Source organism: Coffea arabica, chromosome 4c, assembly GCF_036785885.1.
Source record: "Coffea arabica cultivar ET-39 chromosome 4c, Coffea Arabica ET-39 HiFi, whole genome shotgun sequence".
Lineage (NCBI taxonomy): Eukaryota > Viridiplantae > Streptophyta > Magnoliopsida > Gentianales > Rubiaceae > Coffea > Coffea arabica.
The window spans coordinates 4594820-4733582 of NC_092316.1; the positions used below are offsets into that span (position 1 = coordinate 4594820).

A 138763-nucleotide genomic window follows, 5' to 3' on the forward strand; every position below is an offset into this window, starting at 1 on the left:
TAGTAGATCACATCAGTGACAGCTGAAGATGGATTTTTTTTTAAAAAAAAATTGATGGCCTGCTGTTTCTTGGATTGAGGTAACCAGTTTCCACTTGGGGAAAGGTTGTGGTCAACTGACCACAAAGGTGATAAATGGGGGTCAAGGTCAACCACTTAAGAATCAAATGATAAATGGGGGGAGCAAATAATGGACGTAGAAGAAGGGTTAAACGCGCACACGCTTAGAACAGATTTTATGCAGGAATAGTACTAGTGTTGCATGATATGGCTTGCATTTCACGTCCACCTTCCAAGTTGACAAAAAAAGATTGGAGATTGTTCAAATAATGCTAGGCAGCATTGGTAGGTGTGGAGTCGCGATAACTGGAGATCGGTGAACTCCAAAAGGATTGCGAGGTTCCCGAGATAACTCAAGACCGGTAAACTCTCGTCCAGATTTCCTGTACGATATCAAAAACAAAAGCGAGGCTAAACCCCCGGTTTGATTTCGATGTTTAAGTTCGAGAATGAGTCGTCGATTAGGAGAGTTAAGAACCAGTTACCTCTAAGGTTGAAAAAAATGGGGTATTTTTATATAGTAGAACTTGGGATGTGGCCTTGGAATCCGAGCTGCATCCATGGAAGAAGATACGGTGATAGGTCGGTTCTAGATCTGTTGTTGCAACAGCCTACAAAGTGTCATATTAATTATTTCTTGTCGTAAGGTACTCGATTGACAAGACCACAGCTGCAAGATCATTCCTTGAATGGGAGATGGTCCAGAAAAAGAGATCGTCTCGGAAGATTATCTTGACTACTACATACAGTAGGCAAAACAAAGTGTGCAATAGTTAGCGAATTTCATCAGTTAAGGTAATTGACTCCGTTGTGGGTGTGTTGGATTGGATGGTGTTGCATGCTTATTTGGAAGTTATATTTTGTGTTAAGAGACGTCTAATTGGGATCTTTATGATTCTAATAAATACATGTCTCTATTTTCTAGGCGGCAGGGATGCAAATTCACTAATCATTTGCAGCTTTTCAGGGGTGCATGGTGCTATAGAGATGCATGAGGGAAATTACGATAATAGAGGCAAAGTTGACAGCATTCATAGTATTCCAGATTAAAACTGCCAATTTTGTTTTTTCTAATCTTAAAATGCAAAATCACAAAGAAGCAAAATAACAAAACTGATGCCGGAGAAATTGAGGACCCAACCCAAATTGGAAAAAGTTGGCAAGACAAACATAAGCTAAGGTAAAAAAAATATATCAAATATGATCGATTAAAGCAAATTCCATGGAGAAAAGTAGATGAAAACACTCGTCTGCAATACCTTTTACCTACGATTGCAGTAGTAATTAACAAAACTAAAGTACACAAGTTGCCGAAACATACAACAGATTCCGTACAACGATCACATGCAGCAAGATATTTTTGGTGAGCTAATAGTAATGGGCTAACATGGTGATGGCCCTTACCGCAGCTAAGTTCCAGGTTGTTGTTCGACTTTGAAAGGAAAGCAGCAAGGTTCGAGGGGCAAGCCAATTTGTACAAAATCTGGCATTTTTGAGAATTGTATAGTTACTGGGCAGACCGAAGCCGTGTTGCAGGATGATTGGGACCGCTGCTGAGGTGGTGATGCTAGCAAAGAATGAAAGGTAAGAGAAACAAAACGATGAAACGGTAAATTTAACCCAAAAAAAATGCATATAGTACAAATGTTTTAATGCATTTAATCCCTAAAAATATTCAAAAAGTTCCCAAAAAGGCAGAAGGTATCTTACAACAACAATTTACAAATGCAAATTCCTAAACATTGGGAACAAGAGCAAAAATGGAAGGCAGTAGACGCCGCAGTCAAGAGAAATTATTCAATATGTCTTGTGCAGCCCAATGTTCAAGTCAGAAGAAATGGATATCAGGAGCGGAAGAGCATGGTGCCACACGGCTTTGAAAACCCGTTTTTGATGAGCTTTTATAGACTGGGAAGGTCTGCGACTGTTAAACCGGATATCAAAAACGTGGATAACAGGGTCTGCTGATCCAGATGAAATGTATAAGCCATCAGGAGACCAGGCCTGATTTATAAGAGCTGATTGTGAATCGCTGCTTTCCTGCTTCCACCCAAAGGCATGGAGCTCTGTATTCCTCAATCTAATATCAAACAACCGAAGCTGTCGCTCTGGGGTCCTGAAAAAAAGATGTTATATATAAGCCGCCGTGAAATCAAAAATCAAATAAAATCATCGACTTGTGATATCAAGGATGAGCATAGTTGGTCACAGCCACAAGCAACAAGAAGGTCTGCATCAGAAAGAGGCTTTGACATGTTCTGCGCAATACAAGTTCAACTTTTGGCCATAAATTCAACTAAATGTCACTAGTTTAATATCACAAATGGCAACTCATATTTCCATTCCTCCTACACAAGCTTGAGTATTATTTACCCACTTTATTCATACTTCGTCCATACTACCAGAATAGGAACGCAAGCAAACAGAAAAGGAATTCTAAATTGATCTTGTAAGTTGCAACAACTGACTATGTCATAGAGAAAAAAATATTCACAAATGACCATATGAATGCAGTAAACATGTGTTATTCAAGCAAGTACTATGACTTTGAACTTTATTCCCTGAGCTGATAATGAAAAAAAAAAAAAAAGTACCAGAGAACACTTGAGGCTGTACAAAGATGTTAATAACATACCCAGTCTGGACCATAAAGAGATTGAAGTCGCAAGGATTTGGCACTACACTCATGCATTTGCTTTCAATTTGATGCTTGTAACCTGCTCTCTCAGAAGCTACATCAAACCCAACAATTCTCTTGTCAGCACCTACAGACAAAACTGTTGTCTTCTGCTGCAGCCCAGCAACTCCCATTACAGCAGAAGAATGCATACTTCGGTGCAACACTTTATGCTTCCATGGATTCTCCCCATCCTTTTCAGACCAGAGGAAAACAGCATGATCACTGCCACCAGTCACAAAACGGGTATCCTTCCAGGGCATGAATGTTATGCTGTTGATGATGCCTTTAAGATGAGGCTTCTGTTCTAGAAAACTTACACGAGTTCCCTGTTAACATATCATCAGTCAAGGATTAGGACAAAGCTGACTCTAATGTATATCACTTTTAAACTTCCACAAGTTTCTAATTTCATAAACAAACAAGAAGATAATTCAAAAATCAAGCAAAAGACGAAGGTCCAGGGTGTAAGTTAGAGGTTGATGTACCATAAAAATTCCTTTGAATCGATTAACTGCTATTTTTTTTTATTTCCCAACCTACTGAAGGCAAATAAAAGGCACTCTACATTTTCTTGACATTATGAATCAAGATCAATGGACTAAAATGCTAAAACTAGTAGACAACATTGTCCACCCTAACTACTGGATTTTGATGGTTAAGCAAAAGGAGGATTAAAGAATGTGCCATTTCGATAAGTATGACTTTGATCCTACAGTGTTACGTAGGATGCCTTACCATTTAAACTCAAGCATCTTCAAATAATCTTCCTTAGGATTAGGATGGCAAGATCACCCATTATTACACCGGTGATGTGCTGTAAAAGCAGCTACCGTGTAGTATAGATTAAGGGTGCGTTTGATAAAACTGAAGTCTGAAATCTAAAATCTGAAGTCTGAATCCATTAAGTGATTGAATTGTTAAGTATTAAATCTAATACATTTGAGTGCATATCACATTTAGTGATAAGTGAATAGCTTATCACTTAATTTTGAGAGCAACTTTTGCCTAGGAACTTCAGTGCTACTTAATTAATTCAGATGTTCAATTTTTTGTTATCAAATGGTCTGAATATGTTAAGATCTGAATCCATTAAGTTTTAGGTGCTGAAATGGATTATCAAACAGGGCCTAAGAGAAAATATGTTCTACAATGCTAAAGGCTTGGGCCATGATCAATTTTCCTCAAATACTTATCAAATGAAAAATACTGTAGCATAAATCAGTGTAAGTGTAGGCAAGCCATGTACTGAAACACAAAACATTCTTACTTCAAGGACACAACCGCTTTCCCTATAACATGAAAATACAGTGCACAGGCATGTTAATATGTAATTGAGCAACTCTGGATCCCTGAGAAATAGAAATCCAGAGCATAGGCCTGAATAATGATATACACATTGACACAGAATAAAACCAATACATCAGACAACATGGGATCCTTGAACATAGTTTTACGTAGTTGTTTGTCATGTGCCATGAATAAGAATCTCCCAGGCAACTTTTACTTTACCAATATCCAACCCAAATTATGCCTTATCCAGGTGCACCCAAAATGATATCTAAACCAAAATTTAACAAGGCTTCGGTATAGAGGATTACATCTGAAGTTCTGTCATTATGGAGTTTACCATTTAATATAGTGGTCAATGAGATTCAATCAACTTAATTTCTGGAAAGAGTTGATGAAGAGCTCCAAAACTTAGCTCGAAAACGATGAAACTTAAATCCAATAGGGTTTCCAACTTTAGTCCATTATAAGTCTACAGGCAAATGAAAGAAAGAAAGAGGAAGAAGGGCAAAAAAAAAGGAGAGATTGCAGGTGATTTTGTATTCATGTTTTAAACATCATAATTATAAATCTTGGTACGCATAGAAAACATGCAAGCTTTAAAGACATGTATTCTGCATCTCCAGCAGGGCCTACACAAACTAATGTGAAGCAATGTTCAGCCTAAAATGTTCCTCAAACCTGTCAATGAACCATGATACTCACCTCTTTTGTTTTGTTCAAATTCAAGATTGATATTTGAGAATCCCCATTATCAGCACTGTAAACTGAAAAGAGGCTATCTCCCTGAGGATGCCAAGCTATATCTTCTGGCCATCTCCTCTGCTTGGCGGATGAACAATCAGTTGTACTTAAAAGATTGGCACTCGATCTTCATTTCCCATAAAGAAAGCAAACAACCCAAACTTAGAACATATATCATGATAACAAGAAGCAAAAGATTTAAAAACAATAATATTAACATGATTGATCTACAGAACCACACGTGCAATTTTAAAACAAGATCCTGAGGGAAAGATATAATATTAATGGACCATATACCCTTTACCCTGAACCTGCCACAAGTTGATGATGCCATCCAGAGCACTGCAAAACATTAACGTACAGGGAGAAGTATTAGGTTTTGAAGCAATAATGGAACATAATAAGATGAGAGAGAGAGAGAGAGTACTAAAGGACTGGAAAACTAAAACAAAATTTTTAACACAAATTAAAGTTCCATGCATCTTATGATTTCTAAATCTGAAAAGATCCTATCCTTTATGATATGTCGTTAGCTGCATCATACGGGGAAACATGACCCTATATAAATCTATTGTTAGATTGCCACCATGCAAGTTCACCACTCTTCTTTTATCTCTAGAAAGCTTTAACATTGAGTTACAAATGTTTGCCTCATATTTTACATTTTAACTCATATTAGAAATCTTAAAATAATTTGATTGAAATGCTTGCCTCATATCAGAAATCTAAAATAAAATTATAGCAACATTTGTACCATACAATTACTCTATTACTATCTAAGCAAGTATATGCTATAGATCAAGAAAAAGTTTCAGATTCCAAATCCTCATAATACTAAAAAACTATGTTGTTAAGGGAAATATGGCATTTTAAAGCCCTAAAATATGTAAGAACCTACATCCATGTGGCACTGATAGTCCCACATAATTGGAAAAAAATTATCAAAAGATTAGAGATCTATATAGATTGCATTCTTTCAAAGAGTTTTAGAAAAGTATTACTATAAAGTTTACAGAAAGGAATTGTAATAAAAAGGTAAGCATGAAAAGCAGGAAACTTGTTAAAAGTATCTTTTGAAAGAGCTGTTTAGAATAAAAGCAAACAAAACTGAATATAGGTCTTCTTGAAGAATATAAATCTGCGAGTTTTATCAGGCTCTTTAAAAGGAATGACATGATATCTTGACTCCAGAACCAGTTTGACTGCAAAAACAACAAAAGCATCACACAGAGACACAGACCTTTCATTACTGTGAATCCCATGTGAAACAATGGTATTTATATTCGCCTCTTTACAAAGTGCAATGTCCATGGTAGTTAAAATCTTGCATGTGTTTACAGAACAGCGAAGTGCATGTCAGTATGAGGAAAAGAGAGAGGAAAAAGATAGAATTCAATTTTAAATTATTATGGCCTACAACTGAATAATACTTGTACAATCATTTGTTGAGAGAAAATCACATGAAACACATGCTAGTTTTCTTCTAAATGATTCATAGCTGAAATTCCAAAAGTTAGAACTCATATGCCTTTTCCTACAAAGGCAACAGTTGAAAGATGCCAGAGCATTATTACTTTTAAATAACATCAAACTAAAGTCTTAGGAGGTTATGATTTCTACAAGAACCATATCAGCATCTATCATGGCCTTGACAGCTATAGATAGAGGAGTGGTAACTACCTGGTCGCAAATAGCTGATCATTTGTAGGACATAAGATAAGACTTCTCAACTTTCTTTTGTGTTGACTAGATATAACTGAGCCAGTGTGGCAACGAATTGTGATTGGTGAAGAGCTGCTTCGTACAAGTGGAATCAATTCTTTATGTTCTTTCAGCTCTGTAATTAAAAGCAAAACAAGCATCAATTCTACCCCTTTTATCATCAACTCATCAAATGTATGGTAACCAAATACTGCATGTCATCCAATTCATTTTGAACCATAAAGCATATAAATAGGCAGTATAAGCAATTAGGAAATAATTTACTTTACCTATTATTCTTTTTGCCGCTTTAGTTTGGCTTGCACTAACTTCTGGTTTGGGAGATACCTTGTAAGATCTGTCCTCTCTTACCTTGACACTTATATTATCACTAGTTGGGGTAATTGCGTTCTGCTGTGAACCAGAACTGCTTGCGACTTTTGATCCAGATTCTTTTGTCTTCACAAGTTGAGAAGCTCTAGGGCTGCTTGCAGCAATGCTAGGAATTACAAGCTTTGGTTTAGACTGATGTTGATTTTTAGAAGAGTATTCAGAGTGACCAGAAGGACTTGCTGCTCCCCGCTCACGTCCCTCATAGTTTCTAGATGTCTTAACAGCTTCCTGACCCAATTGTGGTTTACTTTCAGATAGATTTTGCAAACCTTGACTATTCTGCAAAGGAGCGCAGGATCTTTCTTCTACATTTGCTTCCTTTGTACCACTCCCAAGAAAAGCTTTGGTTGTCAATGAACTGTGGCGACCACGAATGCGAGCCAATTGAATCTTTGATTCTTCTAATCTGTTCTCTGCTTGATCAAGCTGCAGTTCTCACCCAAAGGAACAGCAAAGCATTACTTCCAGCAAAGTATGAAATTGTGCAATATAAAAGCAACACGAAAACATCATCTTGAATCACGTCCAACAAAATATGAGCCCAGCACACAGCAAAAGATACAAGTCAACTTTAACAACAACTGTTACCAAGAAAGCTTTCCCTCAGCTTGAATTAACAAACAAGTTCATGCAAAGACGCATTATATATGCAATTTTTCATAAAATCACAGGATGAAGTCAAACATTACTGCATATCATGTGTCCTCGATTTACTCTCCCTCTCTGCATCACCTAAAAATACAAGTAAACTCCATCTCGAAACTCAATCACTCCATTAATTGATGCCTTCGAATCACTCCCTTCATTAACGCTCAATGCCACCTTAAACATCTAATAGAAAAACATCCAAAAAAAAAAAGGTCCTACCTTGCATTTCTACACTCCACTCACAGAAAAATGGACCTTTTATCATACTACCTTACATTTCTACACTCCACTCACATAAAATGGATCTTTTATCATACTTACAGCTTCGCCAGAGTCAGACTTTTCACTTGAACAAAAACCACATTCAACACATTTCCAACCTAAATTAATAAGCGTTAAACGATCATTTGAATACAAACAACTGATGATAAACGAAAAAGGAAAAAAAAGTTAAACCTAAACAAGCTTCCTACTCCACCATTTCTGTAGCTTCCGACCACTGCCATTTTCCTTCTTTTTGAGTGATACAGCACAAAACAATCCAAATTTCCAACAAAAAAAAAATCAAAACTCATACTTAAGACAAAGAAATTCAAAAAATTCCAATACCTAAGAAAAACTGACCCAAAGAAGGGAAGAAATAGCGAGAAAAACTTGCAGACCTGAGTTGTATAATAGCTGATGCGGTGGCGGAGATGTTCTACTTCTTTAGTACGGTGTTCAATAAGAGCAACGAGAGCTTCCTCTTGCTCTTTCCTCGTCGTTTCCTCTTCGTCTTCTTGTTCGTGATTGCCGCCATTGTTGCTTCTCTTTTCTTCTCCTGCTTCGCTTGTTTTTTCGATTTTAGGCTTTTTGAGAACCGGACGGGGAGGGTCGTTCATGCTCATTTATTAGTCCTGTTTCTTTCTTCTGTGGTTGGCTTGGGCTTTTATAGTGTTTGACGTGCACCCGTCCTTAAACCCACCTATGCTATTGGTGATCGTAGATGTGATTCTTTTTTCCCTTTTCTTTTAACTTTTAAATCCTGATAATTAATTGACAGTGAGGAGGGACTAGCGAGTTTTCCCTAATCAACCTTCAACATGATTAGTTACTTAAAACTCTTTTTTTTTTTTTGTGCTTAGATAAACTAATCATTAATCTCTATGGTGCTTCCACAATTTGCCGCATTTATTACTGGTTGGATTAACTTTTAAGACGTAGAAAAAAAAATTATGAAATCATCCTTTACATAATCTTGAATATACTTACATAGTCTATAGACTCGTAGACCAAATGTATCTAAACATTATTGAGGCCAAACTTATCTAAACATTGTTCCTTATCCTCTCTAACTTTGCCTTTTTAGTTGGAAGGGCTACACAAATACTACATATATTTGAGGTGTGGATGGTGTATTGCTGAATTTAGAGGTTACAATTGATATTGATGCATAAAATGTAAACATTTGTTGTTTTTTTAACACGTGTTGTAATTGTTTACACATTTGTTACTTTAATGCAAGTGTTGCACATGTAATTACACAAATTCATAGTTTTTGGTACAGTGCTGTTTTTTGTTAGACTCCTTTGTGCTACACAGAGGGAGTAGGATACTATATATATTTAAGGTGTGGATGGTGTATTCTCTGAATTTAAAGATTATAATAGGGCTCGTAGAGATTCAAGTTGCTCGCGAACTAGTCTAAGGTTCGACTCGACCTTGAGCAGCTCATTTGTGAATTCGTGTCAAGCATGAGCCTTAAAGAAGGAGGCTTGAGTGCTTAACAAAAAAACTTATTCGAGTAATTAGGTTTTTAAATTAAAAATAATATATATGTGAAATTACACTTACAGGTATGAAAGTTGTGAAATTTATCACTGAAAAATCAAACTCGAGCTCGACGTGGCTCGCAAAGGCCCTAGAGCTCATTTGAATTGAGTTCAAACTCATATACTACTTATTCAAGTCAAACTCGAGTTTAAAAATCTTTACTCAATCAAACTCGAATAGCACTATCAAGAATCGAGTTTGAGTTCGAGCATGACATTCCTCGAATTCAATTCAGTTTGAATGCACCCTAGGTTATTATTGATATTTGCATATAATATATAAATATTTGTTTTTTGTTTTACAGTGTTGTAAATTTTTTTTTTATATGCAAGTGAGAAGTTTCGAATCCAAAATCTCTCACTTACACTCCCCTTTCTCATATTACCCAACCCATCCTTCTCAGCTACTAGTGTTATAATTGCATACAAGTGTTGCACATGCAATTACAGAAGTTTTTCGTTTTTCACTTTACACATGTTATAACTGTTTATACATTTGTTACATTAAAACAAGTGTTGTCACGCATAGTTTTGGGTATACCGCAATTTTTCGTTAGAATCCGTTCGAGTTGCATTTTTTTTACATTTGCCTCGATCTCGATTTTGAAGTTCATCAGCAACCATAACATACATAATCCAATCACTTTTTCTTAATCAGTTTAGTTTTTTTGTTGTTCCTAGTCACTGAAGGTAATACATCTAAGATCATAGAGGACCAAGCTGGAATATGTGAGAAAAACTATACAATAATCTGCGGACGAAAGTTCAAGTCTCGATTACTGATCTGGGATATAGAGTGCGTCAGCAGCACCTTTATCTTCCTTTTTTGCATTTCTTCTCCTCTTCCTTTCCGATGGAGGTTCTTTTGCTTTTAGATCATTGCAGAAAGATCTTAATGACGCAGCCAGTTGACTGTTCCGATGAGCTGAAACAAGTCCATGTCAGCTTATGGTATATGAACATCGAAAATAAACAAACAAACAAAAACAAAAACGAGAGAGAGAGAGAGAGAGAGATATATATATATATATATATATATATATACACTTAACAAACTGAATCAAGATGCACTCGACTTTATTTCCCTAAACCAGAAATTCAAAACGTGCAGACATATGCCATATCAGAGCTTAAACAATGTGCTTCGGAATCCTTGTCAGCAGCACTAATGACACTTGTTTTGTCAATGCAAGTATCACATGTAAGAGGATGACAAAATTGGGGTAAACTGAGAATATCAACGTATAATATGCTCCAATATAAATAACCTGGACTTGTAACGATGATCAATGACAAGACATGAGCCTGTTAATTGAGAAGAAGAATGCTTTTACCGTTTAAAACAATTCAGACTCTTGCTAGTCTTTTTTTTTAGGAGACTTGCTAAAGCATGCAGTATGCAGCTAAACATTCTAAAACTGCAGGTGCACTGAAGTACAATTAGGCATATCATTATTTTGAATAATCCAGAGACAGAAAACTCACTTCCAAAATTATGCGAGTCAACTCACCACAAAGTATGACATCTTCCATGTTTACAGATTTACGACCAGCATGCTGTGAGAATAGCTCAAGGTCCTTTGCCAACTGTTCTGCATTTCAGGAAATACTCCATTTTTAGTTCAAACTTCAACAACTGCAAGAAACCTTTTTGTCAGCAAAGGCTAAGGGTTGCATATGCAAGTTGTGATCTTTAATCAATATTGGTGCTTTCAATTCGGGAATGTCAGACTAACTATCATACATCTTACCCTCTCTGCAGGAACAAAATGCGAGCAGCGAGTAAAACTAGTTTTGTTATGGAAACTTGAAATTTGTAAATATTTTGATCCACTTAATATCCTAGTTTAAATTGGCTGAATACAGGGATGCAAATTCGCTGGTGTCGCATCATTTTAATACATTTTGCAGTGTCAAAAAACATTGTAGAAGATGAATTAGGGGAGAAGAAAATGGGGTTGATTAAGGAACAAGCTACAACACCAGATCTCATCCACTCTCATGGTCATCATATTGTTTTCCATCAAAAATTCATGCCAAGAGCAAAGCTGAAAGCTGGAATAGCTAGACATGAAATACAGATTTCATGTTTCATGGAAAAGCTGAAGAACTTGGAAACACATAAAAATCAAACCAAGATGGCCAACAATTAGATAGAGTTCAAGTCTACCTCTATCAGTTAATAAGCAGCTTAAGATGCAATTGTTGCAGAAAATTAGATGTTAAGAATATTATACAGATTATAAGTTGGTGATCCTTGTCATCCATCTGAAATGAACAGAAGTATCCTAAACCTAATCTTCCAGACAGACCAATTGACCATGATGCAAAATTATCGAGAATCGGTCTTTGGGAGATGCTACTTTTGTGGCCTAATACATTGAGCCTCCTTGCTCTTGCCTTTCATCATCTCCACACCCCAAAGATGAGCACATTCCCATACTGGATACATGCTGAACTAAATTGGTTATGGACCAAACTTTCAGTCAAGACGACTTCACATTTGAGATTATCTTGATTAAGTTGAAATAATCAAGTTGCCTTAATCAAGATAATCTCAAAAGAAGATAAGTCAAGATGAAATAATGTGATTTTAGGAGCTCTATACAATAAACCACTTCCTGCTGAGACAGTTCCACAGCTCAATAGCCCATTCTGTGCAATCATCGACTGGAAATCCTCTACTATCAGTTATTTGACTATACTCCAAATGGTAACCAAATGCAGAGAGAAAATACACAGAATTGCAGTAAGATGACTAGAATCAAACAGCCTAACAAAACCCAATAAAAATAGTTTCTTTCAAGCCCACCAGAAAAAGGAAAAAAAATCAAGCACGCATTTTCGACGACGAATTTATCAAAGTTGCTCATTTCCATTATTCCTTTTTTTTTGGGCCTCCAAATAACAGGTAACCATATATAATTTTATTTAAAACTCTAATACAAGCTTAATACACAGAGAACCTTAGGGAGAAAAATATTACCGGCATATTTGAAGGCTAGATCAGAAATACAAGCCATGATCGGTTGCGAAACTTCCATCCCATTCTTTTTTGCTGCTCAAAAAATTTCGAATATGAGATGATTTTACATAATATTATGCAATCAAGTATCCAAAAGCTAATTAAAATACCTTCCGCTTCAGCAATGGAGATAGTGCAGAGTCGAAATCGATCTCTTAAGATCTCATTGACTGCTTCTTCTTCATCTCTATCCATTTCGCTTTCATTTTCTCCGGCTCCTCTTTCCATCTTCGACCAATTCAGAAATTTGCTATCTAGGGTTGCTTTTTTTTTTTTTTTTTTTGTGGTTTGGGGTGGGAATTTTTTTTGGGGCCAAGTTGGCCGGAATCAGCACAAAATGCGCGGGAAAAATGAAGGGGGCGCCACGTTTGAAGCAGCTTGGTTTGTTTGTGATGGGCCTAGGCCTCCTGGGCTTCAGATCCCAACAGTGAACAAACTTTTCAATGGCCCGTAAGCAGCACGCTTAGTCAATCTACTCTTAAATTTTTGGACAAGATTTTTTAAAAAAAATAATGGTTAATAAAACAAATGGTAGAAGTGTAAATAACAAAAAAATTGAGTCCAAATAACATTTCTCTATAGGATAAAGTGATTAAATTTAAAATTTTTTTAAAAAACATAAAATTTAAAGCACCAAAATTGAGCTTTTGTTAAAAGTGTTTTTTACATCAAAAGCTCCGTTCCTAATTTTATGGAATGATGTTTATCAAAGCGTTTCAAAAATACTTTTAACATCCAAAAGTGCTTTTTAACTGAAAGCACCGCAACCCCAAACAGGTCCTAATTATTGTTAATAGTGATTCTAAGTAATGATACTCTCTAATCTCTATGTATGCTAATGTCAGCCCATATAAGATCAACTCTTTTGTAAATCATGTTGGACATTATTCACGTCTCTTTTTTCCTACTCATTAATTTTTTCAAGGCCTCTCATCTCATGGTAGGTAAACAACAGAGCAATTGAGATTGAAACTGGCAACTTCAAAAAATCACAACTGATGCTTCACAAAATCAAGAACTTATCATGAGGTGGGTGGATTTAGGATATTGTGTTCAGTGAACGCATTGCATTGATGAGAATAGATCACATATCCTAGAAAAATCTGACGTTAACTCAATGGTAAAATCTTTTCGCGATTACTGATCTGTATCGGTGGAAGATCATGTAACTGAAGAAGCCTTGGCCAAGAAAACAGAAACGTCTACAGAATTTTGGGTATTGAATCATTAATATAGAGCTTGACAGCTGCATTTTGACATGCTTCATTGAAGATCCCATAATATTGAAGATTCGCCAGTCTGTGGAGATTATTTACTTGTGCTGTTAGATAAGCAATTCTTTGATTCTGCACCATGACTACAGTGCTTATTTCTGAATTTAGGAACAAGATAGATATAGGAAATTCAGCACATCCAACCTTTACTACTATTTATTTAGTCCTCAACTCCTGCAACAGGTAATGTTTCATTATATGGGAAGCTGATATTATTGCTTCTGTTGCAATATAAGAATCTTAATATGCTAAAGCTAAACTATCTGGAAAATTATATAGTTAAAGAAAGGACATGCCACTTTACTTCTCAACGGACAAAATTATATGGTACCAAGCAATTGAAAGGACAAAATATACATCCCAACATGGTTATGCCACTTAGGAGCTTAAGAAGATATTGACTAGTTGTTTGAGGAAATTGTGCCTCCAGTGAACATCTTGGTGCTCAAACAAGGAAAAAATCAAAGAACTTTTGAATTGAATGCATTCTAAAGAAGTATTAGCCCATGTTTTTGTAGTCAATAGCTGAGAGATGGGAAAAACACATATAAGAAGAACGTGGGAAATTAGGCTCTAAAACTTGTGCACCAGTCCAGTATTTCCTGAGTCTAGCTGTTAAAAGTACATGGCTCCTGGACCAAATGACAGGCTTGAAAAAGCCACTTCCTCAGCTAGTGTACTCGATGAAGAGCACCAAGCTGTTGAAAGGACCAATAGCGAAAATAAATCAACAAGACACCCTCGGTGGACCAAGCAAGAAACACTAATCCTCGTTGAAGGGAAAAATATTGCAGAGAGTCAAGGAAGGAGGGGCCGCAGATCCAGCTCTCTCTTTGTTACAGGTCAGCATGAACCCAAATGGGACTCTGTCTCATCGTACTGCAGATTGCATGGGGTGAACAGAGGGCCGGTCCAGTGCCGAAAGCGATGGAGCAATCTTGTTAGTGACTTCAAGAAAATAAGAACATGGGAGTCACAGGTAAAAGAAGAAGGTGAATCATTTTGGGTGATGAGAAATGATTTGAGGCGGGAGAAGAAACTTCCAGGTCACTTTGATAGAGAAGTCTATGCTGTCCTCAATGGAAACTCCTATCAAGCTGTAATGGGAATGAGTGTAGATGGAAGAGAGGCTGATGGGACATGTGTAGCAGATACTGAGGATGAGGATGAGGAGGATGTTAACAGGGGGATAGAAACGGGGGTAGTCTTTGATAGTGGTACTCATGCCAGACCAGAAACTCTAATTTCACATCTTGAGAAGTGCGCTCAGGGGAAAATTTTCAGGGGTCCAAACGTACAAGTTGCAAGAGAAAGTCCAAGAAGCAATTCCCCTGCTCCAATGCCTCTATCAGGTTTGATACATGCTCAAGTATCCTTTCATCCAAGACTTCAGCAAGCAACCAACTTGGTTGATTGTTCAACACTGCCGCCCACTTCCTTTTATTTATTATTCTACACCTTCAAAAGATATACAGTATAGGTTTGGTTAGCTCATTCAACTATATATGTCACTGTTAGACTTATCTTTCTCTAGAGGATGCTTATAAAGTTAAATCTGATCTGCAAATTGAATCTCTCCGAGTAAATCTTCTGTTTTGCTTTCAATCACTGAGTGAGTCTTCACACGAAAATAGTTCTTTTCCCTTGAAACTGTTATGCTAACGATTGCCTCTTAAAGCAGAGAAGCATTGTCAACACTTTCATCAGGCATACTCCAACCAAGGTAAACCTAGATATCTTCATCCCATTTTGTCATTTATTATTAACCACACGGAAGAGGGATGACATGCTATTATTTCTCCATATTCAAAAAATTCATGCTGTCACTATGAACTCGTAATATTAGTCAGAATATACAAAAAATTTGTATATCTAGTCTAGTTAATCAATGATGAAAATTTTTCAGTTGCCTAGCATTTGTTTAACTAGCTTGTGACCCTTAGGTCCAGCAAAAGGAAAACAGCCAGGCCCACGTTTCTGGACAAGAAGAGTCTCTCAGGAGGATGTGAAGAGAAGAAGACTATCCTTGGATAAATGTGAAGATTTCAACCTCAGTCAGCACTTGATCAAGGTTTTGGAAAGAAACAATTGTGTACTAAATGCACAACTGGAAACCCAAAGAATGAACTCACAGTTAGACAGAGAGCAGCAGAAGGCCCACACTGATATACTAAGTTCTGCTCTCAGTAAGATTTGCGATGCTTTTTCAAGAATTGCAGATAAGTTTTGACAAAGGAAGATAATACATGTTCTTTGCAGCACCAGTTTTTACCCCAGCATTCAACCTATGGATAGAGAATTTATTATCCTTGTGTATTAGCAATTAGATTCCTTTACTTCCCTAACATATCAAAAGTTGCTCTAGCATTTTAATGGTATTTAATTCTCTGATGTAAAATCCTTGACTACCCAGGTCATTTCCCAGTAATGATTTGATTATTTTTTTTTTCCCATTAAACTGCCTTATGGTAGCATTCTGGGTCTTAATCGGAAAGCTCATACAAAGAGCACACATCAAAGTATGAATTCCATATTAGGTCATTGTCACTTCGTCTTCATCTTCCTGCAGAAAATAACGAACCACGAAAGGGGAACCAGAATCAAGCACTATTTTGATGTCAAAAACCATACTAAAGAAAATGCAAACGTATATACAGCTTCAAATCACCAAGTGATGACATCTACATTCAATTATAGCCCAATGCTTTAACAAACAAAAATTGTTGAAGTTACAGTTGATACCTGATCATCAAATCTAATATACATGGTCTAGGAGGAAACAAAAAGAGAGAAACAACATATGGAAATTAGAGCTCTAAAAACCTTCTGGGAGTCTCCTAATATCTAGCCGTTCAGAAGAGGAAGAAGGCAAAAATTCAGCTCTAACCTCTTGTTATGCACTAGGCAGGAACAGCCTCCACAAGCTTTGCAAAATAAAATTGTGTTGTAACTAAACCTCTCTTCCTTATTTTCCAGCCAACTTTCTGCAAAGCCCTCTCGACATCAGCCTCTGCATGTAGATATGCCCTTGTGGCCTTTGATGGTCCAGGGAACAATTCTCCAATTCTCTTCAACAGATCATAGTAAAATGTCTTGGGAGCAAAACTAAGAATCAACCGATTCTTGGCTAACGAAGCAAGACGAGCAATCATGGCGTCTGCCTTACTTTGTGGATAATGTATCAAAACATCTAAGCAGACTACCGTGTCATACTTGCCATCTAAGCTTTCTAAGTCCTTCACTTCAAATTTTGGCATAACTGGTGCTGGTGATACCTCATCTTTACCTTTCAACAGCTCTGCTTCCGCCTGTACCAACCATGGCTATCAAAGCTAAAATCTTATAGACCCCATACACTAGTATGGAGGTAAGAGTTTTACTTAATTAGACAATTGAAGATTATTCTTCCAAGTGTTAGCAAATAGGGCTGGAAAAAAAAAAGGACATTTTATCTGTACAGCGTCTTGTCGATTGGATAGTTTATAGTGAAATGATTTGGGGTCTATAACTAAACCAAAGGACTACATGAGTAAACTATAGACAGGTGGCATTGTTGATTTAAGTTACTGTAGCCAGTAATAGGGAACATCGGATAGAGAGAAGAGACTAGAGAGGAAAATATACATATTCTATAATTATATAAAAATGAATCATGATTAGCACAAGGCACAATTTTAGGACTTAGGGATGTGAATTTACCCTATTCCGGACCCCTTTTTCTTTCATTCTTTTCCACTCTTTTTAATTGGTTATAAAAATTTCAGCATTTCATCAAGATGACTACTCATTGTTAGCATTTTAAGCAGCTAATTATCCCCAAAGAACGCATTTTTACTGAATTTTTACGAAAAAACTGGAAAAAGAAATTGTAAAGCATGCCCCCAAGAAATAGGGGAAAAAAATAGTAGTTGCTTTGGCTGATCAATGCAATTAACCAATTAGCAAGATGATTAGCAGTAAGGCTCGCCTGCTTCTGAGCTTCAGCAACCATAGCAGCCGAAATATCGCTAGCCAAAACAACGGCCCCTTCCTTCGCCAAGGGAATAGCCAGCGACCCGGTCCCACATCCGGCATCACAAACAGTAACTCCCCGCAAAGACCCTTCATCCTTCAACATTTTCAAAGCATTTTCGACTGTTTTGGAATGCCCAATTCGGATATCCAATTGAACCTTATTCACATCGTCCGTATCCCCATAAATCTTCTTCCACCTCTGAAACCCATTATTGTTAAAGTACTCCTTAACCACCTCCTTATCCCCACCGCCAACCTCCTCCGCCTGCATTCTCCGCCGCCGTTCCGGGTCAGCCAGAGAGAGCACCGCAGCAAGTGCTGCCACTGACCCGCCACCAATGACGGCGACTGTGGTTCCGTCTAAGGTAGGAGCCATCGAGACAACGTCGGTTGCCGTGGATAGTGGCGGAATGGCAGCAAATGTGAAGGATTTTCGGTGAGGTTTGGTGGGGTTTAGGGTGGGGTTCGGGGTGAAAGAGACAGGGGAGAAAACTGAAAAGGGCTGAGGAGAAAGCCATTTTAGGGGTCAGTATTAAGTTGGCCGCCGGCCGGAGATAGAGTCCAGTGTGCTAGTTAAAAGGTCAAGCTGTCTCGTTGGTGATGATGATGATGACGATAATGTAATCTGAAACGGATATGATTTGGCGCCAGTCGTTCTGGTGGGTCCCCTTCTTTTGTATCGGAGGCGGATGGCTCTTTTTGCCACTTTCTCGATTTAATGAATGGAAAATCGTTTTACATTTTTCAAACACGGCTAGGTTTTTCATGAATATATTTTTAATTACCTTTTTTATCTGGTATACATTAAATCGTTATAATAATTTTTTTCTAAAATATTCAAAAAAATGCAATCTAACAAGGCCTAACTTTTTCGTTTCTTATTTTGAAAAATATAATTTTACGTCCCTTATAAATTTATAAGGGTCAAATTTAATCCTTATCTAGATTTCTAACTAATTTTTTATTGCAATCCATCACATGCCTGTACGTGATTATTTTTTAAAGGTAAAATTGTTATATCAAATTTTACATAATCCGATCTGTAGTCTCTCATATGTCACAAAATAAATTATTCTGTTTCTCATGTTTCACAAAATAATAGTTTTTTTTTAAATCTATGTATATATCTATTTAATTTCACCTGAATATTACGAATAGCATGTAATATATCTTTATTTGATTTCACCTAAACAGACTAATTGTAATTATACGCATGTTATTCAATTAATATATATATATATATATATATATGTGTGTGTGTGGGTTTAAAACTAACAAATTTTTTTTAAACTCATGTATATATTTATTTGATTTCATCATGTGAATTTGTTTAATATTTGTGACATTTTCTCTTTTGATAATAATTCATTCATTGAGTTGTATAATAAGGTAATCTAATTAATAGGTCATAATTCAAATTTTATAATCATGCTAACAAATTGTAATTTATATCTGAAATTTCTACTCGCCATTTTTAGGACTAATAGTTGAATTAATTGTCTTGTAATTGTTTTAAAATTTGAAAGTGCCAATCACTTACTTCTTTTTATCATACTTTTTCTTTGTTTATTTTTATGTCCAAATTTAATTCGATATAAATACACGACAATATTTAAAATTAAATCTCTTATTTGTTTTCAATTTTTGAGTAAAAAAATGAACATGAGTGAAAACTAGCAATTTTTTTAAATTCATGTATTTATTTATTTAATTTTACCTGAACAGTATGAACAACATGTAATATATTTCTATTTAATTTCGCCTAAATAAGCTAATTGTAATTGTACACATGTTGTTTGTATTGTTTAGGTAACATTAAATAGATACGTACATGACTTAAAAAAATTATTCATACACATGATTAATGAAAGATAAAAAAATTTATTTTGTAAAATGTGAGGGATGAAAAAATTCATTTTGTAAAATATGAGAAACTATAGATTGAATTATGTAAAATTTGATTTGAAAATTTTACCCTTCAACAATGATCATGTGTAAGTCATGTGATGAATTTCGATAAGAAACTATTCGAAAACCTAAATAGGGACTAAATTTGACCAATATAAATTTATAAGGGATGTAAAATTACACTTGTAAAAGCGATGAATGAAAAAAGTTATTTTATCAAATGCGAGGGATATTTTAAACGATCTTTCCTCTAATGAATGATGAGAATCGCTAGGATATAATTTTGATAATTTTTTTCACTCTAACAAATGCTCCTATATGTGCAAAAAAAAGATAGAGCAATACATACAACAACTAATACGAAGTAAGAAAACAACCCATATGCAAGGATAATAATAGTAATCTAAATGAAGCTACAACTCTCGATAAGAGAATTAAATTTAGAACTTTCTAATTTACTTACCAACTTAAAATTATGGGTTTTTGTGATCAGTGGACACTATAAGTTAAGTATTGGGTGGTGATTAAATGTCAAGTGTTAATCTTTTTTTAAAGAGTGGAATAAACCTTGATAAGCCTAAATACAAGAGAAGCAACAATGCAAGTAAGGTTCAGATAATAAGCATATCATCTAGATTAAGGTTGCAAACAAATTAAACCCCTTACGAGTTGATTTAGTCAAAACTCAACTTGAGTTTGGTTAATATCAAACTCGAATCGAGTTCAAATTGACCAGATTGAGCTGTCAAACTCCAACAAACTATAGAAAAATTTAACTTATTAACTTGCGAGCTAACTTGTATATATATATATACACACACACATACATACATATATATAACTCGAGTAGACTCGAACTCGAACTCAAATTGAGATCAAGTTTGAACTCGAGTATTACATTAAAAAATCGTCGAGTTTGAACTTGATGAAATTGAGCTGAGCCCAGCTCAATTAAGCCAAAAGCTCGATTTAACTCATCTGTAGTCCTAATCTAGATAAACTGACTACTTACTGGTTGAAGAGGTTTCAGTTTAATGGTTAAAATTAAAATCCTAAAAACTAAATGTCTTGGATTCTAATCCTCTGCTCCCTCTTTACTTTTTAAATCTCATCTCTCATTTACTAGAAAAAAATTTGTTTACCCGTTAAAAATGTCCAATGTCAATATATGCATGTTTATGATTTTAAAGAAATGTGTAATCAAATTGTTCTGAGTGCTACAAAACAACAACGAGAAGAAAACCCTCCAGCGATTATACCACAAATCTCCACTATTCATTATGAATTCGATTACACAAGTCAATTCTGATTTTGGACAGGTCGCAGAGGGTAAAACAGGATGGGAAAACCGTATTCAAGCAACTCCACAGTGGCCTGCCCTTGATATTCACTAGACAATTGTTGCCACAAAGCACGGCCCACATGCATTATACACGGCAGTTATCAATGCGAGAGCCCATTGAGTTTGAGAAAGTACCCGAGAGCATTTCCCAAGGGGACTAGCAAACCAACAGAATTTGTGATGCAAAGTTCAACTTTTGTTTGGTTAAGCAAACCAGATGCCTAAAATGCTTAAAGACTCAAACCAGATTAGTTCATGCCCTATATTTTATCTATACGATGCCTTCCTACACTATTAGAACAGACTAAAATGGGCGTTTATTGTTTGTTCTCATAATCAGGGTACTTGGTTCGTGCACAGCGCTGAAGGTGGAAATGCCTATTTGGTTCGAACGCAAAACAAAGTCCAAAGGAATGAGAATATGGTGTGACTCCTTTTTTTTTTTTTTTTTGCTTTTTCTTTTGGTGTAATTAGTTCCCTCCCTATTCATTTTATTTCTTTGGCTGAAAATATTTGAGAAATATAAATATCGGATTTATAGGGACATTTGTTACCAAGTATTGTTGAAGGAAACAGAAACTAACAAACACCCGTGTTGAAGGCAAAATATCAAATGATTCTCAATTGGAAAATTAGTGTGAGGAAATAATGGAACAGTACTAGTGATGTTTTTATGAATAACATTTTGTAAAATTGCTTGGTGAATTAAATTAATTGTCTAAATTCAAGAAACATGAATAAGGAAAGTATCATGAAGTAATGTAGTGAGCTGCGATCGATGTTTCGGTTTTGATATATACTAAATTTTTGGTATGGTGTGGAGTATATTTTTCACATTTTATAAGAAAAACAATACAAAAAAGCGGAAGGAATTAAAATAAAAAAAAAAACAAGAAAGACAAGTCCTCCGTGCCAGTTTATTTGGACAGCTGATTATTTTCTCAAATATATTTGCTTACATCATTATTACAATTTTCAATACATCTTTTTATCTCACATACATCAGATCACAAAAAGTGCTACAATAAAATATCTCAAATAACTTACAATCCAAACAAACTGAATTGCCAACCCCTTCAGTCCTTGATAAAACCAAATATGGGTATTACATAAAGCCAATTGATTGTAAATATAAAAAAAAATTCCTCTAACATAAAACAATTCAAAACTGTACACATAGGCTTCATTATTGAAACAAAACAAAAGATAGAAATTGATATCCGATAATCGTTCAGTTATTGGCTTGTAGTCCCATCGTATCCTAAGCCTTATCTTTTATTCTTCTTGGAAAATTCAAGCCCTTAAAGTCACGTGAGCTGTGACCACTTCTGCGATTATTTTTCTACTGGATGACTAGGATCTGATAGCACTTCTCCACCCACTGGCCTTGAGTCTTGACCGACCCTTAAGGGTCTGAATTGTAATAAGTACAAAAGAAATGGACACTTATTTAAACTTGAGAATGGTCGTTGAGTAAGTCCAGTATGTGAGAAGTAATAACGTCTCCCCGTTTGGATTAGCTGTTTTTGGGTTATTTTTCAAAAACAGCACTGTAGTATTTTATTTTTGAAATACAAGTTCGTTTGGATTAGTTATTTTTGGAGTTGTTTTTCAAAAACTATATGAAAAACTTTTAACGTAGATGTTTTTTGGATTATTTTTAAAGGTATTTTTAAAACATATTTTTGGGTATTTTTATAATTTATAATTTTTATTTTTTATACATTTATGCATTTATAATACATTTATAAATATTTATAAATAAATATATTTATATAATACCTAAAAAATATATAAATGTATTATAAATGTATTATATTATATATAATACATAATATAAATATATAAGTGTATATTATTATAAATGTATAAATTTATAAATGAATATTATATAAACGTATAAATTACAATTTATAATTTATAATTTTTATATTTTTATATAAATATACATTTTTGCATTTATAATACATTTATAAATAAATATATTAATATATTTATATAAAAATATATAAATGTATTATAAATTTATTATATTATATATAATACATAATATAAATATATTTATAAATGTATAAGTGTATATTATTGTAAATGTATAAATTATAAATGAATATTATATAAATGTATAAATTATAATTTATAATTTATAATTTTTATATTTTTATATAAATATACATTTATGCATTTATAATACATTTATAAATATTTATAAATAAATAAATTTATTTATTTATATAAAAATATATAAATGTATTATATTATATATAATACATAATATAAATATATTTATAAACGTATAAGTCTATATTATTATAAATGTATAAATTATAATTTTATTAATATATATTAATATTAAGTATAAATGTATTAATATTTTGTATGAATATAAAATTAATATTATGTATATTAATATAAATGTATAAATGTATTATAAATATATTATATTATATATAATACATAATATAAATGTATATTATAAATATACATTAATATATATATATTATGTATAAATGTATAATATATATAACATATAATATATGTTATATTATATATAATATATAATATATGTTATATTATATATAATATATAATATTTATAGTATGTATAAATATATAAAATATTTATAATATATAAATAAATATATAAATAATTAATATATATAATATACATTAATATTAATTATAAATGTTATAATATTATAAATATGGTGTTTATATAATATTTCAATTTGTAATATTTATTGTATATTTCATTATATAAATATTCATATAATATATAAATATATAATATATAATTTTCAATTTGTATAATATACATAATATTGTATATATATAATATAATATACATAATATAATATATTATACATAATATACATTATTACATATTATGTATATTATATATTATACATAACATTATTATACACAATAATGTACATAATAATATTATACATTAATAATGTATATATTATAATATAATGTACATAATATATTATGTATAAATATTTACACATTTATGTATACAATATTACATATTATGTATATTATATTATATTATGTATAATATACAATATTATGTATAATATTAATTTATATAAATATTTATATAATATGTAATATATATATAATTTTCAATTTGTATATTTCAATTTATATTAATATAATATATATATATATATATATATAATATACATATGTAGTTGTTTTTGATATAATGTTTGGATATGGTGTTTTTGGAGTTGTTTTAGAAATACACATTTACTGTAGCATTTGGAACTTGAAAAACAGTTTTTAAAAAATAGTCCAAAAAACAAGGGATCCAAACACACCCAACATGTCCTGGAAAAAAGCTTTTTGAGCAACTACAAAGTAAGTACGCAATTATGTATCCTTATATTCCTTTTTGAAGAAAAATGTATCCTTACTCCTATGAATAAACAGTAATACGACACCTGCTCACCAGATTTACCTGCTGGGCGTCAACATACCCGGGAAAGTAGCTGTATGAGGATAAGCTAAAAACAAGCAGAATCTCCGGCCACTCGCTCCAGCAGTCAAGTCAACACAGCTACCTCCGCTGTACTTCTTTCCACTCGCACTCCGCACCGTTTCTGCTTTTACTAGTATTTCTCGTTTTACTTGCTCAAAAGTCTAAGCAAGACTCATCACTGCCAGCCCCGCATGATAAAACCATTAATCATCGAACCCATTCGTGTAACAGAGAAGAAAGGCCTCCTGAAACTGGCAAAGTTTCCGGCTATAACTGGTACTGCTTTCAGCTGAATTCCATTACAAGTTGCACAAATGTCTGCATTCAGTGGTTTATTTGAGTGTACTGATTCTGTCTTGTCTGTGTCCGTAGGCCCTTTTTAAGTGAGGATCGCGTGTACGATCATTGGCCTCATAGGTGACTGAACACAAGCCAAGAATGGCTAACAAGTTGATGCTGCTGATTTTTGTTGTGGGTTTTGCTTTGTGCGTGGAATCAAAGTATATGGTCTACAATACCGGTGCCAAAATTGTGCCTGACAAGCTTAATGTTCATTTAGTTCCTCATTCTCATGATGATGTTGGATGGCTCAAAACTGTTGATCAGTACTATGTTGGTTCCAATAATTCAATACAGGTTCCCCTCTTTGCATTTTTTAACTTGATTTATTGTAATTCAGTACTCTGCTGCTGCTGCTGCTGCTGCTTCTTCTCTTCTCTCTCTCTCTTATTGGTGACCACAATGTATGACTTATTATGCAGGGTGCTTGCGTGCAAAATGTGCTGGATTCTCTCATTCCGGCATTACTGGCGGATGAGAATCGAAAATTCATTTATGTTGAACAGGTTTAGTATTTGATATTGGCAATTCGTATGGAAAGTTTTGTGCTTTATACTTTGTGGTTATTTAGAGGGATCTCATACAAGGAAAATTGATGAAGTGGGGTTGATTGGACAGGCCTTCTTCCAGAGATGGTGGAGGGATCAGAGTCCTGCAACGCAGAAGATAGTCAGGCAACTAGTCGATGCCGGCCAACTAGAGTTCATGTATGGAGTTAATAGACCCAGACAGTACATTCTGAGCATTCTAAGAGTCAAGATATAGATAAGAAAGGAAATTGACTACCGACTAATGGTGTCAAATTTCTGTTTCGTTCAGTTCAGTAATGTTGTTGTTTAGGAAACTGTAACAAACATGTGATTTTTATTGGGATTATGGTTCTAAAGGGTATATATTATCTTGTCCTTTGATGTAGAAATGGGGGCTGGTGTATGCATGATGAGGCAGCAACTCATTACATTGACATGATAGATCAGACAACATTAGGTCACAGATACATCAAGGAGCAGTTCAATGTGACTCCAAGAATTGGTTGGCAGATTGATCCATTTGGACATTCTGCTGTTCAGGCCTACCTTTTGGGGGCAGAGGTATTATTTTCTAATGGATTGCTGAATATGTGTAATAGTTGGTGTATAAATTATATTCAATGGTTGATTATTTGCCAAAAAAAATGTGGATTCTTTGTCGACCATTTTGTTTTCAAAGCTCAATGTGTATGATTGAGGTGAAAATTTGAAGAGAAATGGCCGGTCTTTCTATAGCTACATGTCCCAATTTGGGACAACTGATACAAAGCATCTGTTGCAAATGGACTGACTCATGCTTTTTTGTTGGCTTAGCTTGGATTTGACTCTTTTTTCTTTGGACGCATTGACTATCAAGACAGAGCAAAACGGAAAGCTGAGAAGGCTCTTGAAGTTGTCTGGCAGGGTTCTAAGAGTTTGGGTTCTTCAGCACAGGTTAGTTGCAGTACTTTTTTAGTTCTCAAGCATTTTTATGACTGCCTATTTTATTGCCAGGGATTTAAATGGCAGTCTCTCTCTTTCTCTCACAGATATTTGCTGGTGCTTTCCCAGAGAATTATGAACCCCCAAGTGGTTTTTACTTTGAAGTAAATGATGATTCTGATATCGTGCAGGTATCTATACAGAAATAAGATAACTGGTTATTCAATATATGGTGAGTACAAGCAGATGATAATTTTCTTAAATAAACTGCAGGATGATATGAATTTGTTTGATTACAATGTTCAAGATCGTGTGAATGATTTTGTTGCTGCTGCTTTTTCACAGGCAAGTCATATTTTAGTTTTAGCTTTAATGCTACGAACTCCACTTGTTCTGAACTTTTGATGCTCATTGTGAACAATTTCATCTTTGTTGTCTTCCTACGAATCCAGATATAATTTTCTGTTGTAAAAATTTACTTGCATATTCAGTTGGGTATTTTTTTCTGATATAAAGAAGAAGAAATGCATGTAAATTTTGACTTGACATGATAAGTCAAAATATCTATCCTGACTAAGGGAAAGGAAAATCTGTATAGAGACACGATGGTAACAGTTGATTTGTCATTTTCTCAAAGGCATTTGCTACAATAGCTCATAATTTGTTGCTTAATTGTTTAGGTGATGTTTTATCAGAAAGAAGGAATTTTAATTCTTTGTTTCTTTGACAGGCTAATATTACTCGAACAAATCATGTCATGTGGACCATGGGAACAGATTTCAAGTATCAGTATGCTCGGACATGGTTTCGGAACATGGACAAGCTCATTCATTATGTGAATGAAGTCAGTCTCACTTTTAGTAAATCGGATTGGTCTATAACTCAAAGTCCTTGTGCTGAATGTCTGCTTTCTTTATAAATTGCACCAGCAAATCATCTATTAGTTGTTTCCCATTGTCATGATTTTTCAGATTGTTCAATGCGTTGATCTTTCAATGCACTTGTATGTAGGATGGCCGCGTCAATGCATTATATTCAACACCATCAATTTATACTGAGGCAAAATATGCTTCTAAGGAGTCCTGGCCTCTTAAAACTGATGATTATTTCCCGTGAGTCCAAGATTTGGAAGTTACCTTTTTATTGCTGGCTAACAACTTTCTTGGTTTGCTGCCTGTCATTAATCTGGGAGTTAATGCTGGTGCTCATCAGATATGCAGACCGCATTAATGCTTATTGGACTGGATATTTTACCAGCAGACCTGCAATTAAACACTATGTTAGAATCTTGAGTGGGTACTATTTGGTAGGTCATCTGCCGTTTTATCTTAATTGATAACTATGGTGCTGCTGCATATGCAGTATTTCAGTTCTTTGTTCCTAATTAGACTCCTACACATAATCAGGCAGCTAGGCAACTCGAATTTTTCAAAGGAAGAAATGAAGCTGGACCAAGCACTGACTCATTGGGTGATGCATTAGGGATTGCTCAACATCATGATGCTGTCACTGGAACAGAACAGCAACATGTGGCAAATGACTATGCCAAACGTCTATCAATAGGTTACAATGAGGTAAATTATACTCCAGATGATTGAAACTTTGATGTTTCTTTGATGGTTTGGAAGAACTCTCTTTCCAGATGATTGGTACTAACTTAAGAACTTTCAGGCTGAAGATGTAATTTCTACTTCACTCGCTTATATAGCACAATCATCATCAGAGTCTGGACTTAAATTACAACAGGTATCTATTGGAAGAGCTCTATCAATCTTTGCTGATTATTAACTTTATTTCTTCCCAAGATATAATTTTCATCAGCATCTTGTCCATTAAAACTAAGCTGCGAATGCTTTTTGCTCTAATTCTAACATATAAGAATCTACCTAATTTTTTACCTTTGTTCAAAAAAATCAATGCAGATACTAATCTAAATTGTGGCCTTTGGTTTTTGTCTGGTATGGGAATGCCTATCTGTTCCACAGACTTCTGTTTTTTGGACAGATATAAGACATATCTCAACAATTGTATTGAATTGTTTAGCTTCTGCCTTTGGAATTTATTTATTTGGTTTTTTTTACAAGGTTACATTTTTTCCTTGAAAGATCGCTTAAAAAAATAAAATGTCTAACTGAAATCAATATTTTCTGATTGCTTTACAATATGCATGGTGTTTATGGAAGGATCTTCATTTTTGAAGTTTGAAGTTCATTAATCCTTATTACTAAACCAGGGAATGATTTCTTTTTTCCTTTTCCTCTCTCCTACAAGTAATACTTGTTTCCTTTTTGTTTCCGAGGTTGGTTAGACATTGTTGTTGTTTGTTCATCATGTGCGCTTTCTATTTGTGGTGATGACTTCATGCAAGAATATCTATTTACCATGGACTATCTCTGTTAGATCAAATCTAAGATAAACTATACCTTCTCCCTTTTTATTCTTGAGTATCAAGCTGATTGGTTTTGTATTAATTTGATTGTAACATGTCATATTCCTTCTTTTACCAGTGTCCACTTCTGAACATAAGTTATTGTCCTCCATCTGAAGTTAATTTATCTCCTGGGAAAAAATTAGTAAGTGAATCTTTCTAGAATGCTTTCTATCTTTTTGTATGAGTTTCTCTATTTCCCTTATTAGTAACTGGCATGAAATAGGCTATCTAAGATACTGTCTATTTGTAGGTGGTCATGATCTATAACTCCTTGGGGTGGAAAAGATCTGAGATTGTGAAAATTCCCGTGAGTATGCATTAGATATTTTATTTACCATCCTTACCTAGCTTTTTGCCCCATTTATTACTGGTAACTATTTCTCTTAGCTGGAAACAAATATCCTTTTAGTGTTATCTTTCAACTGGCATAGCTTTTCCATTGAACAAGTTTGCTTCTATTGCATTTTGAATTTTGACTTCGATGAGCTTGAAGACAAGTATGCACAAAGTATAAGTAAATAAATCATTTTGAAAACTGGATATCTAAAAATATGTGGGTACATGAAGTCAAGGAATATGGTAAAGAAGCTAATCTATCTAACCTGCAGTGCGAGCTTTGGGTTTGCAGGGAATATAGCCATTTCTTTTTCATTATGCTAACTGAATTGTCGAGAAGATTGTAGTTTGCTTGTTACAGATCTTTGTCTCCTTGTGCTGACCCTTAATACATTTATTTGAATATCTCTTGTATAAGAAATACTCAGTGGCACATGAGACTATCTTGAAGCAATTCACAGAAGGTCAACTGAGGCATGAAGAGCAAGTTTCTCTTACTTTATCCTGGACAGCGATTATCCTACGATATTTTTTTCTTGTCATGTTATACGCTATTACAGTTGGTCCATGTTTTTAACATTGCTCTGCTAACTGTCTCTCTCATTGTATATTCAAGCAAGACTTCCTTTTCAAAAGAATCTGCAACTTTGCGTGGTATCTACATGCATTATTGTATATGGACATCTTTTCTGTTTCTTTTTGCTTTTAGTCCTACATGGTTGTCAGGTTAGCAGTGAGTAACTTCTGATGTTGCAAAACATTAGGCAACTAAGTTTTCTGCTGTTTTTGAATTCCCAATCTTTTGTCATAAACTTGCCACAGGTTGTCAGTGCGAATGTCATTGTTCAAGATTCCACTGGAAAAGAAATCGAATCACAGATCCTTCCTGTAGTTGATGCTGCAATGGCCCTACGGGAATTTTATGCAACTGCAAATGTTGGAAAATCCCCTGTAGGAGGCCCCCTATATTGGCTTGCTTTTAAAGCGGAGGTTCCTCCTCTAGGCTTTAGCACATACACTGTCAGTAGTGGTAAAAGAGCAGGTTAACCATCTGATTGCGTCTCTTGAAAGTTTTTTGTGACTTGTTATTCAGCATATTAATCTCCAAATTTCTTCTTGTTAAATATTCCATTTTTTGTCACCTGTTGTAAGCGCAGCTACTACTTCAGTAAGGGAGAAGTTCTACAGATCTGATGGGAATCAAAATGATGCTATTGAAGTAGGGCCTGGGAATTTGAAGCTTGTATACTCTGGAAGTGATGGAAAACTGACTGGATATATTAATGGCAAAAACATGGTAAATATTTTTCTTTTATGTAATATATCTGCCCCTTATGCATACTACACTATGAAGGCACACCTAAATAGAGGGCAAGCTTTTGCTTTGCTATCATCCCTCTGTTTTCCCCGCTCTCCTTTCTACAAACCATCATGAATTTGTAAGAACAGCTGTATGCAAAGGATGTTGTGATTTTTACAACATTTTTTTCCTTTAATCATCTTCTTCAACTTTAAAATTGAGTTAAATTAACATCGATTTTACTAACTGATTTCTTTCTAACAAGGTCAAGTCCTCTCTAGAGCAATCTTATAGTTATTATGTTGGAGATGATGGTACTAAGGATGTTGCACCTGTGGTGGCTCAGGTATTATACCTTTTAACTTGTGTAGTTTCCTTAACTTGTTATAGTTGTCTTAAACTTTAATGTTTTTTTCCACATGAAAACTAGTTTTATCTTAAAGATCTGTTATTCTTTTTCTCCCCTATTTCTGTTTGTGTGTTGTCTTCAGCTCAAGATTATGCCAACAGTGCCTAACTGTTACTCTTGAATCTTGAAGGCTTCTGGAGCATATGTTTTCCGGCCTAACTCCACATTTCCCATCCAGTCTCAAGAAAAGGTACAAAAATCATGTCAAAAATTTAACCAATATGATCCCTCATTGCCTCTAATAAAATAAAGTTTTATTTTATTTTATTTATTTTTTTGATGTAACAGATACCAATTACAGTTCTTAGGGGACCGCTCTTTGATGAAGTTCATCAGAATGTAAATTCGTGGATATATCAGGTTATTGTGCAACTAATTGATATTTAAGCCTCTTATTCATGTTCCCTTATGTCCACTTCCCCCCCCCCCCCCCTCTTCCTCCATCAGATTTCTTGTATCATGTAATGTCAAGAGCTCTAGAAGAATATGATGAGGAGCGTTATGACAGATTGTCTTATTCATCAATTCTTGCGCTCACTGACACTCATCTCCCTGCTCCTTAGTACCGTCTCTACAGTGGACACAATAAAGCACTATTGTTTTTCAGAGTTTTTATTTTGTCACTAGTGTATGCAACATGTCATTTGTCAGATTACACGAGTCTACAAGGAAAAGCAGCATGCTGAGGTTGAGTTCATTGTAAGTTGTCAATTTAGTGCATTTTTGGATAGAAATCTTTGGGGTATTTCAGTAGATGAAGTTTCAATTTCGGCTGTAGCTCCTAATCAAGATTTATTTATTCCAGGTTGGCCCCATACCCATTAATGATGGACTCGGCAAAGAGGTTGTAACACAACTTACCACCACCATCAAGAACAATAAAACATTCTATACGGATTCTAACGGTCGAGATTTCCTTGAACGGGTTTGTTACATAATCCTTTTCTTGTGCATCAAGTTTTATTTCCCCCAAGTATAGCACTTTTCTGACGTTTAATTTGTTTTTTTTTTTTTGGGTAAAGCTTATTAGATGTTCAAAACTTTTGGATGTTAAAAGGTACATTTATATTGTTATATTAACTTTGTTTGCAGATTCGGGACTACAGATCTGACTGGAACCTTCAAGTGAACCAGCCTGTGGCAGGAAACTATTACCCAGTATGTTTGTGTTATACTTAATAAATGACTCTTAAACCTTGGGTTGCATGAGAAGTGTTTCACTATATCCAAAAATTCCTATCTTAAAACAAACTATTGAACAGCTCTTAACAGAAATATGGTGTCTGCTGTGGAAATAGAGCTAATATCTCACAGGAAAGTTTTTTATTCTTAATTTCAATCACCCTGCAGTTTCAAAGGTTTGACAAAAGCTGCTCTTAAATTTCGGAGTTGTTGGTAACATATGAGCTAATCAGTTGGTTAATGACGAATTACTAAAGCAAAACTTTCATCATGAGTAGCTCTTCTTAGTCACGTTTGTGTTGCTTTTGACATACCTAGGGGGTTGGAGAAACTTATGCACAAAGATGTTAATTTACAAGACCTGAACATTGCAGTTCCTTTTCTTCGGGGCTTAACTTGTCTTCTTCATTTTACAGTTAAGTCACCTGATTTGTCCCTAATTGTCAGAGTTTCTTGCTTTTTGATTCTGGGTCACTAGGTATGCCCATCGCCCTGTATCCTAGTGTGACTTGAATGAATACCCGTGGAATTCTGTTAGTGATTGTTGTCTGGAATTGAACTTTAGATACAGAAAATATTGCTTGAGTATGTCTTTGATAAAATAAAACAAATACTGCACGAGTATGTGGGTATCTTGGAGATTTTCTTTTACTTATTTCTATTCTATCATTTCGATTTTTCTGTTTTACCCAACAGTCAAGCCAGTTACATGAAAACTTCGGATTGGAAATTTTGTACTTCTCAATTAAAGTAATTAAGAAGGATTAACTGAAAACCAGAGTGGGAAGGGTGTAGGGAGAGGGGCGAGGGTTAAAAAAATAAAAATTGATATAGTAACCCGACTAGTAGTTACAGGCAGATAATCCATTTTAAGTGCAACCCGACTAGTATCTATATTTCCTATATTTCTTGTTTGGGACAGGGTGATAATCCATTTTAAGTGTGACTTTTAAGGATTGGTGATGAAAAGAGTATCCACTTCAATGATTTTTTCCTACGCTAAGCAACTTTTTTCTTCTCTTACCTTAGATATGCCATGACCTTTTAACTTGTATATTTAGCTGCACCATTTATTGCAGTTTTCAGGTCAATTAGAGAGGGAAGGTTTAAGGTTATATATAGGATATTGGTTATGCACTAGTAAATGGATTCAAACAGTGGCTTTTTCATCTTTCAGATCAATCTTGGAATTTATATGAAAGATAAGGACACCGAGTTCTCAATCTTGGTTGATAGATCTGTTGGAGGATCTAGCATTTTTGATGGGCAATTGGAACTGATGCTTCACAGGTTTACTCCATGTTTTTGCATCCTCTTCCCCTGCTCTAAGTCTTGCCATTTCTTTTCCTCCTGGTGTTCTGATTATGGGGTTAATTTAATAAAGTTAATGTTAGGGTGACTTGTGCACTTTTATTTATTTGTGGGTTACAGGAGACTGCTTGTTGATGATAGTAGAGGCGTTGCAGAGGCATTAAATGAAACAGTCTGTATTCCTAGTGCATGCAAAGGGTTAACTGTAAGATAGCAAACACTATCCAATTCCTTGTTCTCTAGTTGTTTTATATAATTGTTTCTGCTTGCTATTGCTACTTTGACAAATGGAGCTAGTGTGGTTGTAATCAGAATTTGGCATCCAAAAAATCCTAGTTTATCTTAATTCTTCGCTTCTAGTATGTGTTTCTAATTTCCAGAATGCATGAGTTCTAAAACAACTGGTGATTTATGGTAAAGGTTTTATATAATGTAAAGAAGCGATAATGAAATTCTTCTCATTTCATAAGTTCACATAATTCTGTTAGTGCTAATAACACGTCTCTCAGGTTCAAGGCAAGTTCTATTTTAGGATTGATCCACTTGGGGAGGGAGCTAAGTGGCGTCGATCATTTGGACAGGAGATATACTCTCCACTTCTTCTAGCCTTCAGCGAGCAGGTATGGGAAAGACCTCAAGCGATCTTATTGCCATTGTGTGAATATTACTATATTCTAACATGATTTTCATATAACACAGGACGGAGATGAGATGACCAATTTTAAAGTTCCAACCTTTACAGGAATTGATCCTTCCTATAGTTTACCTGATAATGTGGCATTGATAACTCTCCAGGTATGTTTTGGAATCTAACACGGTACCCTTCAAGCTCCTTCGAATTTTACCATCTTCTTGTCCAAATTAATGAGTTCATCATATTTTTGTCCTTGTGGTTTATAGGAGCTTGCAAATGGAGAAGTTTTAATTCGCTTGGCTCATTTATACGAGGTTCTTTTTTCTTTTACATTTATATAGATATTGTTTCATTTTTCTGTTGTGGCCATGTTATGTCTTAAGCCACCAACCATACTACAGTGGTTGAAATTTAATGCTCCACACACTTACTTTGTCTCTACTAGGTTGGAGAAGACAAGGACCTATCAGTACCAGCAAGGGTGGAGTTGAAAAAGTTATTTCCCAATAAACAGGTTGAGCACGCTGCTTTGGATTCTCATCACTTATATGAGTAAAACTTTGCATTGGTTAATCACTAATCGTTCCTCATGAACTTCCTCCAGATTATTCAAAATACCGAAACGAGCTTATCTGCTAACCAGAAGAGGGAAGACATGGAAAAGAAAAGACTAGTTTGGTCAGCAGAAGGTTCAAATCATAAATCCCAAAGGGTTTCAAGAGGGGGACCTGTTGATCCCATTAAGTTGGTGGTCGAGCTAGCTCCAATGGAAATCCGCACCTTCTTGATCAACTTCAGCAAAAAGTTGTCAACTCTGTGAACTGCAGCAAGGTAAAGAAACTCTGGTAATGTCCCATTTTAACAACGCTGAATTGTTTTTCCTTCGCATTGATCTTTGAATTGGTTGGCATCTTATTTAGGTACAAAAAAGCATGATGATCAGAGTGTATTCTAGTGTTTTGCTTCAATAAAGACTGTTGGGAAAATGTATGGGAATAAGCGGCAACCCAAGACTCTCTTGAAGTTTTGCTGGAATCAGTCAGCAATAATGAAGCGAAGAGGCAAATTGTGCTGCTGCTTTCTTTTTGGGTCTTTTGTTCCTTCTTTTGTGAAGTTGTCATCAGAATAATAGCGCATTAGGAATAGGGTTAATTCCACTTTGTCCCCTCAAACTTTGGGCGATTACCCACTTCAGTCCCTTAACTTCAAAATGGGACACTTAAATCCCTAAACTTATGAATTGCTCCCAGTTAAGGAAAATTGTTGACAGAATCCTAATTGCCGTTGGTGGTCGAAGTGCGTGGCAAACACTCTCCGTTAATGAAGATGGGGGAATATTGTTACTGAAAATGATAAGGACATAAACGTAAATTTGGGTCGTAAATTAAGGACAAACAAAGACAAATTCCAGAGAAGGGAAAGTGCGAAACAGTCAGAGAGTGGTCGTTTCTTTCCTCTGTCTTGGATGAAAAAATAGAGAGGAGGGGTAAAACCAAAGTGTGTAAAAATCCGAATGATTGTTGCTGAAAAACACTGAAGATTGCAAGAATGGGAAGAAAGCGAGTCAATGTGAGAGAAAAAGCGTCCGCGTCCGCAGCGAAACAATGGAAAGCAAAAGAGAAGACAAGTACTGGTATGAGAAATATATTTTAGAGTTTTTTGTGTACTTTAATTGAATTTAATAATTGGAATTTGGGTAAGAATTTACGGTAGCAGTAGAAAAACGTTTTAAAGCCATAAGGATTGTTGAAAAGTTAGGGTTTTGGATGGTTGTGGAATGCATGTCCAAGGCATTATATATTTTTGATGGTACTGTTAGTGGGTCTGCATATTTTACTGAAAAGTGAGTGTTGTGGGAACCCTAATGTTCCTTCTGTTGAAGACATTGTGGTCCCAAATGCTAAAAATGTTGTTAATAATTAATGGGTTAATTATTAAAGATTTATTTTTTTATTTAACCAGAGTGTGGTCCAAATGACATTTTGCCCAACTCATTTTCCTTGGCGATACACCATCAGGGTGAGTTCAGAAGCTCTCCCAGCAAAGAATACGTGGGAGGAAGGGTAGACTATATAGACAACTGTAATGCTGAAAAATGGTCACTACAAGTGCTTGATGAATGTGCAGTAAGACTAGGATACCCGAAAGATGCTCGTTTTGGGTGGTATGGTAGGATTCCTGGTATGCCGCTTGAGACTGGACTATATTTTTGCATGTGTGATTGGGATTGTGATCTTCTAGTAAACACATTGCCACTGAATAGAGTGGCAGAGGTTTATCTACAAGTTGGCACTGATGATAATCCAGTGAGGTTTCAAACTCAAAAAACAGAGTATGTAGACATGCCTGAAGGCCACAAAACTTCTGCTAAGCAGGATACAAAAGATAAAGAAACATCTGAAATGGACAGTGACATAGCAATACTGGAAGAAGTTGACTTCAATGATATGGACAACAGAAGGAAAAATGTGGCTGATGACAACAGTAATGAAGTTGCTACAAACAGTCATGAGAATTTTGATTCCAAAAGTCCTAATTTGCAACAAGAAGAGGACAACAAGAGAGATAATGCAGGGGAAGAAGCACAAATGGCAACTGATAATGATATCCAAGCTGATGAGACTGATGTGCAGGCTGATAATAATGTGCAGGCTAATGATGATATGCAGGCTGACGACAAGTTCGATGATCCAGATTATACGGGGCAAGTTGAGGAGGATGTTTTATTTGATGAAGCCTTAAAGATTGGACAACAATTTGGCGTGCATAAAGGAGCTCCTGAAGTTGGACCTTCTACCAGCAAAGACAGAAGAAAGAAGAGAGCAAGTAGGGAAGGAGAAGCTGTTGACGAAGTAAATATTTGTGATGAGCCTGACATGGTTAATGTGGAGGATATGCAGTCAGAATATGAAACAGATTGTTCTAGAGAGTTGAAGAGTGAGAGTGAATCCGAAGACGAAGATGGTCGTAAGAGAAATAAGAAGCCTAAATTTTCAGTTTTTAATGAGAAAACTGAAATGAGAAGTCCAAGATTTAAGGTAGGCCAGAGGTTTTCATCAGTTGTTATTTTTAGGTTGGCTGTTAGAATCCAGGCTATTATGGAGGGAAGGGATGTCCAATTCATAAAAAATGACACATATAGGGTACGGGTGAAATGCAGAGGCTGTGAATGGCAAATTTTTGGCTCAAAAATGCAAGGTGAAAACACTTTCCAGATCAAGACACTTAGCAAGGAGCACACCTGTGGACGTGTCTTCCATAATAGAAACATGACATCAAAACTAGCTACCAGGTTGTTTGTAGATGAGGTGAGAAAAACACCATCCATGACAGTCCAGGAGCTCATGACTAGGGTGACTGAAGAATTAAATGTAGATTTCAGTCTTAAACAAGGCTATAGGACAATGAAAAAAGTAAGAGACATAATTGAAGGCAGTCATGAAAAACAGTATGCATTGTTAGAGGACTTCTGTGGTGAATTGAGGAGAGCAAATCCTGGATCGACAGTGTTCGTTGAGACGGATGAGGATGAGGATGGGATTGTCAGATTCAAAAGGCTTTACATGTGCTTAGAGCCATTGAAGAGAGGATTTCTAAAGGGCTGTAGGCATTGGATTGGGTTGGATGGGTGCTTCTTAAAGGATACATATGGTGGACAACTACTTACAGCCGTGGGTATGGATGGGGATAATAAAATGTTTCCACTAGCTTTGTCAGTTGTTAGAGTGGAAAATTATGACAATTGGAGCTGGTTTTTGGGATTGCTTGTACAAGATTTGGAAATATCAGATTCCAGTAATTGGTGTGTCATGACTGACAAGCAAAAGGTATGATAAATTGTATTAGCACTTATTTATACAGCAACTTTTTATTTAATAACTCAGGTACAACTTTTTATTTAAGCCAAGTTGTATTCAAACGTGTACAGGGACTAGTTCAGGCAGTTAGAGACAAAATGCCACAAGCTGAGCACAGGTGTTGTGTGCAACATCTATACACCAATTTCAAACAGATTCATAGAGGCCTGGCCTTAAAAGAAAGACTTTGGAAATGCGCAAAAGCTTCTTATGTTACCCACTGGAAAGTCGAAATGGAACAGTTGGGGCAAGAATCTGCAGCTGCGCATTCTTGGCTTGATGAAAAAGATCCCAAAACTTGGTGTAGAGCCCATTTTAGATGTGGATTGGATTGTGATATTTTGGTGAATAATATGTGTGAGTCCTTTAATGCAGTAATTTTAAAGGCCAGGTCACTACCAATCATATCCATGCTGCAGACCATTTATTTGTACCTGCTGAAGAGGATGGAGAGGAACAGGGAAGCAATGTCCAAGCACGAAGGTTAAGACACATTTTATTTATTTACTAGTATTAAGGTCAGTTCATAATTTCTTTGAGAAATTTATGACCAATTTATTGTTTTCATTTTGTATTCAGGTCTTCTTTGTCCAGCAATATTTGAGATATTGGAAAAGGCTAAGCAAGAGCAGTGTATGTGCATAGCGTCATATGCTGGGACAATGAAGTATCAGATAAGCTGTCCATTTGGGGAGCAGTATATTGTTGACATGGCTGCCAAAACCTGTTCATGTAGAAAGTGGCAATTAAGGGGAATACCATGTGGCCATGCTGTAGCTGCCATCAACAGGAGACATGAAGCACCAGAGAAGCATGTTTCCAACACCTACTTGAAGATCACGTATCTACAAAGTTATGAACCTGTACTTAATCCAATCAATGGTCCTAATTTGTGGGAGCACATAGACCTTCCAGCAATGAAGCCTCCGACTTATAGAAGATTTGCTGGAAGGCCAAAGAAAATGAGAAAAAAGGCTTCAGAAGAAGACAGACGGGACAGCTGTGTCAATCCAACTAAACCTCACAAGGTTAGCAAGGTTGGCACCATGATGAGCTGCAGCCGCTGCAAAAAATACGGACATAACAAAAGAGGATGTCCGGATAAAAATAAGCAAACCACTGAGGGGACAACTACAAGTTCAGCAAAGGAGAACAGTGATATTGGAGATACAGGCCCATCTATGCAGCCAAGTACTAACGAGGCTTGTCCAAGTGATGTGACCGTTGACATACTTGGAGTAAGTACGCAACAGAGTCACACAGGTCCATCTCAAAATTTGGATGCCAATCAGCCAAAACAAGGGGCACAAGAACCAGTGACAAAGAAAGGAAGAAAATGCTCATTTTGTCGTAAGCATGGTCACTCAAAGAATAGTTGTAAGTTGAGGCAATGGACCTTTAGGAGCTCACTGGACATGACTGGAGACTTGGGATTCAAAACTGTAAAAATACGGTCTGATGATCTGGAAAACCCATATAATCATGCTCAAAATAGTTCTGGGCATGTGGAAAAGAGTCCTACAACAACTCATGTAAGTGGTCTCCATACATCAGGTCTTTATTTATGGGTGTCATGTCTTATTGATTCATGTTATGTGCTTGTTTGCAGTTAAGCTCCAAAGCTGATGGTCGCAAACTTTATTCCCACAGCCACGGAGTAACGATGAGAGCACCACACTCATACGTGGACTTGGGGACAGCCTCTCATTCCAGCAGTGGACTTAAGCCAGCACAATTCACATGGCAAGGCAATTTGTGTGTTAACCTGTCTACATTACAGACAGCTGCGGGACATGCGAAGGAGTCACTTGGAATTGAAAATGTGCAGCTCCATGGGGATGGAAACCAATCTGTTAAGTTGGGAAAATTGCAGCAATAGGCCAAATAGCCTTCAAGCATGAACTAACTGATGCTGGACAAACCAACTCAAGAATTGTACAGGCATATAGCCTTTTTTATTTTGCAGATACAATCAAATTGGGCAGTAAAAGCCTCTGTTTTGCTAGTCCAGATGTGGCGAACTTTTGTTCAACTCATATAGTCCATTGGAACTAAGAATTTTTTTGTTAATATGGAATTTTTGTTAGCCTCTGTTTTTGGTAGCCTCTGTTGTGGAACTCATATAGCCTTTGTCTTGCTAGTCCAGATGGGTGAAATTCAGAGGCTGTTAATGTGGAATTTTTGTCATTCCTGGTATTGCTATTATGTATTGGATGATTTGTTGAATGATCAAAGGTTTTTGCTGAAAATTTTATGTTCTGAGTTGATTGCTGTTGTTAATGTGACATAGATTACTTGCGATAAACTTTACAAATTGGGACACTAAAATCCCTAAACAACAAATTCTGATTACATAGCAGGTCCAACGTTCACAATTATGGGACATAGCAGGTCCACTATATCCCTAAATTTGATACAATACATTTAAAACCCATCTACCACCACTCAGGTCATTTCACAAATACATTCATCAGACAAAGCTTTCACCAGTCACAAAAATTCAAAACAATGTGGTACATGTTCACAAGCAAGATGGTTAAAATCCCGACTGTATAATAACGCTAAAACCCGCAAGCGGGATTCTGTATTTTTCCTACTTCAACGTTACCTCGCATGCGGGTTAATGTTATATTTTATGGCGAGAAGAAAAAATTGGTAATTAGGCTTTTTGGGCATTATAAGTAAATATTTAAATTAATGACCATTAAAAAAAAGGGTTGTATAAATTGGCAGTTAAGTTTTCAAAATGAATTTGGACGAATTTGTAAAAAGTTAGAAGAAATAGGTTGTAAACGAGTAATTGGGTTGCCAAACTCGTTTTCTGACTTGTCCATTGAACTACATTTACTCATATCGCCCAAGAATAGATGGGTATGGGAATCATAAAATTTTACTTATGGATATAAATAATTGGGTAACGCAACCGACCCAATTAACCCATCTACCACCACTCAGGTTATTTCACAAATACATTCATCAGAAAAAGCTTTCCACCTGTCACAAAAATTCAAAGCAATGTGGTACATGTTTACAAGCAAGCAGGTTAACATCCCGTCTGCATAAGAACGCTGAAACCCCCAAGCGGCATTCTGTTCCTTTCCTATTTCAACGTAAGATCGCAGGTGGGTTAATGTTATATTTGATGGCGAGAAGAAAAAATTGCTAATTAGGCTTTTTGGGCATTATAAGTAAATAATTAAATTAATGACAGTTAAAAAAAAGGGTTGTATAAATTGGCAGTTAAGTTTTCAAAATGAATTTAGACGAATTTGTAAAAAATTAGAATAAATGGGTTGTAAACGAGTAATTGGGTTGTCAAACTCGTTTTCTGACTTGTCCATTGAACTACATTTACCCATACCGCCCAGGAATAGATGGGTATTGGAATCATAAAATTTTTCTTATGGATAAAAATAATTGGTTAACGCAACCGACCCAATTAACCCATCTACCACCACTCAGGTCATTTCACAAATACATTCATCAGACAAAGCTTTCGTCCTGTCACAAAAATTCAAAGCAATGTGGTACTTGTTCACAAGCAAGCAGGTTAAAATCTCGCATGCGGGTTAATGTAATATTTGATGGCGAGAAGAAAAAATTGGTAATTAAGCTTTTTGGGCATTATAAGTAAATATTTAAATTAATGACAGTTAAAAAAAAGGGTTGTATAAATTGGCAGTTAAGTTTTCAAAATTAATTTAGACGAATTTGTAAAAAGTTAGAATAAATAGGTTGTAAACGAGCAATTGGGTTGTCAAACTCGTTTTTTGACATTTCCATTGAACTACATTTACCCATACCGGCCATGAATAGATGGGTATGCGAATCTTAAAATTTTACTTATGGATATAAATAATTGGGTAACGCGACCGACCCAATTAACCCATCTACCACCACTCAGGTCATTTCACAAATACATTCATCAGACAAAACTTTCACCTGTCACAAAAATTCAAAGAATGTGGCACATGTTCACAAGCAAGATGGTTAACATCCCGACAGCATAAAACGCTGAAACCCGCAAGCGGGATTCTGAAAGTGCTGGTAATTACATAGTCAGCAAAAGCAAGAATTTCCTTCCTGCACCACTCAAAAGGTCCACTACTTAGCAATGACAGACAAAGGTGGTCCCATATTTGAGCAAACAAAACGGGCAGTCCGGCATAAGCGGTTGCTTCTTCTACAACTCATTTTGGACCTTCTCCCCCAGATTTGAACAAAAACAACCACATGACAATGGCAACCCAGTGGATAATCAAGTACATCCTTAGCTTCCTTACTTTCGATTGTTGGCACCTTGAATTTTCTTTCAACCTATCCAACTCAGCTTCCATCTTGTTCATCGACCTTAGCAGTCCAGGTATTATTTCTTTTGACTTTTGACACATCTCAGGATCAACCCAATCCCAGTATATGCAGCCTCCTTGTTCCTAGTTTGACAAGAACATTATGTTTGCAGACAAGATTAGGTGGCTGCAATTCATACAAACCCAAAATAAAAAACAAGTATAAACACAAAACCCTAATTTCCCTTACTCTGTACTTGGCACATCGACAAAACCTTCTTCCTGGGTTCATGGCAGTCCATGATGTCATCATCAATGTTTGCTTTCCACAATCACAAAATTGCCTCACCATTTCTCTTTGTTTGTTGAACCATGCGTTGGGTTCTCCTTTTCTTCTTCCTGCCCTGTGGATAGCAGAATGACAGCTTGGGTCTCTCAGCATACCGACCTGAAGTGCCCTTTTATGATTTGGATCGGGTCTACATTATCCATCTGAAGTGGGTAGCATGGAGGGAAACTTTCCCTCCATATTTCACCATTTTTTTTTAATCTATATATGTGATTTTTTGTGAATTTTCATTGTTGCCCTCAGTCAAAGGACAGTGTTTGCCACGCTCTTCAACCACCAACGGCAATCAGGATTCTGTCAACAATTTTCCTTAACTGGGAGCAATTCATAAGTTTAGGGATTTAAGTGTCCCATTTTGAAGTTAAGGGACTGAAGTGGGTAATCGCCCAAAGTTTGAGCGGACAAAGTGGAATTAACCCTTAGGAATAATTTAGGTCCCATCCCATGTTTAAGATGTACTATATGCAGAAATCAGCTGATATAGATTTGCACCATGTTTTAATTTATGAATGATTATGCGATAATTGTCTGAACCGTTTGGCTAATTATAATCAGTAAGGCAAAGTTTTCATCAACCTTGGAATAAATTTAGGTAAAAAGCAACATGGATCCGGAAAAAATATTTGAAATTGTGTTTTTAAATATAGAGAAAAAAAAAATTGTCCTTGGTTTAATGTGTACATGTACTGATTGAAATGATGTATCCTCTAAAGGTTTCTTTAATATCATTTTTAACTCTTGCACCATATTTTGTTCAATCTTGAAAGTGAAAAAAGGTAATGATTAAACTAAGCAGGGATGAAAAATTTATTTTGTGAATGTGAGGGACGAAACAATTTATTTTGTGAAATGTAAAGGATTATAGATGGATTATATAAATTTTGATTTGACAATTTTACCTCTAAAAATAATCACATGCAAGGCACGTGATGAATTTCGATCAAAAATTAGTCAGAAATCTAGGTAGGGATCAAATTTGATTAATATGAATTTGTAAGGGACGTAAAATTACATTTTTAAAAATAAAGGATGAAAAAAATCATTTCACAAAATCCCAAGAACAAAAAAAAAGGGTGAGATTTCCCAAAAAATCGAGTCAATTAGATTAATAAAAAGTACCATTTAAGTTGAGCTCGATTTTCTTTTTTGGGCAAATCGCCAATTTGGTCCCTAAACTTTTTCACTTGAACCAATTTAGTCCTTCACGGTTTTTTTTCACCAATTTAATCCTCAAACAATTTTATCGTGTCCAATGTAGGACTTTTTGGGCGGCGCCACCACATTTTATGTATTTTCCACGGCGGACCAGGGGTATAATTGGAATGACAGGTATAATTGTCTAAACACCTTGACTAGAATGGCAGCTCTGTCACGATAAGCAAAAGAAACCCCTGCAAATCGACTTCTTCAGAGCTCATAGGAATTAGGGCAGAAACTTTGACAAGCAGAAACTGAGGGAGAGACTTCGACAAGCAGGTGAAATGCAATCAAGCAGAAATTTCGACAACTCCGCCTCAACTTTATGTAGCAGCCAACACTCAAATCTGGATAGCCGAGTAAGTGGGCATTCGACAGGGGTGAAGGGAGAGAAGGTAGAATTCTACAATGGGAATGAAGCAGTAATTTGCCATTGCCGTGAAGAATGTAGAATTGTAACTTCATGGACATTGGCGAACCCAGGCAGAAGATTTCATGGATGCATAAATTATGGGGTAATTTTTACAATTAATCACGACATATCACTTGTATATTTTGATGTATTATATAATTTACTACAACTAATAGCTGGAATTAATGGTTATTGTAGACCCCAAAAGCCTGCAATTATTTTCTGTGGTATGATCCACCTATGCAACAGATGACAAAAAATATGATGGCGAAAATTTTGAAGAATTTGAGGAAAGCTGAGGAAGAAAATAATGTCATGAAAATTGAAATGTGTAAGCTTGAAGAAGAGAACAAGGTGCTCAAAAGTGAAATTAGGAAGTTGAAAGCAGCAAAGAAGTGGCTAATGCTGGTCGTGATTTGCATATGTATTATGGTTAATGCTGTACTATTACCCAGTGGCAATGAAAGGAATGACAACTTAAAAATGCTACATTAGATCTTCCTGTATGAAGTTAGAAGTTGAGTAATTGCTTCATGTAATTTGAATGTTGTAATGTTGGAATGTAGACATGGGTGTATGGAACATGTTTATGCATGAAAATGGAACATTGTCTCGAATGATCTTTTTGTAAATTAATCGAGAGATTTTGTCAGTTGTTGCTGGGCACATTTACTGAAACGAAATCGCTATAAAATGATTGAGAGATTTTGTCAGTTGTTGGGCATATTACCTTGAAAGATGTCTTTGTTAAAATTTAACAGAAATTCACCTCAAGTTGTATAAAAAATTTGACAGCATTTCATCCTATATTTCAATAATCCCTACTCGCACAAATACCCCATATAAACTGCTAAACAACAAGAATTCAGTCAAAGTAAATGGTATAGGAAGAGTGCGAATACAAGTTCATAGTCATCAACATAGGTGCGACATTCCAATATAGCAGGCTGAATTTTACTTCAGCGTTGAATTCGTTTTAGACAAAATGCAGCCCATCAAATGTACAAAACAGAATCGTATTGTTAATCCAATTATATCCATTGACAAAACAGAAGCTCTTAATGTACAAAACGGAGCATATCCCACAAAATAGAAGTCTGCTGTATTCCCAAGCTCCATTAACTTGACTGGGCGACATTATCATCTTCTTCATCCAACAGCCTATGTGCCTACACAAATAAAGGCACATGTCAAAAGCCATAAACAGTCTCGTTTTAAGTCGTCAAAATCATTATCCAACAAATGTGCAAGACATGCTGTTTGTTTCTGTTTGAATTACTTGAACTTACTTTCTCCTTTTTCCTAGTCATTTTTCCCTTTGATGGTGGGAATGGACCAAAAACAGTCATAGCAGCCTTTCTTTTTCTCCATGCTTGAGCTTGCCAGGTTGCACATGTTTGCCGGTTATGTCCTAAGCCATGACAGAAGGAACACTTGGTGAATTTCTTTTGCACTTCAGGTAGTTCTTCTTGACCTGATGGCTGTAAATCAATAACCTCTTGTTCATCTATAACAGCCTGTGCTTTATCACCTGACCATGAAATAAATTAAAACATGTAACAAGTACAAGAATAAAATTATCATGAACTACATGGAAAAATCCTAAATTGCTGACCACTTGGAACATCTGGCATTGAGCTAGATTCCAGAGGTACTTCAGTTGGCTCCTTCCCGAACACTTGATCTGTACACATCAAAGCATCATTAGTTAAGTATTACACCATAAATCAGTGGATGAGGGATAGGTAAAATTACCAGATTTTTGGGGCAATTCACATGGTGCGTTCTCCCTTGTTCTGAGATTTTGTGGACAAGTTCTCTTGTTATGGCCAAGTGCCTTGCATTTGCTACACTTGTTGGAGTTGGACGGTGGTGGCCTTTTATTGGTAGATGCACCAAGTTCATTAGAAGGTACCAGCAGTGGACACTTTCTCACTGTATGCCCCTTTTGATAGCATTTTGTACATGTCATTCTAACAAGGCCAGATCTAGAAAGTTTGGTAACCCCCTTCGAATTAGGCCTAGGCTCTTCTGGTTCCCTTCTTCTTACTTTTTTTGGCCGACCAGGTAACTTCAACTTCAAGGGTGGTAAGACAGGATCTTTATCCGATTGCACCCAAACATTTGGCCCACTCAAAGGAGCAATTGCTGGCTCATAAGCCTTCAAGTAATTGTCTCGCGAATAGTAATGATGAACAAGGCTTTCTGGCTCTTGACCTATTAAAGAAATACAACAAATCACATGGCAGCATGGCAATCCAGTCAACTCCCATCTCCTGCAACTACAAGTCTGCTGCTTTAAGTCCACCACATGTTTGCCTCCATACATATGTGTAACCTCAAATTTATCTTGATCAGACCATCTCGCGATGTTTGCAGCTGCTTCTGTTTTTGCCTTCTCCAGTTTCTTTTGAATTTTTGGACAGATCTTATCACTCCTCTTCTTCATCCACTCCCTTTTTGTACGAAGCCTTTCCATTAGATAGATTCTGATAGTCTCAAGCATTCCAAGGATTGGTTTTTCCCTTGCATCCATTATGACCGAATTAAAGCTTTCACATAAATTATTAAGGAGAATGTCACACTTGGCAGCCACTCGAAAATGTGATCTTGACCAGTGATAGGGAGAGGTGTTGTCATTTAACCACTTCCAAGCAGCTACATCATAATCCCTTAAACACTCCATATGATTTTCGAACATCCTCATGTATGATGACCTTGCACATGTCCAAAATCTTTCCTTCAATGCTTCACCCGGATGATTTTTTTTTGAAATTGTTGTGCAAGTGCCTTACACAATGTCTGTGCTCAACATTTGGAATGACTTCCTGAATTGCAGATCCTAAACCCTGCAAAATAGACAAATGCAAATTCAGCACAATCAGTAAGCATTCATATATATGTAATAAACATATATAAACAATGTCAGTTGATCTTATTCACCTTCTGTCTATCACTTATGAAGCTCCAATTTCTTTGATCATTGATGGATAGGTCATATTTCAAGAATTCAATAAACCATTTCCACGACCTCTTATTTTCTGCTTCAACTACTGCATATGCAACTGGATAAACACAGTCATTTGGATCTATCCCAACTGCAGTTAATAACACACCCGGATGTGGACCTCTCAAGTGGCAGCCATCAACTCCAATTATCTTCCTACAACCAGATTTAAATCCTCTCTTCAGTGCCTCGAAGCAAATGTAAAGTCTCTGAAATCTTTGTTTTCCAGAATCCTTATCTAATGTAGTTTCCATGAACACTGTAGAACCAGGATTTGCCTTCATTAGTTCCTCACAATAATCCCACAATCTGTTGTACTGATCTTTGTAGCTCCCATGGATCAAAATTTTTGCCTTCATGAATGTCTTATAAACTTGAGGTTTAGTTATGTTTACATTTAGTTCTGCATGTACCTTATCCTTGAACTCAGAAACTGTTATTCTCTTGTTCATCCTTAGGAAGTCCACATATTTTCTTGCTAAGAAACCTGAGGTAGCTCTCTTGTGGTAAAAGGTCCTGCCACATGTGTGTGCTGGACCCATTGTCTTGATTGCAATGGAATCATCACCATCATCAATTTTAGAAGCAAACAACATCCACTTACAATGTTCAGCTTTGCATTTCACCCTCATTCTATGCTTATCATGCTTCACCCACTTTATATCATTCCCCCATTTGACTGCATAATTGTCAACTGCCATCTTGAATAGCTGTTTATCATCAAATTGTTGACCAACATGAAATTTTGGATCATTCATGTCCATTTCTGGTCGGAATCTGACCAGTTTGGGTTTCTTCCTTGTGCTATCTTCATCGGAGGAATCAGTCACACTATTTAGCTCATCTGACACCATCGAATCAGATTCCTCATGAACTGGAATCTGATCTCCTTCATCAAGGTGTAGGTGTGAATTAGAAGTTGCCTTGACTCTGATTTTTTTTTTATTGGGTGCTGCTGCCTGTCTTGCTTCTTTCTTTGCCTTTCTGTTTCTACTTTGGCAATTTCCTGTTGGCACTTTATCCATTACAGCACCTAACTCCTGATATGGAGGCACAACAGAAGTTTGAAAAATGACATCATCATCATCTTCACTGAAATCATAGTCACTATCATGGAACTTTTCACCCTCCATTGAGTCTGAGTTTACAGCATCATTAGCCTCATCCACATCACCTTGTTCTACTTCAGCAGCCTGACAAGTTTCCTGGTTCTTCTTCTCAAGCTGGCTCATTTTCTCTAGGTGAACAGGAATTTCCTCTATATCAGCAACATCAACATCCTCAAATGTTATGTCTACAAAGAAGTCATCTTCTTCTTCTATTTCGGTTGCATTACAACTGTTTGATGCAACTGCACTCTCACATTTACCATCTATCAATCTAATGTGAAACTCAGAAACAACATAAACTTCTGCTTCTCCATTTTGCTTGCCTATACAAGCCATGTCAGTTGCTGCATCATCAGAATCTATTTTTCTCAACACAAGTGCACCACCTTCAGTTGGAATTCTATACATCATTGTTACATTTGCAGGATATCCAAGATAATAGCAAAAGTCAGATACAATTGCTCTATTCACTCTCATGGCAATGACACCTTCAAAACTTTCCATGCTGCCCCCCAAATATTGCTCTATGGGTTCTTTAACATATACACCCCCATGATAGATTTTCAAAGTAAAAAATTCAACCTCTTGTCCTGCATTTTTTTAAACCACAAAAAAAGACTTAATTAATAACAACATCCGGGTGTGTTATAACCACAAAAGCCAGATCTGAGACCACATCAGAACATTCAAGTGTGCAGTTATTTTCCTACTACTTTGTCTCACTTTTTAGAACATGAAAACAACAGCACACTACATTTTAGAACTACAGGGACCACATCACCATTAAAAAAATTCAGTTTTAAATATAGCATATTTCACCATCCCCAGATCTGCCTATGACCCACGCATAAGACATTTTTAAAAAAACACGTCAACCCCACAATGTACCATATTCCACTAATTAACCGCCCACATGCTTAACACTATCATTAAACAGAGAAGAAAATGTTCAACTACTTCAGCCCCACAGACAACGACAAAGTACAAACACATTAGCTTTAACATTCTGATGAAAAGGTTAAACTAACATGCAGCTGCTCAAACATCAAACAAGCATAGCAGAAAATGTTCAGCTAAGTAAGATCTGGTTAAAGCTTACTGGATAGTGTTGCTGCAACTGCTTCCTTTTCACCATCCTTGTCGCCATCGACACCTTCCATCATCGAAGACACGGATCTGCTCATCTTCTGTTGGCAATCACATTTTCTTACATTTTGATCAGAATGCCTAATTCCTATGAGCTCTGAAGAAGTCGATTTGCAGGGGTTTCTTTTGCTTATCGTGACAGAGCTGCCATTCTAGTCAAGGTGTTTAGACAATTATACCTGTCATTCCAATTATACCCCTGGTCCGCCGTGGAAAATACATAAAATGTGGTGGCGCCGCCCAAAAAGTCCTACATTGGACACGATAAAATTGTTTGAGGATTAAATTGGTGAAAAAAAACCGTGAAGGACTAAATTGATTCAAGTGAAAAAGTTTAGGGACCAAATTGGCGATTTGCCCTTCTTTTTTAAAAAATCAAGCTCACTTAAAGATTAAAAAAAAGTTCACTTAAAGATTTTTTTTTTTTTTTTTTAAGTTGAACTCCTCTATTTCACTTGAAAATCTCAAAAACAAAAAGAGAACTCCAATTAACATGTGAACTCCAAAAAAATAAATAAACAAAAAGTTGAACTGGATTTTCAAGAAATCGATTTCACTTGAATCAAATACAAAAGAAAAGGGTACAACGTTACGAGGAATGGCAAACCGTTGTCCGGAGGAAAATGGCAAAACGTCGGGTCCGTCTTCTTCTTCTTCCCTCCAAATTCCGTTCTATCCGGCAATGCAAATTCCTCTGTTCCCTCCCTTCCGCCCCGCCTCTCCACAATGAAACTGCCGCCGTCGCGGCCCCTGCTGCGAATGAAGCTGCCCACGCAACCGACGAAAATCTCCAGCAACACCTTCGAAAGCTTCGAATATTACTGCAACAGAACCGCACCGAAACTGCGAAGAGACTCCTCAACACTCTCATTCGCTCCAATTCAGCTTCTCAACTCTACACCCTCTATTCCCTATCCTCGCCTCCTCCTACAAAACCCATCTTTTCTAGCTTTCTTTTATCGTTTTATGCCGAGTTAAAGCTCCCCGACGAGGCCACTGAGGTCTATGATTTAATCAAAAGAGACGGCAACTTTCCTTCTCTTTACGCTTTTAACCTGTTTCTTGAATCATTGGTTAGTTCTAGGCAGTATAATAAGACCCTAGAAGTGTTTTTAGATGCTGTAAATTCGGGTATTCGAGTTGATAAGTTTAGCTGTGGCAAGGCCATACAATCGGCTGTGAAGTTGGGGGATTTGGAGGGAGCTGTGGAGCAAATGCGGCGCATGAGAAAATGTGGAATAAAGCCTAATGGGTTTGTTTATAATGTTGTGATCGGGGGTTTGAGTAAAGAAGGGAGAGTGGCGGATGCGCGGAAACTGTTTGACGAAATGGTTGATAGAAGAGTGTTGCCGAATAGGGTGACTTACAATACTCTCATTGATGGATATTGTAAAGCAGGGGACTTGGAGGAGGCGTTTAATGTGAGGGAGAGGATGAAAAATGATAACGTGGAGGCTAATGTTGTCACATATAATACGTTGCTTGGTGGGCTTTGTAGGGCGGCAAGGATGGAGGAGGCAGGAAGAGTATTAGAGGAAATGAAGGTTCATGGGTTTGTTCCAGATGCATTCACGTATAGCATACTGTTTGATGGTCATTTGAGGTCTGGAAATGCAGATGCTTCATTGGCTTTGTATGAAGATGCTGATCGTAGAGGGGTGCAGTTGAATGAGTGTGCTTATGGCGTTTTGGTTAATGGATTGTGTAAGGAAGGGAAAATGGATAAGGCCGAGGAATTAATGAAGCATTTGATGGAAAATGGGGTTGTTCCCACGAAGGTAATGTTTAATGCTATGGTTGATGGGTACTGCAGAGAAGGCAACAAAGAAAAGGTGCTTTTAACAATTGGCGAAATGGAAAAATTTGGGTTGAGGCCTGATTGCATCACATTTAATACAATGATCAACATGTTCTGCAGAGCATCCGAGATGGATAATGCGAATGAATGGATTAAGAAGATGACTGAGAAGGGAATCAGCCCCAATCTAGAGACATATAACACCCTGATTCAGGGCTATGGGCGAAATTGTCAGTTTGAGAGGTGTTTTCAGATTCTTGAGGAAATGAAAGACAATCAAATAAATCCCAACGTTGTTACTTGTGGTTCTTTAGTAAACTCCTTATGCAAGGATGGTAGGCATCTGGAAGCTGAAGTGATACTCAGGGATATGATATGTAGAGGGGTTCTGCCAAATACTCAAATTTACAATGTACTCATAGATGAGCATTGTAGAAGAGGAAACATAAAAGATGCATTTAGTTTACTTGATGAAATGTTGAAAAGTGAACTCCCTCCAACTCTAGTGACATACAACACACTCATTAGCGGGCTCTGCAAAAGAGGGAGGGTTACAGAAGCTGAAGAGTTGACTTTGAAAATCATAAGCATCGGTCTGCATCCTGATGTCATCACATATAATTCCTTAATATCAGGGTATTCCAAGGCAGGGAACACCTGGAAGTGTTTTGAGTTATATGAAAAGATGAAAGCATCAGGTGTTAAACCTACCTTGAGCACATATCATCCTCTAATTGCACAATGTAAAGCAGAAAAACAGGGACAGATGCTACTGGAGAAAATTGTTCAAGAAATGTCTGACATAAACCTGATTCCTGATCGAGTCCTATACAATGAGCTTCTTCATTGTTATGTAAATCATGGAAAAGTCCAAAAAGCATTTTCTCTGCAGAGTGAAATGGTAGAAAGAGGGATTCCTCCTGATAGGATGACCTTCAATGTCTTGATATTGGGTTGTTTCAAGGAGTGCGAGGTTGAAAAGGCCAAGGATCTTTTTGATGGCATGAGGGCTGGAGGATTGATTCCTAATGCTGATACATATAACACACTCATTGCAGGACACTGCAAACTAAACGATTTTGTTGGAGCATATATCTGGTACAGGGCAATGCTTGAATGTGGTCTTTACCCAACTAACACTGTTTGTATTGAGCTTCTCGCAGGCCTCAGAGAGGAAGGAAAATTGGAAGAGATCCGGATAATTTGCTCTGAGATGAGTGTTAAAGGATTGAATGAGTGGAGCATGAGTGAGGACTTCCCTGCAGCTACTGAAGTGTAATATAGGAATGCTCTGCGCCGCTCCATCTTTTTGAATCAAGTATTAGAGAAGGAACCAATTATGCAGATCGTCATGATTGTGATGCTCTCATCTACAAGTTCTCAAGGGTAATTAACTACATTTTTAGATTAGTTATCTGCTGTCAAATTTGTCCAATCGAGATCAGATTGCAGGAAGTTGGATAGGTTGAGTACCTGTCATGTTTCTTTACAATTAGTATGATACCTCCTGTTACTGTACCTGACTTTTATACAAATAAGTATTCACTCCATTGCTTGCAGACTGCATGGGCCCTTTTAGGGTTGACATGCCCCATTGGATGTTTCAAGATATTTACATAATGCAGTTTAAAATGTTCTCCCAAATAAATTAGATGCAGTTATAGGATTGAGGTGAAAGATTATAGGTACATTATCATGAAAATAGCTGTTTAAAGACTGAGAATAGTCAATTAATTACTTCTTCAGATAAATTTGAAGTGTCACATCCTGGATGTTGTGTTTGCATTATTCTTTAAGAATTGTTGACTAATTTTGGTTTCCATCATTCTTAATTTTTCAGAGGATGCTGAACTCACTCCTTGGAGGCTGAGCTGGAGAATATACTGGACTAATCAATTTGTGGCAACATAGCAAATGGACACTGTACTTGGTTGGCTTTCTACTTAATATCCAGGTTATCTTGTGAGATTTTTGTTGACATATACACAGGTTTCCTTTACATATTAGACATGTTATAGTCCATTGAAAATGAACAGAGTGTCAGCAAATTGCTGACTAGCCATGGCTTTTTAGGTTGTCATTGATGATGCTTAAACCTGTGAATTTCTATGCAGCCAGAGAAGTCCTACTCAACACAGGAACTTTGCCATCTTCTGGGAACTGTAATTGTGAAGAAGGCACGGGTGCAATCTATATTGGGTGGGTCCTACTGTCATAGGTATGGTAAATACTAGAAAATTTTTTATTACTTTCTATACGAAAGTCACATGTGCACACAGTGTGTAAACAAACTACTGACTCGAATTATTGGCTCTGCATGACTTTAATAGTCATTTTCCCATTTACTAGCAGGGTCAAGCTCTATTACTACATGTTTGAGAGACCTCATATGTAGGTGATATGCTAGAGCAAGGCATCCCCAAGATATGCTGGAGTGCTAGATGCGGGTGAGAATCAGTTCACTGTGAGGATTTGGAGCTTTTCAGGATGGTTTTTTTTTCCAATTGGATGAAGGTATATTTGCCTTCTGTAATTTGCAAAAGCTTGAAGGGATTTTTTCAATTGCTGGGAAGGAGCACATTCAGCTTGCTTGCAATTTACGATGACTAATATGGAAGGATAGAACAAAGCAGAGTTCAGTGAATCCAGATTAGATATTGACAAGGTTGCACATAAAGCCACTCAGGAACAGTGAGAATACAGCACGAGGAGTTGAGCGTAGTGGAAATGGAACATATTGAGGTTTGCATCAAGATGAACTCTGCTGCAACAATCTGTCCAATTAAGAACAAGTTAGGATATGGGATAATTGCAAGTAACTGGCCTGGGGAGATTGTAGCAAGCTGGGCAACATCAGAAGCAAGTGAAGGCAGCAAGGATGCTGCAGAAGCTGAAGCTAGCAAATATGATTAACCAAAGCCATTAGTTTACAATTACTAATCTGATGCTAAAGCTGCAAATATAGCCAAAGATATGTTGGTCTTGAGTCCTCTGTTTTGTATGTGGTTCTTTTCTCATATTAACTTGCAAGGAAATGATTGGTAGCAAATTGGCAAAATTTGCCATTGGAGGGATAGAAAACATTACCGTGTCTTTGTAAAGTAGCACAGTGTGGAACTTGGAAGTGGGTAGTACTAGTACCCATTATATTGTGAAGCTAAGGCTACTCTTGTTCATTTTAACAGTACAACTCATGCCATTTTGCTAGTAAAGTGTTAAGGTTTGCTGATGGTCCTAATTTTTATGTCATCACCAGCCTCAAACATTTTGAAACTCATAGGTTTTAACAGAAACTACAAAGTTACGAAAAAAAAATAACTCCACAGAGCAATGGAAAGTAGTAATGTAGAAAAAATCCCTTAAAACCCAACAAGATAAATAAATAAATAAAATGAAGAAACTAGTTGTGGATACTAAATTCATATAAATGAAGGACGAAATTAGTAAGTTATGATAAATTTAACAATGACCCCTAGGCTTTGAGTCTGTTGTTCACGTACCCATAAACAATTTGAATTACACAGTAGACTCCAGTACTTGCCATAATCCATTAAACAGTAGACAACGCAGAGGAGACTAGGGATGTACGCGAGCCGAGCTACTCGCGAGTAGCTCGGTCAACAACTCGGCTCGAACTCGGGTTGACCGAGTTCGAGTCGAGTTTCGAGTAGCTCGATTACAAATCGAGTCGAGTTTCGAGTCACGTTTTCCCAGCTTGAGACTCGACGAGCCGGAGTTATTTAAATAAAAAAAATTTATAATTTAAATAATATATATTTATTATAATTATAAAATGACCGTTATGGGTATAAGTTATATGAAATTTACAATATACCCTTCTTTATAATAAAATCCTATAATGGCAAAAAAGTAATTACACACTAAAAAGAAAAAATGTCTAAAAAAAAAAAGGAAGAAAAGACTTTCTTCCTTCTCTGTTCGACTTTCTTCTCTGTTCGAAGAAAGCCTCGCCAAAAAATTCACTTTACCAGCCGGCAACCACTCATCGCCATCGCCATCGCCATCGCCATCGCCATCGCCATCGCCATCACCGCATCTGTGAGACTCCATCGCCATCGCCATCGCCATCGCCATCACCGCATCTGTGAGACTCCATCGCCATCGCCATCGCCATCGCATCTGGTAACCAGATTCTGGTATGTCTGCCTCTGCTCTAATGTTACTCGCTCTGCTCCTGGTTTGGGTCTGGACCAAAAACAGCTCTGTTGCGTGACGTTTGAGTTTGTCTATAGGATGGATACGTGAATCATCGAATTTTTTATTTTTATTTTTTTCCAGAAGCTGGGGTCCAAAATCATCTGTTTTTTCTTTTTCTCTCAATTAAAATTTAATTAAGCTTGGATGTCACCACATTTTGGAGATAATTGCTTTTGAATCCTTAAATAAACAGCAGCAATTTTTCCCTTTAATACTGAGACAAAAGACATCTGAGGAGGAAGGATTAATGATTAATCAAACTGCGCCATGCAAATTGCACCAGTTCGACCTGTTCCTTGATAATTCTGCAGCATATGTCACCGGCCAAAGATCTCATCTCACCCACTTACCCCTTGAAAAAGTCCAAATATTCCTTGTAAAATTTCTACATTCCACCAACTCCTTTAGCTTTAGGTTTGAGCATCGTTATCATCATGTATTATTAAACACAAGAAAGCATCGCCATTTTAATGGTGGTATTGAGGTCATCTTTGCTGGGTCAGGTTAGTGACAAGAGTTTTCAACTTCATTCTTCTATATCCTATTCAAACACTTGTAATTCTGCTGGACTATGGTCCATTTCTGAACCAGGAACATATTTTTCTGACATGTTCTTGTTTAAAGCAGCTTTCTTTAGTTAGTAATTAGTGATATTTGTGGGGAAAAGGAATTTCTGGATAGATCTTGGCATTGGTTTCTGAATTGAGCTTGTGGTAGTTGGGATATTGTGGCTGTTTGAGATAATTGTTTGTCTCTCAATTTGGTGGCTCAGCTCATGTTTTGCTAAGTTTTGGAATTTTGTGGGGAATTTTGGTTAGTTTGGGTACTTTTGCAGCACACTTAGGAACTATGATCCGAAGAATTAGAATCATCCATTTTTTGCTGCTCTTGTGGGCACCTACCGTTGGTGGGTAATTGCTGAATTTGAAAGTTCCATGTCAAGCAATCCAGCTTGCCTTTGAATCTTCCCAAAACGCCACCTTTGAACTCATTTTTTGGTCAAATCGAGTCAAAAAGCTTGATAAGACTTGACTCGATAAGGCTTGACTAAATGTCGAGCCTTATCGAGTCGAGTCTCGAGCCTAAAGGAAATTCTTCGAGTCGAGCTTCGAGTATCCATTTTTTAGACTCGATCGAGCTCGAGTCGAGCTCGAGCTTCTGTGTATATGAGTCGAGTCGAGCTCGAGTATGGCGATACTCGAGCTCGACTCGGCTCGATTACATCCCTAGAGGAGACTAGTTAGGATTTTTATGTCGAGACCAAACAGGCTTCATTTATGTTCACTCAGCGACTAAACCAGAAAACCCCTCCGCCGGCAGTGTGCCACAAGCCAGGGGCATTTTGGACATCTTCAGAATCTTTCAAGCCACCTACATTCAAGCCGTCGGGCTAATTCCAATAAAGACGACGCCAAATTTAAGATCTGACGGAGATTTGAAATTAACGATATGGCCAAAGAGAACAACTCCTCCGCAATGGATGTGGACAACCAGAATTCGGAATCCGTTGATCAGATTAATAGCCCGAGGTTCTCTATCAATGGTAATTTACTCTCCCATAAAGCTCTAGACAGCTAATTTTGAGGAGATAATTTATGTTTTTTTTTTTGGTGAATTTACAGTTTTGCAGCTCTTGAAATCGGCTCAGATGCAGCATGGATTGCGGTTTGGCGATTACGCTCGTTACCGGTATAACCTACGCTTGTACACTAATGGTATATGTTTATGAGTAATTTGGTACGATGAAGTTCCGGGAAGTAGGTTTAATTTTTGTAAGAAATGCCGTATGATATTGTTTTTACCAGTATATAAGCGTGAGGGTGCTCTATATAGGTTTATGAGGGAATTTATGACATTGATCATTAGAGGTGGCAGGGTTAAATTTGTGAAAAATGTGGTGTGATAGAGTTGTACTATTGAAGGAATGTGAAATTGACCAGTTTTTGCAAATTTTTAGGAGGTACTGTACTGCTCGCCTCAGGAGATTGTACAAGTCATTGAAATTCACGCATGGCCGTGGTAAATATAGTAAAAGGGCGATTACAGCTTCTATGGTCACTGAAGTGAGGTAATAGATTGCCAAGACCAATGGTTGAATTTGATTGACATTACAGTTGGTAAATGTTTTAATTTCGCTTTTGCTATTTCAAGAACAAATATGCTGTTTTGTCTCTCATTAATAATTTCTTAGTGGTCGTTAATCTATCCTGATTCTGCGTGGTGGTTGGGGACACTGTAGGTATCTTCATGTGGTTCTTTATACAGCAGAAAGAGCTTGGAGCCATGCTATGGAAAAGAAAACGCTGCCAGATGGTCCAAATGCACGTCAGCGTGGCTATCTGATTGGTAGGCTGCGAAAAGCAGTCAAATGGGCTACTTTGTTTCAAGACTTGTGTTCCATTAAGGGAGATTCTAGGACATCTTTGGAAGCAGAGGTGTGCTGATTAATTCATCATTTTGCACTGCTGCTGTGCCCTGTATACAAATAATCTAATTATTTCTAACAGACTCTTTCAGGAATTTTTTGTTTTATTGGGTTCACTGTATTTCCTTTCACTTTTGGGCAAGGATGGCAATAGGGCCCGTGGTTTTTGGAGGAAGGGGGGGGGGAGGCGGGGGATCCCTCCCCCTTCCCCAGCCCCGTGTTCTAAAATCTCCCCCCACTCCTGCCCCGTCCCCCGCTTCCCTTACCCTTGCCGTGCCCCACCCCACTCCATAGTGGTTGGCTAATTATAATTTTTATTTGGACATTATTTGTCCACGTATATAACATCAATAACAACCTCATAAATCATTCTTTTAGATATTATTGATATTTTAAAATTTATTTTATTGACATTATGATATTTTTAGTTCTCAAATTATAATATATTTGCATATATTATTGATGTGTGGTTGTGATGTGTATGTTTATATATGTATAAAATTAGCTATAGATACTTACATTTTTTCAAAATTTATTTTAGTGGTGGAGGTCCTCCCCCATCACCTGCCACATTTAAAACAGGGGGAGAAAAATCCCCTCCACCCTTGCTTCACCCCCCTCGGGAAGCCGCTCCTGTTGCCATCCCTAGTTGTGGTGTTGCTAGAATCATGAGAGATAACCTGCTTAGATGCTTTTAATAAGTAAACTTCATAGTCTGCTACTAATTTTCTTCCTTTGACCGTTCTTTTCTTGTTACAAGTGGTTTAGGTAGAAGTTTACATTCGATAACTGTAGCCAGCACATATCAAACTAGGTATTTACGAATAATTCAGATTTAGTGCTTGGATTAGTTTAGATGATATGGTGGAGAATCTATCACTCTATGATCTCTAAGTAACTATTTAAGTTAAGATAAAGTTAATTTCTATGGATGGTTTGGATTCATCTGCAATCACTGCAATTAAAACCAACGATATAGTTTACAATACAGTCATACTTAGTGGAAGTTGGCTTATGCAATCAATGCCGACAATTCAGTTGTTTCTTACTGTCTTTCCTTTCCTTTTTTAGTCATTTTCATTAAAAGCATCAGATGAACTATTAACTAGTTCTAGACGTACATGCAAGCTGTAAAAACAATTCTCACTTAGAAATCGATGTGCTCTTCAACTCTTTTCTCAGATGGACATTTTGAAGATGTTGTTGCCATTTTCTGTTTCCATTCGACTTAGTGGTGGAGTTTCAGCCTGTCAATGTTGTTGACTAGGCAATTTCTTCACACCGTTGCTTGTAACTTTTGCATGCAAGTAATATTCTCTGTACTGAGAAACTATCAATTCTTAAACTGCAGGCCTATGCAGCTTATATGAGGGGAAATTTGTTATTTGAACAAGATCAGAACTGGGAAGTTGCACTGAAGAGTTTCAAAAGTGCCAGGTACTAAATGTTTAGTATGGTTGTTTCTTCTTTAAATATCCAAGATGTTGCTTGAAGTGTACAGTTCCCTTGTTGGCTAACTTAGTTACTTTCTTTAGGGCTGTTTATGAGGAACTTGGGAAATATGGAGACCTTGAGAACCAAGTTTTGTGCCGTGAGCGGGTTGAGGAATTAGAGCCTAGCATAAGATACTGCTTACACAAAATTGGCGAGTCAAATTTACAAACTTCTGAATTGTTACGCATAGGTGAAATGGAAGGACCTGCTTTGGACCTGTTTAGAGCAAAGTTGGAGGTGAGTCTTAAATAATAGAATTCAGGAGTTAGGTGATTAATGAGGTGTGTGGCTATACTATTGGTAGAATCATATTCCACAACTTTTGTCATGACAACTTGGAAACATGAATTTCTCAGCTTAGTATCTAATTTATTATAACTGCATTTTCTTGGATCAAAAGGCTGTTATGTCTGAGGCTAGGTCCCAGCAGGCTGCATCAATGACAGAATTCCATTGGCTTGGGCACCGATTTCCAATATCAAACGCAAAAACAAGGGTGTCCATACTGAAAGGTTAGTAATGAATCATGACATAATTAAGTCATAGTGGTTTCTGAGCAAAATGGATACTTAAGTTTTTCTTCCTTGTATCTGCTTTTTGCAACTGCATTGCCACTTTTTGGGTTGACTCTAGAAGCTGGAATTGTTTGCTTGACAGCATTTTTAGTTTAGCTGGAAATTCAAATTTAGACAGCATGTTCTCTGTTGTATTTTTCCAAGAATAGTTTTGGGACAGTTATTTTTATTTGGAAATCACCATTTAAATAACATTTAAAAAGTTTAATGGTTTTAATGTGTAATTAGAATATTAGCATTGCAGAAGTTGCTCATTTAAGGTTTACTGCTTATATAAGTTGTGCTTCTGAAGCAAGTTCATCAGGTCATACAGAGGAACGTGTTAAAGACTGGCATTTGGCCTTTCTAGGTTGAACTTTGTAATGAATTGTGTAATGCCCTCACTGCATTGGTGTAATTAGATAGACATGTTTCTATCTCTAATGCTACATCATAAACTCATTCACAGAAAATTTTCTGCTATTGACTGATTTCTTTCTGGGTTAAGTACCTTGATTTCAATCAGAACGCCAACATAGAGGATGCTGCCTAGAAATCAAAATAAATTCTGGGAGTCCCTTCCATGTACTTTGTGGCTTGATTGCTCCAAAATAAGTTATTCTTAAGTGAATCTCAATTCTAAATTGGATTCTCGATGTTTCTGAAAGCTTTTCTGCTCCTTTCATTTTGTATTGCCAACATTAAACAGATTGATAAAAACCAACAGGATGTTGATTTCCTATGTAATCTGATATCACCTTATGCATCCGCTTTCTTAGCCATTTTATGTTCATTGAGTTGATTAGTACTTTCTATAGCTTTATCATCCAGTCTGAAGGTTTTTCCTTTCTTATGATGCGAACTTGATCAGCTCAGGAACTGGAGAAGGACATTCATGGCCCAAAAGCAGACTCTCTTCCGGCAGATAAAAGACTTGCCACATTTGACAAAATATTTGCTGCATATAATGAAGCCAGAAGCTGCATTCGCAATGATTTGGTGAGAAGCATGAGATTCCCATTTTTTTTTTTCTGTGTAATCAAGTACTTTGTCATCTTAGTGCACTTTTTGCTATTAGGAACAATGATATGTTTTTTTCCTTCCTTCTGGATTTACTGATTTTCACGTTATGCTCTCTTTTAGGCTAGTGCAGGAAATTCTGAAAGCATGAAAGATGATCTTAGTGGCCTTGATAAAGCTATTGGTGCTGTTTTAGGACAGCGAACCATCGAAAGGAACCAGTTATTGGTTAGCATTGCTATAAGCAAACTCAATAAGGTCCGTGATGATAAGAATGAAAAAGTTACCAAGCCTGAAGAGCTTGTCCGACTATATGACCTTTTGTTACAGGTGATTACCCATAATTCATATAGCTAGCTTTTTGCAATGTTTTTGTGCATGTAGCAATAGTAGTAGGCATACTTGTAAGTGTCGAAATTTAGTAACCGCTCTTCCAACTGGCAGAATGCTGCTGATCTTTCTGATTTAGTTAGCTCTGGAAGAGATAGAAAGCCAGAAGAGTTGGCTTTTGCTGAAGAGTGTGAGCTCAAAAGTTTGGTTTTCAGAGCTGAAAGGTTCGGTTTATGTCACTGTATTTTCTTTTTTTTGGCTGTTTGTTTCTTTTGTCTCTTACAGGCTTTCACTTCACTCTTTTCTTGTGAATGTATAAGTTGGCTGTAGGTTTATTTTATTGTCTAAAAGTCTTGTCTTCTCTTAACTTATCCTGTCAAATAAATGTATATTCTTAAGTTTGCTTTTTTTATTCTACTTTTCTATTGTTACCATGAAAATTGGTTCGAGGTGTTAGGATTGAGAATGTTTTGATTGTTCAACATGATGACCTTGCTCTCAATTTGTTGGCAGGTGTTTCTATTTAGCCAAATCCTACAGTTTGGCTGGAAAGAGAACAGAAGCCTATGCTTTGTACTGCAAAGTTCGCTTTCTAGCTGATACAGCCCTTAAAGAGCTTCAAAATTTGAAGACAGCTGATCAGGTGTGCATACTTTCCTCTATGGCTGACTTGGTTAATTTAAACATAGTCATAACCAAAGGGCCATCTTTTATTTTTCTTTTATGAAATTTCAGGTTTATGGCAGCTTGTTCTTCCATGTCTACTCACGTGTTGACTGCTTTGTTTGTCTCTTTATTTTTGTCCATTTTCTTTGTATCAGGCTGTGATAAAGGAGTTGCAGACACTGCAAAAAGAAAGTAGATCAAACAGCTGTATAGAGCATGCATTAGCCATCATGGAGGAAGAGCAGGCTCCAGAAAAGCTATCACAAAAGATTTCAACTATATCATTGACTGGAAAGGATAAGAAGGTTTGTGCCCCATTTAACTTTAGGTCCTGGACTTGTTCATCTAGAAGGAAATTAAATGCATCAATCATAGTTGGAGCATGTAAAGTATGATGCTATTATTAATTTCCCCATTATGCTGATGTGGCTTCATTAGATTTCACTTTCTTTTAAGCTGGCCATGTGTTAATGGTTTTTGAATATCTCAAATTATGATTATGCATTTTTTTAGCCCTTCAAATTGATGTTGTTTTCTTCTAGATATTGATGTTAAAAATTTGCACATTTGTTTACATTGCTTTATACACTTTACGTATATGTTTCTTAGCTACATAATAGGTGAAGGCATTCAGATTTGCTTACATGTTACTTACACTCTATTCCTCGAGTTTTTTTGGTATATAATTAATTCATGCAACTAAAAGCATGGTTTTATTTTGAGATTTGTGGATAAACTGTTGCATGGACCCTCTGTAGTCATAGTACTTTGCGTGGTCCTAGAGATCAGCTTTATGCATGTTCACCATTCACACTTTGAAAGTCATCTTATAGTGCTGATCCACGAGGATTCTCTGAATAAACTGGCCATAGAATTTGTGGATCAAAAACCATGCATTAATTTCTTCTGCTGGAATATTTCCTAGTACTGAAATTTTCGTGCTTCCAGTAGAATATGATAAACGACACCACTGTGATGCTTTGCCTATATGTGCCATCTGTGATGGAACTTCTTTTAGGTCAAGTCCTTATTTACAATGCTTAGTTGGTGGAACATACTTTGTTGGACCATGAATACATGTGCATTGTTATCTTTTACTTTTTTCTCAAAGCCGGTCCTCCTTTTGGATTTTCTTTATGTAGCCATGTATTCAACACAGTTTATCCTTCCTTTGTGATTATTTGAAGAACACAGGCTATTTTGCTCCTCATCTTGTGTGCATAATTTTTTGTTTTCCCTTTGTTTACTTCTCTTCCTTTCCAAAGTTGCTTCTGTTTTAGGCACAAGTTGGTAATATTTTAACGCATTTTGAGCTGGGATTTGTCTCTGTTTTTAATGTTTAAAATGGTTGCAAATTAGTCTAGTTTAACTTTTTAAATGCATAGCTGAAGCGCACTTCTTTAAGCACGTCTCAATCACGCTTCTGTAGTATTATGGCTTAACCTTTTACTGGATGTTGATTCTGTTGTTTCAGTTGGAGAAATTTCTTATGGACAACCTGGATGTGTATGAATCAGCAGTGGATGCCAGTGTCAAGTCAATGTCACGTATTGAGCGCTTCCCACCTTCATTCCAGGCAGCTGCTCGGAGTCCAATAGTTCTTGACCTGGCATATAATCTAATAGAATGCCCATCACTGGAGAACAGGACAAAGAAGGACAAGAAAAGCTTTTTAGGTAGACTTTGGAGATGAGTAGGTTTATTGCGGAGTATTTTTTTGTTTTGCGAGTTTTTATATCCATCCAGTGAGTGATACTCGTGAAAGATTGACCATTCAGCGACGATGAGTTGTGGCAACTTTTGTGGCACTCGGAAAAGATTCAAATCGCCATCAAAATTTTGGCTCTCTAGATTCTGTTAGATGGTACTTCGAATTGAATTACAATAATAATTTGCGAATTTTGTAATTTAATTGGTTACGTGGCAAATCAAGGAAAATGACCGAGTGAGATTTGGAGACTTTAATTTGCAAATGTGTCTTGATCTCAAATTGCACGTTTTTTTGGTTTTCTGCATTCTAGAACAGTATTGAAACAAGATTATGCCGTCACCTGAAACCTTGGATAAAAAACACAAATCAAGATTTCAAGAGCAGTTTGGCACACACAGCTTGAAAAAAAAAAAAGGAAAGCGTTTTCTCCATCAGGAACAACGAATGCAATGATTATGCAGTCATTCGTTGAGTTCTGAATCTTAACACCAAGTTTTCACTGCAAAATGGCAATCAACTTCGTTTTCAGAAGCCTTCAGTCTATGACAACCTGGCCCTTTCACACTTCACCTCTCCATCCAGCAAATTAATTTTCATGCCAGCTTTCTCCGTTTTGGAGGCAAACAGTTGGGTTCTAAATGTAAAGAACTCTCTGAAATGCCATAATCTCCAACACCAGGGACTTTACAAAAAGGAATCCTGTGGGAAAAACTATGGATCTCAGCTCTTGAAATTTCACAAATCATTTCAAAGCCGTCCAGCTGCAGCCGCTGAAAAAAAGTGAAGCAGCCCTTCACTTCACCCAGCCTCGCTACCACAATCTTCTCTCTTTCTGAGAAGTCTGATAGAACTTCAACAATCCAATATTCACAACTTTCTAGATCAGAAAGCTTCCACTCACAGTTCCACCTTTGGTACATAGCCCAAATCTCGCCTTTCGCAGGATAAATCACGTAGCCAGGCATAGTTTTCCCAACCTTGACTAGATGTGATAACTGCGAAATTTTCATACCCATGATTACGTCTCCAACGCTAAATGCTCCACATGCGATAGGTAAACTCTTCTGCCGCCAATTATTATCCAAGTCAGGTTCAGGTTCAGGTTCAGGTTCAGGTTCCAAAAATTTAACAAGTACTTGGGTTCTTGAGAACACGTTGTGTATAACCACATACTGCCGAGGCATTTTATCTCTTCCACAGTAGACAGCCCAAACCTGACCTGTCAAACTAGAAAGATTTGGGCTTTTTCTCTCCGACATTATTGCATCATCATCTGCTTTACCACCTGACTCTTCCATCTTCCACATCTCTGCCTCGTCTGGTTTTCCTCTCATATTATTTGGCAATGCTAACTGGTCAACCTCCAACATCCCACTGACTACTCCATCAATCTCTTCTCCAGTTAACCTATATGCCAGAACCTTGTGGGATAGGGAGTATAACATGCGTGGAAGGACGCGAACAGTGATGGAAATGCCTCCTCCTGTTTCCCTCTGAAAAATGCTCCTGAAACCTGGAACCTTCACCAAATACGTGCAGTCAAATCCAGTATATGTTGAAAAATCTGAGAGAATTTCAACTAATCTATAGTTGCAACTATTTGTAACTTCAGGATTGTAGGACCATTCTTCGAGGTTCCAATCCTCATAAACCGCCCAAACCTCACCTTTCTGTGGATACATGTCAAACTGTTGTGCTGCCACTTCAGTAGTCAGAGAGCATTTGTAGGAGAACTGCAAAGGTGCAATTACCTGTTCCCCCGACTCCAAGTCCAGTCGAAAAGATCCACATCCAACAGGTAGCCCGGCCTCACACCATCTTCTCTCTGCATTAGTAACTGGAATTGGTTTCAGCCACATCACAGTAACTGTAGACATAGACCTGGCGATAATTTGAGCATATCGGCGATTTTGATGTTCATTTGATTGATAGTGTGTCGCCCATATTTGGCCTATTGCCATATTATCTACTTCTCTGTCATCATCGAAGTTGTAGATATCCTGATAAAGCACTTCATGGGCCATATTTCTGGAAGAGGATGGATGATCCCTTGAAACAGCATGGTTCTGTTCTGATAGAGTGTTCACGTCAAGCATAACTTCTGCCATATCTCCTTCGGAAGTATTACTGGTAGAATTTGACCAAGCTCCTCCATTTCTCATTAGATGCATGCCCGTTGTCAAACAATCCTGACTCCTTGTCCCCAGGTTTTCTAAAGATACATTTTGACAATCACCAGAGGCTAGAGCAGACATTCCTCCCTTCATTTCAGACAATTCAGAGGAAATTGTTGCTTCTAGAGGAGGTGATTCATAATTTTCCCAGGCAGTGCTACGTTGCAAATTGAATTCAGAACGCTTTTGATTGTCAGAAAGCACAAAGAAAGCATCCTCTATGAGTTTAAGAGCCACATCTGTACCTGGGAAGTTATGCTTCAAAGGTTGCAGCATGTTTCTAAGTTTCTGATACTGATGCTTTATGTCAAATGTCTTGGCTGATGGCACAAGTTGAAGGACCCAGTAGTAGTCAATCTCACAACCTGGAAAGTTGATATTGGCAGCTGATAGGATTTCACATACAGTCTGCTTAGGAACAATTTCACCAAGCGGAAAAAGATTACGGGCTCTTTGCAAAGTATCCCTTGCACCAGCATAGTCTTCATTATGAATCATGTTCTCCACTTTCTCCTTTACACGAAGAGCCTCCAATTCTCTGTTATACTCCTCTATCCTGCTCATCATGTTTCATGTTCCCAGAGTCATGAAATTTCTCGAATTGATGCTCCTGATGTGCCAAGAAGCACAATTGATTATCACTTAGCGATGCAGATTAAGTGAAGCTAATTCAAAAGGAGGCAAGGAATGACGGAACTAAGGAAGTATTCACAGTTTAACACACATAAATGTTCAAAGAGATGAACTCCACAATGACATTAGCAGTGACAAATGCACTGTAGTTAGGCAGCAATTTCTTTGAAAGTTATTTTATGCTTGGAAGGATAAGAGTGGCTTTTCAACCAAACTCACATGTAAAGTCTAACAAATGAGATACATATTGCATGGAACTCAGACAAAAATTTACAGAAATTCGAGATTTGAAAGTCTTTCTATGGTAAAATAAGGACTAAAGTACCTAAATATCACATCCAAATTCAGCAGATCACAATCCCTCACTAGTAAGCCTTTGACAATATGTTACCAGTTAAATTTATGAACCAACTTTCTGAAGTTTTGCATTCCCTACGTAACCTCCATAGCCTCTGAGAATGAAATGGAAATCCCATGAGGTTTTAACAACACGAAAAGAAGGATCTAAATAGAAAAGTAATGAATTTATAAAAAATGTAAAGCAACCAATGAATGCCGCCAAAGAACCAAAGGCCAAGGTGATAAAGCCATCCAATTTGACAATTCCCCAGCATGGTAAAATCCATCAAACATCCTGACTAAAGGCCCTCTCATAATAACAATTACTAGTATATAATAATACTCAAATTCTTTTAACTGGGCAAGCATGCATTTTTTTTTCTGCAAAATTTTCCTTTTTTACAATAAATCAACCCCGTTAAAGAACATGGAGTAATAACGTCAGTATTCATCTTCAATCAGTAAAATAAAGCAAGCACCTTTTTATGATCAAGAAACAGCAAAAGTTCAAATTTTTAAACCGAAGCAGAACGTTAGAACCACCAGAAAATACAAAAACAAGCATTGCCCTCACGTAAATCTTCTGGTTCTTCCAAAATAAAAGTTCGACACAAAAATCCCATTAGCATTACAACTAAAAGCTTGCAGCTTTAAGTTTTTCATACAGCAAAATGCAAGAATGAGCATTTGCATGCATATATGCGACTGTGTTAAAAAGTAAAGATGAGGAAATGAAATTTATGTCTGAAAAGACTAACCTATCAGAAGAAGCTAAAGGTTACTGGATTGATATTTGAGATGAAATGAAGATGTGAAAAAGCAGAGATTTTTGTTTTCTGGGGTCGGAAAGAATGAACGTCAATTGGCTTCTTGTACCTTTCTCATGAACCAGTATACCATTACAGCATTCCCATTACTACACCTACCACTTACCCCTGCCAGCTTTTTTTTTAAATTTTTTTTCATGGTACGAAAGCAAAAAATCAATGAAAAACAGAAGAAGGAGATTTGCTTCCCAGAATAATCTAAAAAGTTTTCCATCGTTTATCCAACATCAAATAGTACATTAGCTTATAAATAGTGCGTTATGAATGGTGCTGTGTACTTATGTACTAGGTTGCATCTTTGGAAATTTTATATACGAGAATAGTCATAGACAATTAAAGCAAAGTTTAGTGAAAATAGTTTTGACTACTGGCGTAGTAGATTACCAGTAATTCTCCAATTTGCAGCTTTGGAATTTAAGATTAATATCAGTGCCTTTTTTAATTAGTGTATAGCAATTTGTGGGTACCTCTTTTTTTTATAGGGTAAAGTCTGTTAGTATAGATTATTCATTTTTGGGTTCATTTTTCACACCAATTTATTTAACAAATTAAAAGATTTCCACATGTTTTTCACTAATCTCAATACAACTTGCAGGGCTTCCCATCCTATCCCATGTATGGTACTATGAAATTGTGAATTGTTGACGGATTGGATGATTTGCATTTTGCAAAATTAAAAAAAAAAAAAAAAATTGTCATGATTGATTTCATTTTCTAGTCTATTTTGATACCACTTGCAAGTTGACAATCATTGAACGAATTGATGGATGGCTGCCATTGAATGCCTTGTCTGACCAGATTAAATTGAAAACGATGGAAATCTCGCAAATACATATTATTGTTGGTATCTAATCCAAATTTAAGGTTAACTTCGATCTTGGACATCAAAGCAAAAGCAAATTCTTTAAAAAGAACAGCATGAATTTCTCCAAATATCATATATTCTTTAAAGAATTGTATTGTTATTCATATCATGCTATGACATGCAAACAACAACTTCACAGGTCGTTTCATAAGATCTAATTCAATTATTGTTGTCATTGATAAAAGGATCTTGCCAAGAGATAAAATTGGAAGCTTCTTATGAATTTTACAGAAAAAAAAAAAAGGGGTTCCCTTCATCCCTTGTCCATGTCCACTGCTGCCTTTGCAAAAGCGTATTCTCTCTTTCTGTCTTTTCATTTTTTTCTTTTCCCTGTTACGATTTTCAAGAAAAGAGGAAAGAAAAGTGGCTATGCCAAAGTGGGTGGCCATTTAAACTTTGGAGTTGGCAAAGGATAGGGGAGGCATTTGGCGCGCACTAATGTGTCATGTTAGACAGTTAATCATTGCATCTCAAAATTAAATACATCAACCACTGGTACTAACTGTTTAGTCACTGCCCCAGGCACCTCACCTCTAGTGCTATAGCTGCTACAATAATCAAATAGTACTAATATTGGAAATCTGCTACTCTGGACTGGATTGGATTGGATTCATTTAACAAGTAATTAAACCCCACTGTGGAAATTATTAAGGAAAATTCAATTTAAAAAGCACCAAGATAGAAATGAGAATTGAAACATGAGCATCCCCACAACGGTATTTTTCCATTTTTTAGTGACAGCCATGAAATATCGCATAAATTGGTCCCCCTTTCCCATATTGTCTCCTCTATTTTCGCTCTGTTCTGACCTCTATCAACAATTTCCGACTCCCTTTTCATTTTTAGTCTCTCTTCTTTCTGCCCTTTACTTTTCTTGGCCTTCTTTTAACTTGAAGACAAGAATTTTCCAATTCAAGATTGTGTAGCATGATATTTTTAATGGGTTTTTTTTAAAAGAAAATTTTGAGGATTCTTTTTATAAAAGAATATTAATGGTTAGATTTGTCGGTGGGGATAGTGATCATGGTCATATGAAGTTGGGTTGGATTGCTAGTTGATGCTATATTGCAGAGGATCAGATGCAAGAGGAAAAGATGCAGTTCGCAAGGCTTGATGATTCACCGATGTTCCGGCAACAGGTTTTAGTTCAATTCTTTGTCCCCATTTATGTACTTCTGACTTTTTTTTTTTTTTCCGTGAATCAATTCTCACATAATGATAATACCGTGGAAATATTAATTTGCTTTCATTAGGCACGGTGTTAGTTTATCTTTCTGCTGATCATTGCATTTTTTGGGTCAATGGCAACATTGACTTGTGTTGCAACAGAGACTTTGGTTATTCACCTGAGCAAGATTTATATGTGTTGGATCATAGTCAGATGCATTGGACCCTCAAGGTCCAATGCTCTTTTGAGTGCACCATGTGGCTTGACAAGAGCTCGAAACCAGTGTGGAAAATGCTAATTTTAGACTACAAGTAGCACACTTTCAAGAAGTAAAAACAACCTACTAATGAGAAGTATTACGCCAGGAATTAGGAGTCATGTTACTTACTAGCTAATATATTTGTTACAGCTTGTTTCCTTTACTGTCTAGTCTGCTAGTGTTTTACAGACAGAATCTCAATTACTTGTCGGATTTTTCATTTGCCAAACTGAGATGCACAACCTTGACAAAATAGCATCACTTTGCTTGTTCATTCTAAAACTGTACTACTACAACTATATTCTTAAAACTTTACTTGTCAATCAGATCCAATGTTTGGAAGAGAGTGCTGAGAATTTAAGGGAAAGAAGTGTAAAGTTCTTTAAAGGATGCCGGAAGTACACGTAAGTCTAAACCTCCATTTTCTTTCAGTATCCTGCATACATGTTCCTTCTATGATTCCACTTCTTATCATGTATAGAATGGTTGCAATTAAGTGCAGTTAAGTATGATCATTACTCCGCTATAGCTACTGAACATTTGTTTATGTATTAGTTAAATTCTGCACTCTGCATTCATCTAATCAGGTCTTTTTTGATACATAACTTCGTATTCCAAGTTCTTCTATTTTAGTTTTATAACATACTTTAAACGGTAGTCTTCTGATTTTGCTAGAAAGATAAAATCACAAGAAATAGGAAACTAGGTTCTGTTTCTTCCATGTCTAAATTCACATCATTAGATGAAATTTGTTGACATTGATATACTTTTTGAATCAAGGGCCTTTTGGCATAAGACAGGATAGGAACAAGAGCTATTTATGCTGACTTAAATTTCAAATGTAGCTGTAAAAATGGGGGTGTGGAGAGGGATACAACTGTCTTTCAAGCTTGTTTGGGTGTATTAACGAGGAGAAATACCTCCAAGATGATGTTGTGGATGGGTAATCACAACTGCAATGCACGGATTTTGTGCTTAACTAATTTCCTTTTAGAAAACCATCTAAGTTTAAAGAGAATCTTGGTCGATGAAATTGAGCTGATTGGAAATGAAATTTCTACCTAATGAAGCTCTTTGACTTCTCTTGCCTTCTTCTTCTAATACAGTAATGTTGTTTTGCGTTGTTAAAGAATCCCTTCTCAGATTGTTTGATATGATTGAATTGTTAATTGCTCATTGCAGCAGATATCAGCCTCTGAAATATTGGTAAACTAGATACTGAGAGGATTCACTAATTTCTTTTTGGGCCATGAAACTGTCTATTAATTTCTGTTGCAAATATACTTGGATAACTCTTTATTGTTAAACTTGCTCATCATGAAGTATACACTTGATATTTGTTTGTTCAAATTTTCCAGAGAAGGTCTTGGAGAAGCATACGATAGGGACATTGCTTTTGCAAGTGCTCTTGAAACATTTGGAGGCGGTCACAATGATCCCATTTCTGTTGCATTTGGAGGTACTTTTTGTTTATTTTCTGTATGAGTTGTTTTCCAGCTTGGAAATTTTCAGACTTGTATGAATTGGTTTCCTCTTAATGCTCCAAAACTTGTGATTATCAAAATGTAGCTAGGAGTTCAAAAACACTTGGGCCCCATGTGCATGAAATCTGTCGCTATACCTGCTGAATCTCTGCATGTCATTTTCTGACAGATTATGTTGAGAACTTTATCTAGTGGTATAAAATTGACAAAAGAAAGTAAAACTTGAAAAAGGCAGCACCCTTCTCAGCAGAACTTGATATACATGTCCTGAATATCAAGTCATGGGATTTCAGTCAAGTAAATCTAGTCATAATTGTTCAAAATGAAGTGAAGATTAACATACTGCTTTCTTCCAAGCAAGCAGGATGTATTTGTTTTGCCAGCGTATTTGTTTGTTCATCTTTCGGTCTCCTTTTTTTTTTTTGGGTCAATCATTCATCTTTTGCAGGTTTTAATGCTGATGGAGTTTAATATTGAATATGTTAGGCCCTGATATGGCTAAGTTTGCAATTGCTCTGAGAGAAATTGGAATGTACAAGGAAGTTCTTCGATCGCAGGTGATAAATCTTCTTTCAATTTTGAAAGAGCTCATTTTGTTCTTTTTGCTCTTTACTAAAAGTAGTTTCATAAGAATCTACTAAAAGTACTTTCAGTTTCCTTGGCTTCCTTTGATCTAATATGCAATTAATATATAGATACATTAACTTCTTCGGCACCATGGCATTTAACCTAGTCTTATATCTGTTTTAATTCCTCTCCTTACTTTCCAATTTTTCAGGTGGAGCACATACTAAATGATAGGCTACTGCACTTTGCTAATGTTGATCTTCAAGATGTCAAGGTACTAGCCATCACTTTGAGTTTAGGCTTTTGCTCTATAAAATGAAGGAGGTGCTCAGAATATAATCCTGTTTGGTCTTCAAGGAATGCATATTTCTCTCTTTGATGTCTCCCCCATAGTTTCTTGTTGTGTCCTTGTTCGCAAGTCACCCTGGTCTCCACGGTCTTAAACACTTTTTCTGGTGTTATAGGTAGGTTAATGTGCTTGCATGTGTTCTCAATAAATAAATGCATATTGAACTGGAATAAAGCAAATGAAATAAGTGGGAGATTAGAATTTCACCTCAGTTATGACTTATTTTATATTCTGAGATTGCACATTAGATGATGCTTAATAATAGGGTCACCTGTTGTTGTTACTCTGTTACTTGTAATACTGTTTATATGTATATATCATTATAACTCTGCATGACTTCCCTCCTACTATTATATATTGAAGGATCTTTTCCATTCTAATCAACACAATCATGTAAATTGCAGGAAGCTCGTAAGCGTTTTGATAAGGCTAATGTTACTTATGACCAGGTATTACATGATTACACCTCAGCAGTTTGCTGATTTTATTTTCTCAAATCAATTTTTTATGAGAAGCTCAGTTGATCTATAAAAATTCCTATTTCATTTACTGTCATTATTGGCAGTGCTGAGAAACCTACTCTCATGTTATGTTTAGATTATGACTTCAGTTGCTTAATAGATCCTTTAGCATTTCCATGTCAATCCTTTAGTCCACTGACATGCCAGGCAGCTTGAGGATTAGAGATAATTAGCAGTTTTATAATTTGGGGTACTTAGGAAACTAAGCATCAATCTTCTTAAGTGAGTAGGAAGCTGCAGAGAACTATGAGATCCATTAAAAGTCAAAGAAATCATCCTTACTTTGGTACTTTTCCTTTCAAATATATACACTTCTATATTTAGAGCCATATCTCTCTTAAGAGTATCTCTCTTTCTCCTAGTCACGCACAAAATGGTGAGGGAGCCTATTTTGCACCGCACTGTAGATCTAAAGCTTATATTTAGTGGTTGCTGTGGGGTTTTTTAAGCTCCATTGAACTAAGTATAGGCAGAATTTTACCAACTTAACCCATCAACATACCCAATCATTAGTTGAGAAGATAGAGCACTGGCTTGTTACTCCTAATCTCTTGCTGCTGTACACTATACAGGAACCCCCCTTGTTTTGATTACAAGCTACTAAATATAACAAAATATACAATTGGAATATCTTAACATACCAATAAAGGATGTACAGTGATGAATCACATGCTGATATAGTTGGTACTTTCTTCTTTTATTGTTAACACCCTATTCCTGCCTCAGGTCCGCGAGAAGTATTTGTCATTGAGGAAAAGCACTAAAAATGATGTAGCTGCTGCGTTAGAGGAGGTATTGAGCATTAGTTTTTTACATTAAATGATTTATTACCAATTGCTTTCGTTGATCAGATAATTGGTTATGGGTAACCATTATCTGTTAAATTCTAATTTGGTAGAGGGACGTTCCAGGAACTTCATAATTCAAGATCTGTGTTTGAGCAATCACGGTTCAATCTGGTTTGTTTTAAGTTTCTAGTCATTTCTTTTTTCTATAGAACTATCAAGATATGGAATTCTCTAATTTCGAAATTGTCTTACTATAGAACTTTTTGATGAAAGGTCAGGTTGGTGCTCTTTCTACTGTTGAGGCAAAGAAACGATTCGAGTTTTTGGATGCTGTAGGTAGTGCAATGGATGCTCATCTTCGTTATTTCAAACAGGTCCTTTTATGATTAGAAGCTCTTAGTAAATGGAGATACGCTTATAATGCACATGCTGAATCCAAAAAGTGATGTCATGTACAGGGATACGAGCTATTGCATCAGATGGAGCCTTACATAAACCAGGTCCAGTTTTTCTTTTTTTATTATGGACTGATTTCTGATAACGTGTTTTAGCACCTCTTTTATTTGTCCAGTAGTTCATATCCCTGGAAGGAACATACAAGAGCATATAGGAGTAATAGTAAGATGCTTAAGAGGAGGTTGAAGAAAGCAATTACAGAGACTTATATAGAAGCTTACCCTGCCAAAGCATTGGACAAGCTACATTGCCGTAACAGCATTCCTTAGATGCATCAATGGGATCCTCCTAGAATAGGACTGGCATACATGCAAGATGTCGCCTCAATCTTACTTAAATTTCCTTACATTTCCATAATTTACCACAGATGTTGCCCAATGTTTCCCATCTATGTATTAATGTTTTACTTTAAGAAGCTCAAACTTAAAAAGTTTTTATTCAGTTGTTAAATTCTATCCTTGATCCTTCAATAGCTGATATTCTCTAAGGAATTGGTTTTGTTCATGGCTGCTTCATGATTTAGCGACTTGTCGAACTGATTGCAACTATTAATAGCAAACATGAAGTAATGGAGAATGGAGTCAAGCAGCCACTACTACGTACTTCTTGCACATGAAAACTTTATTTGTTCAATCATGAAAATAGTATGCAAAATACATTCTGGACATCCTCATTCTATCAGATATTTAAGCCAACCGCACGAACTGTTGAATATATCTATCAGCTGTTTTCCTTGTGGTTGAAGTGGTTTCTGAATGGTTTAAGCTACAGTTTTGATGTTTAATGTCTATATGATAAACTATACATATCTTGTGGAGTTTAGGGAAGCTATTCTGTTACAGGTCTTGGCTTATGCACAGCATGCAAGAGAAAGTTCCAATTATGAGCAGGCAGCTCTAAATGAAAGGATGCAGGAGTACAAAAGGCAGGTTGATCAAGAGAGTAGAAGATCATTCAATGGGTCCATTGGTTCTCCAAGTCATGATATAGTACAACAATTCCCTAGAGGTTCCCACAAAGTCATAGAGGCAGTTATGCAGTCTGCACTGGAAGGGAAGGTACTCAAATTGATATTGATTTCCTTGTAACCAAAGAGAGCTTTCCTTGGTTTCTTTTAGCATTTACTCTTTTCAATATATGTTCCTGATCTCTATGTTTATAGCTAAGTTTTCAATAGTTTAGGTGCAAACCATTAAACAAGGATATCTCTCAAAACGTTCTTCTAATTTAAGAGGTGACTGGAAGAGAAGATTTTTTGTCTTGGATAGCAGAGGAATGTTGTATTACTATCGCAAACAATGGAGCAGGTCATCTGTAAGTAATTTAAACAAAAATTTCATGTCAAAGGCTCCTTCCTTTTGGTTCCTCTCCACTTAATATGTTATTCTCTACTAGTTCCCAGGATCTGGAAGTCACTTTCATGTACATAGAAGTTCTCCCTCAGAACCCAGTTCTGGACTTCTAAGTCGTTGGTTGTCTTCTCATTATCATGGTGGTGTACACGATGAAAAGTCTGTTGCACGTCACACGGTGAACTTACTCACATCAACAATAAAAGTTGATGCAGATCAATCAGATCTGAGATTTTGCTTCAGGATAATTTCACCAGCGAAGAATTACACCTTGCAGGTAAATACTTATTAGCCTGACATGTTTAATAGTTTGAGTAGTGAGAAACTTTTTAGTTGGTGAGGCTGAATGTCTTTTGTAACCCAATTACTTAAAGACTCGTTATCTTGGGCGGTAGCTTAGTAGTTGTTTGGTCATGTAGGCAGAGAGTGCAACAGAGCAAATGGATTGGATTGATAAAATAACTGGAGTTATTGCATCTTTACTGAGTTCCCAGGAACCCGAGAAGGTAAAATCGAACTGCATCAGTGCATTCTAAACGTAGTGTTTGGTTCTCATGAATTATACTAATTCAATCATGTGCCAGCATTTTGCTGCAAGCCCCAGTAGTGAAAGTAGTTCCATCGGAAGTCCAGATTATGATCACGGGACAATTGAAGAACATTCCTCTGATAAGGAATTTGCTTCTAGGAACTTGATACGTTCATCAAAAAGTGCACTGCAGCTACATCATAGTATGAAAATTGATAAGCCAGTTGATACATTAAAAAGATTACCTGGGAACGATGTGTGCGCTGATTGTGGTGCGCTTGAACCAGACTGGGCTTCCCTGAATCTTGGTGTCCTAATCTGTATAGAGTGTTCTGGTGTTCACCGAAACCTTGGGGTACATATATCAAAGGCAAGTTTTTTTTTTATCTCAAGTTTGCGTTTTAACCTTCTCACATTTGCTGTTAATTTTCAATATCTTACAAACACATTTCTAGTGTAAAGGTTCTATCAAGACCTAGTCCTGGTTGTATATGAAAGGAATTTTGACAATAAATAGCTCATGAGAAGAAAAGTGCTGGTTGCTCATTGTAGCTGATTACTTTTAGCGCTAGTAGCAAATGATTTTCTTGGTTGCTAATCCTACATTGTTGTGTACTTCAAGTGCAGGTGAGATCCTTAGCTCTCGATGTGAAGGTCTGGGAACCTTCTGTGATAGCGTTGTTCCAGGCCTTGGGGAACGTCTTTGTGAATTCAATATGGGAGGGGCTGTTGAATGCAAGAAAAACTTTTCAGGCTGATGAAATACCAAGGCGGTAAGTGTTGCAGAGTTTTCTGCAGTTGATTATCTTGTTTTAAAGGCTTAATGTTAAATATATATATCTTTGATGCAGGTTCTTTGAGTCTGATAAACACAAACAGTTTTTCAGTAAACCCAGTCATGATGATCATATCTCAGTTAAGGAGAAGTTCATTCATGCAAAGGTACTAACTCTTCTTCTTTTTTTATCTCTATCAGTTCAGTTGGATTATTTACTCAAATGTTCATATCTTAATTGGAAACTATACAAGTATTGTTGAATTTATTGTTGTTCGCAAACTAAGGAAGTCAATTTTACTTTAAAAAGTCACATTAAAGACAATCTCTTAGATATTGACTTTACGGTGATTTGTTAAAATGGACTCTTTTTTTTTTTTAGTTTGATGTGCAATTTAAGGGCAAAGTTTTGGCTATCATGGAATCAGACGAATCACAGATCTTTTCAAGGCATTCAGAAACCTCGGTAGACTATAATCGCTAGGTTTTGTATACTTGTTTTCTTGGAGTAGCTATAAACATGCATGGAGATGACTGCTGCGCCAATGTGACAGTTCAAAAAAAAAAAAAATAAGAGCTATAAACATGCATGGACACTCAGATGAGTTTTTGTCTGATTTTGAATTGTTATCTGCACTTTCTGTACAGGGGAATACTGTTTTACTAATACGATGTTTGCTTCTTTTTTTTTATCTGGGAAAAAGAAAAAATTAACAGCGTGTTTTCCTTTTGCAGTATGCAGAAAAACGTTTTGTTCAGAAAGTTAACGACAGTAAGCATCTTCTTTCAGTTGCCGAACAATTGTGGGAAAGTGTTCGCATGAATGATAAGAAATCAGCATACCGCCTCATTGTCATATGTGAAGTGGATGTAAACGCAATCCTTAGGCAAGCCTCACTTACTACACCATTAAGTCTAGCCAAGCCAATGAGATTGCAGGATCATGCAAATGCTCATCAGAACTTTGACAATATGGATGGTGGTTCTGTACTATCTGCAAATGCAGAAAGCATTAGTCATAGTCAGTTCATTAATTATCTTCTTGATGGCTGTTCCTTGCTTCACCTGGCCTGCCAAATTGCTGATGTCAGTATGGTAGAGTTGCTCCTACAACATGGTGCAAATATAAATTCTTGTGATTCAAGGGGTCAGGCACCATTGCATCATGCTATAATAAGAGGAAGAATTGCAATTGTCAAGCTTCTGCTTACTAGGTAATTCTTGCATCTGACTAGATTTCTATTATGTTCTTTTCTTTTTCCAATCAACAGATCCTATGCTTCTTTGTTTTCATTGTGGAGAATCCTCACCTTTTTTTTATTTTTTTTCGGGGTCCATGTTCAGTTTATCCTCAGTTTCCAAGTGTGATTTTTGTTTATCAGTATAAGAAGGAACTTCAACTTCCTGAAGTTGTGCATTGTCTAAACACCTAGTTCAAGTCCTTCATTGATACAATGCATGACTAAGTCAGCTCTTAGTAATTAATTCATATACTAGAAGACTTTTATTTCCAAATCTAAACATCTAGTAGGGAGTGTGCGTTCGAAAGTTTTTAACTGCTGCTTATGTGACCCCTTGGATGGCAGGGGAGCTGACCCGCAAGCTCCAGATAAGGAAGGTAAAACACCTTTACAGCTTGTTAAAGAATCTGACCTCGATGATGTTGAGATAATTGCTGTCTTGAAAAATGCTAGCAGATAGCCTTGGATCCATGAATCAGAGGTAGAAATGAAAACTTTCGAATGTACTAAATCGGTGCTCTTCTACCCTGGGATCTGAGGTAATTTGAATATGGCTAGTCAGGTTCTTACCAGTTAAACCATGCAAGGGAGTTACCTCACTTTCGTCTCCCACTGGGTGCATGCCTTTTTCTGAAAGACACAATGTGGTACCAAAAACAGTGTAAAGATGCACGATACTCGTGTTTGTGTGCCATCTTTTCTGGTTTCTTTTCTTTTGAGATTGGCTAGGATGAATATGCTGTGGCTGTATATAACTTTTTTAAGTAATTTCAGGATGACTCTGTGACCATGGGACTCCTATTGTACTTGAGCAGTCCCCAGAAATGTGCTGTTAGGACGCTTAGGATGGATAATAGTTGTATGATTTGCATTGAATCTTGAAAAATTTTGATTTCTTTCCTTTTGAAATTGCTTCCACCGTTTCTTTGTCATTTTTCTTCCCTCCCGGGGTTGTTTTTCCTGTTTTGATTTACAATCAAAGAGCGATAAAAGTAGTCCCTTCATTGTACCTTGGTCCTCCTCATTCAATTCAATCCATGGTAAAGCCAAATCTGCTTGTATCCTTCGGCAGAAAGCAAAATTAATTTTTATTTTATACTCAGTTTCCGAGTGTAATTGGGATTTTATCACGTTAAAAATTATGAGGTTTTAGCCTCATGGAATAATTAGAAGGATTTTGTGGCAACAAATAATAACGTTAAACAAAAATCATTATGAGCATAAAATGAAGAAGTAAAACCATATGGTATCTGCCCAAGCCTTATATTTTCCAACTCGAACTGCCAATTCCCTTTTTACTTGGATTCCCACTTCTCAATCATCCATCCAGCTACTAATTAGACTAAACAACAATACATAACATTCAGTAATCAAAGTGGAAATCTTTTACTCTTTCCCGATTTTCATAATTTTGTTTCGTCAAATACACTAATTATCAGTGTAGAACAAAACAAGTCATCAGCGAATGCAGAAAATCAGACACATTGATCCACCAAGTCCCATTTGTTTGTCCACCTAAATTTGGTATCAGGCACGAAAACCAATTCCACAAATTTATCGCATAACATCTTCATCAGTGTGACTCGAGCCAGTGATCACCAGAAGCTTTTTGGTGACTAAACATTAACAGTGGTCCTCATTGAAACAGAAAAAGACAGCAGAGGATTGCCAATTTATAAGAATGAACTGCATGTTGATACAGCTTGATTTTTGGTACAATTCACTTGGGAGAAAAGTGGGAGTGTGTAGCTCAAAATGCTCCAGGGAGCATGGAGTCCGAAGTTTCCCTAATCACTCTGCGCTATGAGCAAAGTGTTTCTTCAAACTTTTGCTGGTCTGCCTCGTGTTTTTACCAGTGCCTGCTCAGTGGAGAGACAAAACGTAAAGCAGCAATTTGCAAAGCAATATAATAACTCACTCATGCTAAAATACAATACAAGAAACAAAAGAATCATCAACAGTAAAACACAGCGCTCCAATCTGGCATACCAAATTGCAGTTCATGATTCCCCTAAAATCGTTGTAAGATGTGCAACCTTGTCCATCAGATGTCCTTAAGCTAGCAAGGATCGAAAACCCTGCTCAAGAGGTGGACAGAAGTAAACAATCCAGCAATAAATAGCTCAAAAAAAGTAGTACATAAACATATATATACATATAACGTGCAGCTCAATACCCCCGCAATACTTCAGAAGATTAGAAATTATTCTGATCAGATAATCATTGATAATTAGTATTGTCAACATAAGATGCCATGTGCACATCAAAAGCTATTTGCATTAGAAACATCAGGAAAAAACACAGATAAAATGAAACAACGCAAGGATAGAAGAATAACTTAGGCTGAATATTTAGGGACATACTAGAGCCAACAAATCCTATTATATTAAAAACATAGAAGGCATAATTATTACCTTTTAAGCTCAAAACCCTTTGCTTCTTTTACCACCTGCTATTGCTAAAGGTAGTACCATGGAGCACATCACCTGCAAAATGAACTCAAATCAGTTTGTTAAGCATGGGATTTTACTCCTCCATTAAGTAACTGAAGCCATGACCTAAAGTAGCATCTATGCTTTTGCTGAGGGCCAAGAGTCCCCTAGCATACTTAGGGTTATGTGTTCAGGTGTGTGCACATACATGCCTGTGTGTGACAGCATCTCATAAAGAACCGCACCAACCCCAACACCCCCTCCCCCCCCCCCCCCCCCAAAAACCCATTTTTCTGTCCCCAATAGCCCAAAAGAAGGAAATAAGAAAACAGGAGGCAATTTCATATTCCTGCCATGGAAGTAAAGATCCCAACTACAATCATGAAACTGGTTTCAACAAAAACATGCAACCCTTTCAAGTTCTACAAAAAACGAAACATAATCACATTGTAAATAAAAGAACAAGCGGACCATCTGTGCATCTTAATTGAAAGTAAAAGTCCCACCCACCCATTAAAAAAAGAGGAAAACAAAGCCATATATATATGTATGTATATGTGTATGTATATATAACAGTAAAAAGGGAAAGGAGGAATGTGATAACAACTGATATGAATGATGAAGTGTAGAATTTTTTGTATTTTTACCTTTCACAGATGTATCTTTTGATTGCAGCTGAAAACTTTCGCGCAACTTAATTGCTGCAAAAACTGAGGCTGCTCACCACACTTAATAGATCCATCTCCTTATACAGTATCCCAAAAATCAGTCGAAGAGCCAGCATAACGAAGAACGCAAAAGTCATAACTACCATCGCCTCAAACTCTGCTTAAACCTGACAAGCAACTTCTAGGGCTGCTTGCTTTGAGAGATTGCTAACACTCTCAGAATTTGCACTTATTTGGTATAGATCGATGAACTCGTTTAAAGCTGTGCACTTAGGAATCCAGCCATACCCTTTCATAATTTCTAATATTTTATCTAGTCTTCTGGAATATCCTGCCTTATTCAATCCATGGATCAAAGTACTGCACATTGCAAGACAAGGATTATATTCTTGGTTTCCAATCCTATCAAGTAATTCCATTACTCTAGAAATTTCACCATTTCCAGACAAGGTCTCAACTAGCGTTTCATTTGTCAATCCATCCAGCAATCCCTTGTCCAATGCTAGATCCCAAAGTTTAAAACCTTTTTCCAAATGTCCTTCTTTGAAATACGCACCTATCATCATGCTGTAAATCAGTTCATCAGGCTCAATGCCCCTCTCAACCAAATTTTCAAAAGCTGAAAACATTTTTGACCGATTCCCAACTTTGTTGTAACCATGTAAGAGAGACATGTAAGTGAAATTTGTTGGCTTCAGATTCCTGTTCTGCATGTCTATGAAAAGTTCCTCTGCTTCTTTGATCATCCTAGCCTTGCAATGGTAGTCAATCAAAATTGTGAAGGTTATATGATTTGGTGTGATCTTCTTATCAGTCATTTCATTCACCAAGTCAATTGCTTTAGTCAATTTTCCCCACTTGCAAAGCCCATCAATCAAAGTATTAAAAGTCACAATAGATGCAATGCCTTTCTGTATCATTTCATGGAACAGTAGCAATGCTTTCTCTGTTTCCCCTTCCTTGCAGCACCCATTGGCAAGGGCATTGTAGACAAAAGAATCTGGTTGGAGCCCCCTTGCTGCCATTTCATTGAATAAGTTAAATGCCTCACATAGGTTTCCTGATTTGCAGTATCCGTCAATTATTGTAGCATAAGTTACACAATTGGGCGTCAAACCCTTGCCAGAGATCCCATCAAACAGTTCCCTAGATTTCTCAATGTCACCTGACTTGCATAGGCCACCTATTAATGCATTATAAGTGACAATATTTGGAAAAATACCCTTCTGGAACATTTCATCATGAAGCAAAAAGGCTTTTTCCATATTTCCTTGCTTACAAAAGCCTGAGATGAGGGAGGTGTAAGTGTAAACATCAGGACGTAAACCTGCATCATACAGGTCAGACAAAACTTGCATGGCTTCTGTTAATTTTCCATTTTTCGAGAGGCCATTGATAAGAACACTATACAGTTGCAAATCTGGGAGTAATCCCCGTCCTAGCATAGAGTTGAATGTTGAAAAGGCTTGCTTAATTTCCTCTTTGCAGAAGCCATTTATCATGCATGTATAAACAACAAGATTTGGTGCAATACCACGATCAAGCATCTCCCTAAAATACCTTTCTGCTACTTCCATTTGCCCTGCCTCACTATATCCTGAGACGAAAGCCCCATATGTATATGCATTTGGCTTTAGTCCACACTTTCCCATTTCAATTAGACATGTTTTTGCTTCTTCCATTCTTCTGGCTTTGCAAAGGCCAATTATAACAGAATTATAGCAATATAGATCAGGCAAAACACCTTTCTGCAACATTTCCTTCAAGACATTGGTTGCATCTTCAAACTTACCATTCTGTACATAGCTTTTTATCATGTTTGAATAGATGATGGCATTTGGCTTGACACCACAACTGACCATTTTGTCTAGGACAAGTTTTGCACGGCAGTAATCCTCAGAACGACATAACCCATTTATTATGACACCAAAAGTATATACAGAAAGTTCCATGTTTCTCTCCTTCATCTCAGCAAGAACCTCAGAAGCCTTATCCAGACTTCCCTTTTGAATATACGCTTCAATTAGATAATTAAAAGTCTGAGTTTCAGGTGCTATGCCCATTGTAGTCATCTCATTCATGAATTCCACTGCCTTTTCCATCTGACCAACTTTACACAGCCCATTTATTATAGTATTGTAAGCCACAATGTTTAACTTGATTCCCTTTGCAACCATTGCATCCTTAATTCTAAATGCACCTTCTATGTTACCCTCTTTCATGAAGCCATCAATCAATGCAGTACAGGCAATTTGGTCAGGCCTGAGACCCATGTCATTCATCTCTTCCAAAATTGAGTTAGCTTCCACTGACCTCTTCTGCTTGCAGAACCCATCTATAAGTATCGAACACGTGTAACTATCTGGAATCAACCCCTTATCATCCATTGACCTCTTCAGTTGAAGCGCTTCATCCACAGCCCCCTTTCCACACAACCCTCTTATAACAACATTATAGGTAACCAAATTCGGAGTACACCCATTTTCTTCCATCACGCGTAGGATCCTTTTCGCCTCCCCAACATTCCCAAGCTTACAGTAAGCATGGATCACAGTTGTGTACGTATAAACATCAAGAGGAACCCCGCTCTCTACCACGCCCTCATACACCTTCCAAAACAACTCCATTCTATTACTCTTCATCAAATCCTTCAACAATGAATTACAACACAACAAATTTGGCATAAATTTACCATCTTTAGCTCCCAAAAACACAGAAAAAGCCTCGTTCAAAAAACCCTTTGTCCTATAAGCATCAATTAACAACTCAAACACAACAGACCTTGATTTCAACCTATCACATTCCTTACAACATTCCAGCAATGAGCTCAAAATATCTAAAACCGGAATCCGGGTCTCGATCATTTTACTCAATAACCCATTGGCAAGTGAGAATAAATTGGAGTTGCATAGAATCAAGTTGAGAATTGAGAAAGAATCGAGATTTTGAGGAGTACCCATTTGCTGGTTTGACCAGTTGAAGAAGTCCAAAAGGCGTTTGGGATGAATATCCAGTTGGTTTCTTTGAAGAACTGATTGAACCACATCTGGGTTCAGCTTTTCTTGAGGGACAGTGGAGGATTCTAAGAGGAATTGCCAGTTGTTGTGCATCAAAATCTTGCTGATTTCTTCAGCCGTGGATTCATTTCCTCTGGAGGTGTGGAAGAAATACACCGATGTCCGGAGAACATTAAACTTTATTGCTTTCTTCAAAACCATGTGCTTTTGGTACCGAAATGCATAGGCTTTGCGAGAAGCTGATAACATCATTCCTTTTTTTTTTCTTTTTGCCAATACAAAATGGCTCTCAATTTCTTTTACAAATATGATATTACCTCCTACCCTAGAGCTTCTTCATTTTAATTTCTTCTAAAATCTCCGTCTGAAGCTATGCTCTGTTCTGGTCTACTAGTTTTCGAGACATTCAACCATTCAAGTTTGGGACATCGGGTGGGTATGGAAAATCGGTTCGAATTCACCTGTAAACCCTTTTTTCTTTTTCACTCGGTTAAAGGTGGAGAGTCAAGCCCAGTTTGCTGTACTAATGAATTTGTAACAGGCCCATTGGCCCTGGATCGGTTTAGATTAAACTCGTATCAAGAATACCAGTTGACTCAATTGGTAAAATCGAACAATTTCTTTACAAAGAATCCTTCCGCAAGATGTGTATTCAAATCCTACTGCAGATATTAGAGTTGTGTTGATGGATGATTTGTAAAAAAGCGATCTATAATTCTAAAAATATGTTCTAATCCGTAATGGTGATCGAAACTGAACCCATTCAAACTTTTTTCTTATCCAACAAAAAAAAAAAAAAAAAAATCCTTCTCTAGTCCCTTTACCTTTTTTTTTTTTTTGGGCTACAAAAGGGGAGAGGTTCATCCTCTAAATGGTTACCAAACGTGGGGTAGCAACTCTCAATATGTCAGCTCCAAATAATTCTCCAAGTTCAATTGGAGGTTCTCTAACCACCTGCAATTCTGGTTCATTGCTGATGCTACTCTTTGCCAACCAGTCGACGCATTGATTTCCTTCACGCCATATATGCTGCAGCTTGCATTTCCAATCATTTGCTCATGTACTCTCCTATCTGGTTGATCTAAGTTATGGTAAGGGAATAGACTTTCACATTTTGATTGAGATCCATGCTTGCTTTGGAATCTAACTCTATTACCATCTTCCACTCTCCTTACTTTCATGCTAGCTCTAATCCTTTCCAGATCCCCCAGAGTTCCGCAACTATATTATTTGCTAATCCAATAATGATCGTGAAAATCATACTTCCATCTCCCCCAGCTGTCCCTGGACAGACCATCTACATTCACCTTGCACCAACCTTCCAGAAGTCTCTCCCACCTAATGAATTTTTCCTCTCTTCCCACACTTGACTGTTCTCTCATGATTGCTTCTTTGGCATATTGCACCTGCATTTGAACAACCTCCGGTCTTGTCAATAAACCATGCTCACTTCTTTAGTCATTGCATTTTAAAAAAAAAATCAAATTTTATGTAGTTGTCATTCATCCAACGCTGACAGTGTATACACTCAAATGGAAATCAACAACTCAACTTCAAGGGAATTTTGGTTTTGTGTTGTTCAATTATACAGTTCCAAAGCATATACTACGGATGTCAGATTCGCTATTGAGAGGAAAACAAAAAAATATCAATGCATAAATTATAACAACTCGTCACGTACATACGGTTATAAAAGACGTGAATGGAAATAATAACGATGGAACCTTATTGACTTTTTTTAGTCTCACACTATCGTTGGAGCGCAAAGTTAAAGAACATAATATTAAGTTAAACGCCCTTAGTACTACTAAAAAAAAGTTATTAACATCCTTAGAACACAGAAAACTATTATCGTTAATAATAGAGTAAATCTTATATACATTGACAGTGTATATATACTATCATCGTTGGATTTATGACATGTGTACAAAATATTGAATTTTAAATTCAAATTTTATATAGTTATCATTCATCCAACGCTGATAGTGAGTGTAGGAAAGATTACTCCTAATAATATATGTCAAAAAAAAAAAAAAGGAGCATATGGATTAAAGCTTAAGCAAATAAGCAACTTCGGCAACTGTCAACTATAAAACAGGACCGACGACGTGTACTAATTACAAACTAGTCGTTCTAGGAAGACTGAGCCCATATTACGAAGGTTGCATGGGCCCATTGACTATTTGCACTTACATTGAGGGCCTTCTCTGTCTTGCTGGTTTAGCTGACACAAATTCTGGCCCAACAAATATGATGACTACCCAAACCCAGTTGCCCATCAAGTGCTCCTTAAACTATGACTACTATAATAGTGGGCCATTTCAAAAAAGAAGTTCAAACTTTGGTCCAATTGACACCTTTGCTTGAGGGTGAAACCAGTAAAATTTGCACAGAGCAAAAGCATCAAATTCCATCGTCGGAACATGAACTTGGCATGATAAAAACTGGACTTTGAAGCTTCCCATTAGAATGGCTAATCATCTGTTTATAAACCCGACATCTGTCCTCAATTAATCGCATCGTTGATTACTTTCTTGAATAATCAAACTAAGATTATAAGCTCATCTAATGGCTTGAAGTAAATCCATTGATATCAAGTGCCATCCTAATAGGCTTTTAATCCGATGTTGTTGACCTCTTAAAGTTAATCCCACTTTAAAACTCACTCTCAGTTCTTGATGACTCCTTTAACGTACGTAAAGAGACAGGATGTCATATCAATCTCATGGCATGGTATTTTTTACTATGAAAAAAAAAACACGATTTTGAGTACAAATTGGTTTCTTCCTTCTTGTTACCCCACATATTGTGCTACGTGTGTTTAATCCAGCACCTTTTCTCGTGGGAATTGATTTTGTTTTTGAATGACATTTGAATAACTCTAATTAGCATCATAATCCATATTAACAGTAGTAATACAAGTTGACGAGACCTTAATCTAATAATCAATATTGATATCCCAAAAAAAAAAAAAAAATTAGGGTCGAGTCTCGCTAAATGTGAGTTTTTTCTCCCACTCCCGCTCCCATTCTATTATGTGGTTTAGTTTGAGCTGGTCATTTTATTTCAAGTACTCCCACTATTATACGTGGTGATGAAAGGATGGTCTGGTCCATACGTGGAAGTTAATTAAGTCAATAATATTATTGCCAATTTTAGTCTATACGTGGAAGTTAATTAAGTCAATGTTGCCAAATTCGTTTCGTTCCATGGTTTTCTGTCACCGGTCAATTGTCCGTTTACTAATTATTAATCGATAAACATGGTCGAATCATTTACCACGGAATCAAAGCCAAAGGCTGTGATGCCACGGAAACTATTTATTTTATTTCTAGATTAAAAAAAAAAAAAAAACCAAAAAGAGAGAGAGAGTTTTGTCTCGTCTTGACTGGTCTATGATATGGACTCCGTGAAATGTTTTGATCAAATGTACGATGGACTGATGGTCACACGTTTTCCGCAGAAGTCGTACAAGGGGCAGAGCGAGGAGTCTTTTGCTGGAATCGTGAGAGGGATGGAGCATGCATGATTCATGAGCGCAGGCGGGCGAAGTTCAATGCATGAGCTTCTGTATCCCTATCAGCACTCTTGGAAAAGTAACTATGATAATTTCAGCTGTTAATTTTACGATAAAAATATATTTCGAAATTTTTTAAAAAATATATTTAAATAAAAGTGTATGTGTTCATTCGATATAAATTAAATAGGATTGAGATATTTGTACAAATGCCTTGAGGCACTAGGTAAAAAAAAAAAAAAAAAAATTATTAAATAGTAAAAACTGGAAAACGAGAAATTCCAAAAATCGTGGGAAACACGAAGATGTGTATTGGATTAATCCATGAATGTTTGACATCCAGATTTGTTGCGTGATGGAATTGCATGGGGTCTTGTCTGTGGAGTATGGACCACGCCAATTAAAACATTCGTACTAGTCCATCTTCCCTTTTTCTGTCCCTTTGTAACATTTTTAAGCAAAAATTACAGAAAATAGAAGTACCTATAAATAATTAATGAACAATTTTTGTTCTTGTGCATTCGAGGAAAAGAAGAGAAATTCACTTGATCCGCTGGAAATTCGCACTCCCCTATCAGTCACTTTCTTGTTTCTTCTCTCTTTTTTCCATTCTCCCCCTACTTCTTCTTTTTTTTTTTTTTTTTGTTGGGATTGTAGACCTCAAAAACGGCTCCAATTTAGCCTTTTGCAGGTAGCTGAATCGATGGCCCTAGTTTACTAAATTGAGAAAATCATACGTGTCGAGTAAGAGTTGATTTAGTAGTAGTTAAAGTTGAGGAATTACGAATTAGTAGAAATTTCGGATATTTAAATTTCAACTCTCTGTGCTGTCAAGAAGAAGGAAGGAAAGACAGAAATGGCATAAACGTACGATGTAGTATCTGTGCTTTCATTGGCAGGAGGCGGTGTGATTAGGCCAAGCTTTGCTGGGCCGTTTCCACGAGGACAAACCTTAATTAATGTGTAACGAAAAGGCCAATCCTACACGGACAAGTATGTTTTGTTCAGAGTAAACATGTCTCAACTCTGAATGCTATGCGCCACTTTGGACCGACTATCTATCGTGGAAGCCTAGGTCGGCTGTACACCTCGAACTCAACAGAAACCTGCTGTGCTGTAGTACTTTTTTTTTTTTTCATGTTACTTTTTTGGTAATTGAAATATCCCGTGATTCTGATTCTGGGACTTGAAGATTTTGAGTTTAAACCTCTTTTCTAGCTTTTCACTTTTTAAATTCTACTATCCTTTTACTAGGAAAAAAAATTCAAAAAAAAAAATGTAAAGAGGCAAAAAGAATGGGAAAAAAAAAAAGAGATTATCAGAATTGCACCATGGCCAATGACATGATGGGATATATAGCGTGGTTTTTTATTTCTCAAACTACTACTGTTTCCTTTTTCATATTTTTCTTTTTACCAAATCTTGCTTACCAGCTTGGGGAGTAAGTGATGCACCAAAAACTTAGGAACTATAATTGTTAAAAGGAAAAGCAAAAAAAAAAAATGTTGGAATCCGACTGATTACTTTAATTTTTATCCTGACGTTGCTGATTTTTCTAATTAGTTTTAATACGTCAAAACCAACATGCATCATAAAACTTATTTATTAATATCTTTGGGCATCGAAAGCATAATCCTAAAGTCTCGACCTAAAACATGCACAAGATCACATATTTGCACCTCGTCATCAACAAATTAAAAGGAAAATCCTCACCATTGGTCATTCCCTACCTGGAACAGAACTTCTATCGTGTAATATAAAGCTAGATGAGCTGAGGCGGTGGAAATGAATCATGTATGAAAGCAGACGTTGTTTATTGCTTCATTATTCATGCCCACGTCGCTACTTGAATTAACGCTCCTGCCTCTCAAAAACGTTTTTGATCCAGGATAAAAACCATCAACCGATCAATCATGTCCCAGAGCAATCCTGAAAAAAGAAGAGCAATAAAAAAAAATGTTATGTTGCTACAAGAAATTGACCTATGCATATTTTTCCGTCATATTTAAGGTTATCTTGCCAGGAGCTAGTGGTCATTGGGTCCATATGATCGATTGAGTTGCCTGATTTTCTGGTTTTATAAGCAATTATTGCGATGGATTGACATATTACCTCCGAACAGGTAAACCACCTTATCGTCATTAAATTTTTTTAAAAAAAAAAATTACGTGCATAATAAAAACATATGCAAAATGTGACACTTGTTGGATGATGCATTGGATTTGATGGCCGACTTCTGACTTTGATGGCCCAGAGGATGGGGCAAAATTCTGGGTTTTGACCATTCGTTATATGGAGGAAAAAACAAGGGAAAATTCTTCAAGTTTCCAGCCGGGTTCAAACGATTGAATTTCACTTTTTGTTGTTTTAGGTAGGTAGCTTAAATTCTACTTCTGTCTTGGGCTTTCCTGTGCATACTTGGATTCTCAACCTCGAGCACAAGCATATGTGCAACTTTTCTTCAAGACAGTTTCGAATCTCTCACTAAAACGAGTTTTGACACGATGATAAAGTGGTTGACCATTCCTCATTCGTTCGTCGATGGTGAGGACGTTGTTTATATGATGATGAGCATACTTGCCTGACCCATGGCCGTATAAATCTAATAAGTTCTTGCTGATGATTTCGGGTATTCCTAAATGGCAAGTCAACTCCTTTTGTTCCGCTTGACAATCGACACTAGCTTGTGTTCCTCAAATCAGAAAATAGGAAGTTCCATTACCTGATGCCAACCATATCATCATCATCTTCTTCTTCTTTTACTTTACTTTATTTAATGTAGCATGATCAGACGGCACTCTTCTTTTCCAAGTAACGTGATTTTACATCCAACCTATTTATTATACACGCACGGCCAGAAACCCTAGCTGATTATAACTCTCCTCTCCTCATTCACAATTCATGTATATGTTCCTACAAAGCAAAGTTTGGTATGATCGACCAGAGATCTGTCTGTCTCTCTCACCAAAAGCATCTCAGCATCATCACATGAAAATGTCAAACGTTAATGCCATCAAGAATGATAAGCCTAGCTAATTAGTATAATGTCAAACTGGGAAAGTTCCTATAACTTGAGATATTGCATCACTAGAGATGGAGAGACCGACCACCAATCTATCCCTGTTTATATATTATTATACATGCGGTGCCAAGGATTGGCATGTGGCCTTGCGTCATTAGCTTAACTAAGTTGGTTTCCATTTTCTTGAACAAAGGGCGGGCTAGTGAAGAAGATAGCACCAACTCTGGAGGGCGGTAATTAATTTAAGTATGAAATAATTAATTCGCAGTCAAGGATATGATTACGACTTTGATTTAAACAGAGCCAAGTACTAAACTAACAGCAATAGCGAGGTTGATTATCCATTCAAACTGCACATGTTCAATGTATATACATGCATCTTGGTTGTGTATGAGAAATTAAAAGAAACCAAAAAAAAAAAAGAAGGGAACGAACCACCATATCACTTCATTTTTATTTTTTTTGATGATCATGCATATATGGCATTCGAGTTGTTTGAATTAGGTCTTCACTAATAGGTGTATTTGTTTAATATTCTGTGATTCTTACCTTCATAGTGTGTTATATATGCTCTTTATAAGAATATAAGAAAAATAAAAAACTTCAGCAAATTATTTGCGCTGGGCTAGATGAAAAGCTTCACCAGAGATTCTTATTCTCAGGTGATCAGCTTTCTTTTCAATAGTTTAGTGAAAAGTGCTGCAAAATTCCTTAATCCAACAGCGTTGTGGCAGTTTAGATAATGCAAATAGCATCGCCACTTCTTTGTGTTTTCTTCTTTCCTCCATATTTTACACTCTTTTCACTTTCTAAAATTAATTCGTACAATAAATGATTAAATCCCTCATCAGCTTGTCCAAATTTCATCCCAGCAAGAATGATTCAAAGTCAATTTTGATATGCACGTCCATGTGAAACCCAAAATTTTTTTTTTTTTTTTTATTTTTTACAACTTGTTTTTCAAAATTTTCAATGCAATGAATCAAGCCATTTGAGAGCAATATTTCGTCACGGGCGACCTTATTCGTCCATCTTTGACCCAAAAAAAGTATGCATGGGGGAAAAAATCAATAGAAGAGAAGGGAAGAATTTAACTCAAGTTATCTCGGTTTATTTATTTAATTAATAATTAGTGGATCTCATTATAGTTTCCAGTCATCCTCCAATGACATGCGATGTATTGAGTGGTCAAAATGTTCTTTCTAAAAGAACGCAGATGATCAGAGCCGACCTTTCCCAGATCACGACTTTAATTGTCTCACTGATTCCAGAAACAAAGAGTCAACAATTTGGACATTGACCATGTAAACATTCCAGTTAAGAAGTCGCCATTAGCAAGACAAGTTATAGTACCGCACGAGTATCACGCCTTATCATTCAGATTAGCCCCTAAAACACGGGAACTTAGTAGCGGCTGCTCACAAACATCATACTAATATCAACCAAGTCAGACAGCCACCTGCTTCCACATGGCTGCTGGAACCCTTATTTTCATTGGTTCTTGTCTGTCAATCTGATTGGGAACAGCAGTCTTTCCTCACAGTAGAAGCAATCTGAAGTTTCCAAATTAATATGCAGTATTTTTTTCCCCGTAAACATAAGTAAGCCCCACAATCTTGGGCTAAACTTTCATACCACCGGTGCAAGCTTGTTCCATTCACAAGAACGGATCATTTTTTTTCACAAAAGATTGTATGTTTAAATCTTGTTGCGTCGATGTGAATATTATTATGTTGATGAAGGATATGTAAGAATTCATGTAAATGATTGATGATGTTGAAGACACGCTCTAATTCATGATAACGAACGAAATTGAACCCATCCAAACTTTTTATTTGAGAGAAAAAGGTGACAGCTTTAATTTAATAGGAATTTTCTAGTGGATCTCTCTCTTCAGCACAGGTAAATTATGTCTCGCTGATTGTGTAAATGTACATAATGACTTTTTTATTGGTACTCTCTTCATTAAATACTTTTCTAAATTGACTTCACTTTTTATATAAAATTTAACGCTCTGAACGAGTGTCGTTACCCAAACCTCTTGAATAATAGTTACCTCCTTAGCAGCCTGGTTGCGTGACCATTCGCCATCAAGTTGAGGGTGCGACTGGGCTCTCCCCGTGTAATCACTAATTAGTCTTGCGCTTCATTCTCTCCTCTATTGGAATATTTATCTTAATTTTTGAAAAGCTTGAAGAAAAACAGGTGGAAAACCCAGGAAAAAAAAAATGTTAAGTTAGCAAAACAAGCTTGTTCGTTTGCCTCTAGGCTGCAAAGGGAATACGAATACGAAAATAAACTATCTAAAAACCACGAAGTATAAAATGTTAAGTTAGCAAAACAATTGGTCCTTGTTTGGATCGCAATTTTTTTTCAAAATTTTTTTATATTTTTAATTAATATATATTTTAATTATTTTTTTTCTTATATATATCAAATCGTTGCTATAGCATGTTTTCATAAAAATTTCAAAAAAAAAAAAGGCAATTCAAATTAAGGTTGCATACGAGTCGAGTTGGTCATGAGTTGATCGTGAACACTGAGCAATTCGAGTCAAAATTCGATGAACTTAAACTTAAGTTCAAGTTTAGTAAAATTAGATCGATTTTCAGTTCGATTACATAAAAAAATCGAACTTAATTCGACTCGTTTGCTTGAGCTCATTAAGATTGAACTCAAATTTAAGTTTGATAAAATTAAATAGAGCCTCGATTTGATTAGATAAAATGTCCACTCGATCCGACCACGTTTACGATCCTAATTCAAACCTTATCTTTTGTATTTGCTCACTTTTAGTGGGACTTCTCTAATTATGATCCTAGTATACTTTTATCACCAAACGTGTGAGCCCTGTCCAGAAATCATGAGTTTATCCTCATCCTGAGCTGATCAAAAAGACTACATGTTATGATTAAGTATGATGCTAATGTAGACAGGAGATGGCATAGGGGGCACTGCACACCCGCTTGTCCTTTGTCCTCTTTACGACAGCCCAAAAAATTCAATATAAAAAAAATGTTGAAACTAAAATTTAAACAATTAGTAATATTATCCGCCATCATTCTCTGTGCGCCCCAGTCTCCATCACGCCTAACACCCCCTAGAACCCAACCAATTATTCTGCCCACCTTACCTTAAAAACAAGCTGTCACCACCTTAATTATCATTCATTAGTCATTAATTAATTTTAAAACTCGTATCATTAATCACCATTAATTAACCCCTACCAGCGTTAAATTTTCTTGCAACGAGTAAATAACAATAACAAGAATGCGTCATCACCGCCGTGCCTGACGTCACCCGACCTCCCACCTAATCGTGGTCACGCAGGCCCAGGACGAGACGTAATCTAACCAGAAAATGTCACAAGCCGTACGCTAATGTCTCATCGCCATCTGATTTTTCCACGTGTCAGGAAAGTAGGGTTGGACACGTGGCAAGTATCGATTGCCGGCTGTAAAGGGATTTCATTACTTGTGTTTTCTTTTTTCTTTTTTTTTTTTTGGGGGTTTAACATTATATATATATATTTTTTTGGTTTCCTGAATAAAATGAAATGAAATTGAGTGGTTGATTGGAGTCCGGATTATGCCGGAATGAAACCCCGTTTCAAGTCCGTAACTGTTGGTCCACAGGGCCATGGAACAGTGACGGCGAGATTGGAGGTGGTTAGCTCTTATTGGATATTGTGCGAATAGTTAAAACAGTGAATGGAAAAGTTAAGGCTGTGGGCTCCAGTGAAGGTGACGGAACTAAACAGGATGATGACGTCATAGCCATGGTAAAAGCTCAAGGGGATGTCCAAGTAGGGATAAACGGGATCCTAATTTAAATGTTGTGTTTAAACTTGATTTATTTATTTATTTACTAAGGGAATTTATTGAATTTGAATAATTTAAATTTTTTTTTTTTGCATGTAAACCTTACTTTTATGCTAATTCAGGTAAGCTCGAATCAATTTACAAGTTCATAAAATTAATTTAAAAGTATGTTGTGCAAATCCGAACTCGATTCAAGCTGATCATCCATGGTTTTGGAGGATTTGAGGTTGCAAAATGTCCATCAAAATCACAATTATCCATTTCTATTGCCTATTCTTTTTAACTTCTCAAGTGTTTGTTTTATTTCACGCAAGTCCATAGCTTCGAACGCGACTGACGCTCATGCCTAATGTCATTTTATTCGTGTTTTAATGCCAGTGGGCAACATTTTTGACTTTTTTTGTTGCCGGTAACTGAATATCTTCATTCTCAAGCTAAGCAATTTTTACCAATACATCAAAAGGAAATTGGAAACGAGCGGATAAGAAATTATTTGAAAAAATATAATAGTACTTTTTATTTTATGTGTAACACAAAAAAGTAAAGTGTAAATAATGTGCGAGGAAGTCGGTATGTATAAAGTAAAGTGTAAATAATGTGTAATCCAAATTAAAAAAAAAAAAAAAGTTGGTTGGATAACATATAAAGTTAAAACAGTTGCTTATTCTCTAAACAAGAACTAAGGTAAAAAGAATCAATTACTTTCTTCACCAGATACATGACAAGGCAGGTGACGGAAAGCTTGAGTAACAGCGAAGCAATATATGAGCAATGGGTCATTTTCCTGTATAAAAGCGATCAAAGGTGAGTATTAGAGCTTCAGTATTTAGTTTCGAAAGAACTATGGCCATGGCTCGAAAGAACGGGTTTTAATTCCACAGTAGAATCTATATAGTTCACAGAGTAAAAGGGTAGAGTTGGTATTAGAAAAGCTATGTTCCGCCGGGGGGGGTGGGGAATTAAGAAATAGTAAATGTAAGAAGATGGTGGGATTAATTAGAGGCAGAGAGAGAGAGAGAGAGAAACATGCTTTTGGTCTGTAGGTTAGGGGTCAAGGAAAGATATTAAGAGATTGTCGAATTTGCTTAGGGCAGAGGGGGCAGAGGAAGCGTGACCCCACAACCTTCGTCTCTTGTCCGCCCTAATGCAGACATTTTGTGGGGTCCAGACCCCTCCTGTAGGCTGTAGCTAATAGCGTTTACGAGCATTTTCCCGGTCAAACTCAACCCAACCAAGTCCTTCCCCTTTCTCCTTTTCCTTCATTTTCTTTTTTCCACTGCAACACCTCAACCACCCACCGACGTTGATGCCGAATCGCTCATTGGCCGCTGCCCAGCCGCCACTGCACCATTTATTTAGTAGTACTGTATAATATTTGGGTTCTTTTTCTTTTTCTTTTTTTTTTTTTTAAAAAAAATTTGAACCAAGAATTTACATATCTGACGTTTCATCATGTGTCTCAATTTCGTCTTTTTCAAGTCCACAACATTTTGCCACGTAAACATAGTAATAATTAATGAGGTTTTAGCTTTTTATTCATTTCAACTTCCGTCAATTTTGGTTCCAAATATTCTTGTAGAAAACGTGTATCGAGTTGACACATGTGAATAAATTGACACGATGATGAAAGAACATAATATGGATTTTAGAAAATTCTGAAATAATTGACCAAAAAGAAGCTTCTTCTATTCTATTAAAATAAAATGTTCAAGTACAAGGACCATGCTGAGTATTGGTAATAGCCGGTCTCTGCCCTCAAAGTGTTGACACCTTCAACTGGGTGATACTTGGACTTGAATAACATATTTTTAGTTACTTAGCCTTGATTGAAAAGTAATTTCTTTTTATTTTATATACATCAAATCGTTTCAGTACATTTTTTTTACAAAAATTTTTAGTTCAAATTCAAATGCTGCATTCGGTTTTAGCCAAACTTTCTCCAAAATTTAGTGTAATTATTGTCTTACACAACAAAATAAAGCAATCCACACCGTCTTAATTGATTCCTCTCTCTACTTGAGATGTCTTAGATTAATTTTGGTATCTATGCGTTTTCCTCATCACATATTTACTTTTTGATCTTTCATCATAATAGTTTTTTTTTTTTTTTTCTGGAGCTGTCTTTTCATGTCTTCTTGTTTCTCTCTTTCTCCTTCGCACCAATTTGCTTGGCTCCCTTTTTTCTTTTTTTTTTTGACGAACATTTTACAATGCTATCTAATCTAATTTGATCTCAAAGAAGACTCTGTGTATCAATCAAAAAATAAAAATAAAAAACCAATCAAAGATGAATAAAGACAGAGAACGGGGCTCAGCCCAGCATTTATTTATTTATGTGAACGGGCGACTGGAAGATAAAGGGGTTGGTTAGGATTGCATGCAGTTTTACTAATTTTAGAGAACCATCATGAGCATTGCGTGCATGGCCATTACCATTCACATGGAAACCAACACCATGGGAGCATGAGCTAACCAACTTTAAATTTATCGAAACAGAAATGAACTAACCAGCTTTACCACCTCAGCAGCCCACCATTCTATCTGGTCTCCACTCTCCAAAGTTTCCTTCAAGATTCTCTTCTCATGCCCTTTAATCTGTGCTTCAAATAATTTATTAAATTATTAAGGCTAGTTTAATTTGCAGAGCCTTTTAGTAGATCTATCTAGTTCTTGAAGCTCAATCAACATTCGTAGTAGTAGTAGTAGTAGTAGTGTTTACCACGGAGAAACAGTAATATAATAAAAAATAATATAAAAAATGGTACGTGACAGAAGATTTTTTGCGCGTTTAATCAGACCCTCGTCCTATAACTCGTGATATAATTCCATCCAATCCAGCGCTTAATTCCTGCTTAGCAACTTTTTCTTGTTACACAATAAGCATGAAACTTTAATAGATTTTGCACCGGCCAATGTCTTCTTGCGAATTTTTTGGAATTATTTGCAGGGGGAGGGAGGGATGGATTGGGTGGCGGCGAGTAGAATTCAATAATATCTCAAACATTATGGTCCTGGTTTAGTGGGGCACATCGATGACCAAATTTGTGCACTCTAAACTTTAACATCTTCGTCCTACGCAGGGGCAGATTACCTCTCTTATGCAGTACCATCATGGGTAACATGGCACTTGATCAGTGACAGCTGAAAAACGCACATTTTACTCACTTTTTTTTTGGCAGAATGTTTTTAGCATTCTGGATCATTCTCCCCACCAAGCAATCTGATGATGGTTGGCAGTTTACACGAACCCTTGCAAGTTTTCTCTCGGCGTGATGTAGGTTCATCACATGCTGTGTACCAACATTTTCGTTTTAGGCGGGCATAACTTGACCATCCATGGGCAAGATTGAAAATTTTGTCCTTCCATGGGTTCCTCCTTTTATCATCACATGCTCACAAGCATTGACACCACCACTTTATCCCAAGTCCGTATATGGTTTTGGGTTTTTTTTTTTTTTTTTTTGCGCTTTTCTCTTTTTCTTGGCAATTCACTTGCAAATAATGTCCATTGTGGTGAAGGAGTTGTAGTATTATTGTACGTAGGCCATTGTCACGATTCCTTTCCTTATGAGGGCACATGCCCTTCTGCCAGACTCCCGAGCCATTGGCGAATTGATTGTGAAGAATTCGGGTTGGAACAAACTTTGCCGGGCTGTTGAACAGGTCATATACGTGTCCTTTGGTTCTGGAACATGAGAAAGTGACAGTATTTATGTACCTTGGTGTAGGGCCTTTTGCTTTTCCCTTAGCAAAAAAGTTTTTTTTTGAGAGAATACAAAAGCAAATGAAAAAAATCTAACTTGCAGGCGAAAAAAATTTAAGAATTGTGTCATAGCACTCCCTTAGTCTAGTTGGGTCTGTATACTTACTAGCTTCTATACAAATGTATCGTTGCTGACAAAAAAAGAATACCAAAGCAAATGAAAAAAAAAAAACGAGTGAAACAAAAATCCCATTTCCCAATTAATGCAATGCAGAAAATTCATCACCATTTGTCACGCAAATACTCAAATACAACTAAAACTACCACCATTTTCGAGTACCAGCTTCACACCTCTGGATATTCAATTTCTAGTACTAATTGAATGTAGTTTTTTGCAGAAAAAATTTTACATTTTTTGTGAATATATTTTTTCATCACTTTTTTTGTTTCACATACACTAAATCGTTACAATATTTTTTATTTTACAAACAAAAAAATTTTAAAAATAGCAATTTCAATGGGGCCTTGAGGTTGGGGTTGGGGTTGGGGTTGGGTTGGGATATAAGTCCCTGGGATTGCCTCAAGAGTGGCCGGCTTTTGAGGTTAATTCTGGGATTAGGTTTATAAAACAACAAAAGTCTGATTCAGGCTGTTGAAAAAAATGGGGCCTTGTACATCAAAGGTGGCGTGTGAATTAATATATAAGAGAGCTGTGAATTTAGTGCCTCTTTACCTTTTTAACCTTGGAGAGAAACTGAATGTGTAGCACCAAAAGAGTCCGTTGCCTTTTTCAGTCCCTAAATTTTTTGTAGCACCAAAAAGAGTCCATTGGCTTTTTCAATTGATTTGGTGCTTTGCTTGTGTTCGGACCGAAACTACAGTTTTGCACTAAAGACGATGGAGGGATAGAGACGCAAATCGCCCCTCCGATTATAGCTTTTTCCGCACAAAGATTCCTCACATTTCCTGCTTTTACACCACACACAACTCAGTTGGGTCCCTTGGAAGACGATGGACCTTATCTCCGTCTCTACACCGTCCTACACCCTATCCCTTCCCAATTTCCACCACGTGATTGCCAATTCAAATTATCTCGTGATATTTACCGCTCACTCTTTTACAGTTTTACAACCCCCCCCCCCTTCTTTTTTTTTTTTGGGGGGGGTCAGACTACAGTTTTACTTAACCAACACCTTTCTTTCTCAATTTGCAAAACCTTAAATGGAAATAATGACAAATCAAACGAATGTACTTTGCAAGCAAATCAAATTATTTGGAAATTTTTTTGAAATAAACTACAATAGTTTCGAAAATGTGACGTATGTAAAATTTTAAAAAAATATAATTTAAATAATAAAATTAATTAAAAATATATGTTTATAATATAATTAAAGGATGATTAAAAATGACGTCCACAAAAAATACAAAAAAGTTTAGAAAATAAAAATAGCAATCCAAACAAGATCACAGTGGAAAGAAAAGCAGAGCCTAAAATGGGCAAGCATATATGGAGGAAAATTTTAACATCTTGGTGAAAAAAACAGAAAGTGGATGAGACGTCACTTCTTGTTTTGATCCTCTCACGAGTACATGAAAACTGATCCATCCGAAGATCCGGTCACCTGTTTATGCAGATTTATGATAACTGATGATAAGATCTGTTACACAATAGACACGTACTGTGAAAAAAAGATTAGCTTGTGGTATCAAATATCAGTAAACCGCACAAGGAATGGAATGACAGATTCGCCCTTTTCATTTTTTGTTGTTCTTATTTTCTTCTTGGGAGGTATAGACTGATATAGCATAGGCGGCTGTAGCTTGCGGCTCATAATAGTAGGACTGCTAGTATTTAATCGTATTTATAACTGTAATAAATAAAAAGGTGATGTTATTTTGGTCCAATGTCTTCTTAACATATTTTGAAAGTATAAAATAGTTTTAACCACAAGTTTATTGCAAAAAAAAAAAAAAAAACACTTGCTTCTGAAAGATTTTAGGTTTGCAAGCATCTGGGCAGCTTGAAATGGATCAATATTTCCATCATTAAAGTTGGTTGTATGTTAGCTCGTAGGTAGTTTGACTGGTCAGTAATCTGGTCTTTACTAGCAAATTGCGTGATCGATTTCCATGTACTATCTCGTTATATATTTTTCGATAAAACTCTACACAATTTTAAGAGATTAGTTTGATCGAAAAATTGAGATACCCCTAAACAAAAAAAAAAAAAAAAAGTTGGAACATTGGTTGGTTAAAATTTGTGGAAGCATGCGTTTAAGTAGGTAATTTATATAGCGTATGCCCTCTTTCTTTTTTTTTTTTTTTTTTTTTAGATGACAACAGTTATATAATTTAATCTATTCTACACTATTAAGGGGGAGGGAGCGGACCTAAGAAGACTCAAGAATAATTCGGAAGAAACTGAATCATCATTGGATCAAACGGATGCACAACATATTCACCTGAATCTTTTGAATCAAACCACTTAAATGTAGCATCTTGACGAGAGGTAAGTCACCAAGCTAGGCGGTGAGCTGGTGGTTGTATGCCCTCCTTCCATTGCCTCAATTTTGTCATGTGCGCCACATTGTGTACCCAAGGTCAATGATGGTGTATTCTTTAAGAAATTGCATTAGATTCCTAATTCTGTTGCTTTTGTTTTTCAGAGGACAGAGTCAGCGGCAGAGCCAAATGAAGATGAGCGTGGGCAATTGACCCCCAACTTCGATAAAATTTTATTTTGGGCATAGAATTTTTGGACACCTTCAAGCTTCTCTTTTATCTCTGGAAAAATATTTAAAATTCTCATTCTCGTCAACTTCATCCACAGAGTGACATTGAGCTCATAAAAAAAGATATGATGAGTCACACAATATATTGTTTTCTCGAGCATCGTTTTCGTTTATTCTTGTTTCTAGCTGACACGTTTGTTGGTGCATCATTCTCATCTAAACAAGATCGTATTTTCTTTGATTTTATAGGAAATTATGCACGGAAGTGATGACCATTTCTTTGTTACGTTTCATAAGGTCGTTTTTTTTTTTTGGAGTGTTTCCAACTCAATATGCGTTTATATAAATATGGTCGAAATTCCAGTGACGTGTCACGGATTTGTCAAGTTGGACTATTTATTATTAAAACTACGCGTTGAGCCACAAATCTTTCCTGATTTCACCGGTTGTTGATTTCCTTGAAAAGCTTGACTTGCTGTTTTTGAAGCATTTGCTCGTAAAGATTCAATTAATTTTATGCTTTGTTTCATGGTAAGGCGACAAAATTACTTTCAGTCACTCAAATTTGTCTACAGGAGACTCATCTTTCTCAAATTACCTGATGTGTGTGTAATTGAGGAACATTATTCTTTTATATGGAAGAATTTAGTGTAGAATTTTCGTATCCAAAAAAAAGTAAACTTTGATCTTGTAATAGTTTTTTGGAATAGAATTGTAATTAACTTGGTGGTTTACAAAAATATTTGTCAGATAATATGCATTTAGATATTTAGGGTGAAAGTTAATTAGGGTTATGTTGGTTGGCAATGTGGAGGTATAATATATAATTAAGTGATTGTGAGGATAAAATTGGGCATCTGAAGTTTACGAACAAAACCTTGAAATAAATCATGTACAATGAAAGTTTTCAAAAATTACTTGAGCATAATACACAGACATGGTGAAAATATATAATATTTATTGGAGAAAATTTTTAAAATATAATACAACACATTTTGTAATGTGATATGTATAGTATTTAAAACGTATTTATAATGTAAAAGAAATAAAAAAAAGTCGTCAGAATAATTACTTATTCAAACATATAAATCTATTTGGATAGTAGATTATTTGGAATAATTTTTGAAAAAAAAATATTGTAATATTTTATTTAATACGATTTATGTGAGATAAAAAAGTAATTAAAAAATTTGTTAATAATACAAGTAAATGAATTTTGAGAAATAATTTCTATCATCCAATCAAAAAGGAATTCTTGTGGCCCAGTAAAAGGACTAATAATTACTCTGACCCGCTGTATTTTCCCTGGGTCCTATTCAAATCTGCAATCACACAATTTACCTACTACCAGTACCAGCCCCAGGGGAGAATCTCAGGTGAAACGAGAAAATGGAAAACGAGACGACGAAATCGGGCGAGATGAATCCTTGCTAGCTAGAATTCTGGTGGTGGTAAATTAATGAGGCAGTGGCACGGACCGTATGGTGTCACGCCATCCGGGCGCACGAAAGCAAAAGGATTCAAAGGACCTCCAAAAATCAAACAAATCAAAAACTACAAAAGTAACCATGGTTAACATGCGCCCGCGGGGCGCCTAACTTAACCTTCACACCCCCATTATACCCTCTGCCCGTTACTACCACGACAACCCCACTTCCCCCATAAAAACCGAACAACTTTCCACTAACGTCAAAGACAAATGCCGTCACTTGCCAACCCTATCCCCTCTCGCCACACTCCTGACTCCGTCAGTTTTGCGCCGTTAAGCTGCCTTTATTAATTGTCCCCTTCAGACAGTGTCTCACCAACCGGCTACACTCAGTCAAAAAGCCCTGCCCGACCGGCTATTCCCGGTTCCAACCACGGGTTAGAATTTGACCGCGGTTGAAATAATTGCTCTACCCATTTTTTTGACTCCACTGGTTATCCAAAGGTCCCCCATCACCATACCTCTCCTCTTCTCTGTCCTTCTCTCTCACATCACTTACATGAAACTTTGCTCTCTCATTTCTATCCTCCTCTCTCTCCTCATTTTTTTTCTCTCTATTATTTAGCTAAATTTCTCATAATTTTCACGGGTTTCTCACTACTGTGAAGTTCTGAGATTCTTGGAGCTGCTTCTGAGGTGAATTCTTTGGAACTCTTGGTAGCTGGTGAATCAAGGGAGAAAAACTTAAAAAGAACTTTGTGGGCTCTTGGAGAATTTTCGTGAGTTTGTTGACGAATTTTTGTGTGTTTATGAGTTTGAGTTGAGTGACAGCGTTTTGGTGGCTTTGAGTGGAAATTTTTTTGTTGGCTTTTGCAGTTTTTGCTCGTGTTTGGAGTGCTTTCTTGGTGGGGGGTTTTGGGATGAGAGATCTATGTTAACGAGTAGGGTGTAGAAATGGCTGCTTCAGAGGTGTCGATCAAGGGATATACTGAGCCAAGTGATGGCCCAAGAGGGCTACCGGAAGTGGCTAAAAGTGTTTCCGGTGCCGGAAAAGGTATTTTATGAAGCTTTGCTCTCATTTCTGGCGTTCTAAGTCATTTTCGTGTCTGATTCTTGTGGATTCTGATTTTGGGCTGTTTTACTATGTCAGTTGATGCTGAGACGGCTCTGTATACGGAGCTTTGGCGGGCATGTGCTGGGCCGTTGGTGACAGTGCCTCGTGAGAAAGAGCTTGTGTATTATTTTCCTCAAGGCCACATAGAACAGGTTTTTTTAATTACTTTTTTTTTATTCAAATGCTTTATCGTTAATGTTCATTTTCAGATTCATGCAAGTTTCTCATGGGTTTCTTCATTTTTTTTGTCTTCGTGCATTTACATTTATCTGTCTAAATGCTTTATCAGCAATTTTTTGTTTTCAGATTCATGCAAGTTTTTCCTGGGTTTCTTCATTTTTGTGTTCTATCTTCCTTCATTTACAAGCCTTGCTATGCTTCACTGATTTGTAACATAGAAATTCTGTGTTAATTTTTTGGTCTCTTTTTACGTATCATACTTGGTGTCAGCTCAAAGGGGGGAATATTTCGGTAACTTTATTGTCCTTTTTTTTTATTGGGTGAATGTACTGCTGTATATGGAGGCTGACTTGTCAAGGGTTTTGTTCCTCTCTTTAGGTTGAAGCGTCAACTAATCAGGTTGCAGACCAGGCGATGCCTGTTTATAATCTGCCTTGGAAGATCCTTTGTCGTGTGATTAATGTTCAATTAAAGGTATTTCAAGTTCGACCATCAGGTCATCAGCTGTTAAATTTGGGTTCTACTTTTCACTTTGTGTGGTTTATGACTGGATGTAAAATGTATGGACATATGCAGGCTGAACCTGACACCGATGAGGTGTTTGCGCAAGTTACTTTGATGCCTGAGCCAGATGTGAGTCTCCATATGGAACTATGGTCATTGCGTGTTTATCTTGTCTTGGAATTGGTTATTTGCTTGGAATTTTCAATTTTTTGATATGGTCAATGGCAGCAAGATGAGAATGCTGTGAAGAAAGAGCCAGTGCCACCCCCTTCACCGAGGTTCCATGTGCATTCTTTTTGCAAGACTCTCACTGCATCTGATACAAGCACTCATGGTGGATTTTCAGTGCTGAGACGACATGCTGATGAATGTCTCCCACAACTGGTGAGTGTTTTTACAAGGCTTGAAGTTTTTTTTTTATTGTTTTTTAGTACTTTTCTGGGAATGGGGGGTTGAAATGTGCATATCTATTTGGTTGTCTATGACAGGACATGTCTCGACAGCCTCCAACGCAAGAACTGGTAGCCAAAGATTTGCATGGAAATGAGTGGCGGTTTAGACATATCTTTCGTGGTATAATTCAGAAACTTGGCACATTTTGGACTGTAAACCATTTTACCGTGTTGTATTACATCGGATTAGAAAAGCATTTTTTTGTTAATCTCCAGGTCAACCACGGAGACACCTCCTTCAGAGTGGTTGGAGCGTTTTTGTTAGTTCAAAAAGGCTTGTTGCAGGGGATGCCTTCATATTTCTCAGGTTTGGCACCATCCCAAAAGTCTTATTGTCCTCTGCACTGGAATTTTTTTTTCAAATTGTTTAATATTGCATATTTAGAGGTGAAAATGGGGAGCTTCGTGTTGGGGTGAGACGAGCCATGAGACAGCAAGGAAATGCTCCATCATCAGTCATATCCAGTCACAGCATGCATCTTGGCGTGCTTGCAACAGCTTGGCATGCCATTCAAACCAATACATTTTTCACAGTTTATTATAAACCTAGGTATGTTACTTTTATCACTCTGTTGCAAGTTGTCTGCTTAAAAAGCCAAAGATTAGACACCATGTGCAACTTTATATGTTAAGCAACATGATTGATGAATGGTTTTGGATGCTAGTGCAATTGGATTTGCTCGAGAATCTGACTGGTTTTCCTTCTCTATTTGTCGTCTACAGGACAAGCCCCTCTGAGTTTATTGTTCCTTTTGACCAGTATATGGAGTCTGTGAAAAACAGCTACTCCATTGGAATGAGGTTTAAAATGCGATTTGAAGGTGAAGAGGCTCCAGAGCAGAGATTTACTGGAACTATCGTTGGTACTGAAGAAGCTGATCCAAAAAGGTGGCCAGAATCAAAGTGGAGGTGCCTGAAGGTAGTATCTTTGAACTTCATTTTGTCTTCTTTTGCATTTTGTGATGGATCTGAAAAGGTAACCTTTTCTTTAAGGTGAGATGGGATGAAACTTCAACTATTCCTCGGCCTGATAGGGTTTCACCCTGGAAAATTGAACCTGCGCTTACTCCTCCTGCACTTAATCCTCTTCCGGTGCCTAGGCCAAAAAGGCCTCGGCCAAACATTTTGCCATCATCTCCTGATTCTTCTGTGCTTACCAGGGAAGGTAGGTTTTCGCTTTTATTTTATTATTTCTTTCCTGATTATGATTTCGGGTTCTAGTTTGATGTAGCCAAATTATTTTGTTGATTCTCGCATTTGTGCTGCCATGCAGGTTCGTCTAAGATAACCATAGACCCTTCACCAGCTAGTGGGTTGTCGAGGGTCTTGCAAGGTCAAGAACCATCGACCCTGAGAGGCACTCTTGGAGAAAGTAACGAGTCAGATTCTCTAGAGAAGCCTGTCATATGGCCACCGTCTCTGGATGATGACAAGTTAGATGTTTGTGCTTCTTCACGCAGATATGCTTCAGACAAGTGGTTGCCTTTAGGGAGGCCTGAATCATCATTTACAGATCTCTTAGCAGGTTTTGGGAGTCAAATTAATTCCCCAAATGAGTTCTCCACAACTTCTGCTGATCAATCTGTTGTTTCTGCTAACTCAAAGAAACGGCAATTGCAAGAACATGAAGGAAAATTTAATTACCTTGGAAGCCCTTGGTCGTTAATGTCCTCTGGTCTGTCACTTCATTTGATGGAGCCTAGTGTAAAAACTCGTGGGCAAGGCACTGACATTTCATATCAGACTCGAGGGGATGCCAGATATGGTAGTTTTAACGAGTATCCCCTGCTTCCCAGTAATAGACTTGACAATCAACAAGCTAATTGGTTAATGCCTCCGCCAATGACCTCTTATATTCAGATGCCTCCCAACTCCAGGGAGATGGTTCATAAACCTGTGTTGGTACCGCCACATGAGGTCGTCAAACCTAAAGAGGGGAACTGTAAGCTTTTTGGTATCCCCCTTATAAGCAACTCTATGCCATTAGAGCCGGCATCATCTCACAAAAATAGAACAATCGAGTCAGTAGGCCAACTACTTCCTGGAATGCATACTCATCGGTCCTCTCTGTCTGAATCTGATCAGAGGTCTGAACAACCAAAGGGCGCAAAGGTGGCTGATAATGTGGTTGCTAGTAATGAGCAGGATAAGCAATGCCAAACATTTAATCAAGTTACAAGAGATAGGGAAGGAAAAGTCTCTGGAGGTTCAACAAGGAGCTGCACTAAGGTTCTGCATATGTTTTTATTGATGTTTTCTTTGCAGTAACATTTGATTTGTCAACATTAGCTCATGCGAATAGGATGCTCTCATTTCAGGTCCATAAACAGGGGATTGCCCTTGGTAGGTCTGTGGATCTAACAAAGTTTAACAACTATGATGAATTGATCGCTGAACTGGATCGGTTGTTTGAATTCAATGGTGAATTGAAGTATCGGACTAAGCATTGGTTGGTTGTATATACTGATGATGAGGGTGACATGATGCTCGTTGGAGATGATCCATGGCAGTAAGTCTTCAATTCTTTGACCTCACAATGTAAACGTCAAAACATGTATTGATCTATAGTGTTTGTTGATTTGTGCCCCACTTCCTTGATAGATTGTGAACGCGTCATTGTTGTGATTTCTGGTTAATAATTTTCATTAATTGGTTGTTTTTATCAGAGAATTCTGTGGCATGGTTCGTAAGATCTTTATTTATACTAGAGAAGAGGTGCAACGGATGAATCCAGGGACACTCAATTCCAGAGGCGAGGAGCAATCATCAGTTGCAGAAGGCTTGGATGCCAAAGAAGTGAAGAATCTGCTACACCCTTCAGCATCAAGCCCTGATGACTGCTAGAATTTGATCCTTTCATTTAGGTATTCACTTTTGTTGCTCTGGTAGAGATGTCTGTCAAAGAAAACGTATCTTGTTTTCTGTATGCCTTGTGCATTTCCTATCATGGTTTTGCTTATCTGGAAAAAGATGAAATGATGAGTGTTATGAAAAACTGAAAAGATAATTAATTCCTACTCTTGCATGCCCTTAAAAGGGGAAATAACTGTGGAAAGAGGGTTTTGTATTGCATTTTTGTTTGGAGAAGTGGTGTTTTTTCAGGGTCCAATGGTATTTTGTGGCAATGATAATTTGCTAACCTTTTGGTTCTGTGCAGGATTTTGTGCAGAAGAGTGGCAGTAGACTGTTTGCCTCAACCCTGTTGAGTTTTGGACATTCAGGCATAGTGATGCATATATATAGCCTTTTACTACCTGATGGCAGGGTCTCTATATGTAGCTGAAGCATTTCCTATTGGCAATTTTGCACCCTTCTTTGGAGCTTATATATGGCTTCCTATTTTATACGTACTATACATACCGATATTATCTTTTTATCAGCAAGGCATGGGTACCTTGCTTCAAGGCATCCCCCCTTTGTACATAGCCAACTCACGATTTAACAGCTTTGGATAGTATATGTCTATACATTGTCAAATCTACTAGCCTTGGGCGCATGTTTCTGTAGTATTGACCTCTAAAATGTGTAATGATCAAATGTTTTATATTTACCCAAATTGTAGTTGCAATCACTTAAATGTGAGTTTCTTGGGTTTTGATTGGATGTATTCATAATGTTGGTGTAGCTCGGTAATGCAAATAAAGATTGCCATGCCTAGGTGTCGGGCCATAGACATGTTGCTTCCTTTCGGGAGAGCTATACTCAGAATGACTTCAGGGGTAGATGTCATGTTAGCTGCCAAACTTGCTGATTTTGTACGTCTTTATACCCGAGCCCCTGTTAAAGTCGTGCTTGTGGAATAACTAGTCTCTTTAATCTGGATGGGAAGAAACTGGGAAGCTTTCAGCATTGGAGGAACGGCACGATTACCAGGTATGGTGCTTGATATTGCGTCGACCTAGAAGGCAAGAAAGCGTCAAAAGTCTATTACGTTCTGCAAGAAAGCTTGCATCCCCAGTTGGGCACGACTCTTATGAAGGAACTTACAGAAACGCAAACGACTCTTGGCATGGGTGTTTTGAGCTGGCATACCTGTCCAAGCAGCAGCTTTGTCATTTTCAGGCAGGAGAAAGTAAGTGTTACGGGGAAGGGTGATAGGGCCTGTTAGCCAGCAGCTAGTTCCGTTTAAAGATTTCTAACTCCTCCCACCAAAAAATGGTTTCCCATATAAGCATTTCATGTTTAGTTTGTCAAGAACATACAACAGTTTCTTCTCCTGCACCAATGTCCGGCAAACTACCAATAATGGGAAAAAGCTATCATTCGATCTTTTTGTTTTTCCCGTCACAACCCTTGATCACTCCTATGGTGGTACATGGGAAAAAGCTATCAGGTGCAACAATGTACAACCCTGATAATCTTCACGTCATGGCCAAAGTTCGCCAAGAAGACGGATGAGTTTTTGACAAATGACCCATGTTTAAGCTTGGGCTCTTTTGTTTTCTTTCATTGTTTTACAACCCAGTCTGGACTGGTTGAGTCGTTGTCTGTTTTCCAGTCCAAACAACCCCCAAAACCCAATTGTGTTAAAAAATTAGTCATTTTGAGTGAAATCGCAAAAATCATCCGGTTTAACCGTTTAACACTGACACGTTGAATTTAAACAGGTTTGAGAGACCAACGGATTCAACGCCTTTAATTAAATCCAAAAACTTTGAAGTCGGTCAATTAATAGTCTAAATTCAAACCTTACCAATTACAGATGCATAATTATCTTCAATTAATCAGACATGCACGGGAATTGGATCCCTTGACGTACACCCATGGTTCAAAGTTGTGGTCACGGCTTGAACCGTTTCACATCGGTCTCAGCATATTGGTTGCGGTATCGATAAGATGCGAATTTTTGAAATATTTAATATTTTAAAAATTGTAAAAAATATGATAAACAAAAATAATTAAAAAATTAGTAAAAATAATAAAAATTCGAGTTGATTCGGGATGACTCGAAGTGATTCGGTATGATTCGACCGTTTCAACCCTTCATGATGACGTTTCAGCGAGTCAAGCATCTCGGAATCGTATTGTCCCGGCATCGTATCGAGAGGACCCGCGACGATGACGATTTGGACGAGTCTTTGAACTATGTGTACACCTAAATAGAATTTTAAAACTTTCTCAGTAGCTAAATACTCTAGGAGTAGTTGGTTATTTGGGACACTTTTCAAATAAGGGAAACGTCCTATTTTAATTGAACCATGAATTTTCTAGGTAAATTCTGTAGTGTATTCAGCTAATCCAAGACAGGTGTGGAAAGGTAAAGAATATGGCAAAGAAGTCGGCACGTTGCAAGCTGACATGTACAGACGATGAAGGGAATATTTCTACAAAAGCAAGTGGTGACATTTAACAGGCGCAGGCGGTTTGGAAATGTTGCGTACTGCAGAAGCTCGAAATGTATTAGGGTGTCACGGAATTAACATAAATATAATGGGTCTAAAAATAAAACACCGAATAAGAAGCGTAAGCAATACTAAACACAGTCATGCTTAGCTTTGAAACAACATATGGTCATTATTGAATAACGAGTTAAGGGCCTTTAAGAAGTGAAACTTAAGAAAATAAATGTTTGAAATATTAAGCTTTTTAATTATGTAATCTATTTTGATTATAGCTGTTCTAATATATAGTCATTTGGAGAGCTTCTAGAGCTGAAGTACTGAATCCTTTTTGGATTTTTAATAAATTTGTGTTATTTTTCTTTTGGTTTCTCACTTTTCTAACAACTTTTATCTAACCTGCTAAATTTGAATTATTGAAATTGATTTTAATTGTTATATTAGTAAAATATTAACATTTGTGAAAACTGGGTTCATGGGAAGACAGATTGTTGCCTGTTTCACATTTAATTGAATACAAATATCTCTACTTTACATAAAGCGTCCAAGGCTGAGAAACAATGGATTCCAATTGATTCTCCTAATTATGGGCATTACATCAACAAAATACTATATATTTATGGATATTTTATTCTGAATCATTACATTTATGTAAAATACATAAATATTTGTAACTAAAATTGAAAAACTGTTACACTAATATTTTTACGAAAGGAAAACTGGTAGATTTTGTATTTAACAAAATTTAAATATGTGAAAGTAAAAAAGATTGCTCCCATAACATACCAACTCTTTATGAGTTTTTTGCATTACATCAACAAAATACTAGTTATTTATGGGCATTTTATTCTAAATCATTATATTTATGTAAAATACATAAATATTTGTAACTAAAATTAAAAAAGTGTTATACTTATATTTTTGTGAAAGGGAAACTAGTAGATTTTATATTTAACAAATTTTAAATATGTGAAAGTAAAAAAGATTGCGCCCATAACATACCAGCTCTTTATGAATTTTTTGCATTACATCAACAAAATACTAGCTATTTATGGATATTTTATTCTGAATCATTACATTTATGTAAAATACATAAATGTATGTAACTAAAATTGAAACAGTGTTACACTTATATTTTTACGAAAGGGACACTGGTAGAATTTATATTTAGCATAAATTAAATATGCTAAAATAACATTACAGGTGATTTTATTAGTTACTTAATTTGTTGGCAAGAAACAAGGTTTCTTTTGCAAAATTTGTTCACTAGATTTTTCCAAATAATTAGGGTATAAAGGTAAATTTTCACAATCTTTTGCTAGCAATAGGCCCTAATTTCCTCCTAGGTAGTGAGGAAGCCAAAATTTTTTCCTTGGGAGGGAGAGGCCAAAATGATTGACAAATAAAATTATTTTAATATGTTATGTTCAAAATAATTTTCATCTATTTAAATATATGGCATCCTTAACTATCAAATATTAACTTTAATTATAAAGATATGTCTATTTAATAAATATGTAGTATAATCATAACTAAAATTAAGACAAAAAATAACATTTGATTAAATATCTTATAGGAAAAAATAAATTTTTCATCCGCAAAGTTTGGGTGGTTGGCCAATTTCATCCTCAAAATTTCACCCCAAACACATTGCATCCTCAAAGTTCCGTAATTTTGGCAAATTAAGGACAATTGACGGGAAATGAAGAATTGATTGTTAGAACCAACGATTTTACCCATAAATGGTACTCTGTTCTTATAATGAAGAAAAGTCATAAAAAACTGGTGTTTTATTGGAAAACGGGTTTATTTTTATTTTATCCTATAAATAAATTTGTTAATGAAAAAATGGATACTCTGTTCTTAGAATGGAGAAAAGTCATAAAGAACTGGTGTTTTATTAAAAAACGGGTTTATTTTTATTTTATCCGATAAATAAATTTATTTATGGAAAAATGGGTACTCTGTTTTTATAATGGAGGGAAATCATAAAGATTGGTTTTTTATTGAAAATTTGATTTTTTTATTTTATCCTATAAATAAATTTATTTATGAAAAAATGGGTACTCTGTTCTTATAATGGAGAAAAGTCATAAAGAACTGGTGTTTTATTGAAAAACATGTTTATTTTTATTTTATTCGATAAATAATTTTATTTATGAAAATATGGGTACTCTGTTCTTATAATGGAGGAAAATCATAAAGAACTGATCTTTTATTAAAAAATAGATTTATTTTTATTTTATCCTATAAATAAATTTATTTATGAAAAATGGCTACTCTGTTCTTATAATGGAGGAAAGTCATAAAGAATTGGTCTTTTATGGGAAAGTGATACTTTATAGAAAGTGACCACGATTTAATTTATGAAATTATTCCAAATAAAAATTTAGAATAAATTTATTTGTTTTGAAAGGTGTATAACAGTTGTTAAAACTCTAGAGATTGGCAAAAAAAATTTGGGGTTGCAGAAAAGCAGAGGGAAGAAATAGAAGAATGGAACTTTTCGTCCGTTGTAATTGTTCCGTTAAAAATGACTCCATTCGATTTTACCCATTTTTTGTTAGGTAAAACCGTTGGTTTTAACGATCAATTCTTCATTTCCCGTCAATTGTCCCTAATTGGCCAAAATTACGGAACATTGAGGATGCCTTTTTGCAACCCCAAAAATTGTTTGCCAATAATTCAAGGGAGGAAAAAGTGTATTATTATAGTTTAAGGGGTAAACTGCAATTAAGTATATAGTTAATCATGATTTTATTGCATTTAAGCCCAACAATTAACGTTAGACATAGTGTATTCTGGTGCAAAAACTTCAATTATTATGAGCACTGGTTATGACACACCAAATGGGTGTGGTAATAATAAAAAATTATGATAAAAAATTAGTTTAAATGTCAAGTAAACAAAGGTACTTGAAAATACTTTCACATTAGTGCTTAACAAATAGTTGGCCGTTTGTTTTACTGTAACCAATTTTGTTTTCAAAACTTTTAATAAATGAAAACCAATTTTGTTTCCAAAACTTTTAATAAATGAAAATTAAAGAATACGAAACACTGGATAGATATGGCTTTGCAAAAACTTTAATATAATTATTGTGTATACGAATTCAAATTCATTTGCTTACTAATGAATTTGAAATTACGTCTAATTGAATTAATTATAAATAGGCAGTCGAAATCTGTCCGTTTAATAGCCACTAATTAATTGGTTTTATTCAACTACCCATTTGAAACTAATAAAATTACATATCCATTTGAATTAACATGGAGAATAAGAGAGCAATGAAAAGTAGAGAAATGTCGATGGGAAGTGCTGCATGAACAGAGAATGTAAAAGGGAAGGGAAGGGAAGTAATGTTGTGCTTTGCTAGCAAATAATAATAGTAATTCTTATTATTACTATTATATTATTATTATTATTACTATTATTATACTATTCTATTACTATTATTATTATTATATTAAAGGTAAATCCGCCAACCGCACATATAATTTAGGTATTCAGACAAAATCTTAGAAATAGCTTTATTCAGGCAAAATATGCTCCAACTACACAAAAAAATGGCCCATTACACCAAAAATTATTTCTATTATTAAACAAATTCAACTCACATACATGTATAAGGGATATTTATGGAATAAATAATTAAGGGATATTATTATACTCCAATTTTTTCACTTCACTCCCCAATGTAAAGTAATTTTTTTAATGTTAGCAAACTTCGTTGGAATTAAATTTGTAATATAAACCTTAGAGTTTTTGAAGTTTTGTATAGTTTTGCAAATGTTAGGGAAGGCCGTGTGAATATGTCAAAAACCTATAGGAGGTTTCTACAATTATGTCTAATTTTATAATTAACCAAAGCAAAAGGCAAGCAAATGCATGTACTATTTTACTTCAAGTAATAGCAAGTGTAATTCAAGTAATAGTAAGTTTTTATACATAAATAGTAATTATTATTGACAACATGGCAAATTTGATTAATAATCAAGATTTACTGATTTATGGGACACATGTACTATTTTACTTTAAAACTTATCTCAAACTAGTATTAGGAAACTTATTCGAGATAACGATAAGATGTTTTATTAATGATTAAAGTTTAGTACCTTAGTTAGTAAGTACTCATAATATATTCATATAATACATGATTATAGGTATAATTTAAATTTTTTTGTACTTATATATTTTTAAATACTATGAAAAATAGTATGAACTAAACCTACTCTCCAAAAAGTAAATTTCGGATATAGAGTAGTAATTTATTTTTAAAAATATTAAGTTGCATATTTATTCCAATTTATGCATGAAGATACATCGATCGGTGCTCTCTGGATGCGTCCAAACTTCAGTGAATGTCTTTAAACTAAATTTTAATTAAAGTAGTATCCAAGATAAAAAATACTACTCGTATAAAAAAATCAATATAATTTCGCTAATAGCAGTTAAATTTGAAGTTTTAAAATATACGTAAATAGAAATTTAGTTTAAAAATATAATTAGTATGAAGAGTATAATTGGCATAAATAAATGTCTTCAGTAAGTCAATATTGTAAACCTCTCCTGAGGTTTCTCTTCATTTCGCATAACACCCCTAAAGTTCTAAAAATATCACTAAACTACATTACTTTTTTTGTTTGTATAGCAAGGTTTTTAAATATCCTAACTACTCTTTTGCTCGCCAGATAGGAATATTCGTAAACCACTTTGTTTATTTGAAAAAAATATCATTATTTACATGGTATTTCTTTTGTATTACTATTACACCATAATGCTACACAATTACAGATAAAACTATAAATTTGAAAAGTAAAAATGAAATTTGAAAACAAATACACTTGCATAGTCATACCTCATTTGATCAATCACAAAAACTACAAAAAAAAAATTCTATTTATTGTAATTTAGAAATACATTATTGCATAGTTATCCATTTTTCCAGGTTCAAGTGCAGAGCAGTTTGCATTGACATTTGCAAGTCTAATTGTATATATGAATTTACCATATATATATATATATATATATAGACATACATATGTATATATATAATTATATATTTTGAAAATGTATGTATGTATACACATTGTAAAAAAAGGTAAGAAATTTAGAAAATGAAAGAAAGATTTAAAATTTAAATATGAGGGTAATATTTGAGAATTCTTCACTTTTGATATTGACATATTAAACTACTATCACGAAAAATGAAATTATTCTCAAGGGAGTCCAATGATATTTCAGATAACGTCATCCGAGACTCTACAAAGTTATCCCATTCACAATATATTTATATAAAGACATACATATCCATGTATCTATATATATGTATAAATGTATATTTTTAAAATGTATGTATGTATACATGTTCTAAAAAAAGTAGGAAATTTATATGTAAATGAAAAAAATTAAAAATTTAAATATGAGAGTATTATTAGATAATTTTTCACCGCTGATATTGGCATATTAAACTATTGTCATGAGAAACGAAATTATACTCAGTGGAGTCCAATGATATTTCGAAAATATCACTCATCCGAGCTTGTACAAAGTAATCGCATTCACAAATATATATATATAGACATACATGCTAGGATATATACAAATATATATTTTTGAAGCATTTATTTCAGCCGCCAACTCCATAACGAATATGCTTTTTGCGGTAATTCCTGTTCATTTTATATGCTACAGTGTTTAGCTTCACCGTCAAACTTGGCATCTTTTTCAATGCCCTTAGTTTCGCTCGCGACCCTCTGCCTTTGGCAGTTAATTATTTTAAGCACTCCACCTTTTCCATTTATGCTTTCAAATCCCCCCAACTTTTCATATGACCCTTCCACTCAACTTCAACACCCAACGGTTGTTCAAGTTCTAGGTTATAAAATGCCTTTACACGTGCCCATCCAAGACACATTTCTTATCAGATGTGACTACAATCGCTTGCCCCGTCTTTTCCCTTACCTTTCCACACCTCTTTTTTGACCAATAAACATACTACAGCAACATCCGAATTTCCTAATGCCATGCTGCTTTCTGTTGAGTCGGCTTTCTTTTGAGCTGGATACAGAAACAGTCTCCAACGTAAAAAAGTTAAAAGGGGGATAGAGTCATCTACAACAACCAAAGAAACGCTAATTTGTTGTTGAGATAGTTCCTTTATTAAGGAATACGCTCACAACTTGCAAGACCGAGTTGTCCTGCTGCAACAACTAGACATTCATCAATGGCTTGGCTACTATAATTCAAAAAACTAATTTGATTTAAGTAAATTAAATTGCTACAAGAAGAAAGCTACTTCAACAAAAGACAATCTTGACATCGAAATACAGACAACAAATGTTTAATGCTTTAAAGCATACAAGTTTTTTGCAAAATAAGGAACTGTAGAGCGGCTTAAATGTAAATGCGATCTAAAACAAAGAAAGTCTGTTGAATAGACAGACGAATTAGCCATTGGATGACTGATCTGCAAAAGGGAAACAGCGTTCACAATCTTGAGCAGTAGAAAATTAGACAATCCCCTGGAAGCCAGCTGAATCCAAGAGAACTGCTTTGATGTGTTCTGGAGGGATGTCTTGGCCTTCATTGCATTGCTGTAATTGGCATAACAACGTTTGAAACAGCCACAAGTTTTCAAGCCGCAGCTTTCATATATTTTTACAAATAAAACGAGGTTCATAATCAAAAGCACTTGGGCTCCAAATAACCATGAGTTTGCGAGTCTAACATGCCCATCATGTTCCAGAAAGATTAAGTTTTGAGCTTGTGATCTGTTGTTTCTTTCAGAATTAATTTCTCATGGGAGGATAGGAGGAGTGTTCTAAGTTTAACTTCTATATTTTTGGAACTTTATCAAAACCAACAATGCTTTTTAGGTTCTGATTAAAAAAAATTAGATAAAGAACCCTACTGCAACGTCATATATGAGTGAAAGTTAATTACCTCAGCTCTGAAGATATCCAAGGCAAATCCATTGAAGCAGCTAATCACAGCCTGTTGGATGTCTAGTCCAAGGCTGTCCAGAGCCCTCATGGTTGAGAGCAAGAGTCCAGGTCTGCGACCGCAGAACATGTGGATATTTACAGCTCTTCCTTCTCTTAACCTTACTTCAATCTACAAATATAAACACGCAGAGGATCATCTTTAGGACGGTTTTCACATTTGTTCAAAATCATCAGAAACAAGTAGATATTGGTATTCACGAAATGCTTGCGATTAAAAGAAAGACAAACCCTTGCAGGTTGTCCAGTTGGGCTTGACAATGGACTTGCAAAGGCACTTGGACAGAGTTCTTCCTTGATACGGCAGGGCAGGGCGGAGGCAGTAGGAGTCAAAGGATAGAAGGGTGTGGTGGGAGTTAATGCGGAGGCAGCAGGGGTTGACTCCAATTCATTTTGTAGATCGTTGATCTTCTGCAACAGTTCCTTCAAGTACTCAATTGCATCGCCTAAAATTGAGGCCCTGTCCATCTACCAGCATAAAAAACAGTCATCTGTACCATATCATCACAAAAACCCCAGCAAAGTTCTTGCACCATAAAACCATCTCTTAACCTCTACAGTGATCTAGCAACATAGCCAGCCCACTTCAATAATCTTGTCATGATGCAATTGGGGAGACAAAATTAGAAACACAACCAAAATTGGAAATATTGTTTCAAAAGTCATCTTAAATTTATGTTCGAGTCATAAGCATTGTAGTCTTAAGTCTCTATAACCCTCTCCTCCCTGCACAGCTGCACTGCACGTTTCTTATTACAAGTCCTAAGCTGCAAAAAGATGTTTTATGTAATCATATTTCAACAAATGTGTAGATTGAGAGGTGAGCATTGCAAAAGCTGGAATGAGAAGCAATTAATACTCACTGGACCACCAAACTAAACTCATTAAAATTTAAATGAAGTGAAGAAGTGGGGCTTAGAGATTGTGAAGGTAAATCAGCAACCAGGAGAACCAACAAGATTAGGGGATAAACGTATTTATTGCCAAGATATTAAGTTTAAAAATGAGTCTCTTAAAGTGAGCGTGCAAGTGAGCAAGACAACTCTCAGAAGGGTTCACTGTCAAACTAGTATATATCAAATAATGGTGGGATTCCATGTTTCCGCCAGTGGTCCTGGCTCTCAAGGTGTGTTTTACTCGAAATCAATTCATGGAGTCCATGTGAATGAATTAAATGCTGCCCCATTTGCTTTAACTTCCAGCCTTTTGAACAATAATACAAAGACAAAATCCTATACATTCATCAAACGCAACCCAATTCAAGTTTTCAGTTCAATTAAAACCCAAAAAAAAAAAAAAAACGATAAGAAAGGAACACTAACGGAAAAAGGAAAAGAAAGAAGACATTATTGCCTAAGACATTATTGCCTAAAACATGTTGAAAATCAAATAACAAATTCACGAGAATTTGCTGTATAGAATTTCTTACCTTGCTAATTTTTGGCACAACGGACCTCAGCATGTAAAGCCTATCATTGAGCTTCTTCCGACGACGGCGTTCGGCCATCAAATTCTTTGCGGGAAGTCCCTTTTTCTTCCCTTTCTGATCCTCACCACCAGTGACAGTGCTATTAGCATTCGAGCTATTTCCGCCATTCTTAACACCCTCTCCCACCACCTTACTGTGATTCTCCAACAAATCATCAGAATCATAATTCAGGTTGGACCCATCAATGCTAACATCCTCAAGATCATCGAAATCGCTACCCTTCCTTTTTAGTCCGCTGGCTTCACCAACTTCTTTCTTCTTATCATAGCTTTCACTGTTACCAGAACTCTGCCCAATTTCACCCCCCAAAACTCCCAAATTACTACTACTACATGCCAGATTCTTCCTCAAAGCAGCCCTTTTTTGAAATAAAGTGGGCTGTGCCCCGGTTGAAGTAAAATTATCAAGTGGCTGAAGTAACTTAGACCTATTAAGAAACAAAGAGTTCACATTCCCTGAACATTCTCCAAACCCCAGTGGACCAAAACCACCATTATTTTGGGGCATTTGAAGCAAATTGGCAGTTGAAAATTGACTCCCTGAGTTCAAATTAGGACTTCCCAACTGGGTTTGAGAACTCAAATCATTAAATCCAACACCCAAAACCCCAACTCCACCTCTAGTGCTAAAACCACCCAAACCTTGATGACTTTCAAGAAAGCCACTTTCGCAGCCCAAGTCAAAGCTACCATTGTCTAACTGGGTAGTGGACAACGTATTAAGGCCAGAAAGAAGATTGCTTCTTGGTGGGGGCTGCAAAAAGTAATGGTGTACCTGAGAAGGGTCGAGATTGTTGAAAACTGAGGCAGGTGATGGTGAACATGAAGCAGAGGAGTCCACAGCTTGCAAGATTAGATTTTGATGATCAGCCTCAGCGAAGTTAGCTGAGAAAGTTATGTCCCTCATGTCAAGATGGCTGCTTTGCATGGTGCCAGCATTGTTGTTGTTAGGATTGTTGGTCTCAGCATGATTAGTAGTGGTCAAGTACCAGTCTTCATCTTCAACGCCAAGCATGGATTTGAATGTTGGAATTGAGCCCATTTCCATATCTTCTCTGTTCTCCAGAACCCCATTTTGCTCATTGTTACTGTTGTTGTTCATGGTTGATGGATGATGATCCCACGAAGCCGTTTCTTGATCCTTATCATCCATCCAAACCATGCTATTAACTCTTGACAACATATTTCTTTCCAATTTTTTTTTTTTTTCCTTGGCAGATGAAACTGAAGAAAGAAAGAGAATAAATGGTTTTGGTATTGAATAGAAGAGGACAAAAAAGAGACAGAAAGATGGCGGTGTATGGTGGGGGTTAAAGGGAGGAGGAAGGGAAATGAGGAAGGAGATGTGTACCTGAGAAAAAAGGGAAATGGCTTTTTCCAGAGGGAGACGTCTTTTATTTGGAGAAGACTGACACTTGTAGCTTGGGACGTTACATTCATACAGCTGAATTGCTGATCCATCATTTACTACGACCATTACTTATAGATTTGGCATCTACACTCTACTAAATCTCAAACAACGGAAAATTCTAGTACAATTACTGTACTATTTTACAGTGGCTTGGAAACAAATTACACCCGTCTTTGCATGGCCTATATCGCCTCTAATATGTGCTTCGCTTAAAGCTTTCATTTCAAGTGAGCTCTTTGAATTTAATCTCTTTCGATGGATGACTTGGTTGTGAGGGTTTTAGGGAGAAAGAAGCCAAATGTCACCCTTCTAATTTGTGTAGATATCGAAATATTTGTACCCGGGATACTTAAACCAAAACAAACTCTAAAATGAGAGGGGAAATTACTTTTAAGAATGCTCAAATTACCTTTAAACGTCATAACTGCAATTGTTTTTAGCATCGAAATTATCGCAATTGTATGATGTGAAATGCCAAATTAGAGAAAAACAACTTGAAAGACTCGATTAACGCTTTTGCATATCAAAAAGAGCTTGGTCATTTGTATTGCAAGTCTCAAATTTGGTATGGAAAATATTCATAAAGATTGCCTTGGCTGTATCCCCAGTAGTAGTGTGATTTTCATAGCTGTTTTCCTATTCCCCCTGGAAGCAGTAGTATGTATATGATTTTCATAGCTGTTTTCCTATTTCCAAAGGGTGACAGCACCAGCATGAACGTATGAAACTTTGTGCAGTAGATTCTGGCTTTATATGGAAAGCCAATCTATCATAAACAAAGCACACACTTATTCCGAGCTTCTCTTTTGTTGTCATCTGAGGTGAGCAGGAAAACTCATCATTAGCAAAAAGTTAAAGAGCAGAAGCAAAGCCAAGGAAAAGATGACGAAATTTCGCATATCTTTAGCTGAGGCTCCGGAGTTGTTAAAAAGGGGACCTCAATTTACGACTAAAGGAATAACTAAATTTAGGATGATGCGGTCTTAGCTGCTTTGGAAATGTTCCTTCCTTTTTTATTTTTTTAGAATGTTTGCTTGTACTTGGATTTAAAATGTTTTATTTTTTTGAACGTTTATATTATGGTGCGAAATCAAAATGTTTATGGGCTGCATCCAATTCCAAATATGTTCTATCTAACGTTTTCGTTTTGTTTCATAGTAGGAACTAGGCATTCTTTTTCCCCTAGTGTTGGTGTGGTTTTCTTGTTTCAAAGATTGGGATGTAAACTCAATGATTTAGGAAATTTTGATAAAGCAAAAAATTCTCCCAAAAGTTCTAGGTTGGTCATTTATCATATTACTAAGGCTCGTGTTTGGTGCCTGTGGTTAAAGAGAATTTTTTATTGAATAAATAATAGTAGATTTTGAAAAACAAAGTGATCAGATATGATAAAACTAATAATAATATGTTCTAATTGTAGTATACACTTGCACACTTTGTTTTATCAGTACTTTTACAATTTTATCATTCTCAAAAGGCCTCTATAGATGCCAGTTAAAAATCGACTAAAAGTAGGCATAAGTTGTTTCAGATAAAGGAATATCTTCCGATGGTTAGTTATAACAACGTGCTAATATGCCGTTGTGTTAATTGCACAGCAAAAGCCACATTTCAATTAAATGTGTCTATAACATCATTTCAATAACTACATCAACACATAAACTTATATAAGTTGTACTCGATGCAAAAATGACTACAAAATAATTTCATATTTCAGAAATGCCTTTATGTCTCCATAAATCAAGGGATAATTTCAGAAACCTCTCTCAAGGTTTCAGAAATACCCAATGTCTCCATCTGGACAGGAGATTATTTGCTAAAATTTATTTGCTTACATCATCATTACAATTTCCAACACACCTTTTTATCTTCCCAATTATCTTTTTTATCTCACATACATCACATCACAAAAAGTACTACAATGAAAATATCTCATATAACTTACAATCCAAACACACTACTATCACTCATCTCCCCTGAAATTTTTAAAATCTCACTTACCTTTGTTGAATTGACATTTCTTGTAACATTTTAATCCCTTTAAGTGAAATAAAAGAAAGAAAATTTTTTTGCTCCAATACTACCCTTATATTATCTTACTTATGAAATTTATAACAACAATAAAAAATAAAATAAAGTTAAATTATTATAAGGTGTAAATTTCTTGATGTAAATTATTTATTTTAATTGTATTAGAACAGAAACAAAATTTACACCTTGAAAAATTCACAGATATGAAGAGATTATTTTAGTTTTCAATACACCTTAAATAACATCATGAATTAAAACAGATTTCTCCAAAAAAATATTTGACTTCCTTAATTGTAATCGTGCACAAAATTTTTTAATGTGTCAATGACTCTCTAAAATCCTCCTAAATGGTTGATCTTGATTAGATTTAATTTATTCATATCTTTTGCTATTCCACCATGACTTCAACTTAAAGAAACATTGACCGTTATTAGCTAGCAATTTATTTTTTAATTTACATATTTTGCTTTTAAAATTTTAGTTTGTTTTGATTTTTTTGGTTAAATAGTTATTAAGAGCAATGGTAATGTTGCTAATTTGTGACCTTTAATAGGAATATTTAATCGTATCAAGTTGACAAGAGAGGTAAGTGAGATTTTAAAAACTTAATGGGAGTTGAGTGATGTTATGATAAATTTCATGGGAGGTTTTTTATATTATTCCATAAATCAAGGTTTTAAACATATCAAAATGAGGATATTTTAGTAAAAATACCTAAACACGTACTGCCCTCAGTTATACCAAAAGTTTTATAAAAATTACACAATATTCCATATTTCCAAAAAAATCCCCATCTATACGATTGAAATTCAAACTCCTTTGATCACAACTCATTCTCATATAATGTACGGATAAGTCTACAATTATAAGCATAAATTGATGCCTAATGTTCTTTTTATTACGCATTAGATACTCCAATCGTTTGTTGTTGGCATGCATTGGAGGGTGTCGTGAAACTACATCTTATATTTTGTCTGATGATCAACTCATCTAAATCGAGTTAATTATTCTTTTTGTTAATTGCATTGCATATTTTGATCTCAATGTCCGATAAAATTGCAAAATTAAAGATGAAAGTCCTTAGCACTCACTCTCTAAACTAATTCAATAAAAAAAAAAAGGCAAAACTCGAAAATTTGAATTAATGTAGAGAATAATTCTCAAATTTCTATCAGCTCCATCATCCTTCGGGAACCCTCTAGCTACGGTAGGATTTGGAGCCTGGAGTTGGTTTTGTTTGATTTGAACAGGATAACCTGGCCAACAGGAAATTTCATTTTTGCAGTCTTTGACCTTTCAATAGTCTGTCGCCACACTGGAAGATGGCGAGACGGGATTCTCGTGAGGGGTTCTCCATACACCGCCACTTCATATCCAATCAGAGACCTTAATTCTCTGGGCCCACCCACCCCAGCAGCCCCTAGATTTGCCGCTACTCTCGCTGTTCTTTCTCTTTTTGCTGCGAATCAAACCAAACTGCTCGATATTCAAATTGAATTCAATCGATTTGATGATAAAAGCTGTTTGAATTCGATTTGTCAGCCAGTCAAATCAAGTTTAAATACCATTTTATGTTTAATAATTTGTAATTTTGATTAAAAAAAAAATTAGTCTAAACTCGATTTGACAAATAATTAAATAAAATTTCAAATTCGTTAAAACAAATTTCAACGCTTAAACATTCGATTTAATAGCTTGCTTGCTACCACCCAAGTCCAAAGGGATTAGGATAAATGGAGGGCCTCTATTAAATAGTACTCAATAACAACTTGTTTTTTTTTTTTTAAAACTAATCTTAACAATTATGATACTTAATAATCTACTTGTATTTGAATTATCAGAATTAGCAAAGCTTTTATGTGAAAAATCGAATTAAGAGAATGACATTCCCTGCTTGATTAGATTTACAACTATAATCACACTGGCTGACCACATATTTCATATATATGTATTGTCCCTTTTCCTCTCCTTTTCATATACGTTGATATTTTTTTTTTGCTCTTTCAAGTTGGCAGAGAGAGAGAGCAGGACAGGGCATATAATACCATCAATCAATATCTGAGGAGTTCACGAGGTAGGAAAGACTTACAATTAAAGGTTGCCCCCGGCATAGATTTACAGCAGAAGAAGCGTACCTGAGCCTGATTGGATCTTGAATGGTTACTTTCTTTTCCTCTTCCAATGTTTGTTGATGTAGGATTTATTCCGAAATTTTTAAATTTGAATTGTGTGCCCCGCTACACAACAATTTCAGCTACTACAACTATATTTATATTGGTCCAGAAGCAATACATACATATATATATATATATATATATATATATTTTTGGGGGGGGGGGGGGAATCAAGATAGTTAATAACACGGGCACTATTAGTAGCTAGGTGACTTTCAGAAAGGTGGAACTTTGCGTTTGATTTGAGTAATCTGTTGGCAAAATCTGATAGCCGAATGAAACTAATCATGGGCTGCCTATTTGTCTCGTTTTCCTGTCTCACGGGCTTCTCCATTTACTATTACATGCCCATCCCACACCATAGGAAGCTGTTCCGCAACAAGTAAATAAATTCCCATCCCACCTGACATCAAGTCAATGCTCAAAGATTAAGCTTAGTGGGCTATCTACAAGGAAAAGCCCCTGCAGATTCTGAGTGGGCCAAGAGTTAACTACGGCCCTAAATTTCCTAGGCAAAGTGGACATAATAATGATATTGGAAAGGGCACTTCTTAATCCTTGATGAAACTTTAAATGGAGAAAAATGATTATCTTTTTTTTTTTCTTGATAAGTAGGAGGTTTATATCTCTTATTTACAATCTCTCTCGTCTCACCATCCAACCTAACTCTCTCCCAAAAAATAATTATCTTGTTATCTGCAAAATAGAAAAGAAAAATATATATATCTCTAAAGTCGGTGAGTAATAGCAATAGAGAGATTCTCAATTTATGAAATAACATTTCCATTTTGTGAATCGACAAAATTTACACAAACAAGAAAAAACAAAAGTAAATAGTGTCTAGCTTATATATATATATATATATATTGAAATCGTTTGTAAAAAATAATCCAACTTTAGGAATTCCCACAAAAGAATCTGTCCTTCTATTTCTAGCGGTGTGCATTGAATTCAAAATCGATAATTTGGAAGTCTGAATTCAAAAAAAATTGTTAAATTGAATCTGATAAATTTTGACATATTTCATTTTCGAATTCAAAAGTTTTGAATTCAATTTAGAATTAGGTATTCTATCGAATTCATATTAAAAAAAAAGGTTTGGAATTTATTGAAAAAAAATAACCTAGATTAGATGGTTAGAGGTGTTATACTACTATTATAATATAATATAATGACTTACATATATTATATATTATCATATATATGAAATTGAAATAGAATTAGATAGCCGAATTTTGATTTCAATTTGTGAATTTGAACTCGTAATTTCCACTTTTAAGAAGAATGGCCCCTTTTGAACCAATTTTGCCACTTTCAAACACAAAAACTCCAAATTTCTTTCCATTAGCTGAATTTTTTATTTCAAATTTCTGAATTCAAATCGAATTCAATCGGAAAATTGGAATTTTTTGGATTTCCACACCCCTGTCTACTTCGGCTGCATGCTTTCTTGTCCTCCGGACTGTCTCAGTCCTCGCAAATCGCTACATTTCACAAGAGAGTAAAAAGCCAGAGTTGGACTTGGGCGGGAAGAAAAAAGCATTCATCTAGGGAGTGTCCATTAAATACAATAATGATTTTGGCCCGGCTTTTGTTCTTATTTAGTGTTTTATACCCAACTTTTCTTTGTTCTACCCAAATGCGAGGCCCTACCTACTTCCTCCAAGTTTCCTTTTTACCCAAAAGAAGAATAAATAAAATAAAATAAAAACCTCCACTAAATACCTTGACCCAAAAAAAAAAAAAAAAACTCATAATAGATTGTCTCGTGTACGACAACGGTCTACAACTTCTAGTAGTAATCAGCCAATCAGAAAATATCGGACAAGGGCACAATTGGCAGATAAAAATCATCCACGAAACCCATCACCAGCCGCCACAGCAGCCTGTGGGGCCCGAACACTTTAATGAATCAAATAGATCGGACGGTCGTAAAACGTCTGTGACTCACATAATGCTAGCTATTAAGCCGGTGTTAATAGCAGCAATTGTGAGAATTTTTCGGGTGTATGTGACGGTGCATTGTGGTCAATGGAGTGGCAATATTGAAACACCACATAGTATATGATCTAGTGAAAGAGAACGGCCATTATATTGTTATCCTTCTCCCTTTCCCACGCCTACCCTATTCTCTATCTCTCTCTGAAGTTCTTTTAGGAGGACTAGGATAGTAAGTTAATAAGGTAAAAATCTTTGATTGCCTCAATTTTGTTGTTGCATATTTGGGGAAATTGAATTAGGGTTTTTGTTTAGATGACCTTATTTGATTGTCTGACTGCTTGAACTTTTGTTTTTGTCTTGCTGGGTTGCTGAACTTATGGTCGAAAACAGGGCCTCGTTGTGTATGTATATATGGAAGTGTTCGTATTTATGTATGTGTATTTATAATCCTGTATTTATGCGGATATATATATATATATATATGTATGTATGTATAGGTACCTTGCTGAGTAATAAAGCTGGAGGATTAAAGATTTACTGGTTTTTAGTCGAACGAGTCGAATAGTTATGGTTTGTGGATAAGATTGTGGTTAATTATACAGTTTTGAAGTTATTTTGCTGTTTGGAAGGATATTCCTTGCTTTTTCTGTTGATTTTAATCGGCTTTAAGTTGGCCAATTGTTGGGTTTATTGTTTTTCCTCATAATTGGATGTGGTTGATTGTTATTTGAGGTTTTTAACTTGTCTATGAATTTGAGTAAGCTTATTGGGGCCTGAGCTGAAGCATTTTAGATACCATTGTCGGCTTGCTTGCTGATGTTTTTGTTGGGATTTGGCTACGATGTTTAAGTTGATTGAGGGCTGGGGCTACGTTGCACTTTTTATCAGAGTTGATTAATCAGAGGGTAGTTTAGCTGGAGATATATGTAGATTTTGTTGACTTAATTTACTTTTTATGTTTCTGATTTCATTTGTTTTTATCTGGGATTCTTACTTTGACCGATGAGCTGTTTGGAAAACACATAAAAATATGGAGAATTAAGAGATTTGTTATCCTGTTCGGGATTTATGGTGTTTATATACTGACTGACATGAAACAGATGTTCTTTGGGTTTATCCAGTGGTGTAATATAGTGATTAACTTTATTTGAGTGACCTTTGGAGTGATATGTTGGTCTTCATTTAGGTAACAGTTTATGTTATGTTTCTGTCATGTTTCATTACTGGCATTTTGCTGAGCAAAAATGGCAACCTTTTCTTTATATATTGTAGAAAACATTTTAGATTCTCTTGTAATTCAAGAGAGGGGCTTCCATTGATTTCTGTTCCCTATTTTTTAATTGTAATAGTTGGTTGGGATTTTAGAAAAAAGAAAAAAGAATAGAGAATGTTGCTACTCAGGGCTTTATCATTCGGCTACTAATTCTTTTGTACCTGTTTTTTTTTAAAACTGTTTCCTAAATTCCAAGTGTCCTAATGTGAACTTACTATTTAATAAAGTCATAGAACCTTCTAATTTAACTTTTAGCTCCTTTTGTCGGCATTATAAATGTTGATTGTTTGTATTCTTTATGGTGCAGACCAAAATATCTTTTCCAATTATGGCTAGAGCAATAGTGCAGTCTACTAATGTGTCATCTTTGGTTGCTCCTGGAAGATATGGCCAGTTTAAAGGTTCCGGTAAAAACAAAAGAGCAGTTATGATGCTCTGCAGTTTACATGTTGCACCTCTTAGGATGAGGGGTTTCTCAGGATTGCGGACATCCAATGCTTTGGATATGATGGTTAAAACCGGGCAGAGCTTACATTCAAAAGTGGCCATTGCTACGTCTAGTAGGCGAGGAAGGGGTAGCCGGATGGCACCAAGGGCAATGTTTGAGCGGTTCACCGAGAAAGCAATTAAAGTGATAATGCTTGCGCAAGAGGAGGCCAGACGGTTAGGCCATAATTTTGTAGGCACTGAGCAGATTTTATTGGGTCTTATTGGTGAGGGTACGGGTATTGCTGCAAAGGTCCTAAAATCGATGGGCATTAATTTAAAAGATGCACGTGTGGAAGTTGAAAAGATAATTGGAAGGGGTAGTGGATTCGTGGCTGTGGAGATCCCCTTTACTCCGCGTGCAAAGCGAGTGTTGGAGCTCTCACTGGAGGAGGCCCGCCAACTTGGTAAGACCTCGTTCTCTTCCATCTTCTCCGTCTTAGCTGCATATTTCCTGGTTTGACCGTGGGATCTTGTCCAAAAGCCATCCTGTTTATTAGTTGCTGCTCAAGTGTTGGATACTTGTTTTTATAAATTAATGTCCTTATGATTTATTAAGCAACATTTAATCCTATGTTGATCCATCTTCCCTTGGTTTTAGGCCATAACTATATTGGGTCTGAGCACCTATTGCTGGGTTTGCTGCGTGAGGGTGAAGGTGTAGCAGCACGTGTTCTCGAGAACTTGGGTGCTGACCCAAGTAACATTCGCACACAGGTAAAAGCTAGAATATTTTTCTGATTTGTCTGCCAAAAGTTTTATGAATTTTATTGTTGTGATTCTGAGCTGTGATTTTGCTCACTATTGGGAATTAAGTAGGTCATTAGAATGGTGGGTGAGAGCGCAGAAGCTGTTGCTGCTGGTCTTGGAGGTGGGAGTTCCAGCAACAAAATGCCTACTCTTGAGGAGTATGGGACAAATTTGACAAAGATGGCTGAGGAGGTATTTTTAGTCTCTAGATGTTCTACATGATTGATTGCTTTTATTATATGATATTTAACTGTAGATGTATGTTTTAGGGCAAACTGGATCCTGTTGTTGGAAGGCAGGAGCAAATTGAACGTGTTACTCAAATTTTGGGTCGAAGGACAAAGAATAACCCCTGCCTTATTGGAGAGCCTGGTGTGGGGAAAACAGCTATTGCAGAGGGCCTTGCTCAACGGATTGCAAATGGTGATGTACCTGAGACAATAGAAGGGAAGAAGGTAAATTTTCCACAGAAATCATGTAATTTTGTCTTTGGACTAACAAGAACCATACTTGTAGCTTTACATATGATTCTGTAGAGCTAGAACTTTCTTAGTATTCCAGCTTTTCTTATTGCCTTGAACTGTTGAGGCCCAATTTTGTTATTTTGAACTTTTGAATGTAGGCTGCCGTTGTTTCTCTGTCTATGTGGAAATTACATTTATCTGTCCTTTTTTTTTTTAAAATTAAAATGACATAATTCGCAGGTGTTCTCCTGTATGCATTTCGTAATGCACAATTTAACTCACTTTTTGGTGTTATTCAGGTTATCACTTTGGACATGGGACTCCTAGTGGCTGGAACAAAATATCGAGGAGAGTTTGAGGAAAGGCTGAAGAAATTGATGGAGGAGATTAAACAAAGTGATGAAATCATACTTTTCATTGATGAAGTGCACACACTCATTGGAGCTGGAGCAGCAGAGGGGGCAATTGATGCTGCAAACATTTTAAAACCTGCTCTAGCTCGTGGTGAACTACAGGTCTGTTTAATGCCTAGTTAAGAGCTGAAAGTTATTGTTTTGGTTATTGCCTGCGAGAGTGAATCTGTATTGCGCATGATATATAGGGGCCATATTGGATGTTTATAATTTATTAAAAGGTCAAGAGTTTACTCCAAGAGAGTGGTTACAAGCATGGTTTTGGAAAGTGCCTCTTCATTTTGCCCCTTTAATGGTTTATGGAAGGGTTGGTTCTTTGCTCAAAGAGGAAATTGAGATCTTAGACCATATGGAAGTTTGAGAGAGTTTTTGTGTTTAAATTGGAAAACTGGATATTGCTTTTTCTTATAGTAATTTTGTATTTTTCATAATCACCCTTTTCTGTTTCTGTTGTTTTACAATGTTCATCATTCTTGGATTTTCGTTGATGAGAGTAACATATAACACGAGCGTTGGTGAATGCAGTGTATTGGAGCTACAACACTTGATGAATACAGAAAGCACATTGAGAAAGATCCTGCATTGGAGAGGCGTTTCCAACCAGTCAAGGTACCTGAACCCACAGTGGATGAAACTATTCAGATTTTGAAGGGGCTTAGGGAGCGATATGAGATCCATCACAAGCTTCGTTACACTGATGAGGCCTTAGTTTCGGCAGCCCAGCTTTCATACCAATATATAAGGTTTGTGTTCTACTTTTTCTTATTTTTCTGGTTTTCTTCAACTCTTCCCCCAAATCCCCTTCCCGTTTTTCTTTTTGGGCTTTTTAAAAGAGGGGGGGGGTGGTGTTTGCTTATCAGTTGTTATAAAGTAGTAGGTTGGGTGTTGTTTGGAAAATTATTCCCATTTTCTCAGAAAATCTGGTGTTATTTCTACCTTAACACACACAATTAACATCTTTCAAATTTAGGGTCCCAAGTAGTTTTTTGTTTTTTAGGGACCCAAGTTGTTGTTTGTATATATAAATCACTATTCCTTGTTGAACACCCTCGTGTGGGAAAAAAAACCTGCTGGGTTGCTGTTGTAGCATACATAATGGCCAAATACCTTTCTATCCTTCTTTAGAGTTCTAGTTTTTATATTTTAGTAGCTGTGGTATATGGATTTTGCTTCAATGAACTTTAAGACTTACACTTGTATGTCCCTTTTGACATTAAGGTTTGTGTCTGAATAACCCTTTATTATGTGATTTAGTGACCGCTTTTTGCCTGATAAAGCGATTGACTTGGTTGATGAGGCGGGTTCTCGTGTTCGACTTCGTCATGCTCAGGTCTGGACTTCTTACTAGTGGAGTTCAGTTTCGTTCAACTTTTTGTTACTATTGAGTTAACACTTTTTTTTTCTTGCAGCTTCCTGAGGAAGCTAGAGAGCTTGAGAAAGAACTTAGACAGATTACGAAGGAGAAGAATGAGGCTGTCCGCGGTCAGGACTTTGAGAAGGTATATATCTATTCTTGAAGAGGTGGATGTTGTATACTGGGTTGTGCTCTCTAGTTCTAGAAGCGATGCTGTTAAAATTTATCTGTATGTGGAGGTGATCAAGAAAAAATAACAAGTCCTTGAACCCATGCTGTTAAAATTGATCTGTTCGTGAAGAGTTGATTGTTGTATACTGGGTTGTGCTCTCTAGTTCTTGAAGCCATGCTGTTAATATTTATCTGTCATGTGGAGGTTATCAAGAAAAAAATAATGAGTTCAAAATAAGTCTTAAGGAATTGTTTGACAGATTTTTTTTTCCTTTAGGGCATCTTTTCAATGTAGCTTAAGCTTATGGTATTTAAATCCTGGTGCAGGCTGGTGAGTTACGTGACAGAGAAATGGATCTTAAGGCTCAGATTTCGGCTCTCGTAGACAAAAGTAAGGAGATGAGCAAGGCAGAGACTGAGGCAGGGGATGGTGGTCCTCTTGTGACAGAAGTGGACATTCAGCACATTGTCTCTTCATGGACTGGAATACCTGTCGAGAAGGTGTCAACTGATGAGTCAGATCGCCTCCTCAAGATGGAAGAGACACTACACACACGGGTCATTGGTCAAGACGAAGCTGTTAAAGCCATTAGCCGTGCCATTCGTCGTGCTCGTGTTGGACTCAAGAATCCCAACCGACCAATTGCTAGTTTCATCTTTTCTGGTCCTACTGGGGTGGGGAAGTCAGAACTAGCAAAAGCCCTGGCTGCTTACTACTTTGGTTCTGAGGACGCTATGATCAGGCTTGATATGAGTGAGTTCATGGAGAGACACACAGTTTCCAAGCTTATTGGTTCACCTCCTGGATATGTTGGTTACACTGAAGGTGGTCAGCTGACTGAGGCTGTGCGTCGTCGCCCATATACTGTTGTGTTGTTTGATGAAATTGAGAAGGCTCATCCTGATGTTTTCAACATGATGCTTCAAATTCTTGAAGATGGAAGGTTGACAGACAGTAAAGGCAGAACTGTTGACTTTAAGAACACCCTTCTGATTATGACATCCAATGTTGGAAGTAGTGTGATTGAGAAGGGTGGCCGACGCATAGGTTTTGATTTAGATTATGATGAGAAAGATAGTAGTTACAACAGAATTAAAAGCTTGGTAACGGAGGAGTTAAAACAATATTTCAGGCCAGAATTTCTGAATAGATTGGATGAGATGATAGTTTTCCGGCAGCTTACTAAGCTGGAAGTGAAGGACATAGCCGACATTATGTTAAAGGAGGTCTTTGACAGGTTGAAGAAAAAGGAAATAGAGCTTCAGGTTACAGAGAGGTTTAGAGATAGAGTTGTCGAGGAAGGTTACAACCCAAGCTATGGAGCAAGGCCACTAAGAAGGGCAATCATGAGACTCTTGGAGGATAGCCTAGCTGAGAAGATGCTTGCGCGTGAGATTAAAGAAGGAGATTCAGTTATTGTCGATGTGGATTCAGATGGCAATGTTACCGTTCTCAATGGCACCAGTGGTGCTCCACCAGAGTCATTGCCAGAGCCAATTGCTGTGTAGATGGAAGCTTGCTGGTTGACTTCTATGAATATTATTGTTTGTACCGCTGCTTTGAAATTGAATTGGGTTCAAATATATCCCGGTTTAGGAAAGGGATTGGCGGTAGTACTCTTGCTGGTTCGTCGACTAAAGGTTAAATATCATCTAGGGTTGGGTCACAATGTTGCATTTTCTTGGCCAGCAAAGATTCAAAGAAAATGTGTTCCGACTGTTCCAAGTAATATGAGAAACACAGTGCTAGGGGAGTTGAATCTTCTGATACTAGTAATGAAAGTAAGGTAGATACTCGCCTTTGAATGGCTTTCCTCTTGTTTTTAGGATCTTGAAACGTGTGGATCATACGATATTAGCATTTTCTTGTTTTTGGCCTTTTTTTATTCCTTTCCGGACTTCTCTTCCTATGATGCCTATTTTCTGTGCTTTTCGAACTCTGGAGTCCATTCAGGTTGCAGTTTTATAACGTCCGCATGCTTGTTAATTTATCTTCCAAGTGCAACAGCCGTGTGTTATTGAGACAGCAAATGGCAGTCGTTCCCGGCACCTTTTTCGAATATTTTTTTTCCAGATGAACTCAACAATATGCTGTGTTGCTCTTGTTCTCCTGCCTGGTGCGTCAAGTGGGAACTCATCTAGTAACCCCAAGTGTTGTAGTTGTAATCTCGGAGGGACCATAAAATTACAGTTCAATTGTTAAGCGGGTAGGGCATGGCTGCTAATAAAAAGCACCGGATTTAAAAATTTGAAAAAAAGGAGCTGTACGTTTCTCATCGCCTTTCTCGAAGCGAAATTACTATGAAACTCGTGTTCTGTAAGGCGGCCAAATGAAGAATGCTGGAAGAGCACCCTATGGTCTACCAATTACTTAAAAGCTATTCATGCTCTGTTGAAAAAATTTGTTGATCATTTGACCAAGAAACTCAGTAACATAGACGAAGCCTGAGGACTAAGATCACTTCTTACTGAATTTTACGGGGTAACTTACCATTACTGGCGATTAGGCAGTTTTGCCCGTGAAACATACACTGAAAATGATCTACATACAGAAGCATGTGTTTCCGTTTCCGTCCACCTAAACCCAAAAAAAAAAAAGACCTTTCCCTTCCTTCTTTGAAAACGTCATCTAAGCTGATCTAATACTTGCAATCCACCCTACCTCTATAGTCAAAATCCCTCAAGCCCCAATCATACAATGTCAGTGCTCCAACTCATCTATCATAGACCGCGATTGCCTTTCTGTGGGGCTGACACTTCCACCTCGACTAATCTTCAGTGCATCCAGTGCTTTCTGTATTTCCATTGTCATGGCACTGTCTACACTCCCAGATGAAAGTTTCTTGTGTGACTTCTGCAAATGAAGCTTCAGTGAGCTACTGCTCAAGCCAGCGTTCTTGCCGCATATGGGGCAAACCTTCATTGTTGGTTTTCGTTGTTGCCATTCCATTGAAACTTTACCATGCAGTTTCAAATCTAGGTCCAAAAGAACCTTTGCAAATCCATCATTAGGTTGGGCTCGACGGTGCACTCGTTTCAAGGCATTCCAAGCTTCCAGTAAAGTGTAGTTTCTGCAACCAAATGCAAACGAAAATTCTTTTTCAAATCAATACTATTCAACTTCCCAAGTCAAACATTAATTGTAAAATACTGACCAGTAATATTTGCTCAATTGTTTTCAAAGATAGTTACTGCAACCCAGTAATCTGATTGTTCACTTCCTATAAAGGAAGGGAAAGAAACAAAATCTCTTGGTTGCACTAAATAAGAAAAAGGGGTATATTGCTCAGAAATGAGCAGCTTGCTGGTGCATATCTCAGTTTCGACAGGGGCATGCTTACCATTTTACTGAAAAAGACATATAACCACCTTCAAAAGGAGACTAGCTGACATTAGGTTAGATTTAGATTAAAGATTTCATCAAGGTACGTTTTGTCAAAAATAATCTAGCGTACCCTTCAGGTGTGACAATTTTTAAATGATGGCCTAAGAACTTACTTCCTGAGCATAAGGTAAGCAAGAACTAGAGTAGCACTCCTGCTTTTGCCTTCAAAGCAATGAACCAAAACCTTTCCACCCGTTTGTTCAACATGATCAATAAAATCATGTGCTTCTTCGAAGATATCATTGATCAGTGTATCTTCATTGTCGCAGACCTGCCAGTGGATAGCCAATCAACATTATGAAGCATTTTGCTCCCTAGCTTCTTCAACAGCTCACAAGTAAAAACAGAAAGGCTTGCTCTAAAAAACCAAAACCAGAACAAAATAACACTTGGAATGTCTAAAAGTATCATTAAGCAAACAGTTTACAAAATATTAATAAATTTATACCTAAACAACCAGTTTGAAAAAAATTTCCAGATAGACTAGCAAACATCAGTAATTGCACAATCTCACAATTGAACATAAAAGATTGGCAACAGAATAACTTTTAAATAGAAATACTGGAGAAACTATATTTTGTAAAAACAATAAGATAATTTCCTATATATAATGGCAACCCAAAGAAATTTCTAGACAACCAAAAGTATTGGACTGTTTTGATATCCAATTCATGGTGGCCAAATGTCTGATATCAGAAACTCAGGAACCAAGAAGTGAGAAAAGATAGATGTATTAAGCAAATGAAGGTGACTGAATAAGCTGCGGGTATCCTTACTACAAGAAGTGAGTGGAAGGCAGAGATCCTTACAATAAAATAAGAAGATTCAACCACACTTACAGAAAAATTTTTGTACTCAAATAACTCAGGGAACTGAGAATCTGACTGTCCAATTTCATTAGCACACAAGCACAAGATGTGTGTAATTCCTAAATGTTGCAGAGTGTACAACGATCTTGCAGCAAGGGCCCCACCTATGTACAGGCTGCCTGAAATTGGAGATGGTTTTTCTGTGTTTGCAGCATCTGATATCAATGATATCCTCTCAAGAATGTGTTCAAGCCTGACCTGTAATTTTGTAAGAGTATGAAAGTCATATCAACCATTAATGCATAAGGTCCTAATGAGACACATAAGAATCACAGGAAACAAACTAAAGTCTTATGGCTACCATGATAGCAATAAAAATGAGGATCTAACATAATACAAAATTACCTTCAGCTCATAAGCATCAACAACACAATTAGTATCACTACCCTCAAAGAATCCTGTATTAAAATTGTTCTCCTGGCACAATTTTATGGTGTCATTTCTTAGCATTTCATTCCACTGTTCTAATTCCTTGTTTAATTCCACATCAACCTGAAACAGGAAAAGCAAAGAATCTGTTATGTAAAAATAATAGTGTTCCCAGCCTTAAGGATTTTCTGATTCATACAAAAGCACAAAAATTTATCAGATATCAGGTATCACACCCTAAAATAGAATCCCCACAGGAATATCCACACTTACATTCTCATTTGTTAAAACAATGGATAAGGAGGTCAAATACAACATACTCTTTAGGTTCCATCATCAGTCATGTTCAATCATAGATGAACAGAGGCAAACAAACAATAGTCAATTAATAACATGGGCAAGGTAGAAGCATATCTGTTGAGCAAAAGTTTAGCAAAAATCAATGACAAAACTGATGCATCCCTTAAAGAATGAGATCGACTTTAATAAGAAAAAAATAAAAATTTGTGCCTAGATGTCTAATTAAGTACAAGAACAACTACCTTAACGAATAAATTTCAGTAACTTAATCTGATATTCCATTGCAATACGAGGATTTTCAAGAATAATCAAAGTGTTTCTGTGAAAAAATACGAACAAGCACAATACTACACTAAGATAATCTGACAAAACATCATGGCACAGCAGAGAAGCACTAAATATGGCCATCTGCACTCACTATGGTAGAATTCATCATGTATTCTGTTAACAAACTGTTAGACTCTTTAATCAAAACTTCAATTTTATTCGGTAGATATCAGACCTTAGCAAATTTGTGAAAGTCACGGAGCTTTGACGTCAAACGCAGGCTGTGTATGGGTTCCCCACCCCCTTTGCTGGACTTTCCATGCCAACCATCACGTAAATGAGGAGGGGCAGAATCTGGGCTATCTCTACATCCTGAAGATTTAGAAGCTGTGTTGTGTGATTCATACTCATTTAGATCAGAATTGCTCTCGCTTGCACTTCGTTCCTTGCTTGATGGAGAAGGCAAATGAAAGCCAACTCCACCAGCCTGTGATGGTGATTGAGGAACCATAAAATCTTCTTGGTCCAAATCCCCCGAAGCTTTGTTTGTGATATTAATGAATGTTCGCAACAGAGTATCTAGTTTTTGGTGAAGGGTGAGTAGGAAAATATGAAATCCTTGCAAGTCTCTCAGAGCTGCACGGAACCCACTCCTGAATGCATGAATAACTGAAGTCGGGTCAGTCAAACTTGAACCAGTCATTGCATCAGAATCTTCCGGCGGACAACCAATCCTCCCAGCACTTAATTCATATAAGAGATTTGAGGCATATTCAGGACTGTTGATGAGGAGCTCAACCAACTTAGGATAATTTTCTTGATCATTTGCACGTTTTCCAGCAGGGGGCCTACGAGGAACCCCAGAGTCTATGGCCACAATATGAAAATGGGGACCAGTTATTTCAGTTGATGTTTGAATTTTGATACCGACATTGCTAGATATTGGAGATTCAGTGATATCAGAAATATCAGAACTCTGCGACACCAGTACTGAATTAGGAGGAGTCAACCTACTATCCACTGAAGTTGCCCTTCTTTCTTTCTGAAGTGCTCGGATGACTTTTGGACGATATCTATTAATTGCAGAATCAAATGCGACCTCCAGCGCATCCATGTTTGCAGTAGCTATTTTATCAGCCAACAACAAGTTTGCGGAATTTCCACGCCACCGAAGACTACGACAAGGAAGTCGGTCTTCATTTCTTATGACAAGGTCCAACATCAAAACCCTGCCAAGGGCTGCTGCTATTTTTTCTGCAGCCTCTCGTGACTCAAAAGCATTAGAGCTTTCTAACAGAGGAGAACCATGTATGTAACTGCAGATATTTAAAACATTAATGAGGGGATAAAAAACAAGTGAATGTGGAAATCAGATTTCATGTTCATGGATTTAAAATGAAAATGATTTACCAAAACTTGTGAATTCTGATATATTTGATCATCATATAGGTAAACTAGGTAGGCAAGCATTTGGCCATTTCATTAACAGATATATACTTCTCTAAATGCTACCTATATGGTCCTCCAACTAAAACATTCTCCAGATCAGGCGTTCACACATGGTAATTCATATATCAAAAATAAATCCTAATTTCTATTAAAGTAATAATTAGAGGATACAGATGCACCAGGCAGAGAGAGGATCAAGAATGCATTTCCATCTTTTGACACTGCTATCTATTCTCCATTTTAACCTTTTTTTCTTTTTCCTGTACAAGCTACCCTGTACAACACTGCAGTATTACTCCCATGCTACACTGAACCTGTAAATTTTTTGATTTTCCATTTACAATTAAAGATTGGATATGTCTCCATGGGAGCCTAAGAGCCAAGTTATCCTTTCCCGTGCAAATCCAACAAATGCGTCAACACTTGGGCTGAAATTGAATACCTCATTTAACTTCAGGGGATGAAATATTTTGATTGAGCAATGTGCCAAAAGATTCATAACTTAGGCTGCAAAAATACAATTACTTTCTTCTATGCCATACTTTCTTGATTTGGTAGCCCATATCTATGAGAACACCACTTACACATATCTACAATCCAAAGAAAGCATGAACTCTCCTTGACCCCGCTTCCACTTTCCCTATTAAGTGGTCCACAATAGCAGTATTCTGAAACTAAATCTTTCATGTCCATCTTAGCAAGCACAGACAGGCCACTAAGACTATAATAAAAATGAAAATGATTGCGCAACTATCAGACATGAAAGGATGAAAATCTTCCAAGTTAGCAATTTCAATGTGCAGAAATGGGTTATAATTTATGAAACAAAATGTAGTCATTTTGTGAGTATTAATTTAATATAACAAGTCAGGTCCTTTTACTTACTTCATTAGCAAAAGGCATCGACTGAGTTCAAGAGCTTCTAGTAGCTCTGAACACGTAATTTCACCAGCTTCATCTCCTTCGGAAATTGCAGCATCTTTTGCTTTTTCTGCAGCTTCCTTGATCTGTAGCCACTCAGAACTACAATGGTGAATAACTCTGGCCTGCGATTTTTAATTTTGCAAAAAAAATCAAACTTCTGACAAAGAAACTAGATACAAAATAATTACTCTAGTAAGAAGGTACAACTTGTGGAGTTCGAACACCTAGCCACTTTGCAAATTCATAGCCAAGGCGTTCCGATTGAGTGGCCATCCTAGAAGATGCTATCTTTATAACAGCTGCAGCCTCTTTGAAAGAAGATTCATCATTTTCAGGTTGGTTGAACAGTGCAAAAAAGACTACTCCCCCAGAATTTACAGTGACCTACAACATGAAAACTGATGAGACAAAAATATGAAAAAGGTAATATCTTAGACTTCCATTTGCCACACTGAAGTAGAGCAGGAGGAGAGAAGATTTAGAAAAGAAACAAACAACACAAGAAAGAAAGAATTATCAAGAACACCTATATTTTCATGAATGCATGTCTAAATAGTTTGGTGAAAATCTAAAATTTACATATCATCACTAGAAACACCTCTAAGATAGAAGAATATAGATGAAAGGAAGATGGTA

At 36.4% G+C, this 138763-nt stretch overlaps 15 protein-coding genes and 2 long non-coding RNA genes across 35 annotated transcripts in view; 8 read left to right on the forward strand and 9 right to left on the reverse strand.

Annotated features, from left to right (window-relative positions):
- Positions 1 to 1695: 1695 nt before the first annotated feature.
- On the reverse strand, positions 1696 to 8415 carry LOC113738625 (uncharacterized). Its single transcript, XM_027265862.2, has 7 exons — positions 8175 to 8415; positions 6762 to 7290; positions 6451 to 6607; positions 5068 to 5112; positions 4732 to 4897; positions 2695 to 3065; positions 1696 to 2175 (listed from the first exon to the last, which is right to left on the reverse strand). Exons 1-7 carry the CDS (start codon positions 8397 to 8399, stop codon positions 1857 to 1859), a joined length of 1812 nt encoding a protein of 603 aa, XP_027121663.1. The 5' UTR covers positions 8400 to 8415; the 3' UTR covers positions 1696 to 1856.
- A 1480-nt stretch (positions 8416 to 9895) lies between these two features.
- On the reverse strand, positions 9896 to 12668 carry LOC113738401 (protein MHF1 homolog). The gene is made up of 4 exons (XM_027265587.2): positions 12459 to 12668; positions 12310 to 12381; positions 10835 to 10915; positions 9896 to 10248 (listed from the first exon to the last, which is right to left on the reverse strand). The coding sequence occupies exons 1-4, from the start codon at positions 12574 to 12576 to the stop codon at positions 10100 to 10102; spliced, it is 420 nt and encodes a 139-aa protein (XP_027121388.2). The 5' UTR covers positions 12577 to 12668; the 3' UTR covers positions 9896 to 10099.
- Positions 12669 to 14247: 1579 nt separating this feature from the next.
- On the forward strand, positions 14248 to 15852 carry LOC113739974 (trihelix transcription factor ASR3-like). Its single transcript, XM_072045106.1, has 2 exons — positions 14248 to 14974; positions 15566 to 15852. Exons 1-2 carry the CDS (start codon positions 14248 to 14250, stop codon positions 15850 to 15852), a joined length of 1014 nt encoding a protein of 337 aa, XP_071901207.1.
- On the reverse strand, positions 15757 to 18365 carry LOC113739975 (magnesium protoporphyrin IX methyltransferase, chloroplastic-like). Of its 2 annotated transcripts, XM_027267425.2 has the most exons (3): positions 17590 to 18365; positions 16510 to 16930; positions 15757 to 16185 (listed from the first exon to the last, which is right to left on the reverse strand). In XM_027267425.2, exons 1-2 carry the CDS (start codon positions 18010 to 18012, stop codon positions 16523 to 16525), a joined length of 831 nt encoding a protein of 276 aa, XP_027123226.1. In that variant the 5' UTR covers positions 18013 to 18365; the 3' UTR covers positions 15757 to 16185; positions 16510 to 16522. The 2 variants fall into 2 exon arrangements, with proteins under 2 accessions (XP_027123226.1, XP_027123225.1); XM_027267424.2 differs by lacking the exon at positions 15757 to 16185 and having other exon boundaries at positions 16275 to 16930.
- A 5958-nt stretch (positions 18366 to 24323) lies between these two features.
- On the forward strand, positions 24324 to 35037 carry LOC113722765 (probable alpha-mannosidase At5g13980). The gene is made up of 31 exons (XM_072045629.1): positions 24324 to 24648; positions 24745 to 25008; positions 25134 to 25217; positions 25330 to 25418; positions 25628 to 25802; positions 26055 to 26174; positions 26270 to 26353; positions 26436 to 26507; positions 26893 to 27006; positions 27174 to 27274; positions 27375 to 27468; positions 27569 to 27736; positions 27834 to 27908; positions 28670 to 28735; positions 28844 to 28900; positions 29752 to 29971; positions 30087 to 30226; positions 30495 to 30575; positions 30769 to 30828; positions 30927 to 30998; positions 31290 to 31337; positions 31444 to 31563; positions 31731 to 31796; positions 32998 to 33110; positions 33252 to 33336; positions 33641 to 33751; positions 33831 to 33926; positions 34032 to 34079; positions 34211 to 34279; positions 34370 to 34596; positions 34686 to 35037. Exons 2-30 carry the CDS (start codon positions 24811 to 24813, stop codon positions 34583 to 34585), a joined length of 3042 nt encoding a protein of 1013 aa, XP_071901730.1. The 5' UTR covers positions 24324 to 24648; positions 24745 to 24810; the 3' UTR covers positions 34586 to 34596; positions 34686 to 35037.
- Positions 35038 to 35174: 137 nt separating this feature from the next.
- On the forward strand, positions 35175 to 39713 carry LOC113739680 (uncharacterized). Its single transcript, XM_027266970.2, has 5 exons — positions 35175 to 35398; positions 35728 to 37592; positions 37694 to 38105; positions 38202 to 39154; positions 39232 to 39713. The coding sequence occupies exons 1-5, from the start codon at positions 35314 to 35316 to the stop codon at positions 39499 to 39501; spliced, it is 3585 nt and encodes a 1194-aa protein (XP_027122771.2). The 5' UTR covers positions 35175 to 35313; the 3' UTR covers positions 39502 to 39713.
- A 1896-nt stretch (positions 39714 to 41609) lies between these two features.
- LOC113740107 (uncharacterized) lies at positions 41610 to 42674 on the reverse strand. The gene is made up of 2 exons (XR_011812706.1): positions 42162 to 42674; positions 41610 to 42055 (listed from the first exon to the last, which is right to left on the reverse strand). It is a non-coding gene; the product is annotated as an uncharacterized lncRNA (long non-coding RNA).
- A 6961-nt stretch (positions 42675 to 49635) lies between these two features.
- On the forward strand, positions 49636 to 54111 carry LOC113740163 (uncharacterized). 4 transcript variants are annotated; one of them, XM_027267683.2, is made up of 4 exons: positions 49636 to 52315; positions 52770 to 52883; positions 53044 to 53147; positions 53260 to 54111. In XM_027267683.2, the coding sequence occupies exon 1, from the start codon at positions 49755 to 49757 to the stop codon at positions 52206 to 52208; it is 2454 nt and encodes an 817-aa protein (XP_027123484.1). In that variant the 5' UTR covers positions 49636 to 49754; the 3' UTR covers positions 52209 to 52315; positions 52770 to 52883; positions 53044 to 53147; positions 53260 to 54111. The 4 variants fall into 4 exon arrangements, with proteins under 4 accessions (XP_027123484.1, XP_027123483.1, XP_071901733.1 ...); XM_027267682.2 differs by having other exon boundaries at positions 53282 to 54111; XM_072045632.1 differs by having other exon boundaries at positions 52770 to 52859.
- A 762-nt stretch (positions 54112 to 54873) lies between these two features.
- LOC113739687 (uncharacterized) lies at positions 54874 to 63609 on the forward strand. 4 transcript variants are annotated; one of them, XM_072045634.1, is made up of 14 exons: positions 54874 to 55086; positions 56437 to 56690; positions 56770 to 56836; positions 57105 to 57215; positions 57387 to 57582; positions 58924 to 59009; positions 59108 to 59303; positions 59467 to 59578; positions 60492 to 60619; positions 60764 to 60970; positions 61085 to 61194; positions 61484 to 61613; positions 61792 to 61941; positions 63111 to 63609. In XM_072045634.1, exons 2-14 carry the CDS (start codon positions 56597 to 56599, stop codon positions 63327 to 63329), a joined length of 1806 nt encoding a protein of 601 aa, XP_071901735.1. In that variant the 5' UTR covers positions 54874 to 55086; positions 56437 to 56596; the 3' UTR covers positions 63330 to 63609. The 4 variants fall into 4 exon arrangements, with proteins under 4 accessions (XP_071901735.1, XP_071901736.1, XP_071901734.1 ...); XM_072045635.1 differs by having other exon boundaries at positions 56468 to 56690; XM_072045633.1 differs by having other exon boundaries at positions 54874 to 56690.
- Positions 63610 to 63615: 6 nt separating this feature from the next.
- On the reverse strand, positions 63616 to 67537 carry LOC113739683 (uncharacterized). 2 transcript variants are annotated; one of them, XM_027266974.2, is made up of 2 exons: positions 67252 to 67537; positions 63616 to 66131 (listed from the first exon to the last, which is right to left on the reverse strand). In XM_027266974.2, exon 2 carries the CDS (start codon positions 66086 to 66088, stop codon positions 63941 to 63943), a length of 2148 nt encoding a protein of 715 aa, XP_027122775.2. In that variant the 5' UTR covers positions 66089 to 66131; positions 67252 to 67537; the 3' UTR covers positions 63616 to 63940. The 2 variants fall into 2 exon arrangements, with proteins under 2 accessions (XP_027122775.2, XP_027122776.2); XM_027266975.2 differs by having other exon boundaries at positions 66480 to 67537.
- A 1130-nt stretch (positions 67538 to 68667) lies between these two features.
- On the forward strand, positions 68668 to 78583 carry LOC113739682 (ADP-ribosylation factor GTPase-activating protein AGD3-like). 4 transcript variants are annotated; one of them, XM_027266972.2, is made up of 19 exons: positions 68681 to 69324; positions 69940 to 70016; positions 70971 to 71071; positions 71583 to 71653; positions 71875 to 71937; positions 72417 to 72461; positions 73260 to 73325; positions 73445 to 73492; positions 73600 to 73695; positions 73780 to 73821; positions 74620 to 74835; positions 74960 to 75091; positions 75173 to 75406; positions 75549 to 75635; positions 75714 to 76028; positions 76286 to 76431; positions 76510 to 76600; positions 77169 to 77647; positions 78020 to 78583. In XM_027266972.2, exons 1-19 carry the CDS (start codon positions 69265 to 69267, stop codon positions 78132 to 78134), a joined length of 2484 nt encoding a protein of 827 aa, XP_027122773.2. In that variant the 5' UTR covers positions 68681 to 69264; the 3' UTR covers positions 78135 to 78583. The 4 variants fall into 4 exon arrangements, with proteins under 4 accessions (XP_071901738.1, XP_027122774.2, XP_027122773.2 ...); XM_072045637.1 differs by lacking the exon at positions 78020 to 78583 and having other exon boundaries at positions 68668 to 69324; positions 76816 to 77195; XM_027266973.2 differs by lacking the exon at positions 69940 to 70016 and having other exon boundaries at positions 68680 to 69324.
- A 453-nt stretch (positions 78584 to 79036) lies between these two features.
- LOC113740299 (uncharacterized) lies at positions 79037 to 84301 on the reverse strand. 2 transcript variants are annotated; one of them, XM_027267874.2, is made up of 4 exons: positions 80754 to 84301; positions 80089 to 80160; positions 79664 to 79752; positions 79037 to 79533 (listed from the first exon to the last, which is right to left on the reverse strand). In XM_027267874.2, exon 1 carries the CDS (start codon positions 84041 to 84043, stop codon positions 80936 to 80938), a length of 3108 nt encoding a protein of 1035 aa, XP_027123675.2. In that variant the 5' UTR covers positions 84044 to 84301; the 3' UTR covers positions 79037 to 79533; positions 79664 to 79752; positions 80089 to 80160; positions 80754 to 80935. The 2 variants fall into 2 exon arrangements, with proteins under 2 accessions (XP_027123675.2, XP_027123676.2); XM_027267875.2 differs by having other exon boundaries at positions 79037 to 79536.
- An 18262-nt stretch (positions 84302 to 102563) lies between these two features.
- LOC113739688 (auxin response factor 2A) lies at positions 102564 to 107821 on the forward strand. 2 transcript variants are annotated; one of them, XM_027266986.2, is made up of 15 exons: positions 102654 to 102794; positions 102892 to 103069; positions 103166 to 103281; positions 103688 to 103783; positions 103886 to 103942; positions 104042 to 104197; positions 104302 to 104386; positions 104482 to 104572; positions 104651 to 104815; positions 104989 to 105184; positions 105259 to 105430; positions 105539 to 106494; positions 106584 to 106774; positions 106932 to 107129; positions 107423 to 107821. In XM_027266986.2, exons 2-14 carry the CDS (start codon positions 102970 to 102972, stop codon positions 107107 to 107109), a joined length of 2559 nt encoding a protein of 852 aa, XP_027122787.2. In that variant the 5' UTR covers positions 102654 to 102794; positions 102892 to 102969; the 3' UTR covers positions 107110 to 107129; positions 107423 to 107821. The 2 variants fall into 2 exon arrangements, with proteins under 2 accessions (XP_027122786.2, XP_027122787.2); XM_027266985.2 differs by having other exon boundaries at positions 102564 to 103069.
- Positions 107822 to 115902: 8081 nt separating this feature from the next.
- Positions 115903 to 119580, reverse strand: LOC113739689 (transcription factor ICE1). Of its 2 annotated transcripts, XM_027266988.2 has the most exons (5): positions 119448 to 119580; positions 118038 to 119320; positions 116840 to 117076; positions 116550 to 116720; positions 115903 to 116200 (listed from the first exon to the last, which is right to left on the reverse strand). In XM_027266988.2, the coding sequence occupies exons 2-5, from the start codon at positions 119277 to 119279 to the stop codon at positions 116117 to 116119; spliced, it is 1734 nt and encodes a 577-aa protein (XP_027122789.1). In that variant the 5' UTR covers positions 119280 to 119320; positions 119448 to 119580; the 3' UTR covers positions 115903 to 116116. The 2 variants fall into 2 exon arrangements, with proteins under 2 accessions (XP_027122789.1, XP_027122788.1); XM_027266987.2 differs by having other exon boundaries at positions 118038 to 119552.
- Positions 119581 to 122602: 3022 nt separating this feature from the next.
- On the reverse strand, positions 122603 to 123856 carry LOC140004883 (uncharacterized). The gene is made up of 2 exons (XR_011812707.1): positions 123674 to 123856; positions 122603 to 122997 (listed from the first exon to the last, which is right to left on the reverse strand). It is a non-coding gene; the product is annotated as an uncharacterized lncRNA (long non-coding RNA).
- A 1822-nt stretch (positions 123857 to 125678) lies between these two features.
- LOC113739691 (ATP-dependent Clp protease ATP-binding subunit ClpA homolog CD4B, chloroplastic) lies at positions 125679 to 132501 on the forward strand. The gene is made up of 10 exons (XM_027266989.2): positions 125679 to 125895; positions 127234 to 127819; positions 128014 to 128129; positions 128232 to 128354; positions 128432 to 128617; positions 128926 to 129141; positions 129565 to 129782; positions 130294 to 130369; positions 130449 to 130538; positions 130892 to 132501. The coding sequence occupies exons 2-10, from the start codon at positions 127255 to 127257 to the stop codon at positions 132071 to 132073; spliced, it is 2772 nt and encodes a 923-aa protein (XP_027122790.1). The 5' UTR covers positions 125679 to 125895; positions 127234 to 127254; the 3' UTR covers positions 132074 to 132501.
- Positions 132502 to 133010: 509 nt separating this feature from the next.
- LOC113739692 (dual specificity protein phosphatase PHS1) overlaps positions 133011 to 138763 on the reverse strand; it is a 7893-nt gene continuing 2140 nt past the window's right edge. For 3 of the 5 annotated variants that reach the window (XM_027266991.2, XM_027266993.2, XM_027266994.2), the window contains 7 exons: positions 138335 to 138511; positions 138089 to 138249; positions 135990 to 137070; positions 135164 to 135310; positions 134789 to 135016; positions 134063 to 134220; positions 133011 to 133635 (listed from right to left, as the gene is read on the reverse strand). In XM_027266991.2, coding sequence (XP_027122792.1) covers positions 133266 to 133635; positions 134063 to 134220; positions 134789 to 135016; positions 135164 to 135310; positions 135990 to 137070; positions 138089 to 138249; positions 138335 to 138511 — 2322 coding nt within the window. In that variant the 3' untranslated portion in view covers positions 133011 to 133265. Of the gene's footprint in view, positions 133636 to 133719; positions 133934 to 134062; positions 134221 to 134788; positions 135017 to 135163; positions 135311 to 135989; positions 137071 to 138088; positions 138250 to 138334; positions 138512 to 138763 lie in introns of all 5 variants that reach the window. The other 2 variants (XR_011812938.1, XR_011812937.1) reach the window with 2 other exon arrangements.

What these genes read in the sequence shown, in the direction of transcription:
- LOC113739691 (XM_027266989.2), top strand. Translation starts at nt 127,255, where the DNA reads ATGGCTAGAGCAATAGTGCAGTCTACTAATGTGTCATCTTTGGTTGCT. An exon ending in GGAGGAGGCCCGCCAACTTG is followed by an intron (nt 127,820 to 128,013) that starts GTAAGACCTCGT and finishes CCTTGGTTTTAG; the next exon opens with GCCATAACTATATTGGGTCT. An exon ending in CTTTCATACCAATATATAAG is followed by an intron (nt 129,783 to 130,293) that starts GTTTGTGTTCTA and finishes TATGTGATTTAG; the next exon opens with TGACCGCTTTTTGCCTGATA.
- LOC113740299 (XM_027267874.2), bottom strand. Translation starts at nt 84,043, where the DNA reads ATGATGTTATCAGCTTCTCGCAAAGCCTATGCATTTCGGTACCAAAAG.
- LOC113739975 (XM_027267425.2), bottom strand. Translation starts at nt 18,012, where the DNA reads ATGGCTCCTACCTTAGACGGAACCACAGTCGCCGTCATTGGTGGCGGG. An exon ending in TTGCTGAAGCTCAGAAGCAG is followed by an intron (nt 16,931 to 17,589) that starts GCGAGCCTTACT and finishes TGGTTGGTACAG; the next exon opens with GCGGAAGCAGAGCTGTTGAA.
- LOC113739688 (XM_027266985.2), top strand. Translation starts at nt 102,970, where the DNA reads ATGGCTGCTTCAGAGGTGTCGATCAAGGGATATACTGAGCCAAGTGAT. An exon ending in GTTTAGACATATCTTTCGTG is followed by an intron (nt 104,387 to 104,481) that starts GTATAATTCAGA and finishes GTTAATCTCCAG; the next exon opens with GTCAACCACGGAGACACCTC. An exon ending in GATGCCTTCATATTTCTCAG is followed by an intron (nt 104,573 to 104,650) that starts GTTTGGCACCAT and finishes TTGCATATTTAG; the next exon opens with AGGTGAAAATGGGGAGCTTC.
- LOC113738625 (XM_027265862.2), bottom strand. Translation starts at nt 8,399, where the DNA reads ATGAGCATGAACGACCCTCCCCGTCCGGTTCTCAAAAAGCCTAAAATC. An exon ending in AGCGGCAAAAAGAATAATAG is followed by an intron (nt 6,608 to 6,761) that starts GTAAAGTAAATT and finishes TTTTAATTACAG; the next exon opens with AGCTGAAAGAACATAAAGAA. An exon ending in TGGCAGGTTCAGGGTAAAGG is followed by an intron (nt 4,898 to 5,067) that starts GTATATGGTCCA and finishes TGGGAAATGAAG; the next exon opens with ATCGAGTGCCAATCTTTTAA.
- LOC113739687 (XM_072045633.1), top strand. Translation starts at nt 56,597, where the DNA reads ATGGCCAAAGAGAACAACTCCTCCGCAATGGATGTGGACAACCAGAAT. An exon ending in GGACATCTTTGGAAGCAGAG is followed by an intron (nt 57,583 to 58,923) that starts GTGTGCTGATTA and finishes CTTAAACTGCAG; the next exon opens with GCCTATGCAGCTTATATGAG. An exon ending in AAGGGTGTCCATACTGAAAG is followed by an intron (nt 59,579 to 60,491) that starts GTTAGTAATGAA and finishes GAACTTGATCAG; the next exon opens with CTCAGGAACTGGAGAAGGAC.
- LOC113739682 (XM_027266972.2), top strand. Translation starts at nt 69,265, where the DNA reads ATGCAAGAGGAAAAGATGCAGTTCGCAAGGCTTGATGATTCACCGATG. An exon ending in AGCAATCACGGTTCAATCTG is followed by an intron (nt 73,493 to 73,599) that starts GTTTGTTTTAAG and finishes ATGAAAGGTCAG; the next exon opens with GTTGGTGCTCTTTCTACTGT. An exon ending in AACAATGGAGCAGGTCATCT is followed by an intron (nt 75,092 to 75,172) that starts GTAAGTAATTTA and finishes ATTCTCTACTAG; the next exon opens with TTCCCAGGATCTGGAAGTCA.
- LOC113739680 (XM_027266970.2), top strand. Translation starts at nt 35,314, where the DNA reads ATGGGAAGAAAGCGAGTCAATGTGAGAGAAAAAGCGTCCGCGTCCGCA. An exon ending in AGCAATGTCCAAGCACGAAG is followed by an intron (nt 38,106 to 38,201) that starts GTTAAGACACAT and finishes TTTTGTATTCAG; the next exon opens with GTCTTCTTTGTCCAGCAATA. An exon ending in AGAGTCCTACAACAACTCAT is followed by an intron (nt 39,155 to 39,231) that starts GTAAGTGGTCTC and finishes GCTTGTTTGCAG; the next exon opens with TTAAGCTCCAAAGCTGATGG.
- LOC113739974 (XM_072045106.1), top strand. Translation starts at nt 14,248, where the DNA reads ATGGCTCCTGGACCAAATGACAGGCTTGAAAAAGCCACTTCCTCAGCT. An exon ending in TGCTCCAATGCCTCTATCAG is followed by an intron (nt 14,975 to 15,565) that starts GTTTGATACATG and finishes TGTGACCCTTAG; the next exon opens with GTCCAGCAAAAGGAAAACAG.
- LOC113738401 (XM_027265587.2), bottom strand. Translation starts at nt 12,576, where the DNA reads ATGGAAAGAGGAGCCGGAGAAAATGAAAGCGAAATGGATAGAGATGAA. An exon ending in CTCCATTGCTGAAGCGGAAG is followed by an intron (nt 12,382 to 12,458) that starts GTATTTTAATTA and finishes TTTTTTGAGCAG; the next exon opens with CAAAAAAGAATGGGATGGAA. An exon ending in TCTAGCCTTCAAATATGCCG is followed by an intron (nt 10,916 to 12,309) that starts GTAATATTTTTC and finishes CCTGAAATGCAG; the next exon opens with AACAGTTGGCAAAGGACCTT.
- LOC113739683 (XM_027266974.2), bottom strand. Translation starts at nt 66,088, where the DNA reads ATGATGAGCAGGATAGAGGAGTATAACAGAGAATTGGAGGCTCTTCGT.
- LOC113722765 (XM_072045629.1), top strand. Translation starts at nt 24,811, where the DNA reads ATGGCTAACAAGTTGATGCTGCTGATTTTTGTTGTGGGTTTTGCTTTG. An exon ending in TTGCACCTGTGGTGGCTCAG is followed by an intron (nt 30,576 to 30,768) that starts GTATTATACCTT and finishes TGAATCTTGAAG; the next exon opens with GCTTCTGGAGCATATGTTTT. An exon ending in TGGCAGGAAACTATTACCCA is followed by an intron (nt 31,797 to 32,997) that starts GTATGTTTGTGT and finishes TTCATCTTTCAG; the next exon opens with ATCAATCTTGGAATTTATAT.
- LOC113740163 (XM_027267683.2), top strand. Translation starts at nt 49,755, where the DNA reads ATGGCAAAACGTCGGGTCCGTCTTCTTCTTCTTCCCTCCAAATTCCGT.
- LOC113739689 (XM_027266988.2), bottom strand. Translation starts at nt 119,279, where the DNA reads ATGTTGTCAAGAGTTAATAGCATGGTTTGGATGGATGATAAGGATCAA. An exon ending in TTGTGCCAAAAATTAGCAAG is followed by an intron (nt 117,077 to 118,037) that starts GTAAGAAATTCT and finishes TTATGCTGGTAG; the next exon opens with ATGGACAGGGCCTCAATTTT. An exon ending in CAACTGGACAACCTGCAAGG is followed by an intron (nt 116,721 to 116,839) that starts GTTTGTCTTTCT and finishes TTATATTTGTAG; the next exon opens with ATTGAAGTAAGGTTAAGAGA.